General features: G+C 41.1%; 5 protein-coding genes across 12 annotated transcripts; 3 read left to right on the forward strand and 2 right to left on the reverse strand.

Moving 5' to 3' along the window:
• Nucleotides 1–18,210: 18,210 nt before the first annotated feature.
• On the forward strand, nt 18,211–41,287 carry KRAS (KRAS proto-oncogene, GTPase). 5 transcript variants are annotated; one of them, XM_032687200.1, is made up of 7 exons: nt 18,271–18,354; nt 19,297–19,541; nt 25,305–25,483; nt 26,958–27,117; nt 32,781–32,896; nt 34,319; nt 37,704–41,287. In XM_032687200.1, exons 2-7 carry the CDS (start codon nt 19,431–19,433, stop codon nt 37,818–37,820), a joined length of 684 nt encoding a protein of 227 aa, XP_032543091.1. In that variant the 5' UTR covers nt 18,271–18,354; nt 19,297–19,430; the 3' UTR covers nt 37,821–41,287. The 5 variants fall into 5 exon arrangements, with proteins under 5 accessions (XP_032543090.1, XP_032543089.1, XP_032543087.1 ...); XM_032687199.1 differs by lacking the exon at nt 34,319 and having other exon boundaries at nt 18,211–18,354; nt 19,418–19,541; nt 32,781–32,904; XM_032687198.1 differs by lacking the exon at nt 34,319 and having other exon boundaries at nt 18,212–18,354; nt 32,781–32,904.
• A 2,375-nt stretch (nt 41,288–43,662) lies between these two features.
• On the reverse strand, nt 43,663–45,840 carry ETFRF1 (electron transfer flavoprotein regulatory factor 1). Of its 3 annotated transcripts, none has more exons than XM_032687202.1 (3): nt 45,749–45,840; nt 44,234–44,339; nt 43,663–44,130 (listed from the first exon to the last, which is right to left on the reverse strand). In XM_032687202.1, exons 2-3 carry the CDS (start codon nt 44,276–44,278, stop codon nt 43,915–43,917), a joined length of 261 nt encoding a protein of 86 aa, XP_032543093.1. In that variant the 5' UTR covers nt 44,279–44,339; nt 45,749–45,840; the 3' UTR covers nt 43,663–43,914. The 3 variants fall into 3 exon arrangements, with proteins under 3 accessions (XP_032543093.1, XP_032543092.1, XP_032543094.1); XM_032687201.1 differs by having other exon boundaries at nt 44,234–44,340; nt 45,700–45,811; XM_032687203.1 differs by lacking the exon at nt 45,749–45,840 and adding an exon at nt 44,534–44,647.
• Nucleotides 45,772–67,069, forward strand: CASC1 (cancer susceptibility 1). 2 transcript variants are annotated; one of them, XM_032687194.1, is made up of 16 exons: nt 45,772–46,007; nt 46,968–46,988; nt 49,016–49,070; nt 50,093–50,172; nt 51,320–51,421; nt 53,516–53,653; nt 54,885–55,031; nt 56,162–56,265; nt 57,354–57,633; nt 59,614–59,719; nt 62,038–62,204; nt 62,964–63,108; nt 63,874–64,088; nt 64,740–64,907; nt 65,123–65,236; nt 66,728–67,069. In XM_032687194.1, the coding sequence occupies exons 1-16, from the start codon at nt 45,822–45,824 to the stop codon at nt 67,001–67,003; spliced, it is 2,304 nt and encodes a 767-aa protein (XP_032543085.1). In that variant the 5' UTR covers nt 45,772–45,821; the 3' UTR covers nt 67,004–67,069. The 2 variants fall into 2 exon arrangements, with proteins under 2 accessions (XP_032543085.1, XP_032543086.1); XM_032687195.1 differs by lacking the exons at nt 45,772–46,007; nt 46,968–46,988; nt 49,016–49,070; nt 50,093–50,172 and adding an exon at nt 50,179–50,323.
• LRMP (lymphoid restricted membrane protein) lies at nt 67,014–104,227 on the reverse strand. Its single transcript, XM_032687193.1, has 39 exons — nt 103,642–104,227; nt 102,826–102,927; nt 101,728–101,908; nt 101,454–101,530; nt 101,295–101,373; nt 100,168–100,326; nt 98,889–99,006; nt 98,070–98,120; nt 96,966–97,043; nt 96,381–96,437; nt 94,498–94,557; nt 94,325–94,389; nt 94,140–94,239; nt 92,482–92,613; nt 92,126–92,227; nt 89,164–89,327; nt 86,888–87,002; nt 86,270–86,432; nt 84,083–84,144; nt 83,076–83,141; nt 82,634–82,677; nt 81,267–81,476; nt 80,430–80,511; nt 77,054–77,100; nt 76,907–76,971; nt 76,682–76,792; nt 74,493–74,569; nt 74,309–74,381; nt 73,511–73,565; nt 73,398–73,425; nt 72,699–72,839; nt 72,130–72,264; nt 71,256–71,403; nt 70,369–70,412; nt 69,680–69,757; nt 69,506–69,570; nt 68,944–69,045; nt 68,689–68,793; nt 67,014–67,698 (listed from the first exon to the last, which is right to left on the reverse strand). The coding sequence occupies exons 1-39, from the start codon at nt 104,225–104,227 to the stop codon at nt 67,455–67,457; spliced, it is 4,371 nt and encodes a 1,456-aa protein (XP_032543084.1). The 3' UTR covers nt 67,014–67,454.
• Nucleotides 104,228–112,641: 8,414 nt separating this feature from the next.
• SPX (spexin hormone) lies at nt 112,642–118,849 on the forward strand. Its single transcript, XM_032687986.1, has 6 exons — nt 112,642–112,689; nt 113,556–113,636; nt 113,764–113,821; nt 115,190–115,252; nt 115,862–115,945; nt 118,018–118,849. The coding sequence occupies exons 1-6, from the start codon at nt 112,684–112,686 to the stop codon at nt 118,074–118,076; spliced, it is 351 nt and encodes a 116-aa protein (XP_032543877.1). The 5' UTR covers nt 112,642–112,683; the 3' UTR covers nt 118,077–118,849.
• Nucleotides 118,850–120,767: the final 1,918 nt, after the last annotated feature.

Consider the following 120,767-nt stretch of genomic DNA (forward strand, 5'->3'; position numbering starts at 1 on the left):
AAGTATTTCTCCTTCCTGCTGCCAAGTCAGAAAGGGAGATTGTTACTGAGACTTCTGTTTCCAAATACTTGGGAGGCTCTCCAATTCTGCAGCGAGGGGGGACTACACAATACCTAGGCTGGAGCTAAAAGAGATCCAGCAGCAGCTCAAAGCCTGCTTGAAATAGCTGAGTGGTGAGATTCCCCACCTAAATGATGTTAGCAGAACCCTGCCTTAAGTAAAAGCACGCATCGACCTCCTCGAGCGCAGCTACCTTGCGAGTTGCAAGTGGTTTGCAAACACCCCAACTGCTGTCCCATGGCTTTGTTGGGTGTGAAACTCAGCCCAAACCTTGCCCCGTTGCCCCCCTCTTTATTCTGTTTTGGTCTGTGGTGAGGTGCAGGGACCAGGCTGTTGGACAGAGGCTGGAAGAAAAGGCCGGTTGTTCTGCATGGGAGGTGCGCTCCGTGACACGCCGTAGGAAGGATGTGTGCTTGGAAGATGTGCAGAAATCATTAGAAGGGTGTGTACAGCACAGAGGGGGGGATCCAGCCACAGGAGGAAGGAGCCAGGAAGGGGAGAAAAAGGGAGGATGAGGGTGAAAGGAGCAGGGGTGGAGCAACAGAGGCTAAGGCAGTAATCGGACCTACAAAAGTTACTGCTGGATGTAAAACAACTGAAGGTAAACTCAAAGACCTCCTTTGGGATGAGAAGTGCTCTTAAATGCTGATTTGATCACCTCAGAAGAGCTAGAATCTTCAGGCCCAAAATGAGCTGAACTGAATAGAAAACCTGTGGTGAGAGTAAAATCTGTCAAAGTCACCTTTTGCTTTGCAGGGCTGGGATCAATTTGGCTCCATAACATAAAGCCACAATGTCTTTAAAAAATGGTCTCATGGGGGTGGTTCCCTTGCAGGGGGTGCCTTAGGTCTGGCTCAGACAGTGTCCTAAAGAGCTTCCTGGTCTGAGCTGGCAGCAGGAACATGAATCATGTTTGTACCAAACCTGGATTTCTCTTAGTGCCAACAAAACAGCAGCTCTTCTTTTAGGACAGCCCTTCACCCTGTGAGGACAACACAAAGAGGTGAGCACTGGCAGCCAGGGCTCAATTTGGCCCACAATGTTAAAGGGACTCTAAGTCACAGAAGGGAGATTGTGCAGCAAAAACACACAGAAGGGTGTGATTTGAAGACCAGAAATGAACCTTCCTGTTTGCTTTGCCTGCTCCACACCTTTTCTGCCCCCCCTGCTCAGCTGCACCAGTGGCTTAGCTCCTTGTCTCCCTGGAACCACTAACTCAAATCCTGGCAGGATTGACTCAGCCCCTCTGTAATTTTGAGGTTGAAGGAAACTGTGAAACCAAAGATTCTGTGGTGAAGTGTTTGCCCCAGAAGGCTTGGCCAAAATTGTCCTAATGCTTTTTGTACGTGGCACGCTGAGCTGACTGGTGCCCTCTCATTGGTTCTTCATTTCTTCTAATTCTTCTAAACTATTAATTAGTTTAATTACTGCCTCAGTATTGCTGAATTAGTCACGTGTTTTGGGGAGGTACTGTAGTATGTATTTACTATCCACATCTTCGGTAAGTGCTGGTTGATGTAGTGCCATTGTCATTTCTGGAGTTACGATCTCCAGCATGAGCTGAAGATCTGCTCATTAAACATAACCATTAAAATCCACAACAGTGCCTTGATTTCAGTTTTTGAGGATTATTAGTTGAGATGGATTATTTTCTCTTGGATCTGAAACAGGCCTGTGGGCAATTTTTAAAAGGATAAATCTGAAATATCTTTTATTATCTGTCAAGCTGGAAGCAGGTTGGATGCAGCTTTTGTTGCTTTTCTTTAAGGGAAAAGAAAATAAATATGGGTGTCAAAATGTGACCCAACCCATGCTTTTGAAAACTCTCCCTTTAACTTTCTAAACTTAAAAACAACCTTCTATGTTTTTCTTTTTTTTTAAATAAAATATTGCTAAAAATATTCTCCTGACCCAAAAGCTTAGACTGCCAATATTCAAGATTTCAAATATGCTTTTATAGCCAAGTTACAAATCATGAAAAATAGATTTATCACCTAAGTAGAAATTAATTTGAACTAAGCCAAGATCCACATGATTCTTTTATGTTTCAGGATGAAATGTCTGTTGTTCTCCCTTTTCCCTCACACCTCTTGTAAAGGCTGTCTATAAAAGCTAGATATAAGGACAGATGCCTTTTCAAAATATGTCATAACTCAGGTTGTTAAAAGATAAAGCTCTGCCACACAAAACCAACTCAAAGCAACTCATCATTCATTTCTTTCTCCAAAGGTTTTCCATGCTGTAAATGAAATAATGAGAAGTAACTTATGGTGTTGCCAAATACAGTGATTTGAGTGACTCCTGAGCAGTTGGAGCAGCAGCATTTAACTCATTGCTCAGGAGTCCATTTCTGTGTGTTTCTGGAAATACAAATCCAGCCCTGTGGGACAAAGATTTCACTCTACATCTGTGCATGAGAACATCTACATCACTCTTTTGACTTCCTCTTTGGAAGGGGGGTCCTGGTGAAACCCCTTGGATTGCAGCAGTTCTCCAGCACATAAAGCTGTTTACATGGTACCTCACATGCTTTGTGTCCCCCCAGCCTGACTCATGTTCAATTCTGAATTCAAAAGCGAACAAAGCCTTTAACAAGCAGCTTTGTGTGTGGATATGTGGCTCACAGGGCTCCTGGGGAGGCCCAGGACCCCTGCAGCACTCCCCAGAGCCAGCTGCAGGCAGGGCTTTCGGATGTGCTGCTGAGGTCCTCCAAGTTCAGAGTCTCCACATGCCCCAGAAGCTCCAGCCTCTCACTAACAATGCACTGCTTCTGTCTTGGCTCATCCAGCTCTGCCTGGTGAAATGCTGTTGCCTCACATGTTGGCTCTCCTCGCCTGCTACCTGCTCCTGTCACACCACTGCTGCCAGACTCAGCCTTACGTGCCAAAACCACGGACCTGCTCCCGTGGGAACTGCAGAGCATTTGGCTCAGCTTTCACTCCCCACAACGTGCCCAAGTGGGGTGCTGGGAGAAGAAAAGAGCACATCAGAGGAAAAACTGGATCTGTGGTCTCTTCAAGAACCATTTCTGTTGGTTTGGAGCAGCTTTCTTGAGTTGTAAAACCTGTAAGTTTTTGTCTTTTTCCCCACCCCCATCACGATGGCTGCAGATTAAAGCTGTTTATATTTCAAGTATTTCTATAGCAACATCTCATCAGCATGATTTTTCCCTAAAAAAAGCTGTGTTTTATCTGCGGTATTGCAGTAAAGTCTATAAAATATCACTCAGTGAAGGCATTTTGGAATGCTTGTGAAAAAGGGAAATCGGGGAAGATCACATTTCATACAGCTGGATAAAATTGCTGTATACACCAAACATACTAATTATTTGGTAGCATAAAAGAGATAATGGAAAGTAGATTTTTTTATGTAAAACTGGCTGAGATTTGAGTAGGCAATTCCAGAGTATAATTAGAGTAGGAATAACCATCACCACATTGGAGGTGTACAAACTATCACAAGCCAGTTCAAGCTACTTTTCCATGTAGATATGTCCATGTGGCTACTTTGGAAATGGTTCAAATTAAACCACAAATGAAAAAAAAAAAGGCACTTCTAGTACAGAATAAGAGTGTCCACGTGGGCAGTTAAACCACAATAACTCCACTGACACCCTGGCAAGTGTCACAATAGCTTCCCCAAACAATTCCTGCAGTCCAGCTGCAGCTGAGGAGGGAGACTTGGAGGCTCCTGGGATGGAGAGGTGGTTGGTGTCAGCTGGAGGCTGAAAGAGCTGGAAGCGACGGAAGAGGAAATGACTCAGGCTAAAGGGAGGAAAACCATCTGAAGGCTCTGTTTATTAAAGGAGGTGGAGGAAAACTATCCATAACATCATCAGGTCCGTGCAAAATATTTTCAAGGTATCAAACTGCTGGTATGAATTACATATCAGTAGATCAGAGTATTCTATCTTTAGAATATAGATGGACAACAGCTGAAATGTTTTTTTTTCCCCAGCCTCCCCTCCCTTTTCCTCTTCTCCCACCCACTCTTTTCCTTCTCTGTAAACTTTGGTGGTTCAGATAAACTGAAACATGGATCTTCCCTCGTCTCCCATTAGATGCAAAAGGAAATAACTGCAAGCAAGATGTTATAAACCCAAGGCTCAGCCATGTGCATCCTTCCTTTATAGTATTTCTGGATTCAACCTCTAAGTTATACATTCTCAGTGCCAGTAGAGTTTGAAACCTGAAAATGAAAGTATAAACAGTTTGTTATTTATTCATAGCCTGATCTGTAAATCTACAACAGTGGCATAACTGTTTACAGTAGCCTGAGACAATAAACCACCAGGAGAAACACCTTGAAAGGAAAAAAAATATATTTAATCATAATTTATAGAAATCCCCTCACACAAAAAGGTTTCAGTGCTGTGTATGTGCACTATTCACTGAGCAATTTCCCCCCCACACTTTTGTGGCTGTATCTGAGTAGAGCACATTTTGGGAAAGAATCAGTACATTCACATTGTACAAACTTTGTAAAACACAGCAATATAGAACCTGCAACGTGGATTTTTCCTACTGAAACTAAGTAGGAGAGCTGGGTAGGCAGAGTGCATTTCTTTGATGAAGTTTGGGTGGAATTTTGAGACTAACATCGCTCCTGCTAAGCTAGGGAAAGCCAGGAATAGGCAAGGAAGTGGGACAGAATTTAGGGAAAAGGTTTTTATGTAGGAGCCAGCCTCCTACATAACGGGCCAGAGGGAAATTAGGGAGTAAGGATTCACAAATGAAATCTAAATCTAAGCATAAAACTGTGTCTGGAAGTTCACATGGACACAAGCTCTTCAGGCTGGGTTTGGTCAATCTTTGTGTATGAGGGAGGGCACCCAGCTTCCTTCAGCATAATTTGAAAATTGTCCTCCTTGCCTTAGACTTTATAATGCTGCCTTCTTTACTCAAGTTTGTAAACTACTTACTTGCCACAGAGATGGAATGTTTAATGTATCCAAAATTTTCTCTGTCTTTCTTGCTTGCTTTTATCACAAGTTTAGCAGTGAAGGAGTATGCTTTGAAAAAGCGTGTTTGAAAAGGACAATAACATCTCTTAAGGGCTGAGGAGGGAGTCTTGATGTGGCTTCACTAAATGCCACACAAAATATTTCAAAAATTTCTGAGAACTAGTTCTTGAAACGCTGCTAAAGAAAAGATACATTCTTACCCTGCCCCCACATTGCTAAAGCTCTGCTTTGCTAGGTTTAACCTTTGTAGCTCATGCCTGCAGTGTAGGATTTGAGTACCTCAGCTTACACCAGCGAACCCCAGAATATTCAGATAGTAAAAATCCTTCTCCTCCTCATAGAGCAGCTTGTTTAGATGAAAATACATGCTTTTAATTCTCAACAAAAATACCTCATTTCTGCAATCAAATCCTCTACTTCTGTTCAACATAAATCTTTCCACACTCTCTGCTTCTGTCACAGTACAACTGTTAAGGCACAAACCCATTTCAGCAGAGTGGCAGCAATTAAACACAGCAGGCGTTGATTTCGTTGCCAAGAGAAGCGCGGGTGCTTTTTTCTGTTCAATCAAGGATCAAGTGCACCCTCAGCAATTTTGCAGATGACCCCAAGTGATCGGTGCTGTTACCACACCTGAAGGACATGGCCTTCCAGAGGGACCTGGACAAGCTCAGGAAGTGGCCCATGGGAACCTGATGAGGTTTAACAACACCAAGTGCTGGTGCTGCACCTGGGTCGGGGCAACCCCCAGGATCAGTCCAGGCTGGGGATGAACAGATGGAGCAGCCCTGGAGAGAAGGACTTGGGGGTGCTGGTGGGTGAGAGGCTGGACCCAGACCCCCCCCCGTGCCCTGGGCTGCACCCAAAGCAGCGTGGGCAGCAGGGGAGGGGGGGATTCTGTCCCTCTGCCCCGCTCTGGGGAGACCCACCTGCAGTGCTGTCTCCAGCTCTGGGGGCCCAGCACAAGAAGGACATGGAGCAGTTGGAGCGAGTCCAGAGGAGGGACACCAAGGTGATCAGAGGGATGGAGCTGCTCTGCTGGGAGGAAAGGCTGGGAATATTGGGATGGTTCAGCCTGGAGAAGAGAAGCTTTGGGGTGACCTAATTGTGCCCTTCCAGGACCTGAATGGAGCCCACAAGAAAGATGGGGAGAGACTATTTCCAAGGGCTTGGAGTGACAGGATGAGGGGAATGGCTTCAAACTGACAGAGAGTAGGCTTAGAGTGGGTATTAGGAAGAAATTCTTCCCTGTGAGGATGGGGAGGCCTGGCACAGGTTGCCCAGAGAAGCTGTGGCTGCCCCATCCCTGGAAGTGTCCAAGGCCAGGTTGGATGGGGCTCTGAGCAACCTGGGACAGTGGGAGGTGTCTCTGCCCATGGCAGGGGGTGGAAGGAGATGATCTTTAAGGTTCCTTCCAACCTCAGCCATTCAGTGATTCTGTGACCACATCCACTGCTGTGCATATACAGTGTCACTCCAAGACCTGCACCTAAGTTAAATGTGTGTATCTGTGAACACAGGAAGAACATATGGACACATGGGATCTGCAATCACGGGAAGTCAGTGGAAAGGCCAGCACTGACTTCACTACACTTCATGTTAAGATCTCCTTCTGTTCAAATTGATTCATTCTCCCTTTTGCCGTTACAGAGTTGCCAGGCAGGAACTATATTTGTCTTTGCACAGTGTCTTGCACAATAGGCCTTTTGAATTAGATTTTACTATCTGATTACTGTATATTAATCTCTGTGATATAAGTTTATTACTCACCTACCAGCCTTTATCTTGTTTTGCCTCAAAACAAAGGAGCTGCAGAGCAGGCTTACAGAAAGTCAGCTGAATTAGTTTTCTGTAATGTACTCTAATTTTACTGTTTGGTCATGAATATACACAAAACCTCAATTCTGACTGTAATGCCAGATGATACTAATTCTTTCTCTGTCTTATGTAAGTATCTTACTGGTGAACATTTAAAGGCATGGATGGGCATAAGCTACAAAGTTCAGGTGCTAATATGAAATTATATTTTTAAAAAGCAATATTAATTTTGGTCAACCAAGTTTTCTTCCAAATTAAAAAAAAATAAAACTCAAAAGATTGATTTGAGCATCATGAAAAATTGGAATTCCAGGGTGATTTCTCTCACAAAGCTCCAGGAAACTTAAAGTTTTTCTCTGGAGCATCTCTCTGTTAAAAGGAAAGCTTTGATAAAAACATAAGAGTGATGTAAGATGAAACTGGCCCATAAGGAGCAGAGGCTGGAGAAATATCTGTGAGACATGTGCAGACTAAAGAAAAAAATCAAAAGGCAAGCAAGTCAGAAATTGCTCTTTCATTTAGGACTGTATGTGCCAAGGAGGAATTTTCATCTCAAAAAGAGCTATTGAGGAAAATAGCAAGGTAAGCTCATTCTCTGCTGCCTTCTGTCAGTCTGACTTCAGGCTCTCAAAACCAGTTTGAAAATGTAAGATCTTCCAGCTTTAAGATGATACAGCAAGAATGAAACAGAAGGACAGAAAGCAAAAGGGAATGTAGGAAAGTAATCTTGTATAGCATGTGCTGTCAAGAAAGAGTGAGTTAAGTGAACTAACTGGATAGGGGTGGGGTGTGGTTTGTTTCCATGACAGAAAATCTGAGAGAAAAAGTATAGACAGAAGAAAAATTATTTTACTGCCTTGATTATGCTCCTTCCCCCCACCCCAAATCTCTTTGTTCTATTTTTTAAAAACCACAAGCCCTAAATGAACACCAGCATCCTCACTAATTACGTATGACAAGGTGCTCTGAGAAGTGCCTGGAAGTCAAATATATTCCATGATGTCCTAAAAGCTGTGTTCCATGGTCACTCCCTCCCCGTAATTGTAGGGTGAGGACAGGGGTAAGTCTTCAGGGTCTTATTTTTGGTGAACTACACCATTTGTACAATGACGTCTTGCAGTCCTCTCTCATCTCCCTTTGCTGGGTCCCAGACAGATTTCTGAGCTTTACCAGCAGTGCTGCTTGGTAGGAAATTTAGGGGAAAAGTCAATAAGGGTCATTCCTTGTACTTCACAGAATCACGGAATCATTAAGGTGGGAAAAGACCTCCAAGATCATTGAGTTCAGCCTTTGACTGATCACCACATTGTCGAGTAAACCATGGCACTGAGTGCCACATCCAGCTTCTCAAACACCTTCAGGGATGGTGACTCCACCACCTCCCTGGGCAGCCCATTCCAATGCCTGACCATCCTTTTCCATGAAGAAACTCTCCCTGAATTCTTCCTCTGTATGTGAACAAACACTTACACAGTGCCTACAATATGTAGCTCATCCCAGTCAAGAGGGAGGTGATTCCAATAGGAAAAAGAAAACATTTGAGGCCTTCATTAACTCTTTGACTGTGTCCTCTGTAAAACTCGACAGTATTTGCTCCTCAAACACTGCTCCTGTCCCTGGCACATGCTCTTGTCTCCATAATTGGCTGTAACTCCTGTTCTCAGTGGGAGCCCTGTGAATCAGAAACCCTGGTCTCTCACTGAAGTTAAGATCTTGTCTCTGAGGCAAATACCAGCAGGGATGCTTGGTAGGGATATTAGAGGAATTCCTCACAATTCAGTAATTCCTTATATTTCACAGAATCACAGAATTGTTAGGGTTGGAAGGGACCTCTGGAGATCATCCAGTCCAACCCCCCCACCAAGGCAGGGTCACCTGGAGCAGGTGACACAGGAACATGTCCAGGTGGGTTTGGAATATCTCCAGAGAGGGAGACTCCACCCCCTCCCTGGGCAGCTGTTCCAGGGCTCTGCCACCCTCAGTGCAAAGTTGTTCTTCATGTTAAGGTGAAACTTTTTGTGTTTTAGTTTGTTGCCTTTGCTCCTCGTCCTGTCGAAGGGCACCACTGAAAAAAGCCTGGCACCATCCTCTTGGCACCCCTTTGGAGATATTTATATGTACTGATAAGATCCCATCTCAGTCTTCTCTTCTGTATTTGAAGTATCATGTCAGTTTAAAAAACTGAGCAGTACAGACTACTTTCTTCTGTAGGCATTGAGGAAAGAGGAAAATTATCTTGTCTGTTCTGATCAACTGCAACTCTATCCTCATTTTGCTATTTTGCATAACACACTCTCTGGTGGTTTGTCTTGTCCAGTTTCAAATTATTCATACAGTAAGACTTGAGTATCAGATAAAAGAGTGGCAATTTCCTGGGACAAATATTTGGAAACACATATTTCCATATTTAACAACATTTAGTGAGAACAGACGAGGAATCTATAAACTGATCAATGACTTGATCATATCCTTCTTGCTTTACTTAGGAAGCAGCTCCTCAAGGCTTGGTTCTTTTCTCATTGCCACTTGTGTAATTATGGAGCAGATCTGAGTAACTGGAATCATCCCAGAGTAAAACTGCCATCTGTGAGAGCTGGAGCAAGCCTGATGGAGCGAAGTCTCCAAGAAAAGCAAGCAGCAGTCAGGCCTTAGCTGGGATATTTCTGCTCTTTAGCCAAGAGGCAGCAAATTTTGGTGCCTTGTGGGTCAGGTTTCCTCTCTCAGAGCAGGATACAGAGGTGCTGACTTGGGTATTTCCTCAGGGTAATGTGTCTATTTAAAGAACACACAGACACTTGCTGATTACCACAAGGGTGGTTAAAAACAGCACACAGCCAATTCCCCTTTGCAGAAACACCACAGCCTTGTCCCAGGGAACAGATGCTTCGGTGTCCTTTCTCTTCAGAGTGCTCACAAAACCGAGAGGAAGCTGGTTTAGACACATCCAGCACCCCTTTCCCTTCTCCATCCCTGCCTTTGAATGGGGGAAACCTTTGCCCAAGGCTCTGACCCCTTGGTGTGGAAAAGTGGCTGGATCGTTAAGCCTGGCTTTTATATCTGCGCTCTGTTTCACAAAGGTTGCTCAGAAAGGTCTAAACACCCAGACAAAGGCGAGAGCTTAAGCCCACGGAGTACCCATAACGATTTTGTGTGGTTACTGCTTGGGATTTTTAACTTTTCGATTAAGACTTTTGTCATGAGTGTGATGCATCATGTGCAAACCATTAATTCCTTTCCCCGCAGCCGTACATTTCCAAATACAATAGTGCTCTTTATTAAAGCCCTCAAAAATAGCATTCTAGTGCAAAAGGTTATCCAGTGCCGTTCTGCTGCAGAGCATGTCAGCAACTCTTTGACAGTTTGCTGCTCATGCCAGTGATTTATCTGCGAAATTCCTAGAGAGCAGGGGCAAGCTGTGTGGGAGCCTTGATGCATCAAATTCAATGATGTGTAATAGAAAAATGTAATAGCTGATAACGCAGACGGATTGAGGAGGCCACAAAGAACGTGCCGTCGGTCGCAGAGCTGTTTAAAGTTGGGACTGAAGCACAAGCAAACGAGAATCACTGTCGTGAAGCTCAAATTCTGCTTTAATGCGGTCAGGGAAGGGCTTAGGGTGGTGGAAAGAGAGAAAGAGGCTGATGTTTATTGACATATAACAAGGGACAGGGACCTGCTGCATATGAGAGATGGATCTGATCCCGGGATCAGCCCTGGTCTTATCCTGATGCAGGAGTCTGGTAATGCCAACTCTTCTTAGGGCCCCAAATCACCTGTTAGTGTAATCAACGTTTCTTTCTGTTGGTACAGGACATGAACTGGTTCCAATAATTTTAACCTAGCTCCAGATTTACAGCAGCTGAAAACCTGGCTCTAAGCAGGCTGTGAGGGAATTTCCTTGACTTTTCTCTCCCTTTCCTTTAGAAATAAATTACTGCTGCATGTTTTCCATTTTCATATAGGTTTTCTATCCAACAGTCCCAACACTCCAAACTAAATACGTACATTTCCTTCCTTGGTTCTCTGTGTCAGGATCTGTTCAGCTGCCTTTGCAAGAGCAAGAAGTCCTAAAAATCCCAACATTGTGACTAAACAGAAGGTTTTTTTATTTTTAGAACCATCTCTGCATGTATGTGTTACACCTCAGCAATACTTCCTGCTGTGTTCACATTCCCCATCCCTGGAAGTGTTGAAGGCCAGGTTGGATGGAGCTCTGAGCAACCTGTTCCAGTGGAAGGTGTCCCTGCCCATGGCAGGGGGTTGGAACTGGATGGTTTTTTTAAGGAGCCTTCCAACTCAAGTCATTCTATGATTTTAAGATCCTGTGGTGATTCTTGCAGTGCTTCTGGATCCATTCCCTAGAGCTGTACACTGCTGTTGGACTCACTAACCCCCATTAGACACATTTTACTATAATTTATTCTAATTCAAGTCTGGAATAAATGCAGCCGTTCCTGGATAATTCTGTGTGTTTAAGGTGCTGAACGTACAGTGGAATCTCCAGAAATGAAATGGGATGAAAACTGAGTTTTTTCCTTGATCTTGAGTACAGTGACCTTTTCTTAAAATGAAATCCTAGCCCTGGAGGGTGTGTATGGAGGAAGCAGGTACCCAAACTGCTGCTGCTGCTGCAGACACGCAGTGCTTCTTCCTGTGTTTATTTAGTTATTATCGCTCGTATCGTAGTAACAATCGAAGGCCTAAACTTACATCAAAGACTTGTTTTGTAGGTTGCTATAAAATACATCTATTAACACACATAATTTATTTAGGCTGGCTCTAGATGTGGCTCTGACAGCGTGTGGAAGCTACTGTGCCCAGGAAGAGCTTGGTTATATGGGATGCAGGTGACTTAATCTGGTCGGGACTGGCCATTCCCAGCAGTGGCAAACCACTGTCCTGGTTCTCCCTGTGCCTGGGCAGCAATAGGAAGGGACAGTTCAGCTCACCAGAGGTTTTGTCCCAGTTACACATCCTTATCTCCCACCACAGGGGTGGCAGGGCCATCTCTGCCTCGGGCCACTGTATCATTTCAGTTCCAAAACTTCAAGCTTGGTTTTCTGTCCACAGAATAATCTGCTCAGAGACCAGAAGTGTTTTAAGCGCCCCATGACTGGCAATGTGGGCACATGCTTGCCCCTCTCCCTATGTAAAACCCCACCCATCCCATTTAGTGGCCTTGTAAAAGTTCCTTCCCCACGCAGATTTTGGCACTGGTGTGCGGGAATGCAGAAGTCACAGGGCACATGTAAGTCCAGTTCTGCAGGGATGGGCCAAAATACCATTCCATGGGCCATATTTCAGCCTTTGGGACAGCAGTGAATGAAAATCATGGGCAGGTCGGGGAGTACTGCAGCAAGAGGTGTATTCCTTCACAGAAGGAGCAGCACCCCATTTTCCGTGGGAATAAGATGAGGCCAACATGCTCCTTGCCATCTGCATTCAGGACTTTCCAGCAGGAATTAATGCAGCCCTGTGATGACTAGCAAACAGCTTCATCCAGATGGCCCTGATGGAGAAATAGGGGTTTGCCAACCAGAGTTTTCTGTGTCAAACTGGTGATTTCAGTTTAAACTACTTGCTTTGCCTGTCCTTCGCTCCAAACCTGAGCTGGCAGCCTGGGTGCCTTGGCTTTTCAGGCTCCAAGCTCTGAGAGGTCTGTGCATCATCACTGAGATCAGGGCCTTCCAGCCTTCCCTACATCTGCAAGTTGTCCAGCGTCTCCTGTGGCTGAGTCTCCCAGTGTGGTCCATATTCCCCAAAGAGCTGATGCCCAAGCACAGCAGTTTGTGAGAAGGGCTACCCTGCAGTCCTGCTTCCAGTTTCCCAGGGGAGCCGGGGAAATACATCCTGTCCAAGACAAATGTGAACTGCTACTGCTGCTGGAATGCTTTTTATTTCCTTGAAAAATATTATCCCTTCATCCTTGTCCTGAGCTGTAGCAACATGCTCAGCTTAACAGGTCTAGGCAAAATAGGCAAAGGACTCTTGAGGTGGAAAAAGGAACGTTGTTTCAAAGTGCTGACAGCATCTTCTTTTTTTTTTCCTGAAGTAAAAAGTCAGCAGCAAAAGACTAGCTGTCCTTGAAAGAAAATATTTCTTTTCCTTTTTTTTTTTTTGTTTCTCTTTATGCACCATTTTAATATTTTTCCATGTGTTTCTGATCATCTCAAGGATATATATGTATGGTTTTACTAAACTTTCTTGGTGAGCTAGAAATCAGGTAGATCTCAAAGATTTTAATCGTGCCAAGGGATATGTGTGGAGGGCAGTGATGCTGGAGGGTAGGCAATGCTGGTGTGTAAAGCCAGGCTTAAACAAGTGGCAGAACTGCCATTCCCAGGAACAGATATCACAGGATTCACCTGAAAGATCTCTACGAGATCTCCAGGGTTGCACACTCAGTTTTGGTGCTGAGCTGCTGGCACCAATAATAGAAATGAGGCATCAAATCACCTGGGTCAGAGAGGCAATTTGGACACCCCACTCATTTTTCCAAACATTTCTGGGCCCGGTTGGAATGAAGCACATTAACTTCAGTGGGCTTTGGATGATTTCCTACATACACAAAACTTGGAAAATTATTCTTTAAAAGAAATGCTGAAGTTAAACTGGGAAATTTTAACAATTCTCTTTGTATTTTAATTTAGTGGCTGTATGCTGACAATGTAATTAGAGAGATGCTATGTTAATTAATGCCAGATGACATTAGTGGGATGGTAAAAGCATCCAGTTTTCTAAAGAATAGTTCACAGCTGAACTGTTCCTCTCTCCCCACCCCATTTTTAGTAGAGAACTATATTCAAAAAGTCAGAGGCAGCTGAATTAAACTGAAGTCAAACCATTTACAAATACCAGCAATGTGGTGTATCTTAGCATATTACTTTCAAGCTCAGTTTAATGTTATTGCAGAGAAATACATTAACCATGTTCCCTTAGTGCCTACAGATATAAAAAAGGAAGGTTTGCAGGACCTGGTGATATTATTGTGCTTAAAGTGGGTAGTGGACACCCAAGTTGCCACTGAAGACAAAAAAGCAAGACTTTGTGCTTTGTATAGCTGAGCATTTGAAATGTAATTTTTCATTTAGGTTGTGGATCTTTTGGGGTCCCTCCAAAAGATTTGCAAAGCATGTTCACATTCAGTGTTGAGTCCATATTCTGTGTGAGTTGAGCTATGTTAAGCTTCAATCTGTACAGGTAATATTACTGGAGCTCCGTACCACTACAGGATAGGTACAAAAAATTACCACCCCATGAGAGCTATAATAATATAATATAATATAATATAAACTTACATATTCAAAATTGCATATATAGATATTTATCTACAGATGCAAACATTTATGTAGTTAAGTTCACCTTGTGATGCCCTGTAAGTGTCTTGTAGGTGCTGTTTGGAGTAGAGTTAGTGAGCTAAAAGTCTTGGGGAATATAACTGTATCCTGCTGTGTCAGCAGACAAAAATTTGTAAGCACATTTGTACTGCTCTAGATAGGACTTAAAATTAAAAAATCTTCTGTAGGTGATCTTAACAATAAAGTGGCATAACAAAGCTGGCAGGACATCCTTAGAAGTCTTAATTTTACTGGAAGGAGAATAGGCAAAGGTGAAACCTGAAAGCTGGTACATCCCAAATGACCTCAGGCTAAACCCACTGAGGTATCGCTGTGTGGCCAGGACCGAATCCATACTGGTGCCTGTCTGACATCACCACTGGCCATACTGGTCCATGTCCCTTGGCCTATCTACGTGTGACAGAAAAATTCCCTTTACTAATATTCCTAATTCACAGCAGACAAACCTGAAGCTGCACAAACCCACTTACCTTCCTGTACTAACACTGCATTGGCTTTGCATCTGCTTTGCATAGAGTTCAATGCCAGGAGAAGCCACAGGAAAATTAGCTCTTGTCCCAGCTTGTCTGATGCTTTCTGTTAACAGGGAGAACTTAGTATTTATCCTGAGGCTGGAGCTGAATTTTACATTTCTTCCCTGCTCCCCCTGCCACAAGTTGGGTGGTGAATCCTCCTATATTCTCAAAGTGAAAATGTCACTGAATTGATTGTATGATGTTTAGGAATGGGCAAATCTGAGTAGCATAAATGTGGCTGATGGGATTACACTTGGCATGATATCATAAGGGATGCTGGAATAAGGTCCTCTAACTGGTGCTTTGCCCTCAATGATCCATATCCATGGAGGATCCAGAGGACTGGGCCTGGAATATTTTAATGCCAATATGAAGAAGCCTTTGAATTGCCAAATAGGCTTTAACTTAACAAAAGTATTTTAGCTGTAGAACACTGAAGTGTTCTGGGATTTGAGGATGTGCATGGGTTTTGCACATGTTCAGAATTCTCTGTGCAAATTGTACTGAAGCAACAGTCAATAAAATGAAATGAGTAACTCACAGAACAAAATTTCCACAGAATCTTAGAGGTTTTCCATGACTTGTGCTGACTTTCACCAGCCTTCATATCAATGCAGTGTATGAGCTGGCACTTAATGTTTTTGACCAACTCATTTATTTCATCTTGTTTTTGAACCACTCCACATGTGGTCACGAGAAGATATTTCTGAATGACATTTAATTAAAGCAAACAGCAATTTCATAACAGATACTTACAAACAAATACATGGACAAAAAAATTTTTTTTTTTTTTAAAAAGTCATGCTTTGCATTCTGCTTTTTTCCGGAATCCCAACAATTCCTTTTCCCTCCACACGATATGCAAAAGGATTATTTGCGCATTTTGTTGAGGTCATGTGGAGATACAATGGTCCAAACTGTCACTGGGACCTGAAATTTTCATGGAGAAGGTTCTGCTAATGGCAGCTCCTCTCCGGATACTCTTCTGATCCCAGCTGTGGCTGTGTGAGTTCAGGGTTTCCCACATCCCAGGCTTGTGGTTTTACCACCGGGCTACTCGTTCTTTGAAAGCAAGTCTGACTTGTGGTTTGTACATCTGCTCATGTGAGGCAGCTTATCTAATAGCTCTGATTTGCAAGATGATTTCATGTTACTCTGTCACATGGATTTTTGTGAGGGTTTTTTGTTGAGGGTGTTGGTAAACAACCTGTAACACAAAAATGACAAGGTTACCAACGCCTAAATCCCTGGTAGGGGCAAAATGGGGATCATAAAGAGTTTCCCATCCCTGGAAGTGTTCAAGGTCGGGTCGGGTGGGGCTCTGAGCAACCTTTTCTAGCGGAAGGGGGATTGAAACTGGATGATCTTTAAGGTCCCTTCCAAACCAGACCATTCTGTGATTCTATGATTCCCAATTTAATTTCCTGGGTGGTTCATGTCAATATATCCACTCCCAGTATGTAGGAATATCCTCACAGAGGCTCCCAGAGCAATCCACAGGACTTCTGCCACTGGTTTCAGTGACAGAAAAGACTCATTTTAAGAACACAAGAAAAAGCTCGTCTGATCCTTTGCAGTCTCTGCCTGAAATGACACCATTTTCTGCACAACACCTCAAAGATGTGCTTGTTTTCCATCCAACTCTTAACACCTTGTGACTGGGAAGTAGTGCAGAACACCACCACAGGGGGTTTGGCTTGTGAACGTGAATTAATCCCAGGCACACGCTTCCTAAATCCCAGAAGGTGGATGCCTGCGATGCTCTGTTGGCTGTGCCCCAAAAGCAGATCCCCTCAGACACACGCCAAGAGGGAAAGAAGCTGGAAGTTGTCACACGCTGTTGCAACCTTTTAAATTGAAACTCTCACACACCAGATGCATAGACACAGTGTATTTATCTTGGAGTATTTATCTTTAAATTCCCAGTTTAAAGGGGGAAGGAGAAAGTGGCCAAATTAATGCCTTTTGTAAGCCAGCTGGCTTCTTGGGAATCACCTTTGGAGTTAGCTTTGTGGCATAAGGTTTGCTACCTTTGTCTGAGACCTGGCAATGTGTTTTAAAAAAATCTTAGTGGTCAGGATGCAACACAGGTATGTATTTATATACATATATTTTTATGCATATTAGACCACCTTGAAGAGTGGCCCTTGAAGAGTTCATATTTAGGTCCTGGCACAGGTTGTCCACAGAAGCTGTGGCTGCCCCATCGCTAGAATTGTCCAAGGCCAGGTTGGATGGGGCTCTGTGGAATGTGTCCCAATCCATGACAGGGGAGTGGAATTGGATGATCTTTAAGGTACTTTCCAATCCAAACCACTGTGCAGTTCCATATTCCAGTTAATTGAAATTGTGGTTTTGGCCTTTTAGTAAGAGGACACAGTTCACTCTGTGCCTGCTAACTCACTTCCAACCCCCTTTCCCCCCACCCCTGCGTGTTTATTAACTTTTATTCAGAGCTAACAATGAAACGTCCCATTTTATTTTGAAAGCCGACCAACTTTATTGGGTTTTTAAGTTTCACGGCAGTTCCACAAGGCCTCTGCTGACATTTTCATGATCAGCTACAGATAAAATTGCTTTTTAAGTGTGGCCAGGTGCTGCCTCATCCCTGCCCCGGCCGGGCAGTCCACACGTCCCCTCAGGACGAGCTGATCCCGAGTCCTACAGCAGCTTTTATGCCTCTTCCCCTCCGGGGTCCCCAGCGGCAGCGAGGGAAGGGGGAAACGGCGAGGAAACGCTGGAATTGTCCTTATTTCCCTTCACCAGCCTCGAGCAGCACTTCCCGGACAGACCCTTCCCTCATGGTGCCTCCGAGCCCTTCCCTGGTCCTGAACCTGTGTCCTCCCACCCCATGGAATCACAGGATGGAAGAGACAGAGGAATCCCACCCCATGGAGTCACAGGATGGGGCACGTTGGAAGGGACCTCAGGGGGTCTCATCTGGTCCCGCTTCCCTGCTCAAGCAGGGCCAACCCAGAGCACACGGCACAGGATAGTGTCCAGGCAACTCTGGAATATCTCCCATGAGGGAGACTCCACACCCTCCCTGGGCAATCTGTTCTAGTCCTCGGTCAGAAGTTCTTCCTCATGTCCAGGTGGAACTTCCTAGGCATCAGTTCCTGCCCGTGGCCTCTTGTGCCATTGCTGGGCCTCCCCGAGCAGAGCCTGGGCCATCCTCTGCCCCCTCCCTGCACACACTGACACACATGGATGAGGTCCCCTCTCGGTGTCTCCTCTGAGGCTGAACAGCCTCATCTGCCTCAGCCTTTCCAGTCCCTTCATCATCTTTGTCCGCTGGATCCGCTCCGGGATCTCCGTGTGTGTCTCATCCCGAGGATTCCACACTGGGAATGTCCCATGGGCGGTCTCGAACCCGCGCCCTTCCGCTCTGCAGGCGGGGAGGGAGGTGCCGCCGCCGCGGCCAGGGGCGGGGGAGCGCGGAGCGCATCGATCGTGGGCGCCCATCGGTCGCTCGGCGCTCGGCTCGGCGGGCAGCGCCGCCCAGCCCTGCCCGTCCCCCGCCATTTCGCACCGGGACGGGAAGGGACGGGAAGGGGCGCGGAGCGGGAAGGGACAGCGGGAGAAGGGGCGCCGGGCGGGCACGGCGGGCTCCGGCAGCTCCCGCGGCACTGCCACACAGGTACCGCCTTACCCCTGCCGCGCCGAGCTGCGGCGACCCTCTCCCTTCCTTCTTTCCTTCCCCGCTTTCCCCTCCGAGGAAGCGCAGCCCCCTCCTCTCATCCTCCTTCCCTTCCTCATCCCGTCCCTCTTCCTCGCCCTGCCCCGCTCTCCCCCCCCCCCCCCCCCCCCCCCCCCTTCCTTGGCCGGCATCCCCTGGAGCCGCATTCCCGGTGCTTCCCGGCGGGAGGGGACAGGTGGCCAACGCCCTGCGGGACCCGGTGGCCACGCCGAGCCAACCCCCCCTTCCACCCCTCCCTTATCCCTCTTATATTTATATATATATTTTTCCCCCCTCCCCCTTCTCCCAAATCCTCCAAGCAGGAAAGTTCGGGCGGGGGGCGCCGCGGGGGTCCCGCTGCTGGGCGAGCCCGGGAATTAGGGATTAAAAGGGAACACCGCCCTAAAGTGTGTGGGGGGAGCCGTCAGGATCAAGCCCTGCTCTCCCGGCCCCTTATCCCGGCACAGGAGGCGCATTCCCGGCTGGGAGGCTCATCCCGAGGGGCTCCGGGACGCTCCTTAAAAACCCGAGCGGGCTCCCGGAGCCACCGGAGGGAACCAAATCCTTGCACCAGTTTATCCCCGGCACGGGATACTCCTCGACCTCCCCCAGAATTTAGTGTATTTTTTACTTATTTAGTGTATTTTTTACTTAGTTAGCGTACTTTTTATTCATTTGGTGCATTTTTTACTCAATTGCTGTATTTTTCACTCATTTTATGTATTTTTTACTCAGTTGCTGTATTTTTTTTACTTATTTAGTGGATTTTTTACTTATTTAGTGGGTGGGGTTTTTTTTAATCCCTTCGTAATCGCTGCCTCCCAGCCGAGCGCCCGCGCTGCACTCCCTGTATATATAACGCTTGAGAATTCCCTCATCCTCCTTTTTTGTCTTGTCTTCCAGGGAGGGAGCTGCTTCCCGCTGTAAATAGTGGGAGGAACGCGAGGCTGGATGAGAACGCACCGGCAGCATCCTCGTTAGTGGGAGCCCGGCTCTGCTTTAATGTTGGTTTCTTTGTCGTCAGGTCTGCTAAAAAAATGACAGAATATAAACTTGTTGTGGTTGGAGCTGGTGGTGTAGGGAAGAGCGCCCTGACAATACAGCTAATCCAGAACCACTTTGTGGATGAGTACGACCCCACAATAGAGGTAAACAATTTCATCTCGTACTTTTTGTGGAGAGGGATTATCAGTAATAATGGTGGTTGTTTGCTTTTGGACACTTCAACCACAAGAACAAGGCTTTATAATCAAAAGAGCTCAAAGATAATGGTCTGCACCGCGCCAGCGTTGGAGAAGAAATTGTTGTGCTGCTTCTGGCTGTGGAGCAACAGCTGCAGTAAAAAAATTAACAATTTGGACTCATTGAAAGCGTGGTGTTAATTGCCATGTTTGCTTGCACAGTTTGGATGCACGTGTTTAGGATCTCAGTGACAAGGTGTTTGCCAAACTCATTTGAAAATGCTTGGCAAAACTCTTCGTGGCTTTGAGCAGCCTCTTAAATGTGTCTTTTTTTTCTTTGATGAGAATGAAAACCTTTTAGTCCAGTGTATGTGCCAGTCTTTCTCGTTTCTGAGTGCAAAAGTGAGAAACGTGTCCTGGAATGTTATGGTGAATGAAGCAAAAACCGGAGCCTGTCTTAATTTTTTTTCTTTTCTAATACACACCAGTGCACGTTTCTGTATCTAGAAAATTGTTCTAAGATAGCTGCTGTAGTGGATTCTTTGAAATACGTGGCACAGTACCTCAGAGTTTGAAACTGTATTTAAGCTTTAAAAGTTGTGCTCTTTTAAAGCTTTTTAATGAGCAAACAAGCTCTGCCTTTTAAATATAAGAAAAATACTGGTGTTGTCTACCATCTCCTGTGGATCAGTGCATTTAATAACCTTAGACTCCATAAAAGGAGAAATGACACCATAATTTACCCAAAATTTTATGTTCCCAGCACTGAGGCTCTGCAGCCTGTGACTTCATTTATCTGTTTATACAGTGAGGCACTTCCAAACTCACTTGAAGGAATCACAAGGGTTTAAATCTGGGCTTAAAATGGAGACTTGGGAAGTGCCTAAGTAGTGATTTTTCAGGTAGGCACAAGTGAAAGGAGACAGTGCCCTGAGGTGTAGAAAGATGTGTTCAGTGAAGGCCTGAGTTAAAGTGCCCCAAATAAGAGTTGTGTTGGTTTGAGGTTACCTTAAATGTGCCTTTGTGTCTCCTTGTCTCTCTGTTGCATGGCCAAATAACATCATACTTGCAGAAGATGTTGTGACTAGACCTGTGGAGAGAAGAGTGTTTGATTTATACCAGGAGAGCAGCTCTTTTTCAATTGCTAAGAGTGAAATCTTAAAACACCAGCCACCCAAAACACTCTTAAAAACCAGAAAACACACGAAATCTATTGAGAGGAACAAGCAAAATGGGGATTTTACTTTTCCTGCGAAAGGAACTTTGGAGGATGTTGGTCTTTGGTGCTTGTTCCCAATTTGCTGGGTTTCTCTTAGGTTAGAGGTGTGTTTAGGCACCACAGAAAATGCTGTGGTGGTTCTGTCTTACAAGTTGTGACTGTGTAAACAATTCAGGAACACGGGAACCTAAATGCCAGTATTCCTAAATGACTTGGGGGATTTTGCTACTCAACAAGCTGAGTGTTTTGAGGAACAACAAATGCATTTTAATGTAAAATAATAACATGAAAATACAGTTCCTTATAGAATGAACTTAAAAATCCCAGAACTGTCTCCTTTGTTCATAGAATCATAGGATAGCCTGAGCTGGAAAAGACCTTAAAGATCATCCAGTTCCAACCTCATGCCATGAACAGGACACATTCCACTATCCCAGGTTGCTCAGATCCCCATCCAGCCTGGCCTTGAACACTTCCAGAGATGGGGCAGCCACAAATTCAGCAATGTGCAGGATGACTGTGGTGTGGTCCAGAATCAATACTAAATTAATTTGTTATTAATTAACCTAATGGGGTTTACACCAGCATTTACAACTTGTCACATGCAAGAGTATTAATATTCTACCCTTACAAGTTCTTGTCTACTATTTACTGGTTTTATCTTTTAAATTCTGAGGCCTTGAGGATGGAGATTTATCCTCCTACTCATGTGGTAAATCACCTTGTGTGTGCTCACAGTGCTGTAATCATGTAGGTAAGCAATAATTCAGTAATAATAAGAGTGGGCTCTGATTTGGAGTGGCAGATAAAAAAAAAAGATTGGGTTTAAATGCCTCAGTCCATGCCTGGGCAGAATCCCACTCAGCAGAGAAGGGCTGTGTGATGGTGGTTCCTTTGTAGATGCAGTTGTGGTGGTAGGGGCTGGTTAAAGAGCAATAGGTGTGGAGTGGTTTTCATGCAGCATGAGGAAATAAGACTAAAATTGCCTTGATTTGTAAATAGCAACAGTTCAGATAGTTTAGTGGTGTCACTGCTATTGTTTGTCACTTAATACTGTTTCTTTCATTGCCATACAGCAAAATACTGGTTTTCCTCCCACAGATCATCCAGCTAAATATTTTGGGGTAGTCAGAGAAGAGAGTTTAGTGTTTATGATCTATTCCATCACTACACAATTATTGAATAATTCTAAATCTTTCCTGTGATTAACAGACTGAAACTCCATACTTCTGGTATTCTGGTGTTGTGAAGAGAGGAAAAAGATACCGGTTGCCTTTACAGTGTCCTTGATGCTGCTGTTTTCAGTGGAATAGACCTGATGGTTCAACAAATAACCTGCTTGGAAAATGTCAAGTTTCATGGCCTGCTTGAGTATTTTATTTACTTACTCCCAGCTTAGCAGATGGCAGGGCAGGGGGAGGAATTAAAATGAGTGTTTGGGTGGCTACAGTTACTTAAATCTCTGTGTTTCACAGTTTCATACCTTTCTCGAAGTAGGTCTCCGAGCATGGATTTACAGCCAGGCGATTTTAAGTGTTTTATTTTAAATTCTGTGTGCAGTAACCCTTGGAAATCTGCACAGAGCAGTTGGGCCAGTGCCCTCTACCGACCGAGACTTGTTAAATCTTGTGATAATGCAGTTCAAATTCATTTTATTTCTATGTCTTTCACAGCTTCAGCGTGTTTTAGGGCTAAAAATCTGTTATCTTTTAAACGTCCCAGAGAAAGAGCAGCTTTCCCAGTTGCTTGTCAGGGGTTTTAAAATTGGATTAGCAGAAATCCCTCTGCTGATTTAGGAATACTGATATTTAAGTCCGTGTTCTTAAATGACCTGTGCACTTGTGAAACTCCCACCAGTAGCTTTAGTCTGAGTAGCTGCAATATTTTAACATGAAATCGCTGGGATAATGGATTTTTTACCAAATAATAGTTACTTGCTTAGATGGGATTTATTAAGCAGTGGGGTTTTTTTAGCTAAATTCCGTGTGTAGAGTAGAGTTGAGATTTCATATCACGTTTTCTTACCAGTGCTTGTGAACAGATGGAATTACTACGCCTTCAACATAATTCATGCTGGTTTTTATGGCTTGTGTAAGGCCAGTAAAAGCAGGTTAAGTGATCAGTGATATTAAAAAAATTACACAGATTTGTCAGGTTTGTCAAATTGCAACTTCAGGTTTGGAGTTGGTACTGCTTAGGAATTAACTTGTAGTTTGCATTTTGTTTTTACTTAATAGTCTTAATGCCATTTCAGGTTTGGTGTTTTGCAAGGGGGAGGGGGGAAAAAAGGCAAAAAAGCAAAATATTTATGATTTCAGTAGTCTGGAAGGAAATAATAAGCTTGAATTTTCTCTCCCACGTCTCTCTTTTCCTTCTGCCTCAAATCCCCTTTCTAGGTAGTGACAAAGTTTTCTCCCCAGAAGTGGCAAAACAACTTAGCATATTGAAATAGTGCTTTATCCAGGTGCCTCTTTGCTGCTACTGCTAACATAGTAGACATGCTAAAGCCAGCAGTTTTTAAAGTGATTTTTCTTCTATCTTAAAAAATGATTTTCGTTGACAAAAATTACTTAAAGCTTTTGTTTAGAGCTCAGTTGAGGGGAGTTTCTTTCCCTTTGAAGTGCTGAGATGGAAAGGAATAGTACAGGCTTTTCAAGAACTGCTTTTCATATTTTTAAACTAGCAGTCAAATGGCAAGAAGAGAAAATGAAGGCTTTGTAAATCTGTCTGGTATAAAGATAGAAGTTCTACTAGGACTTCACTGTGAACTGTGATAAAGGTATCCAGAGACACCAGGGATCTACTGTTGAATATAAGTGACTTGGAATGAAGATTCATCCTTTGGGTTTGGTTTTTTATGTTTGGTTTGGTTTTTTTTCCCTTTAAGCAGTGAGATAGAATATTAACCTTATTTTAAAACATCTTGGAGCTTGTACATTTGTCTCAGCTGTATCAAGAATCAAACACGGCTTATGTATGTTTCTAAAGCAAGTTACCTGCTTCTTACTTGAACACTGAGTTTGCACTTCTGCAAAATAAATAGTTCCAAAATCATGTTGGAGGTAAACTTTTTTCCTTTAAGGTAAACAGTCAATATTGTTTTACCTGATACTGTTAACTGTCACCCAGGCTCAAGGTAAATGTGAGATTACAGAGTTTGTTTAGTTTAAGATACTGATTCTATACAATTATCTGCTGCTTGTTTCTCAGCATGAACAATAGGGAAGGAGAGAGCCTTGTGTAAAACCACAGATAGATAGAAAGTGCCCAGGGGTGGGTGTACTGTGCCCTAAAATGGGTCCAAAAGAAGGAAGATAATTCTGAACTCATCTTGAAGCTGGCTAGAATTGCAGTTTTAAATCTTTACTTCCCTCCCCAGTAGCTTGGGTTCACTTCTGCGTGGTGTTCAAAAGAACAGCAGCAATATTGTGTTAATCTCTAGCTAAGGAATCTGAAAACTGATACCGAGATTTTGTTGTTTGTTACAAGTTTAATGAGAATAATTCATGGGGCTGTTGGATGATGTGTTTTTAAAGCTTATAGCCCTAGTTTTATTTAAATTATAGAAGTTATTGGGCAAGTAACATCTTTATCACTAAAGCTATGTACTCTTGAAGCCTAACACTCAAATAGACATTAATATCCACTTGTTGGGACTTTGTACAGAATTCAGCCACTTGAATCAGTGACCTGAAAGCTTTGATTTGATAGCACTGAAATAATTTGTTCTGACATCTCTATGAACTAACCCACTGAGGCTTTTATGCGACTCTGTCTTGGCTAAAAACCTTGAACTTCAAATATATCAACTCAGCTTTGGTAACTTAATAACAAATATCATTATATACACCTGCTTAGGAATACAAAACAGATTTCCTGTCCCAAACACTGAAGGGTTTTTATTTTGCACATCTTTTTAAGTGGCATAGATTTTTGGAGTTGCCTTGCTCTTGTGTATTCTTTCTGGTTTATTATTTTGTGCATTGTTGTGGCACAATGATTTTGTAAACACCTATAGAATGAAGGTCAAATTTGAGTTTAAAAAAAAAAATCAGTAAATTGAGTGAGCTTAAACACAGTCCAGCCTTTTAAAATCAGGATATCAAGCATCTTCCATTCTTCTATTAACAGAGACAAAAGGGGAGATGCTTTTGGTCTGGATCCAGTTTGTTCTTTTTGTGCAAAATAAGAAATGAGAACACTTCTCTTTGTCTCTGTGTGTGTGTGTGTGTGTGTGTGTGTGTGTGTGTGTGTGTACAGGTGCACTGTTGCTTAGAGAAGATTTGGGATACAAACAAGAACATGTCCTTTCAGTGCTCTTTCCACCTATGGATTTATGCATACACCTAAATATGGGATACTTTTCCTATTTGCCCATCTGTAAAGTTGACTTTTAAGTGTTTTCAGTCATTCTTGTTACTAGTAAATGATTTTAATATCTCCAGAGCTACTGGTGTTTGAAATCTTATTTGTTTGTCTTTAACCAAGGTGTATTTTTTTTCTTTTCTTAGGATTCCTATAGGAAGCAAGTAGTAATTGATGGAGAAACCTGTCTCTTGGATATTCTGGATACAGCAGGTCAAGAAGAATACAGTGCAATGAGGGACCAATATATGAGAACAGGGGAAGGCTTCCTGTGTGTGTTTGCTATAAACAATACAAAGTCTTTTGAAGATATTCACCATTATAGGTGTGTATGTGCAAAAATGATTGACCAGCTCTTGTATTGGGTGGATATGGTGCTTGTTATTCCACTAGATAAGCTCTTATGAAATAGCATTTAAGGGAAAACTTGCAAATTGGCAATATTGCAACTTATTTGTGCATTTTTTTAACCTGGAATTTTGGGTAGTCTGAAAATCTGCCTTGTTTGCAACTTAGGCAGGCAAAATACTGGAAGCTCTTCTGCTATGAACTAATGTGAGTTCAGTATTGCTAGTGAAGACTTACATAAAGGTAAATTCTGCCCATTCCACGGGTAAAGTTGTTTGTTAAGGTGGAAAAACTGAAGCAGTAGGAATTGTACAGACAATAGTGTCAGTCGCTGCTTTTGTTTTGGGCTGGAGAGGGAAATACCTGGGAATGTTATTAGAGGAGGAACCTGTGTGAGCCCTGACATGTAAGAAGGGCAGACACACAAAATCAGCTTCAGAATGAGCTAAAAACCAACCTGTTATTAGTTCCTTCATCTTCTCTTTTTTAAAATAATCAGTGAAAAATATCAACTCACACTTTCTTGTCAACTACACTAACACAGAGGTAGGAGCAATCTCTGGTGATTGCCATCCCAGATCACTTATAACTTAGTAGCCTACCATTATCCTGAATTTTCCTGGGGTATGCTGGTAGAAGGCAATGCAAATCCCACCAAAGATCACTGAGTTTAGCAGCATCAAAGTCCCAAACACATAAGCTATTCATAGTTAGGCATTTATAATAACATTACAAATGGGTTTCCTGTGGTTGTAGAGGAAGAAGGGAAAAAGGCAACACGGATGGGAAGGCAAAAGTAATGAAATTAATGATTTTTGAGATTCTTGAGAAGTACATCTAACTAGTATTTCAAGATGCTTTCTAACTAGTGGTTGAAAGGACTCTCTTAGCAAATCTCTTTTTGTGGAGAGCCAGACCAGTGGTCTTCAAACTTTAAAAACACCTTTCTAAACGCAGGCTTTGTAGGGCTGTCTTTAATTAAAAAGAAAAACCAATCACAACCCCCCCAAAACCAAACCAAAATCAAGATAATGGGCATAGAGCTTTTGGTAGTGTTTTATCTTGGCAGACAAATTGAGTATTGTGAGTGCTGAGTATGAGAGATAAGTAGTAAGGTTTATACCAGAACTTCTTAGGCTAGTTCTGGAATTAGCTGTTAAAAACTTCAAAAAATAAAAACGAAAAAAACCCTACAGAATCTGTAGTAGTTTGCAAAATGTAAACCTCTCTTTTTTTTTTCCTTTTTTAGGAGAATGATAAGCTTGATAGTGACCTGAGTAGTCAATTTATTTTTTAGTGGCTTCTAATACTGTATGTGTAATAAGTGGACATAAAAAATGATTATGGAATTTGTCAGTTTAATTTTTTTAATTGTTTTAAAATTGGCCATATAAACCATTAATACTAATACCTGTTAAATACAATGCCCTTTTTTTTTTTTTTCTTTTTAGGGAACAAATAAAGAGAGTTAAAGACTCTGAAGATGTCCCCATGGTGCTAGTAGGAAACAAATGTGATTTGCCTTCCAGAACAGTAGACACAAAACAAGCTCAGGATTTAGCAAGAAGTTATGGAATTCCTTTCATTGAAACATCAGCAAAGACAAGACAGGTAAAGCTCAAAACTTGCCAGATGCAAAAGCAGAGCTCTCATCTGAATTACCATCATGTTGATTATTCTCTAGGCAATTCTCTTTGACAATTGCATGGTCATGTCAATGGATATATTTCTCCAGATTGGAAATCCTTGTGGTGTCTCTTCTTTCTGTCAACTGGTAATTGTTTATTGATGAGTGATTGGCTTCAACTGCTCAAGCTCAGAGTCAGACCTGACCTGCTATTGCTCTCCTCTCTCGGGTGGTTGCAGCATTCTGAGTGTTCTGGTAGGCTTTAACAGAATAAAAGCACTTCTGCTCAGAGGTGAAATGCTTTTTTTTTCCTCAGCAAGAGGATTTAACAGACAAACAGCTAATTAGTTTATTCTGGTTTAAGTGTTCTCATTAATAACAAAAGGAGTTTTTCCATGAGGCATTGATTCTATGATTAGATATGACTGATATACCTTTTTATAGCTAAGCAATTGACCATAAGGCTTTTTTTTTAAATTACTGGATTAATTGTTTGTGTAAACCAATATTTTCCCAAGACTTTAGAGCTCACTGTTGGTTCATTGTACCCCTCTGGTACAATAAACTGGTCCTTTCAGTGCCGTCAGGGTTTGTGAGGACAAAGGTGGTATCTCTGTGCACTCAGGAGAAAAGAAACTAAGAAGATAGAGGTGGAACTGGTTCAGTACTTCTGGAAGAAAGCAAATGCTGATATGTGGTTTTTCTTTTAAGAGTGTAAAGATTTACTATCAGGACATATTAGATGAGGCCTGAGTGGCCAAGTAGCTCATGCTCTCTGCATAATCAGAGGTGTTATGTGCAAGCTCAGAGTCAGGAATCAGGTGTAGCAGAAAATAAGAGCAGAATGCTGCAGTTTGAGCAACTGCTCAGTGCAATTGCTAATCAGGTTCAGCTACATCACTTGGCAGAATGTCCTCATAGACAGTATCTTAAGTTATTTTTGGATCTGAGAAGTGAATATTTTATTAGTGCAAATTTGCTATACCCACCCAAGTTTTTTGACAAGTTGAAACTTGGACTAATTAGTAAAACCTTACAAAGGAACTCTAACTTTTGGCAACAGAGGAAGTATCTGTAGGCAGAAGTACAGAAGTTTATTGGCTGAGAATAAATAAGGCCACAAAAGTGTCCTGAAGAATGATATCTAAGTAGACTGAATAATTACAGTGTCCTTCTTTGGAAGGTCCTGTATTAGTGTCTGGCATGAAGATGGAAGGGTAAAAAAAATAACTCTGAAATTACATTTGAGGCTTGAAATAATGGAATTTCTGTATTAACATCTAGACTGTACTTTGTTCTGTCTGTTTTATAGACCATCAGGTTTTGGGGAAATAATCTTTTGGCATAGCCATTTTTATTAAAAGGATGTTGACAGGATGGTGTATTTTCTAAGATTTCCTTCTCCCCACCCCACCTGCATTTACTCCTACAAGCAGCCTCACCATGCCTGGCCAATAAAAATCACAGGCTCAAAAATCACTTCTGTTCAGCATTATAACCTGGTTTTTACATAAAGCAGCACGTGCTTTTTTGTGTTTCAGACTTCCAGGAGGTCTGAGAGAGGTTTGTACTTGTTTCAGAGGACACAAGATCAGTCAGACATGAACTGTCATCCTGTAATTTCACTTTTATCTGTGGTTTTATATTTCTGGAAGTGCCAACTGAAATGCTGTGGGAAGGATCTGACTGTTGGCTTTTGTTTTTTCAAAGCTCAGCTTTACACACTCTACAGATAAGGAGCCCCTAAAGGCATCTCATGGATATTTTAAAGATGCCCAACAGCCTCTTTTGGGCATGTTGGCTTCTAAAAGTTGGCACCACTGGCTGCTGGTTCTTCCCCAGTGCTCTTCATAATATGTTGTGTTATGAAACTGCTTCATAACATGCTGTGTTAATAAAATATTTTTGAGAAGACAAAAGGGAATTGGAAGAAGAACCTGATATTTAATTATAGCAAGATCATCTAAATATTAGTGTATGTGATTATTTGTATATGTGTGTGTGTGTGTGTACACTGCATGTACATATAATTTTTCAGTCACACTGTCATATGTAAAAGAAATATATATATATACACATATATATGTATAAACACACACGTATTCTTCCAAAGCAGTTTTACATTAGAGGATTCAAACCATGGTGTGAGCTGCATGTGGCCCATGAACTATAGTTTTGTTCAGTCTTTGTCTAAAACTGAATATAAGTAAAAATCTGAGGGCATTGTATGCTTACACAGAATGAGGGCTCAGTTCCACCTAAGTCAGTTTTTAAGATCTTCAGAAATTCATAGGCAAGGTCAGAAATAGGAAAGAGAAAACCACAGAAATGAAGTGCACAGATAAGCTGTTCTAAAAGTTAGTGTGTTTGTTTGGTTCTAACAATAAAGATGCAAACTTTAATTCACTGCAAAAAGATTTGTGTTTTAAACCAAATACCTGTGTGAATTTTCATATAAATCATTGAGTTCATCAGTGAAACATCAGCCTAGTGGATCCTACAGCTTGGCTACAGGGCTATAGATTATTAATTTCTTTAGTTAGACCACTGACTGAAATAAATATAATGTAATTTATGAAAAAGAGTGACAGTCCTGTTTCTGAATATAAACACATGGCAGTACTGGTGGTTTTGTAAGGCACCAAGACTGTGGGACTTTGTTTCCCTTGGAACACTTGAACTTTCCCGCTGGTGTTGAATTCAAAGGAAAAGCAGAGAAATGACATTATTGTAAGCATAGTCAAGGGTTTGCCAAAGCATTATGTCTTGTGGTCGAGAATGTGGACTGAAACACACTTTTGAAGTGTGTAATGAAGAAGTTGACCTAAATCACAAGGATGCTGTTAAAAAAGAATTTGAGTTATTTCAGCTGTCTAGTGTACAATGGGTTAGGCCACAACCTTGTGATGAAAGGGAGTTGAGAACCTGTGTCTGGCCTGATGAAGTAACAGGGGCAGTATTTGCAGAAGTTCATTCCTACATCTCAGCTAAAATTCAGGGATAACTGGTAACTTGGTTTGCTTGAACCATTTTGTAGGGATTTGCCATATCTGTTTGACGACATGTTTCACATCAAACCATTTTTAGTTGAGTTCCTGTGTGCAGGTTTCATCTTAAAACTTCGTTTTCAATCAGTTTTAACTCAGTCACACTTGACTCTGTGGGTTCAGTTTTTTCATGTCACTTGTCTCTTGTGAGGTTCAGCTTTCCTGAAAAAGCTTAAATCCTTCCCAGAAACAAGGCCCCAGGGAAGGAAAAAGTTTTGGTAATGGTGACACATATTCTGGCCTCCAGCTTGTAAGTGATTCCAGGATGCTGAGGAAACCAGGTTGTTATTTATCTCATGTAAATATAAAGATCTGCAGCACAAAGACACATGTGCAGAATGGATAATTTTAATTTTATTTGTCCAGCAGTTGCTTTTAGAAGACCCAACTGTGATAAAGGGTATAAAGGTGGGCACAGGACACTTTTGAGGTGTCGAGGTTAACTTCTATTAGTTCCTTTTAAGTGCTGTTTAGAGAAGCAGAACATGTGAAAATTCGTGTTTGTACTTTGGTCTGTATTTGAAACAGCCTTTCTTTGCACATAGTCATATTTTAAATCAAGTGTTTGGCTGTCATTCAGGAGTCAGAAGCATCTTGAAAATGTTGCCTCAAGGTCACGGGTTCTTCGGGCTGTAAGTTTTTAATAACTGCCAAGGGGTATTTTTGCTTCTAGTTCTGACAGCTAAAAGAACTGGTTAATCTATTTTATATACATGGTCATTGCTCACTAAAGGAAAACGTACCAAAGAATCTTAGAAGCAATTGGTATTAGAATGACCTAAGTTTGCAAGGCTGGCACCTGGCTCTCTAAAATGTCACCTTGTGCTAATGGAATTAGCAAATACGTGTCTGTACAGATTTTTCATCAGACTGTTCTTGGTGGTGGTAGTAATAGCAATTTCTTTTCTCACTCTGTGTCTGTCCGTCTCTCTGCATTGCTAAAGCAAATTACAGCTCATATTGGTGATGGGAAAGTTGGCAATAAATGTTGACTGAAGAATTCTTCCCTAATTATTCACGTGAAAGCTCCATAATCAAATTACATATTTCTACTGCAAAACAGTAGATGTGCAAAAACATTGATTCTTGTGTAGCCTGTGCTTTGGCACGTAGCAGCTGATCAATGATCAATGATCTCCACTTCAGGAAGAAACTTCCATTCCTTCCAGAAAAACATGAAAGTATGAGCTTTACTTGGGTTTTGCCATTTTTTTTATAATGGCTTTCTTTACATTTTGCAAACTCTCAGACCTGGAATGTGAGACTTGTCGCCTTGTCTGTACTTCTCCACATCCAACAGGGCACATTATGTATATACAGAGAAATACAACCCACTAAATAAATCTAATTAATTTAAATCTTCGCATTTGTAGTGCAGAAGAACCCTCAGATGAGCAGCAGTGTGTTAAGAATGACTCTTCATGAATGACACAGATCATGCAAAATGATCCAGTGACTGTGGCAGTAAATGGTAGCTGGTTTTTATTATTAGCTGCATAATATGAAGATGAATTGGAAAGATAACTTGGGGAAAATGTGCCAAATAAAAGCCCACATTGTGCACTGGGTAGTAATAAAGTTTGGGGGCTTAAATGGTGGTGCTCTTTTCCACAATCGTCAGTCTGCTCTGGCTTTATTTTCAGATGATGAGTTTGTATTAAATTAAGAACCTCGTTGATCTGATTGGGGAGACAAGTAGTGAGATGGATAATAAGGCAGAGGAGACACTTGTTCTCCCCTTGAAAAGCTGCAGCAAAACATTTTGCATCTTGTTATAACAATAAGAACATTTTCACAGATTCATCTAAATTTTTCAATTTATGCACAGTTTAAAATAACAGATATTATAACTTAAAGTTGGTCCTGTACCTCTGTATATGGTATTTGGTTAAAGACATCTTCAGTCTTTATACTTTTAAGTTGAAAATTAGTTAGAATCTTCTTAGATTAGAAGTTAGTTAGAAGTTTTATTTCTTTGTAACCTCTTGGGAAATTACCCCATGAAGACTTTTTCTCTACTTTGTTAGTTTGTTACACAGATTTTTGTGAAGACAATCCGCCTTCTTTTATAAAAAACAGAACATAAACAAGCTAACTTTTCTTTTCCCAAACAGTAATAAGTTCTCACTTTGGCTAAGAAGTGCAAGTTAGGTGGTTAACTGTGTGTGTTTGTTAAGTACCCCCCAGTTAACAATCTAATAAGGTTTTGTGCCTCCTAAATACATTCATAGCCACAGAAATATGGGAAATTATTCAATAAGACAAGCAGTATTATTTTCAGTGTGGTATGCAATGGAAGAAAATAAGTCTTAATCTTTTTTTGGCCAAGTGTTACCATGCACAGAAAAAAAAGGGGAGCTTGAAGCATAGATATGCACAATAATGGGTCTCCTCTGCTTGCATTAAAAAGTATTTATCAAGCAGCAAATGAACAAGCTCAGCATTTTGAATACATAAACGAAGATCCATACACTTCTCTCAAGTAAAGCTCATCATTTCAGTGGGTTTGTTGCATTTTTTTTCCCCCCTTCCACGGGTGTCCCAGCGTGTCTGAGTTATTAATGAAGTGTTTTTTTAAGGAGTTGTGTTTTACAATGCAGAGAGTGGAGGATGCTTTTTATACATTGGTGCGAGAGATCCGACAGTACAGAGTGAAAAAAATCAGCAAAGACGAAAAGACTCCAGGGTGCATGAAAATTAAAAAATGCCTTGTAATGTGACAGGGTAAGTTTTGTAGTGTAACAGGGTAAGTGGAACTAATCACTTGCCAAATAAAAATGATTGATGGTGCCGTGCAAATCAGATGATCTGTGGTTAATTGTGATGTAATTTAAAATATAAAATCAATCAGATCTCAGTGTCCTCAATAATATTCCTGGCAAACACCCAGGTGCTACGGATTTGCTTTGTTTCCTGGGGTTTTGATACGTGGATTAACACGATATATCAAATTCTCTATCTGTGACATGGAGACCTGGTTTTGAGTCTGAAGAAGCTGAGGGGGAAAAGTTTTATTAGAAATATATTGCAGATGCTGTTCAAGTGGATAGTGATTGGTTCTTCAGGTTGATGAACTGAGGGAAGAAGATCATACAGTTCTTCTCAGATGCAGAAATAGGAGGTTCCTAATCCAGCAAGGCAATATCTGGCTGGTGTACAGGTTTTCCTAGTTCTCAGGCCCTTCCTTATGCTATGCCATTTTTTCCTTGTTTTTTTCCCCAGCTTAAAAAATTGACTTTTACCATTTCCAGAAATACATTAGTTTTCTTTTATTTTCGTCGACTATAATGTCCTGAGTGATGCAGATTTGGAAAAAATAAGGTTTCACCTTTTTTCTTTGAGAGCCCGTACAAGGGGTGAGGGCTAAATTTCCCATTGTGTAAAAGAAAAACTATTCCCTATTCAAGGTGTGTTTTCATACAGTGACGTAGTGGAATTTGACTTGTATCTTTTGTCAGCAGTGAATATTGTTGAGTTTCTGGTGTTTGTTGTTGGGGTTTTTTTTCCTCTACCTTATTTAGAAAACAGTCTTGGATATAAGATTCCAGAACCTCAAGAGTCTGCTCAGGAAGGAAATGTTTGTCTTTACCCTCTACGTGGTATAGACAGTCATTCCAGCAACTCTGTATTTAGGAAGTTATGGTGGAAAAAGTGTTATCCAAAATTATTATGGTACAGATGTAGTTCAGTGGAGATTTGAGTGGAATAAGAAATCTGGCATTTAGAACAGTATTCTGTGAATAATCAAATTGGATGGTTCAGAGTGTTTTGCTCCTCTTGGAACAGAGCTGGACTCTGATCCTTGTGGATTCCTTCTAACTCCAGAGTATTCTGTGATTGTTTTATCTTCTTGCTACCTCCAGGATGCCTTCTTAGTTATATTAGTCTTGGTAATATACTGAATTACAAGGTAACTGAAAACTTTGACTACCCAGGTTGCCATTAAGCTGATGCTTTCCAAGAGTTTCATTCCTTTGGCTGTTACACAGTAAAGCAGAAAGTACAGAGTATCTTTTTCTCCATCTGTGATTTTTCAACCAGCAAGAAGAAAGTTCTGTAACTCAGTGTAAAATCCTCAAGAGAGCTCTTTCTTGAAAGCATCAAAGTTTGTACATAAAAAGCAGACGGGTTTCTCCAGGGTGTAAATTAGACATCCAGATAATGTCATTCAGATTTGAGCGCAGTTAATAGTGGAGAGTTTGAATTACAAAAGTTCTAGATTTGAATTTAAAAATGTCTAGATTCTCGATTAAAATTGTAATTAAGTGATTTCTCCATAGTAATACAGAGGGGCACAAATAATTTCCTCATGACTGATACATGTGTGTATGTATGTGTTATATATAAAAAAATTACAAAAAAGAACTACAATTTAGGACTTGTTTAAGGGTCTGTTTTTGGGGCTGGAGTATTAAGGAATTCTGAATTCTTTATGGATTTGGTGTTTCTTATTGATAGTTCTTATAGATAGTACCCATACAAGCACATCTCCAGACTTCTCCACAGTCATGGGACCATGCAGTGCTCCAAAGGAGCAGGCTGTTCTGTGGGAACAGTTCTGACATTTTTGTTCCCTTTGCCTTTCTTAGTTGCCCTTTGGAAAAACAAATGGCAGGAGCAAATTCTCTCAATGCACCTTTATTGAGGCAGTGGGGTTTAGTTCTGAGCCTGCACGGGGAATTGTGAGTTTCTAATCTGAGCCTGGATTTAAAGCACTCATTCAGTACATCGTAACTTTCCAAAAGCTTGCACACAATAACTCCATTGTTAGGGGGAGGAAGGTCAGCTGCCTGCAGCCCCTTCCTGCTCAAAGAGCTGCCTGGAAAGGTTTGACCGCCTTTGATCTCACACCACGATGCCTTCAGGGACCTTCTGTAAACAGAGTATCCACTCCTTACATTTAAAATTTAATGGACAGGCTGGGAAGTGAAAGACCTCACTTGATCTCGAGTTCTCCACTTCTAACTCACAAGTGTTCTGAACAGTAGTTTTGTGTGTCATGTTGGATTAATTACCTGAATTGAAGGAATTGTGGCAGGGCCAGACTACTAAGTACATCATCAATAATTAGTGATTTACAAAGGTGTTAATGCCAGGATGAAAGCTGAGTCAGTTCTGCAGCCTGGTCTAGGGAAAGCTGTCCCTGCCCACCACAGGATCACTGAAGATCACTGGCTGATCCTTCCAACCCAAACCATTCTGTGATTCTGTTTTGCAACATGTGCTTTGAAAGATCATAATCTTGATAGAATAAAAATTTCGACCTTGATGATGAAGTCATGTGTTTAAAGGTCCATAATAATATCTGGATGTTACTTTGTACAAGTTATTTTCTCTGCATTTATTTTAAGACCAGTGTAGTGAGGAGGAAGGTTGCTCATTTGAAGACTTAATTTGCAGTTTTTAAGTGTGTCTCATTTGAAGACACCACTGAAAGCAAACGAGCTGAAGACACCAAGTGAAAGCCAGTTCTGAGTGGTGGTTCTGGAAGGAAATGTAGAAGAACATTGTGCAGATGCTTTTCTTATACCATTCTTGTGTTCTAAGGAGGAAACTATTCTTCTCTCTGTTGTGATTGATTCTTAATGCTGTCCTCCTCCTTCTTAATACCAAGACCTGCACTAGAATCACTTTGAACTACACCATTTCCCTACATGAATATTGCTAAATATTCACTTTGTGCAGTAATGCTGAAGATACAAGCAAATAGTTCTTTGTAAAATAACACCAGGTGTTTTTAATTCTCAAAGGATTAATGGGGGACATGACCTGCATTCATTTTATATTGATCAGTAATACCTCAGAATGCAGAACAGGTTATTTGCAAGGTCTTGCAATATAAAAAAGGGTGCTATTAATATTGGGAGATAGACTGCCAAAGACTTCGAACATCAGTTATATGTAAATGTTTTATGAACTTGAAAGTTTTAATTAAATTTAGTTTATACTGGAAGTGTTGCTTTTTGAGTGAAGCTGTCTAACACCTCACTGTTGTTTGGACTTCTCATATTAAATTTTAGCACCATTTGGTGTTTGGCTGAAACAGTGAATTAGGAGATTTCTGGCTTCTGTTGTTGTGTGTTTTACAGAGTTCACTTTCAGTTCTTTACTGAAGTAGGCATAGAGGAGTAAAACAGAACGTTCATTTTTATTGGCAGCTTGAAGGGAAACTATTTGGCTGACAAGAGGTAGGAAGCTGCCTGCCAGTTGTAGGGCTGAATTTCTAGACCCAGTTCTGCAGTGGTGCATTTGGCTGCTGTGATCCAGTAACATTATCCAGCTATTTCTGATCCCTCTGAAAGATATCACAAGGAGCAGGGCAGCAAAGAATCAAGGAATTTTTTTATCTTCAGGATTTTATGACTGCTTTACTTGAATTATTAAAGGGTAATATTTATTGGGATTTGAAGCAGCCTGAAAGCTAGGCCATAAATTGTTGGAGGTAAATAGGTTCTTATATAACATTGTACTTGATAATGGTTCTTATCAGGCTCTTGGATATATTACTCTCTTTTCACCAGTTCAATTTTTTCAGCTGTAATTAGCCCCCAAAATAATGAAAAACTACTCCATATGAACAAACATTAGCTTTTGTGTCTGTAGCTGAAGTACTGGAGCCATGGAAATTTTAAGTGACTGTTCATGATACAGCACCAGAGATAATGTGTTCCACGTGCCTTTAACTATACAAGTTGAATAGACTGATTGATCAGGTCATTATTTATCACTGGGACATGGCATTGATTTGATTGATTCGCATATGTAAAGATTTGTAAAATTGTGGTGTGATTACTCTTATCAGTGTGCCTGAGAAATGATTTGAATATGCATATTAACCATAACTGTGTCTTTGGTGTTGAATTATTGGTACAAATACTTGAATTTCCTTTTCAGAGCTCCATAGAGATTATTAAGGCATAAACTAAAGTAGCTGATGCTTCACAGCTTCCCTGTGAGGGTGGGGAGGCCCTGGCACAGGTTGCCCAGAGAAGCTGTGGCTGCCCCATCCCTAGAAGTGTTCAAGGCCAGGGTGGACAGGGCTTGGAGCAACCTGGGATAGTGGAAGGTGTCCCTGCCCATGGCAGGGGGTTGGAATGAGATGGTCTTTAAGGTCCCTTCCAACCCAAACCATTCTGTGATTCTATGATAATATATAATCTAAATGTGTGGTACTATCTATCTATGTATATACACATTATATATACTATACTTTTCTAGCTTGAGGTGGGACAACATGTGCCCTCTTTGAGATGGAGAAGAGGGCAGTACACACTATAGAACTTTCCTTACCACATAAATAATGGAATTTGACCTGTGCTCAAGCCCTGAGCAGGAATTCACCTGCAAGATGCCCTAAGCCCAGAACTCAGGAGAGGAACAGCCTGTAGTCAAGATCAATTGTTCAAAGGAAGGCAGGCAGCAAAACAGCTGCTGATTGAACCCACTTCACCTGGCCAGGACAGGTGGACACAGGCTGTAAATGTTGATCTGATCCTAATGTGTCCGTGTTTGTATCTTTTCAGGGTGTTGATGATGCCTTTTACACGTTAGTCCGAGAAATCAGAAAACACAAAGAGAAGATGAGCAAAGATGGTAAAAAGAAGAAAAAGAAGACAAAGACAAAGTGTATAATTATGTAAATACAATTTATCCTTAAGAAGTACTGAAGTAATTTTGTACATTACACTAAATTATTAGCATTTGTTTTAGCATTACTTTACTTTCTGCTTCATGATCCTGTTAGCTTTACCTGAATGCTTGTTTTAAATGACAGTGGAAACTTCATTCCTCTTAAAAGTGCCAGTATTCTTTGACTGTTGGTTCTTGAACTAGCAATGCCTGTGAAAAAAAACAAACAAAAAACAGAAAACAAACATTAAAAACCACACACAAAAACCTGAGAACTGTCTTAGGACTCTTTGGTGCATGCACAGTTGCTAACTTCCTGTTTTTCTTACTGATTGTGAACTTCTGTGTGCAAAGCAAACAATGAAATGATGCTCTACACATTCTAACATCCCCTATAAATTTGTTGGGTTTATAAATCCGGTTGGGAAAAAGGACTAGTTAGCAAAAGAGACTCTCATTTCAGCCTTTCCTTTACTTTAGACTGATTATTGCAATAGAGAGAGACCAGAAGCCTTTATAGTCTTCCTGTAGATTTTGCTTCTAGGCATCTAGTCTTGTAGCATTTCAGATCAACTTTAATGAATGTAAAGATAAAAACTTTCAGAAAAAAAAAGTTTCACTGCAATTTGTCACAGTCACTCCTTAAAGACTCTATTTTTTCTATAAAAAAACAAAGAAAAAAGTAAAAAAAAGACAACAATGCACATCTGGCAATGGAAAAAGTAAAAGTTCTAATTAGGTTGATTTGCTCTTGTTAATGCATTGCTTTAAGACCTTCACTGACTTTTTGTGTCTGAAGATCAAGGTGAAATCCCCCCCAGCATCAAACCTTTAAGTAGCTTTGTTCAGCAGGTGCAGGATTTCACCCTTAGTGTCTCTAGGAAATACTAAAAAGCCTTAACAGATAAGTTGATTCAAATTCTTAGGTTAATTCATACATGGACCCAGAATTTACTGTAAGAATTAAATCAGAATTAATCCTAAATTATATAGTGGAGTAAAACCATTATTTCCCCCCCCCCCCAAGAGGGGCATTAAATATTTCCAGATGCCCAAGTTTTGTGCAAAATAGGGGAGAAATCTTAAATTCTGGTAACATCAAATGAGTGAATGAATGAGTTGAATTTAGCTGCTTCATGCAAATAATTTGGGAATCCACTATTCCATAGAAATGGTGTGGAATTTGCACAAACTGTCAGCATGGTTTCCAGCGTCAGTGTTGTTTGTGTGATGTCCGTGAAGTACTAGTTTTGTTGCACAGATTTAATGGTTGGTGAGTGGCATTCCAGTGTCTATCATGAAGCTAGGCCAAGATTTTAATGTTGTCTTTCTCTGTGATTAAGTTCTCTTGTGATTTTGTTTTCCCTTTCCTCTCCTTTTTTTTTTGTTTTTTTTTTTTGTTTGTTTTGTTTTGTTTTGTTTTCTGATTGGAATTAATGCAGGATTTTTGCAGGAGCTTTCAGTTTTTGGTACTGCAGTAGCCTAGTTATTCTGCACTGAAGCACGAGCCAGTAGTCCCAGTGTTGCCAGTTCCTGTTGTCTCACTGTAAATGTGGAGTTGTTTGTTCCATTAGAGCTTTGGTCCCTGAAGGTTCACTTCATAGTAGCCAAACTCAGCTGCAGAGGAACATTTGAAAATGTGGCTCTGATGTATCCAAATAATAAGACACAAGACGTCGAAGTAGGATAGTTCAGGACACTGGACTGGAAAGCTGGGAACAGGGAAGAGCAGCATTGCCCTAAGGTACACCTAAACAATTCCATGGAGATTTTACACAGGTATGTAAAAATTACACTGTGTAACTTGGACCATTTCTGTGATGCCAAAGGTGCAGCTGCCTGAGAAAAGTATTATTTTGCTTCTACAAAAAAAATCCCAGAGTGACTGTTGGAGGTGGAGAGCTGCAAAGCTGGCAGGGAACACATCCTGTATGTTCTTTAATTTGGCTGAGGGAAATCATGCCTTTCCTTGCCTGTGCCCCCCATTCCCCAAAACCCAAAGCCCCCTTCCCTCCTTTCAGCTTCGATGTGAAACGTAGATAATGAAACATTCTGAAAAACAGCAACAGGAGAACCTAATGTTATATTGTAAGGACCAATAAGAACAGATTCTTGATGTCACAAAGTATTTCAGAGCTTCCAGGGTTAAAATGTGTTGGAGACAGTTATTTGCACATTTTAGACACTCTTGACTATACACGGAGAATGTAGCAAAAGTTGACAGTATGCCTTGAGCAAATGGAAGTAATCTTAAGGTTGCTTTAATTTTGGTAACTGAGTCACACTGCATGTAAAATTAGGGCTGGTCTAAAATTCTGACGTTAATTTAACTAAATACTGTTAGGAAATTGTAGCTGAAATGTCTTATTCATCAAATGTGGATTTATATAGCTCTACTATAAAGCTATATGTAAGCTAGTGTTGGGGTTTTTTTCAGCAAATGTGATCTGTAGCTGCCAGTCTGATTAAATTAGTACAAAATCCATTTAGATTAGCCCTTATTTACTAAAAAAAAAAACCAACAACCAACCCCAAACCACATCTTTGCCGCCGTTGTGCAGTTTTGTCTTAGTATTTGTTGCGATTTGGTGAAGCATGTTGGACTGCAGCTTGCACAAGTTGATCCCTTCCTTATTGTCTTGCCCTACCTGAGATGCTTTCCCAAAACATCCCTGGGTGCTTGTCTGTCCTGAGAGCAACTACTGAATGACCCTGTGAGTCACTGACCACGTTAGCAAGTGGAACTGCCATGTGTCAGGGAGTAACACCTTCTTACCGTAGCTTTATGTAACCCTGCTAAACACCTCTATCATTGGTTTGCTCCAAACTCAATTATTCTGACCAGTTTCATTGCCCTAAACTTTTTTGCTAACTGAGAAGTGTGGACTTGGTCACAGTAACAGGATCTCTGAAATGGGTAAATACTGACACACACAATCTTCTGCTCTTGTCTATACTATGAAGCAATACAATTATTACCTTCAAAGACCATCAAACTGTAAAACAAATCATTTTGTCTCAAGTTTACATAAAGCTACATAGATGGTAAATCTTTCCTAACATTTCTTTATTCCACTGTCTTGTTGTTTTCATGTTGAAAATACTTCTGCTTTTTCCTCTTGAGTGCCAACTTCTTACTAGAATGACTTCTTAATGTAATATGTTTACCTGGAATGTATTTTAACTATTTTTGTATAGTGTAAACTGAAACATGCACATTTTGTACATTGTGCTTTATTTGATGTGGAACATATGCAGTGTGATCCAGTTTTTCCATAATTTGGTTGTGTGACCTCGGAATGTTGGTCATGCCAGACATTAAGTTAAAAAAAAAGGAAAAAAAAAAAGACCACTGTTTGTTTTAAAATTTTTAATGTTTTTAGGAGTATGTGCTGTGAGGTGATCTGGAATTTGTCATTTTTTTGTCAAACTGTACTGCTCCTATTTATTGTAATGTAATAAAAAATAGTTATTGTGAGTTTCTGTCCCAGCTTCCTTTTTCTCTGCAAGAATTTCGGTGCTTCATCTCGGTAATGGTGCATCCCACGAACTGTGTGTGTTTGGCAGTTGTTCTCCCTTTATGTCTTGCATTTCTTCAGGTGCTGCCTGTCCCAAAGCTGCTGTCCCTGCCCCTGGGTGTTCCCTGCCTCTCCCAGGGAGGGTGTAACTGCATCTTTATTTCCGAGGAGCTCATTTGATGTGCAAGGGCTGTTTTTCACATCGGTGTGGCACTAGAAACTGAAGTGCAGTTTTGTCACAAGGCAGTGTACCCTGCTGTCGTTTTTTAAATTGTCTTCCAGGATTTTGTGTGTGTAGTGAATTTTGTGTGGTAGTGAGTGAATCCCTCCCACTGCCTCCTCCTCAGGAGTGATCTCAGAAATGCTGGTTAAGCCTTGACAAGGAGTGCCTGGGCTGAGCTCCTCCTGAGCTTACCAGGAACACTGTTCCCAGCTGTCTTAGCGAGCTTCTGGTTTTTAACCAGCCTTGGAAACTTACTTTTCTTGCCTGAGTAACATCCCAAGTGGAGCAACATTTCTGTTATCAAGCTTTCAAAGAAAGTTACCGACCCGAATTGTGGTTAGGATGGAAAATTACTGTGACTAAATCCAGCTCTCTTGTGGATCTGTAAGCAGCAGTCCTGAGGGAGACCCTTGGAGCTCTCCTGGAACACACCAGCACCCCCCTCTGAGTGGGGCCTCCAGAGCCAGTGAACTCTCCGGTTTGCTGTATTTGGAGGAGCAATAGCACTGAATTCCAGGGGAATTTTTCACAGGTATATACTTCCTACATACTCCTTTAGGTCTGTGTGAGTGTGGATATCCTACAGCAAATGTACCATGAACGTTGCTCTCCTAAATTCTTAAGTACTTCGGATTCGTAAATAAAATAGGCCTATGAGTTACTGTTGTGCTTACAGTAAATTCTGTAGGAGCCTTTTGTTAAATCGTTTAAATCAAGCTATCAATTAAGTGCTGTTAAGTTTAAGTTTAGGCCTAAACCACTGATCAAGTGCAGGGCTAATTCTGGCAAGGAGGTCCAGTCTGAACATTGTGACTCCACAGGAGGATCTCCCTTACTCCTTTTATTCTTACCCTTTCCCATTCTCACCCTCCACATAGATAATTTTTGGTTGATTTTAGGTTTAGATTGATTACTTTTAGACTTCAGTTTCCTTTTTCTCTCTATGCTTTAACAATCTAGTGAGTAGTAGAGTGAATTTTGCCAGTGGACTTTGTCACACTTTTCTATTAAACCTGTGTCCGCGCTTCTTTCAGTGACCCTAAAATACTTATTTGTGACAGTGTGACAACTTGCTACTGCCAACAGCTCTGCTGCAGTGATTCCTTACCTATATTTCAAAGATTATTTCTATCTCCAGCATTGTTTAGTTGGTGGAAACACCAACCAACCCTACAATGTATAGAGTATCAGATCTGGTGCAAGTCTGTGCGAGTCAAGCCAAGGCCTGCAGAGATACCCTGGAGCAAACAGCCACGGCCAAACTTCTCTTCCCAGGGCAAAGATCAAGTTATCCATTCCTGCTGCAGCAGTTACACAACACCAGAAATCAGCAGTAGCAGAAATTGCCTTCAGGGCCCAAGTGCTTAAACCACTGTTGTTCAAACTCACCCCTTTCCTGACCCTGAAGTCGTCCTCCTAACACAGGAAGGTGGTGCCTCTGCAAGTGAAGCAGATGAGGTTAAAAGCTTTAAGAATTGACTTTCAGAGAACCACAGAATTGTCAGGGTTGGAAACAACCTCTGGAGATCATCCAGTCCAACCTCCCTGCCAAGGCAGGGTCACCTGGAGCAGGGGACACAGGAACATGTCCAGGTGGGTTTGGGATGTCTCCAGAGAGGGAGACTCCACACCCTCCCTGGGCAGCTGTTCAGGGCTCTGCCACCCTCAGTGCAAAGTTCTTCCTCATGCTGAAGTGGACCTTTTTGTGTTTTAGTTTGTGGCCATTGCTCCTCATCCTGTCACTGGACACCACTGAGCAGAATCTGGCACCATCCTCTGACACCCACCTTGGAGATATATGCGTTGTTGAGATCCCCCTCCATCTTCTCCAGAATAAACAGGCCCAGCTCTTGCAGTTTCCCCTCATAAGACACACTCCAGACCCCTAAATATCTTTGTGGCCTCCACTGGACCCTCTCCAGTAGCTCCTTGTCTTTCTTGAACTATGGAGACGGAACTGAACACGATTCTCCAAATGTGGCCTCACCAGGGCTGAGTGCACAACTTTACTTTGGAGAAGGTGAGTGGAAATCAATCATTTAATGCTGAGGACTTTCAGGTTAAGCTTCCAAGTAACAAGCATTAGTACTTTGAATTGACATTCAAACACAATTATGGGGTAAGAAGAGCTTCTGTTAAAGATATATTTTGAAGTGAAACAGAACAGAGCTGTGCAACCACTCCTTCCTGCAAAGTCGTTTCACACCTGAAGTTTTAGTGAAAACACAACCCAAGCGGCTGCTGGAGGGGAAGCAAAGTCCTAATTTGTACCTTAGAGGGGTTGGAAGGATTTACATTTCGTTTCTTTTGAGGCTACATCTCCTTTATTGTCAGTTTTCGTGGATGTGTTGGTTGCATGCACAGTCACTGGTTGTCATCGCTGTAGTAGCGCTGTTTCATGGCTCGGTATTTCCTCAGGAAGTACAAAGCCTCCAGCTCCTTTATAACAAATTCACCCCGTGCAATCAGTTGCTTAATTTTCTCAGGGTCTTTCTCATCCTTGTGTTTTAGGAAAGCTGCTTTCAAACGGCTTCTAAAGTAGTCTGCTCCTTTGGGATACTCCCTTCCAAGGTACAGCAGCTTGGAGGAAAAAAAAATAATGTGTTTTTAATAAACTGAGTGTGCAGTGAAAGAGGTTCATTTTCTGGTTAAGGAAAGTGCTGGTGGCATTTAAGACACTTACATTTTTGTACAGTCTCACCACTTCACCTCTTAAAGAATTGGCCATTCTCACATTTCGGTGAACTCTTTATTCTTGTCTGATTTTTGGGTTTGTTTGGTTTTTTTACCTGAGGGATAATCAGTTGGACATTAGCCTTCCCTGGGAGTCAGCAAACCCCAGCCTCCTCCTCCCTAGGGCTCCCGTATCCTACTGAGCCCCTTTGGCTCTAACTACTTATTTTCTGGTTCTACTCTGTCTCTTCCACTTTTGGCTTCCTAATTTTTGTTCCATTTAGCTGCTCTTTCTCTTCTCCTATCTCACCTCTAACAGAAAACAAGAAACTTCCAAAAACTTTCAACCACTGTGGCACTTGGTGCTGTTCATCAGCTGCTTTCTTACATCCTCACAGTCCCTCTACCTGCTGGCCTGGCAGCTTCTCTGTGGTCTGCTAAAGAACCATATCTTCATATATACAGTGCTAAATATATAAAAATATATTTATAATATCTGTTTCTTAATATTAAATATATTATTAAATATAGTAACATTAGATGTATTTATATTGAATATATATTTACATATTCTATATTATATTTAACAGTTATATTTATTATAATAGTCATAATATTTATAATAATGGTTATTTGGATTTATGTATTTTATGTATTTGTGCATTTTTATGTAAGTCCATATTTTTATATATTATAGATTCTATATTCATATATCGTATATTCATATACATTTTGTATAGTTAATAAATCTGTACATTATATATTTACATACACATATATGTACATATATATACACACATACATACACGTGTAATATATATATATAACACATATATTTATAAAATGCAAATACAAACATATATAATACGTACATATATAATAAATATATACATATAATACATAAATATATGAAATACATATATAGATATAATACATAAATATATAATACATACATATATATCTATACATATATATATGAATTCCTATATATATATGTACAAATATATATATATGAATTCCAGCAACTGCTGCATTCCTAAATTTTGCTAAATTTAAAGTCTTTAAAACTGTTGAAGTGCATTAAATAGTGAGGCCAGTTCACGCTGGCAAAACGTAAGGTAAAAAGACAAATAATGTGTTAGTAACAAAGTGGTTGTTTTTTATTTATGTAAACCCAGAAGGGCCCGGGTTGGAGGGCACCTTAAAGCCCATCTCGTTCCAACCCCCTGCCACGGGCAGGGACACCTTCCACTATCCCAAGTTGCTCAGAGCCCCATCCGAGCTGACCTTGGACACTTCCAGGGATCCAAAAACAAAGGGGCATCCCAAACCGAACCGCAAACACGACCGGATTCCTGGATTCCAGCCCAGCCCCGGGGCCCGCGGGCCCCTCTATCCGGGCCGTGCCCGGGGGCCGCCGCCTCCCCTTCGCTGTGCCCGCGATCCCGGTGCCTCCTGCCCCGCTCCCCCCGCAGCCGCTCCCGGTTCCCACCCCGATCCCGGGAAGGCCGGACCAGGGTCTCACCCTCTCCCGGCCGGAGCCGTTCCCGGCCGGAGCCGCCGCCAGGCCGCGTCAGGCGGGGCCGCCCGGGCTGCGCATGAGCCGGGGGCGGAGCGGCCGGGGGAGATCCGGGAGCGGGACAGCCGGGGAGAGGGATCCTGCTGGGATCGGGACGGCCGGGGAGAGGGATCCTGCTGGGATCGGGACGGCCGGGGAGAGGGATCCTGCTGGGATCGGGACGGCCGGGGAGAGGGATCCTGCTGGGATCGGGCACCGCGGGATGGTGCGGTGGGGAAGGTTCAGGTGGTGGGGATGAGGAAGGATTAGGTGGTGGGGTGGATAAGGGTCAGGTGGTGGGGTGGGTCAGCGCTGGACCGAAGCGTTGCTCATCATCTGAAGTACATGGAAAAATATATATTTGAATATATATACTAAAAAAAAAAATATTTAAGACTGAAAAATACCACTTGTTTTTTTCTGGAGTCCCCAGTCCCGTGCCGTGGTTCGTTGCCGTGGATTCTCGGTGTGAAACCCGGCCGGGAGGGACGGAGGGAGCTCGGGCTTTGTTGCCACAACCGCTCCATGGTGACAGACTCCATCCCTAAACGCAGCCTGCCTACTCCTTCTTCCCCTTTTTGTATTCCCGCGTGGGTAATTAATCGCCCTGCAGTTACGAGAATTCACGTGGCGGTGTTTTGGGCGCTGCACAGGAAAGGTTAATTGGTAAAGAAAGGATTTACTGCTGGATGTTCGGCTTTCTGGGATCTGTTCTCGTTTCCTTGTAGTTATTTGGGGAAGTCCCCTAATTACGTTTCTCCGGGTGCGGTTCCCCAGCTGATGGCAGAAAACTCGGTGGTGGTTCTGTGACATTGCACGATGGGATTTAGCGATGTGGTTTAGCGGTGTCAGTCGATGAATTCAGAAAACACTGGAAAAATATTTTACTAAACTATGTCCTACACTAAAATATGTGTTTCATGTGCATTAGTTTTTTAACAGTGGGAATAAGTAAATACACTTCCTTAATCATAAGTGTAATTTAGCCTGATAAATTATAGCGGTCCGTAGTCTTGTGTTGGTGGCTAATTTTCTGCAGTATTGAAGTTATTGTCATTACAGTTTTTCAATAGTTAACCTCACCTAATTTTACAGAATAGTTGTATTTTCTAATTATTCGTTTATAGTTGATCCCCTGTTATCTGATGTTCACTTTACTTTTTTTTTTTTCCCCCTGATCTTTTAGGGTCCAAAATCGAAGAACAAGGTAGGTAGGCAGAAACATGCTCTAGTTCATTGCTGCATTTTTTTTTATCTGCTCAGGGTTAATTGAATTTGAAAGAGGAAGAGGCATCTCCAGGACTGAGGGAGCTGGGGGGGCTCAGCCTGGAGAAAAGGAGGCTCAGGAGGGATCTTCTCATTCGCTGCAATTCCCTGACAGGAGGTTGTAGCCAGGTGGGGGTCGGACTCTGCTCTCAGGGAACAAGGGACAGGATGAGAGGAATTGGCCTCAGGCTGCACCAGGGAAGGTCTTCAGATCTGACATCAGAAGGAATTTCTTCACAGAAAGGGTGGTCAGGCCCTGGAAGGGGCTGCCCAGGGAGGTGATGGAGTCCCCATCCCTGGAGGTGTCCAGGGAACGACTGGCTGTGGCACTCAGTGCTCTGGGCTGGGGGACAAGGTGGGCATTGAGCACAGGGTGGACTCACTGATCTTACAGGTCTTTTCCAACCTCGGTGATTCTGTGGTTCTGTGATTTGAGCCACAGACTGGACACAGAGTATGGTGGGTGGAGGGACAACAGGCAGAAGTCCAGGGGAAACTGGACTGTATAAATTCATCCCATGGATTATTCTTAATTCAGTAATAATGAATTTATCCACCCCCCACCCTCCCCAGCTGTGCATCTCAGTTGTGTCAGTGCTACGTTAAGGCATAGGAATGTGAAAAGAAATGGAGTAAAAAGTGACTACAAGTAATTGAAACAAGCAAATGTCCCTTTTCACTGAAAATAATCAAAGATTTATTTGTTTGTTTAAGTGAAAAAAAACCAACTGAATTCTTCCCTGAAATCTTATTGGGTAGAATTGTGGGGTTTACTGATTCTATTTCAGGATAATTTTGCAAAGAAATGCTCTGGTAACAAACATGATAAGATGCCCTCAAACTCTGGTGGTTATATGTGTGTTGTCGGCACTAAATTGTTACCATTGTTTTTGTTCCAGCTTCATGATAACCTCTGGATTCAAAGTCACCCTTATCTATATATTTACTGCGCAAAGTAGTGTAAAGTGAAGAGCTTTCCATGTAGTTATTTATATCTGAAATCAGCATCAAAGTATGAAATAACAGTATTTGTAACACACCTTGTGTGTGAAAAAGGATCAGGATTTATTTCCTTGGTGTATTTTTTTTATCAGTACCTTACCTTTTGACCTGAGTTTAGGCTGCTGTCACTCTTAGGCTCCAGCATGTAGAGGAAACAATGCAGAATATCATGGTTTGTTTCCTCCTATGTACAAAAAAATAGCTTTATTTGCCCCACTTGTAAATAATAATGTTGGCTTTGAATTAATTTTGCAGTTTAGATCCAATTATCACATTTTTATGTGTATCATCCGTGAGAAATCTGTGAATGCTATGAATTACAGGACAAAAATCAGTGTTCTATTTTGGTTCATCTGTTACATGACAGTAGATTTTGCATGTTACTTACTTTGTCTTTTATTTTTATAAACTAAATACCCAGACCTCAAAGAATTGACACACTGATTTCTGAGAAATCCAGATTTAAAATACAGTTTTTCTAGGATTAGGCCAGAGGTTGAATAGTGGACTGTCTGGAGTTGCAGTGAGGATTTTATAACAGAAAAGAGAACCCTTGCTACTTGTCTTTTGAATTAGATGCTTCTAAATGCCAGACTTGCCCCAAAATATATTTCCCAGTATTTCCTAAAATATTTGAAGTTATAACATCTGCTTTCTTAGCCAATCTACCTGTTATTCAATTTCTACATTAAAAACAATGTTCTCCTGTTTGTGGCCATGTTTGGGAATGTCTAGCATAGAATAATATATTAATTGTAAGAGCATATATTGCATCATGAAAATGAGAATAAAATTGAGTCCAGAATGTTTATTGCCATTCTGGGGGTTTCATTCACTGTGCAGGGAGTCTAAAATATTAATTCAGGGATCACATTTGAAGGGCAAATTTATAGAGTTGTACACCTGTCAGAATATATTAAAATAACACTGACATTTGTTTTCTTCTAATTTACTGCAAACATTAAGCCTGGTGGCAAAAAAGCTGAAAAGAAAGAAGAGGAAGTGAAGCTGAATGAGGGAGGTACTGTGCACTTCATTTATAGGGAATGTGATGGGCAAATCATTTATTTTAAAGAAATGTACAGAAAGTAATTTCTTGAGCTACATGTGAATTGATATTTGTGTTTCACAAACACGGGTGAGTCCTCTCTGTTTTCTGGTGTGAGCCAAATTCTGTGTTGGTTGATGCCACATCTCAGTGTCCTGTCAGAGCAATACTCCCTCCTCTGGTTATTTCTCTTGCAGTCAGGAACTTGGGAAGAATTAACTTGCCATTCCCCCATCCTGGTGGGGGCTTGGGCACGCTGTGACTGCTGCTAAGTGACTGCTAATCACTAGTAGCCTTTTGTGGGTGGGAGTAGCAGCTCAGGCAGGTTTGGGAACTGCTGTTGCTCTCTCCTCAGTGCAACACTGAGACCCTTGACATGATTTCCAAGTAGGTGGGGATGTTCAAGGCTCTGTTTGGGAACCTCTGGATTGATGTTCCAGTTTAGGCTGAAAGCTTAGAGGTTGAAATCAATTTTAATTTTCACATCCTCTCTGACTTTCTAGTCCTAATGGCAGCAAAGAGAAGCTTTGCTGGGATGGGGAATAGCTGATCATGAGGAGAATTTCAATGAACAAACAGCCAGAAGGTTGAAGTTGTAGGAAAGCAGTGGTTGTAGGAAAGGAGAAGAGTAACTTGGAACTAAACCACTCAGTTTCACCACAGACTTTGGATCAAGAACCTGTGTCCATTGAAGCTGGAACAGAAGGAGAGCACTCCTGCTGCTGTTTCTGAGGGGGGAAAAAGAGGACTTGTTGATCCTTGTCATATCGCCACTTGTATCATCACAGGCTGGTGGGGTAGTGCCATAGATAGTGTGTTTTAGTACTATGATTCAAATTAATTTGACTCATGTGGGAGAAGATTTCTGTGCAATGCTAAACATTCCTGCTGCTCATTTCATGGTTGTTTTGTCATTAGAGCTAATAACAAAATCCCTTGTCTGGTTTTATTCAGCAAAATATAGTTATGCTCTTGATCTATTCCCCAATCTTCAGATGAAGCTGAACGAGAAGAAGCAGCACGACTGGAGAAGGAGAGACTTGAACGAGAGCGCATGGCAAGGCTCGAGGCAAAAGTTAGTTTGTACTCACTGAGAAAAGCTCCTCCTATTTCTAAACTTGGGACGAGGTCTGTAAAACATCAGCGTGAGAATAGGAATTAAATTTCCTTCTGTACTTGCTGTTGGGAACAATATAGAGGAGATTTTCCAGCTTCCATGGATTAACATTAGTCCTAAAATCCAGCTAAGGCACTGGGAGATAAGATCCCACAAATTGAGGAGGTGCTGAGCTGGGTCAGTAATGGAACATAATGCATGTAAAGTCAAAGAAAATGATGCTGATTTTTTTTTTCCACTAAGGAAATGTTTAACTTAGTGTTGCTTTGATTTAGAAAAATAAATGAGATAGTCTTGCCTGGTTTTGATGCATTTAAATACATGAACTTTTGTGATATGTGATATTCCAGTTTGAATAAATGCCCCTTTTTTTCCTCCGTTCCACTATGCTTTCAACTGAATGTATTTTTTGTGTTCCCCGTAGTTATATTTGGTACAGCTGTGGCAAGAAAATATTGGTATAAATTCCTTAATTGGTTACATGTTGGGGCAGATACAGTGATTTGTGTATATATATGTGTGTGTATTAGACTATGTATATTTATTATTCTGACAAGACTGGAATTCAGAACAAAAACTGATTGGTAGTATCTAAGTATTTTTTCTGTTTTCAAAGAAAAAAGAGATTTACAACAAATATTTCTTTCTTTTTTTTAAAGAAAAAGTCATTCTTGCCTATGCCTTTTGTACTTTACAGACTATGTTCTTCCTCTAGGGAGGAGATGAACTTAAAATAATAGAAATTATTAGGCAAAAAAATAAAATAATCTTGCACACATTTTTCCAACACATGCTTACATTTTTTAGCAGCTCTCATTAGGATGATGATATGGAAACTGTTCAAGAGAGAGGTTAACAATCATATGACACATGATATTTATCATGTGGCTCAGCTCAGCAACTAATGTGATAACAGTAACATATTGCAAACTACCAGAGTCTTCTAAAAAAGCAGGTTACTTGCATTTGGATTTGTTTAAATAATATATTATTCAAATATCCCAAATATTTGTTTGTTTTATGTAAAATAATTGTAAGACCTAAGCCAAATATTTAACTTTATATATATATATGTGTGTGTATATATATATATATATATTAACAGTACCAAGAACAAAAGGAGTCTGAACTAGGAGAACTTAATTCACTGGAACAGAAGTTTCTGTCTGCACAGCAGTGGAAAATGGAATATAGAGAACATGAAAAGGTAACCTCTCTTGCCAAAATCCCTTGTCCTTCCTTTCCTATTTCTTTAATTCATTCTGCTTTTAAACATTTCCCGAAAAAAGCTCTACCAGGGCTTGAATTTTTTTTAATAGATTTTGAGACAATTGACAACATTTGCTTCAGTGGTTCCTGGATATCACAGGTCATCATTTGGAGAGAGATTGGCCAAGCCTTCAGAGCTGGAAACATGTGAAAATGCAGCTGAGAGTGAATGTCTGCAGTTTAGGGGGGTGGTTGAGTTGCCACACGATGGTGTTACGTACCTGTAAAGTTAATTTTTAAATAGTAAGGTAGAGAAATACGGTAGTAGAACATTTCTCTTGTGTGAATCCATCTTGCAGACACATCACTCAGTAACAATAACGTGAAATTTGGTCAGTGTGGCTCCATGTAAGGTTAAATAGACTTGCGGACAGAAGGATTTTCTCTTTGTCCTGTTTATCACTTAATCCTCTTAAAGCCACTGCAGAACAAATTTAGAATCATAGGATAAATCATGTTAGGGAGCACTTCTGAAATTCATGTAGCTCAACCTCCTGCATGAAGCAGGGCAAACTCTGAGGTTGTTATCAAGGTACTCAGTTGGGTTTTGGAAATTTTGAGGTTAGACATACCACAGTATCTTTAAGGAGCCACTTTGACAGCTTTACCACTTCTTCATTTTTCTTTATATGTAATAACCATTTTTCTTTAAGTGCAATTGGCATTTCCCTGTTACAGCTTGTGGTCATTGCCAGTTGTTGTTTGTGGATGTTTCTGAAAGTGTTTCTCGGAAGGACAAACATAAGACTTTTCTGTTTTCAAAAGTAAGGGCAAAATAGAACTATTGGTTTTAAAATAAATCTTCTAATAAAATACTGGTAGGTTATGGGAAATACCAGGGTTTGTATTAGTCTGTTGTTAACAATATTTAGGGCAAAAGAAATATATAATATCAAATGCTGAGTTTCCACATCGATTTCTGTACAATTTCAGTTCAGATTAACAGAAATGTTTACAATTTATCAAATATCTATCCTTTTTCTCAAAGAATGAGTGCTGTTATTTTTAAGGATGTGATGATGAAACTGAAGCTCTCTTTTAAGTGCAAAGATGTAAAAAAAAAAAAAGAAATCAGATATTTTAATTACTGAAGACTGATCAGTCTTTAATACAGGAGTTTCCAGGGCACTCAATACTCACCTACTATTGCTTTCTTAGAAGTCAGTGGAAATGCTTGTGGAAGTGCTTGGGAATGCAATTATACGAGTGTTTTTGCTTTAAAAGATCCATTTTACTTTGTAATGCAATCTTCTGTAACAGTATTATTAATCTTCACAGCAAACAGTGAGGCAATGTTTCCTTAATAGCCTATTATATGGATGAAAAAAATTACATTACAGGTGATAAATTGATCCCACAAGCCAATGTTAGGCTCATGTTTAGCATTAAGTGGGTTTAGTCTGTCACTATTTTTTTCTTTCCACCACTTATAAAAATGAACAGTAATTGATTTGAAAATAAAATTATTAAAAAAAACCCCAACCCTAATCTAGGATTTGACATTCCCCCCAGAGGTTTCTGAAACAGTTCATTTGGGGCTGGTAAGGGGGAGGGAAGCTCCTTTAGAGGCAGAGAAAGGAGGAATAAATATGTTGGAGTAGAGGCAGCTTTATTGCCAGTGTAGGAATTTTCAGTTCTGTAGGCATCACCTGGCCTGAGAACCATCTGCCTCTTCCCCCTGCACTGGTTCCTTGTTTATGTTCTCAGCCATTTATTCTTTCAGCCCCTCATTTGTGGCAGGTGCTGAATTAATGGCTTTGGTAGACAAACTCTACCCGTCAGGACAGAAACCACTGATAAATAAGTATAAACAGCAGGTGTTGGGTGGGCAGAAGTATCTTAACACATTAATATCAAAGTAAACCGGTTTTTTGCTGGCATAGGGATAAGCCCAGTGGTGTTAGAATCCCATTTAGATGCATTTAGGTGTGAGTGTGTCACTATAATTGTCTCTCAGACCCCCCCTTTTTGCTGTGATATCAATAGTCACTTGCACCTCATCCCTGTATCCTCTTTTCCTTGTTTTTTGTAGTGGGAGCATTACCTCAGCTGTGATGGAATTCCTGACCCAACTGTACCACAGGAAATCAACACTTTCATGAGCTTGTGGCGTGAAGATCAAGATGAGGATGTTCAGCTTGTGATGGAGAAGGGGGAACAGGTGCTAAATGTAAGTGTTAAAATGGTGTATTTTGGTTTCAGCCTCCTCCCTCTAACTGTTGTCTCTCTTTTTTTTTTTTTTGGTGGCTGTAACCTTCAAAACCTTGAAGTTTCCCTTCGGTTTTTATATTTTTTTTTTCATTACAGACTTTTTGTTCGCCCTCAAGAAGTCATTTATTGACTTTAAATGTGCATTTCATGGATTTGAGTGCAGTGTTTCTACACTGAGCTCTAGCATCCCAACATCCATCTTCCCTTCCATTTTAAACAACCTTGAGCCCAGAGCATATAATCTCCTGTTATAAATAAATGCTTTACTGGACAACGACCTCATTGTGTAACACTTGGGCCAGTAAAATATCACATAAGAGCAGGATTTCCCAAAACTGATGTTTACCAACAGGAGTTGCCAACAGTTGATGGCTTGTCAAGCAATTTTAAGCAATTGGAGCCTGCTCTGTAAATTTAGGGGTTTATTTTCATTCCAATTTAGAATTTTAGGATTTTATTTTCATTTATGCTACTTTATAGTATGACTGTATATATAACTATATAACTTTATATGCTAACTTCTTCAGGAAGTTAAATGGGGTCTTCCAGAAATTGAGGCTGAAAGTTTCATGTGTAATTTAGGTTTTATTGGACTGGTTTGGTTCTGAGCTATACTTCCTATCTAGCAATTCCTGTTAGGTGCTACAATTTGCACCTTCCAAATCCTGCCTTCGTCTGTGCTAGTCCTTTCCAAGAATTTCAATTGATAATTCCTCCTGGCAAGGATTTTTCTGATAATAATTACGTTAAAATGTAATTTCTGTATGTCCTTCTGCTTATTTATTTATTTGGGGTTTCGTGGTTGAGATTATTGTTACAGAAAAATAATGGTCGCAAAAATAAACTAATTTTGGATCAAAAGGCTTCATCATATGATCAGTGCAGGTCAATAAAAGATCTATGGTTGTAAGCTGAGATTTCACAGCCCACAGGTTAAGGAATGAAGGAATTGCATCAGAGGAGTGAAGGCAGACACACTTGAGCCTGGAGTTTCCAGCACTTTGATTGTCTATCTGAAAAATGCTGTCTTAACACAATTTCTAGAGATATGAGAGAAAAATACTGTGACTAAGATTTTTTTTTAGGTATAAAGGAAGCAAATTTGCCTCATTTTTTATGACAGAACAAACACAGTACATTAAGGGTGGTGTCAAAACAGAGATCCTTCTCCCACGTGTAATGTCTTTTAGTTAATTGAGAAGTTGCAGCTTCTTTTAATGGACACACCACCAAATGAGATGACAGCAAAAGAAGCAGTCCAGTACCAGGAATCTATTCTGGAATTGCAGGATCTGCTTCATCAGAAGTACAATGAAGCTACACAGCACCTGCTGAAGGTGAGTAAGATTTACTGTCTTGAAGTTGTGATATGGGCAGTGCACACATTTAAGTCTTAAACTGTTACAGAGGTGAGTCTGTGACTTTCCAAATTGAGCACTTGAGTTTCCAAATCGTGTGTGTAGCACACACCAGGCTTGGCATTCTTCAAAACTCCTGAAAATCTGAACTTTATAGGTGAAATTCTCATAATTAAGTCACTAAAGATTAAATTATGGTGAGATTTAGAGATGTGGAAAACAAGGGGGTTGCTGTATGAAATTTATTTCCTGCTTTGCCTCACTGATTTAACTTAAAACTAGTTGACTCTACAAAAAAAAATTGGAGATGTGAAAAGCAGGTCATAAGGTTACCTTGTGCACATTTTTTAACACAAGTTCATGTGACTAAAATATTTTTTAGACTAAGATCTTGGGAAAAGTGAAGATTATTTAAACAAGAAAATGAAAATGTACTCAGGAATCAGTTTTTGGGGTTGCATGTATAGGTAGTGATCTTACTGTTTCAAGTATATTAATCATATATATATATATAAGCATGTTTAGCAAAAGAATATTGCTAGAGGAAACAAAACCAGGAGAAAGAGTAAAGGAAATAGTGAACCAGTTGTATGTTCATAGCCAAAGCCCTCTGCAAATTAAGAAATGTTAAATTCTTGATTGCCTTTACTGAGTTTAGGATTAAACTCCTAATGTAATTATTTCACAGGGTTTTATATTGATTAAATGGTAAAGTAATCTGTGCAATGACTCTGATAGGAGTCCATTGTAGCTTTGTAGGTATTTTTTTGGGAGGTTTTTTTTTATTACTTGCCCTGAGGAGTATTTTTGAGGGCACATGATTAAGGGAGATAGGCAGTGCCATTGAGGGTAATCATGTAAGAACCCATATTTGGCTGACAGAATTTATGAAGTCAGAGGAAGAAAAATAACACAGTTCAAATTTTAACAAAGAAATTTGAGTTTATAACTGTTGTGGTTTAGTATAAATACAACACAGCTGGACTTGGTCTGGTGTATTTTCATTCTTACATGTTTTGGTTTTTTTATTTATTCAAGTGTAAATGTAAGTAAATCAAAATGATATAAATATGAAGAAAAGATTATTTAATTGGCTTTTTTCTTTGTAGACAGCTAGTATGTATGAAGATTCTGAAACTGGAAATATGCAGGCAGTCATAAAGGATAAAAATGTTACTTTCTGTATTTGGGTCAATCTAAGGAAGAAAGTAAGGTACAGCACCCTTAAATTCTTAATTTGAAATGAGACCTGGCCTTGTCTACCCAAGTTGAGTAAACACCAAGAACCAATTTCTCATAATCTTTTATATATATATATATATATATATGTATATAAATTTGTTTCTTAAAATGCTGCTGTAGAACTAGTTACTACCAGAACAAATTTCGAAGAAAAACAATAAAACTCATGCAGATAATTGAAATTCCTCTGAAAGTGATGTTCCTTGCTGATGCATTAAGTATTTTCTAAGCTGTTACAGTGGCTTGCAAAGCAGTAAATGGTGCTTTGTGCTCAGTTCTCTGTTAGATAAAAGATTCTGGAGCCTGGGATGCTCCAGAGTGGGTTCGGAAGTTAAGATTTGGATTTTTATTAGATTGCCGTTTAACTGGTGTACTTTTCAAAATGAGATTTTTGAGCAGACTACCTATTTCCACTGCACAAATATGAGGAATAAATTACTGAAAGGACTTTACCTTGACTCAGGACCTGTTGCTGTAAGCACCTAGAAGGCTGAGTGCTGGGCAGTGTCAGACTGACCTTCAGGAAGAGCCCATTTGGGGTGGCATTAAAGCCTTTTGTTCAGCACAGAGGTGCACTTCAAATATTCAACCAATAATTAAAAACTACATGTTGCTTTACCAGAAGATTCTTAGAACTTGTGACCAGCTGATCCTATCCATAAATAAGTATTATTTGGATTATTTTGAAAGGTGCTGAGACTGATGTAACACAGCTGGTGGCTTCACCTATGTAGGATTTGCCCATTAAATTAGTTTTACCAGGAATGTACTATATAGAAGAGCTGCCATCTGATTGTGCCTCATTGTCATCCTGTCAAGACATTATTTTGGCAGCTCCTGATCCCCTCAGTGCAGTGATGGCTTGGCTGGGAGGGTCTTACAGACAGCTGTCAGTACAAGTATCGTGACATCCCCCTCTGTTTCTTAGGCAGTGCAACAAATCTCAAAAGAGATTTGAGCATTTCTGAAGAAATACAAAAATAAGTGCTGCCAATCTTACTAGGGACTATTGTGTTTGGTTTTTTTTTTTGTTTGGGTTTTTTTAATTCTTGTTCCCAGGTTCAAAACTCACGTGTTCAGTGATGCACAGCACGGCTTTGATGTTCCCAAGTCCCTGGTTCTGAACAGCGCTGCCGTTCGCATTTTGCACACTCGTTACGACCACGTGTCTCCACTCTGGCTGCAGTGTCAAGGTCTGCCAGACCTGGAAGCCTTAGAGAGCAAAGAGTTAGCTGAGCATCCAAAAGACAATGCAGAAGAACCAGGAGAAGAGGAAAAGAAAGCCAGAGAAGAACCCAGCATACCTGCTGAAGAAGAAACGTGTCCTGCTGGGAGAAAGGTGGGTAAAAACCCTCAGCACGGGATATTGTACATGGCTCTTGTTAACTTGAGGCACAGTCACAGCTTTTTACTGTGTCCTGGGCATGAGAGCCAAGTTCTTAAATGTTTTATAGAAAAAGGCAACTTGTATTAGTGCTCTCAGATCTTCTCAAGGGAATGGAAAGATGGATGGCCAAAGGCTGTCGGATAGAAGGTAGAAAGGGAGGTTTGGTGCAGTCGGCAAAGATGAGTTGGCATTTGGTTGGTGGTTTTAAGAGTAGGATCAAGCCATAGGGAACACCAGGTGCTGTTGTAGGATCACACAATCACAGAATATGCTGAGTTGGAAGGGACTCACAGGGTTCATCGAGCCCAGCCCTCAGCCCTGCACAGGACCATCCCCCAGAGTCACACCCTGTGCCTGAGAGGGTCATCCAAAAGCTTCTTGAACTTTGTCAAGCTTGGTGCTGTGGCCACTTGTCTGGATATTTCTGTAACTCACTCACATATGTACAGATGAATGGATTCTACTTCTGAGATAAAATCCCTGCAGAAATCCAATTTTAGGAAAATTTGCAGCAGGCAGAATGGGATTCAGAGTTGGTGATGGCTGTGCAAGTACTTAGCTGACCCTTTGCTGTTAGAGGGCTTTTAAAATACTGTTTCTGGGTTCCTGTTCTCTTCCTTGGCATTCTTCCATGGAATATGTTGGCTTTAGATATGATGGCTTTAGGCTGCATGGATTTGTATTCTTCCTCCTGGGTTTGGGTTTTTCACTTTGGGCATCATCTGCGGCCTGCAGGTAAATGATTTGTGTTCTCTGTCTTAAATTTCTGCAGAAATAACTGTAAAACATGAGATTCTATGCCTTCTTAGTGTGTTTAGAGCAATTTTACAGATTTCACAGAATATTCTGAGTTGGAAGGGACCCACAAGGATCATCAAGTCCAACTCTTAAGTGAATGGTCCATACAAGGATCAACCCCCTGTTCATGATCTTTGTTTTTCTCCTTTTCAGTCCCCAGCAACTTTGTAGTGAATCAGTGCTTGAAATCCTGCTATTCTTGGTTCCTTTTTTCTTCTTTTTTTTTAATATGACAAATCTTTTGACAGTTTTCACCCACATTTCTCAGCCTTTCTTTAACCTCCTTCTTTTTATTTCTTCTCTTTTTGTTTCCCAGCTCTTTTTCTCAATCCAGTTCTGTGAATTTTCCTCTTCCTTCTGAAGGCTCCACTTCTCTCACATTCTGTCCTTGTTGAGGGGATGTGTGTTCTTCCCACTTACTGGCAGACACACACACACAGGGCTCAGGAGGTGCCTGTGCTTCCAAATGAGTGGCTCATACCTTGAATTGCCATATTCCTATTGCTGTGCTTCCAGAGGAGTCCACTATGATAGGGATGAATCTGTATCTGGGTTGGAAATTTGGCTGGAAATCCAGGGTAATGTGTCTCAGCATCCTCCTGTCTGGCTCTGCTTTGAGTTCCCCCACATTCCTGTGCATAAACACACAGTGTGAGAAAGGGAATAAATATCATGGGCTAAAACTGCAGGTGGGGTTCTGGCAGTGTTTCAGGAGGGCTTTGGATTCAGCCTTGGCTTACATTCTCTTTGTGCCACCCTGGTAGCTCTACAGTCAGCATAAACATAATTTTGGAGTGCCACACACTGCTAAAAAGGTGTCAAGTGCTTGTATGGTACTTGAGGAGCTCAAGAGAAAATTTGCTGTGGAAATGAAGTCATTACTTTATCTCTATTTATACATCCAGTTCCAAATCAGAGAGCACCTTTAATCTAAACTATTTTTGCTAGCTAGGTAGAAATCATTTCTCCTAAAATTTTGACCCTGAAGCAAGATTGGTGCAGATCTTGCTGGAAGAGTAGTGTACTGTAGATACTGTACCCTGTATCCTTGGGCCTCCTTGGAGGAGGTGATATCCTCTTCTTTGTTGTGTCTGTTTCTGACTGATGGAAAAATGTCTTTTTCCTTTTATATAGAGGAGTGTTGTCTCATTGAAAGAAACCAGCAATAACATGGAGGATGTAAATGAGACAGAGGAGGAAACTGAGAAGAAATCAGAAATCTTGGACAGATCATCACAAGGTATTTGGTGTGGTTTTACGTGCAGCATCACAGAAGTACTTATGCTAAGTATTTTATATATTAGGAAGAAATTGTTTACTGTGACAGTGGTGAGGCACTGGCACAGGTTTCCCAGGGATGCCCCATCCCTGGAAGTGTTCAAGGCCAGATTGGATGGGGCTCTGAGAACCTGGTTTAGTGGAAGGTATCCCTGCCCAGGGGATGGAACTGGGTGATCTCTAAGGTCCCTTCCAACCCAGGCCATTCTGTGATACATGGAAACATTGCAATATAGATCTCTGTGTGAATGGAGCAAAGCTTATAAATATATTGATGTTTTGATAACATCTGAGGTCTGTTGACATTTCTATTAATGATTGTTAAATGCAGAGAGATAACAGGACAGGTAGGAAAATGGAGTTTGCCCCCACACACTTATTTTCATTTATTTGTTATTTATATTTATGTTCATGTACATGTTTATTAAGTTTATGTAGATATATCTATTATTATATATATATATCATTATATATATATATGTTTATGGGTGAGACATACAATGTGTATGAATCTACCAGGCTGTCTGGTGAGATTGACTTTCTCAGAAAAAAATGATTCAAATGCATATAATGGTAGGCATTTGAGTAGTGTGGAGTGTTACTTAAGTGTGTGCTTAAAGCAAGATTCACGCTGATACGCTTTCTTAAAACAGGGCCTAATTCTAGGCCATAAAACAGTTTTTATCTGTCCCACATAAGTTACAAATGTTTTCAGGGTTGTGGTGTCATTATCTGGTTTAATAAGTGAGTTTTCTTGTAGTACTGACTGAAATAAAACAACTGAAAACTATTAGTGTAATTTAACTCAACTTTACAGCCTTTTCCTTGTTTGAAGAAACCAAAGCCCACACCACAACATTTTCTGCTGAGCGCAGTCCAAGGAACCAATTGTCAGACTAGACCCTGAAGACCATCCAAGCAAGGTTTTCCAGAGAATATAAAGGATTTAGGCTTCATATGGAGGAATTTGCTGTGTTGTTTCCATAAGGCTTTGAAAATCCCTGCTTTTCAGAATAGAGTTGAAGGGATACTCAATTATCACAAACTCAGTGAAAACAGGGAGCCACGTAAACAAGGGTTAAAAACCAGGAATGCAAAAACAGGGGAAAGGAGAACTCCTGCAGTTCTCTGGGTTTAACCTTATTATACCATTCTTAGGAAGTTAAATTAAACTTGGGACAATGAATAATTTTGTTTAGAAGACACTTAAATATTTTTATATTGTTATCTTTAAAAAGCAAGTTCAAGTGTGCTGGTAGTAAAACTGTGTTTTACCTCTTGTGAATTTTTTGCTCAGAATAACTGCAAAAGGACATTATGGTGGTGTGTGAATACAGTAGAATAAAACCTCTGCATAATGCAACTAAATCTGACATAAAAATTAACACCATTTTCACTTGTTTTTTTTTTTTTTTTAAAGTTTGAAGACCATTTATATAGATAGTTGTCATTTTTTTTATATGATCTCACTCTCTCAAGGCAAATTTCATAACACTTACAGTAGCTGTTTTTACAGTGTTGAACACTTTTTTTCCTGAACCCTGTCAACAGTAACTTGTCTCTCCTCCTGTAGCATCCCATGTGATGTTTTATGTGGGCTTGTTTGGTTTTGTTTTTTTTAAAGAAAATATTTCAAGCCATTTTTGTCCATGGCATTGATACCTTTTAATAACATTTTCCAATTAATTAAACCTTCAATTCAAACATGTATGTAATATATAGGTAATTATGCATAGAAAAATATGAATTATCTTTGCTATCTGAAAATTGTGTTTCATGGTAAATCCCTCCTGCTGTTCATAATTATCATGTCTTTTGCCTTCAGCACATGACCTTTATAGTATTTGTCGTGAAACGAGTGTTTTAAGGTCACTCAAAAAAATCACAGTAAAGGTGAATTTTTTTTACCTCATTTCTTTTTATATCAATACAGTCTTACTAAACCTGTCCAGAATCTACTGGGAAATTCTTCTGTGGTTAATGATGAGACTTGTTTTGTCAGTAAAATCCTTATACCTATGTAAACCATTTTGAACTGGCTGCAGATTCAGAGCAGAGAGTAATCTGTTAAAAAGCTCAGTTCCAAGACAAGAAGAGCTTTTCACTGCCCAGCTCTCTTTTTTCCCCCTCCATTTCGTTTATTTGTTAAAAGCTCTGTGGAACACCAGCAGGTGGGGCTGAAACGCTGCCGAGTGTGAAGCACTCCAAGTGAAAAATAAACAGAGGTGGGAAAGTTCAGTGTCTCAGTTTGAGCACCATGTGGTTTGGTTATTTTTTTAGAAGGGGATCCACTGGCGCAGGAAGAGACAAGAGACAAAGAAGAGGCAGCAGCAGCTGCAAACTTTGTTGATTTGCAGCGGTTGATGCCGGTGGGGGGTGTGTTCCACATCGATGCCCTGCAGCTCCCACCTCAGGTCATGGAAGTCAATGACTGGACCATGGTGGAGGTGAGTGAGGGAAGGGATTACACCCTTTGCAGGCCTCTTCCCTGGCATCCCTGGAAAGCTGCTCCTCAGGTGTGTCCCCACTCTACGCATCCACGATTTCTCCAACAGAAAATCAAAGGACCAAGTTTATCAAATAATTTTCCAGTTGCACTTGGCCAACTTTTGGAGCAGCTGAGGGCACCTGTGTGGTCACTGTGTGCTCAGTCAGTGGCTCATCAGCATGGCCAGAGCAGATCCACGTGCTGGTAAACAGTCTTGGCCAAAGTAAAAGCAAACAGAAGTCCTCAGTTTTTCGTATGTGAAAGCAGGCTGGTAACAAAGTCACTGCATTTTCACTGCCAGGCTCTGCAAGATAGTTGGGAGTTGTAGTAACTGTGTTCTAGTTTCCCGCTGCTGGAGCCTGGTGCAGTGCTACTAACATCAGAGATTTGTCTGTGAAGCTGAAAACCTTTAATAAGCAAAATTCCCACTCAAACTAAGGAAGCAGGACAGGGGGTAAATCAAGAGTCTGGGCTCCTCATTCCCAGCCACACACACATGCGACCTCTCCTTCCCTTGGGCACCGTGTGGACAGAGCAGAATTAGACCTGCTTTTGTCTCTCAGGCGTTCTTGGTTCTTTTACACTGTGGATCTGTTAAAAAAGGACTCTGCCCACTGGTGGCACTGCCTTAAGGGACTTACGGGAAAAAAAAAAAACAAACTAGGCTGCTGCATTTTCTAATAAAAATGTTACGTGTCCTTTTCCCATCTTGCCAAAGTTAGTTGATGTTGGATTGGAGGTGTATCCATATTCCCCAGAAGAGGCTGAGGATGCCACAGAATCAATAATACAAATAACCCTCAGGCTGCCTGACAGTGTCGTGTATTTTGACAGTCCTGTGGTAGCCCGATGGGATCCTGAAGGTAGGAACTTAGAGCATAGATTTGTTTTAAGTTTGAATAATGAAATTTATATCTGAGTTTTACTATTGTCAATTCAGAGCCCAGAAATAATTTGGGGACTTCAATGTTAATTTATTTGTTTTGTTTTGAGTTGTTTTTTTTATTCTATTTTGCTTCTGCACCATATCTAATGATGGATTGCTTTGTTGAGGCTTTTTGCTGTAGCTTTTTAATATAAATGGAAAAAAAATACACAGCATTTAATGGGCAGCAGTACCACAAATCAGGTTTTGCTGAGGCAAAGTCCACATTGAGCCAAACTAGCTCCTAACTACATATGTTAATATTGTTAAAATATGAAATTCATATGTTAAAAACCAACTGTGATATTCTAGTTATTAGATAAATACAGTGTACCTTTGGCTTTACATGGATGAAAGAGAGTAGAACCTATTAAAGCATTTAAATGTTTAAAGTTACTCTTAAAAATGATCTTTTGGGCTGCTGTTTAACAGGTAAGAAATGACAGTTACATTAGTGTTATATTTTCTTTTCTTTTGAAATTGAGAAGCTTTCCTGTCAAAATTAGCCCAATCCTGTACTTAAAGACAATTAAAAGGAGGGGAGTTTTTACCTTAAATTAATTATCTTTATTTTGTGGCTGATATTTTAACTGTGAGTGAACAGTAGTTAATCTGGGGTATCTTTACCTATTCTTCCTCAGCACATATCACTAGCAGAAGCTTTCCATGTCTATCTTTGTATTTTTGCATCCTTTTTGTACAGCCCAACAATGGAGAACTGATGGCATCAGCAACATAAAGTATGAAGCACAAGAAAAGAGCATCACCTTTGTGATGGGTGGCTTTTATACAGTAGCACTTCTCCAGGATGCTCATCTCAACATACCATATAAAGCGTGGGAATTGCAACCCACTGGGGTGGATGAAGCACTCCTTGTAGTTACTACACATTTGGCAACAATTCAGATACAAATTAAGGTAATGCAAATAATTTTTTTAATCAAACATTGGCAGTTTAAAAAAAAAAAAAGGCAAACCATAATTAGTATAGTATCCTTCACTAAGAATTTTAGATGTTTCCACAAGACAAGTTTGAATCTCTCTCTGTGCCAGTGAAAATGAGGGAGGATCTCTTCCTTTCCAAGCACTGTCCCAGTTATTTAAATTTCAGTTATTTTCTGTGAGCTGGTCAGAAGGAAAAATATGTATGATTGCTCTGCAAAGTTCTAGTAAACGCTTTGACATGGAGTCTGCCTTGCTGTATTCAAGACTTCCAGCAGCTAGAGATTTGAAAATTATTCCTTTTTTCTCCCAGCTATATCAAGAGGAAGAAAAGCATTTCAGACAGCCTACTATTAATGCTACTTGTTCCTTCTAAAGGTTCAAGTTACAGATGATTGTCCATCTGTTCATTAACGTATAAATCATGATATGAAAAAAGTTCAGGTGTGTATTTTCTGAATTCCTACAGAAAAGTGGCTTTCTTCAGGACATGTAAATGAAATCCCAAGCCCAGTGTAGCAGATAATGTATGTAACTCCCAGAACAGCAAAGATGTTACTGTTTAATGCCTAAAGCAGTGAATGACTTCCATGCCCACTGAGTTGTTTTCACTGCTTTGTACAACAGGGTAATCAGTGTATGTTGTCCGCAGTAGTGGTGGAGGAGAAGGATGTGCTTTCCCACATTGCAGGAAAATGGATGAGTCCACTTGCCCTCAGAGCAGCTTTGAAAAGAGCTGGTGTGAACATTTTCCCAGGAGAGTATTCTCACAACTATGTCCCTGTGACCAGGAAGGTGAGTAAAAGGAGTGAATTTTTTTTCCACCCATTTTTCACTTGCTTTTCACCCTTTCTTGCATGAAGACCTGCAGTCCAGAATATACATGTGTGCTGCCAGCTGAGCCAGTGGGTTCTGGTTGGTTAAAGCAAGCTTTTCCTTACATTTGTATAACACAGTCAGTCCCTTTCCCAGAGATAAAAAACAAAGCACCTTGTATTTTTGCATTCCAGGCTGCCCTGGCAGAAGTTAAGGCCTGTCAACAGATGGCTCTGCTTGCACCTGCATTTGCTTTTGCATCGAGCAGGTGGAATGGAGCAGCAGGCCCAGAGCACGTAGTGTTCAAGGTTTGTGGATTTAGTTTAATTTCATTTACTCCCTGCTGCAAAGGGAGGAATAAGCGACTTAAGCACTGATTTGTTTCCACCTGTAAATTAAAACGTGGTTAAAGCTTCTCCCAGACAGACAGATACTCCCAGTTGTGGCTGTAGATAGAGAACACACCATACTGTTGAAACCTTCAGCAGCTTTCCCCTTTAAGTTAAATGCACATGCCACACAAATATTTAGCCTAGTATTTGGTCTCAGGAATAAAAACTCAAATAAATTATGCCTGTTGCACCTAGCTAGGCTAGGAGTCAGGAACAGCAGCTGGAGTGCCCAAACCTTGGAGCTTAGAGGCAAACTAGATGGAAGATTTCAGTGTTAATACAGCACCTGGTCATCATGGCTGGGCTTTGCGAACGAAGATTTGGGAAGGCACTATCCACATTTGCTGCAGGCACGCTGGTGGCTTATGAGGCCAACACGTGACAGACATATCCGATTGCAAAAGGCGCAGCAGAAAGACTCCTTAGATGGTGTATTTTGCAAGATACGGTTCTTTCTGCGTTGCCTTTTTTCCTCGAGAGTGATCCTGCGTGAGTTCTCAAAGGAGACAGCTGCGTTATAGATGGTGTGTCTCCAGGCCTCCCGATTGGAGGCCAGAGTAGACCAGTTATGATGATCAATATGGCCAAGGCTGAGATGTTGTTTCAGGGAGTCCTTGAATCTTTTCTTTGGGGCTCCTCTCATGCGGCAGCCAGTGGCAAGTTCACCATAGAGCAGGATCTTAGGGAGGCGGTGGTCCTTCATCCTTGAGACGTGCCCTGCCCATCGCAGCTGCGTTCTCAGTAACATGGCCTCAATACTTGTGACAGCTGCTTGCTCTAGTACAGATGTATTGGTCACAAAATCTGACCAGCGGATGTTAAGGATTGTACGGAGGCAGTGTTGATGGAAGCGTTCTAGGAGACGCAGGTGGTGGCGGTAGATGACCCATGATTCGGAGCCGTATAGGAGAGTAGACAACACTATGGCTTTGTAAACACCGATCTTGGTGCTTTTCTTCAAGTGTTTATTACGCCATACTCTTTTGTGGAGTTTTCCAAAGGCACTATATGCCTTAGCTAACCTGTTGTCTATCTCTCCGTCGATCGTACCATCTGAGGAGATGAGGCTACCAAGGTAATTAAACTGTTGGACTGATTTGAGCTCTGATTGGCCAATGGTGATGTGGGGATGATGGGGGACTTCCTGAGGTGCAGGTTGATGGAGGACCTCTGTCTTCTTTAAGCTGACTTCCAGCCCAAAGAGCTCAGCAGCATCTGCAAAGCAGGATGTTAAACGCTGCAGGGCTGCTTCTGGTACACAGGCTCTTAGGCACAGAGAGGCAATATTAATATTGGTTTAGGGGGGTTGTTTCTGTGTTACACTCACAAGAATTTAGAACTTCACACCAGAATTTATCCTCTGTCAGTGGCACAGGCTCTCTTACAGTGCATTTTTTCTTGCAATAGGTAAGGGAGCATCTTGAAGCAGATTCTGTCCAAGACAACAACTGGTCTCTTTACATGTTTAATGGTCAGAAAGCACAAAAGCTCAAAATCACTGAAACGAGTGAAGCTTTTTCAGAAGAGATAGAAGAAGATTCTGAATTTCACTCCACACTCTACCATCTGCTTAAGGATTTTGCCAGCAAAGCAGCAATGGATAAAGTGGAAGGAGCCAGCTGCCTGTTTATGGATGTTGTGTATCAGCTACTCCTTACTACCAGGGTTTTAACATACTCTTAAATACTGTGTGTTTTCCTTCAAAACTTTATTATCAAAAGTTCTCAATAAAGTTACATTTCAAGTCTAGAACCCTGTTCTATTCAACTCATTGAAACAGCTCCAATGACTCAAATGCAAACAATTTTCTCTTAGTTCTGTTCAGGTTTGCAATTTGAAAGTAGCTAACAATAAAAACAACTAAGTGGTCCTAGCCACAAGAGAATAACAAACTTATTTTGCTTGAACAGAGACCCTTTCAGCTACTGGTAAAGATGACTTTTGTCAGAATAGGGGGAAAAAATATATATATATACACACACTTTCATTTCAAGTCATGCTTTAGAGAAAGAAAAAAATCTCCCAAAAAATACCCACAACCCAGCAAAACAAATCCAAACATGTGACCTTAAATAAACTATCTCAGCTTCTTAGAAAGTACTTGAAAGTACAACTACAGAAGTCAGAACCTTGGTTATACTGGGGGGGGCCCATTGTGTCGCAGTCTTATGTAGGGCCACAGCAGCTGCTGTAGTGATGTCCAGGAGTCCCCAGTTCCTACAGGTGCTGCATCTGCGGGTCTGTGAAGGGACAGCCCCGTGAGGAAGCTCATGAGGGCAGCCAGGAGCACCAGGATGGAGACAGAGACCCAGAGGGTTTTGTTGGCATTGGAAAAGGAAGCCTTGAAGTCGGACACCCACGATGACATCAAGTTGTACCTGTGCAGGAGAATAAGGCAGAGCAGTTTTCCTTCACAACTTGGAAGCTCTTCCCACCTCACCTCAAAAAACCCCTAAATTAGGTCCCACTAACACAGATCTTTATCAATAAAGTGACAAGGTTGGTACTGTAGGTTGTGTTCTGGGTTTAAAATGCAGTCCTCATGAAAGCAAGTTTCAGGTGGCTTACCCAGCTTACAAGTCCACTCATTTCCCCTGGACCACACGCTGTTTCTGAAGAGGGTTCACAAAAGCTGCCTTGCAAGATCATCAAGAAATCGTGCTTGGGGAAAGCACTAAAAGTTCTGGCCTTCTGCTGTTTTCTATGGCTCTGGTGCCTTCCCTGAGGTTAGGAGAAAAGTCTTACCCTCCCTGACTACCCAAATCCTAGACTTCTCATGACAGTGGGTACCTCCATCCTTTATGGAACAATAGAGAATAATATATATTTGTCCTTGCTGTCACACACCAGCATAATTGTCTTGTTTCTCCCTCGATCAAGAAAGCATCCAGGGGAGGTTTAACATTCTGTGTTCATATGGAATAAATGGTTTTATTATCCCCTGCAGAGGCAACAAGCTCCCTTTTCTGTAAGGCAGGGGCTTCCAAGGGATACATGGACAGCACTCTCTTCCTTGACTTGAGATATTCAGAGCCATTAGCTGGGATAGTCTGGAGTTAGTCTGGATAACCACTTGTGTAATCCTTACTCATTTTTACAAGATTACACACTAGCATGACCAAGTAGCTGAGCTGTAACAGCTCCCAGAATAACCAAAAGAAGTCAGATTATAGCATGAGGCTTCTCTTTCCCTCAGCATCTAGGATTAGGAATGAATTCCTGGAGGAGTGAGTCTGTGGTACCCAAGATTACTTCCTCACAGTTGGTTTAAGTGAGTATTAACAACACAACCACAGCTCCAGCTTTGCTTCCCTCTTCCACACAAACATTAATTCATGAAAAAAACCAAAACAACCAAACAAACTTACACTGACTCCAGGGTCCATTTTGATGAATATTTTCCTTTCTCAGAGACACTTTCCTTCCTGGTGGGTTGTTCCTGTACTTCAGCAGGGGACTCTGACTGCTCATTTCTGCAGGCAAGAACCAACAGCTCCAGAGCTTTGCCATCAAGCTAAATTCACATTAGCTGGATTTTATAGCCCTGATCATCAAAGAGTTCATTAAACACCAACCAACCCACCCTGCTCACACATCCCTGAGGAGGTTGCTGTTGGACTTACTTTGGTGCAAAGTGCTCCTCTTCATACTCTGCCCAGGAATAGGTGCTGAGGAATCGCTGCAGCGAGGGACGCTTCTCGTTTTGCTTCACCCCTAGTTTACCCCTGGCACATTTTAAACAAATTTGCCTGAATTTCCCCAGGAAATAGCAGGAAATTAGAAATTTAGCAGGCTGCTACTCATTTAGGTAGGCCTTAGACAAATAACTTTCGAAATTAGATGCCTGAAATTACAATTATTGGAAAAAATACCCAAAACCAAACAAAACCACAGATCCATCAATGACTGATACTTAGAGTTTACACTTTAGTTGAGGTATTTTTTTTAAAAAAAAGTTTCCAATGCTTAATAAAAAATAAAATAGATTAAATAAATAAAAAAGAGCAGCTGTAACATTTAGTCCTGAAGGCTCATTTACCTGTTGTAGCACCTAAAACTAATGTGGAAGGCATAGCATAAACATTGTTATACTTTGAGATGCCCCATAAGCTGTTTACTACAGGCATAGTTGGAGTTGAAAAAAAACATTTCACCCTTTTCAAAGACAAGCCCAAAGGAATTTACCAGCTGCTTGATCTCCTGTTGAACCTCTCACTCCGTTCGTCTCCTTCAGGGTCGTGGAGTTGGGCCTGGAGAAGAAATTTGGCACATTTACTGCACTGTCATTCTCACACTTCAGCCCAGCCAGTTTTAAGAAGACCAAGCACCTCCCTACCCCTTTGGGAACCTCCTACTTACCAGTGGCAACCCAATCCCTGCATTCCCAGCACTCCTGGGCACTGTGGCAATGCTAACTCTCCGCAGGGCTGACGATGGCTACACAAATAAGAGGCATTACTGGCTCTTATCAAGGAACCATTGGATTACTCAACTGAGCACATAAAACACCCATCTGTTTTTATACAGACTGTATCATAAAAAATAGGTGTTGATACTTGGCTTGAAGTGACACACAAAGAACCAAATCACAAGTGCAGGCAAAAATCATTCTTTAAAGCATCATTAAGTTTTTAGCACCTGAGTGGGGTTAAAGCTGATTACTCAGCTCCCAGCAAAATAGCAAAACTGAATGTGTCTAAATTCCCCTAATCCTGCTCACAGGAATTCCTATAATCAATTTAAATCACTCTCATCTATTTTTTTTTTTTCATATTTCTGTGCTAAGCCTTTTTTTAACCCCAATGAGAGAACCACAAGTGAACAGTATTTCTTAACCACTGAGAGGCCGACTATGTCATCTCCTATGTGTGACTTAGAAGGTTGGTGGGATGCCTGAAAAGTAGATCCTCATGTTTGATGACATCAACCCATATTTGTGACAGAAAACCACCAAGCCAAGCATGTAGCAGAGCACCAGCACATGACAAAGCAAAGGAAGACACAGGTACACAACACTTAAAAACTTGACATTTCATGTAACGCTGTACCTTAAAGTTAAAAGGACTTGGTAGCTTTTTATTTGTAGCTTCGTCTGTGAAGAGATCAAACATGAGAACAAGCTTACAGGAACACAGTTTCAGCTCTACTTTCAGCTAAAGGTCTGACTTTTTGTAGTGTTTTCATTAATCAAAGAGTGTATGAGAGCACTCTCAGAAAGCAGAAATGAGATCTCAGGAAAAAGCTTTCTAATTCATTAAATAAGTTCTTAATATCCACACATTACACATCCTCTGCAAGCATCAATTTCTGTCACTCTCATCAAAAATATTCTATTATCAAGGCAGTGTCCTGTTACAGGACTATATTTTACAGTCAGAACAGAGTAGCCTGTGATTCAGAAGGCTCCTGCCAGGATTTTACTGTTGTGTGAGACTGCCCTTTTGGTTTTTAAAAAGACACATCCTATTTCTCAGAAGAATTTAATATTTCTCTAGCAAATCCACAAGTGCACAGCACCATGTGAAAATCTGACTGCTCTGCCACCTGCTTAGAGGGGGAAATTAGGCCCCCCTGCTCTTAAGGAGTCTGTAATTCGTGTTCAGAGAAGGGCAGGAAGCATCTGTAGAGAGCAGCCAAAGCTCAGCTACCTAGAAATAGCTCCTGCAAATGCTCCAGTGTGAGCCACCACCCAAATTCACTGCTCACAAGGAATAAGATTATCACCAACACATGCAATGCACTTTTCTGAAAGCCAGAATGTTCCTGTGTACTTGCAGTGGTCCCACACAGACACTCCAAGATCCATCACAGTTTACAAAGTTTAATTTCAGGGAGTTGTTTTTAATACTACCAACAAATTGCTATTTCCCCTTCATCTATGCTTCACCTAAAAGGGTCCCTCTGGCAGGTGCTAGAAAGGGTTTTTTCCAGTTACCTCTGTCTCCCAGGGAACTGAAGGATCTCTCGTTCTGGAGCAGGACCTGTTTCAGCTCCTCGAGTTCCGCGTGTTCTTTCGCGTACATGCGCTTTAGGTTTTCCACATGTTGGATCATTACTTCCACGGCCTTGCTGACCCGGCTCTCCTGACAGGGCAAGGGCAACAGCAGGAGGAAAAGGAAATAACTCTGAGGAAGTGTATCATGTTTAGAAATTTCCCTCCTTCAGCACCTGCTGTCATGTTGTATCACAATGAAGCAGCAGCCTCCCATTTTTGTCCACCCTTTCAAAGTTCCACTACAACCCGTGTCTCAACACATGCCCAGGTTTCATTTCTCCACTGATTACTCTTATCCTAAAATAAATAATGAAGTCTTCAGTTTTCCAAGCTCTTACAACTCCTCCTCATCTCTTTCTCTGATCTGCAGTCTCAGCTGCCACCACGCATTTGCTGGTATTGCCAAGTTGTGTTTTCATGCTGCTCCGTGGCATTACTCACAATTACATCCAGCATTTGAGCAGGTCTTTGCACATTTCCATACATTTAGCTCATTAACTGCCCTTTCCATAAGGCACAGAAACATCATTAGAACTTCAAGACTACTGCTGTCAAATTGCTTTCTCGTGCTTGCTATTATGTATATCCCACTGCTGTAAAAAGTCTTTTTTTATTATGATTTTTGTTTGGTTTTTCTTTTAAATCAGGACCTTATTTCTTTTTGCACTATATATATATATTTATTTTTACACTATATACACCAGATTCCCAAATCCAGTTCTGGAACCAGAAGCCCAGCAAACAGATGTGACCACCCCTTTACATTTAGAAGGTTTTATCTTTGTACAAAATACTTTTACACAGAAATGGTTACCTGATTAATAGCTCCCAACATCTCTGCTCTGCTGGCCACTCGGGCTGCATACTGGCTGAGGAACTGCAAGCTTTTCTGCAGCTTCTTAATGATCTCCTGTGCTTGGTTGTCTTCTTCACACAAAGGAACTAAAGCCTGAGAGGCACATTGGTAAGAAAATAGGTGTGAGTTATCAACAGAGAACAAAGGGTGAACCCAGCTAAGGGCTCTTACGAGTTGTGTTTGGGCCCACACAGGCACAAGATCAGCATCCAACATCTTCAACCAGTGTAACTTGGATACAGAACTTCAGAGGGCAGAGACCTCTGCTTATCTAGCACAAAACCAGCTGAAGACAGGGGTTCAGGTCAGATGCTTGTGCTACAGAAAAATTCCCTGTTGCCTGAGCACACAAACCAGTCAGATGAAGGTTACCCCTCATAACCTCTCATATTTCAACTGCGCTGCTCAAGAACTTCATCCAGATTAGTTTATAATATATCACACACAACCTTAAAAGAGCTGTTTCAAGAGAGGTACTTTCACAGCTGTTCACCCCATCCACCCTACCAGCCTTGGCCAATACTAACCTCCAACATCTTTACAGCATTTGTGATCTCCTTTTTCAAGTTTTCTTCAGCCAAATCTCGGGACCTTTCTTCAAGCTTCACCCTCTTGTCCAAGGTAAACAAGTCACATTTAAAACCTAAAGACAACCTCAGAAATTCAGCCTGTTGGGGGAAAGGAGAAGATTTCAGAATAATCCAAGTGATGCAGAAGCTTTTTAAGTAGACTTGGACACTGACATGACATTTGGGACTGTACCCCAAGAATGAAGTTATAGAAGAGGTACAGAACATGGCCTGCTTTCCCAAAGCAAGCCTTCCCATCTGTAGTGATGGGGGGAACATTCTGCAGCCAGAATAGGTGACATCCTGGCAGCACAGTGTGCCATCTGTGCCTTTTGACATAACTCTCTGAAATCAGCACATTCTGCTTGGGAGGAGGTCACAGCTACGCTCCTTTAAGCTTGCAAACAAATGTTACAATGGTGACTATGTTCATCATATGATTATGTTCAGTTTTACAGATTTCTACCTTTTTCCCATCCCTTGCAAAATTTCCATTAAGCTTGAAAAGGCTGATTTCAGAAGGTAACATATAGAAATACATCCAATTTAAGCTGCTCAGCATCATTCTTTTACTTAGGACAAGATATTAATCACGGCTTCTCTACCAGATCTTTCTGTTGTACACAATACTTAAGGATACAAGCAGTTGAGACTTACCTCCACTTCCTTCTCACTAGGGGATTCACTGTAAGATAAGAAGAAGAATCATGTAACACACTGCAGCTTTAAATTCATGCCTGCAGCTGATCACTCAAAGTCAAAACACTTACGGCTCGTTTTGCTTTGTCTTATCTCCTTTAATGCCACCTGCAGTGGGTGAACTCCCTGACAAGAGACAAAAAAACCCAAAAATCTTTCAGATAAAACTGAAAAAACAGCCTCCCCAAACCAACCTATGAAAGTCTTTCAAGCTTCAACAGAAGCCACTGTGGAAGATTTCCAGTGTTCAGCTCTTGCCAATAAAAGCAACTCAGAGTATTTTGGGTGTGAGACAGCACAGCTCTGCCACTTCTACAAAGCCCCAGAAGTTACTTGTTTAGGTGGCTTCAACTGGCATCTTATTAGCACAGAACTGGTTAATTAAATGTTTTGGCTTCAGGATGTTACATGAGATACTACATCAGTAGCTTTTAGTGAGCTCCAAGGGCAAGAGGTGAGGGGACTAGAAGAGCAGACATGTCTAAGTAAAAACAACATCCTGCTTATCTATATTGGATCTAGCATAGAGATGCTGCTTTACAAATCTTTGGGGAGAACAGATGTGCCAGAACTGTTTCAAACATCCCAACTTCTTTGCAGCTCCTAAGAATTTTTCCCTGCTGTCTAAAGGAACATGGAGCTGGTTACATCAGTATCTGTAGCAATCAGATTTTGCATGACACCACTGTCCTTCTCTGCATTGCTAATCCATTTTGATCTCTAAACTGCAGCTACTACTCCTTAAAACAAAAGCCCCTTATAATATTTGGTGTGGGACAGGCAGCTCTCTGCCCCTCCCTACACAGCTCAGGTGACCAGGATTTGTGCTCCAGTGAGTGATGTGAACGTGTTCAGCAAGAACCTCTTACCTTTCCTGCTGGGAACCACAGCTGGTACTTCCTCACCCCACTCTTTGTTATTTTTCTTTTCTTGGTCTCCCTCCTAAAGGCACAGCAGAATAATTACAGCAAGGGAGAAGCCTCAACACCTCTGGAGGAGGCCTGTCCCCTCAGCCAGAGCAGTTTGGTGTCTCACTGTCACCAGGACTCTTACCAGGTCTTGCTTTAAAACACTTTGAAGTGCAGGTTTGTGTTCCTCCATCACAGGGCAGAATTCCTGTTTGGTGGGTCCTGTGGAAAAACATTCCCAAAAGTCAAATATAATTACAAAGAAATCCCACCAAGCTTCCAACACCCACCATATGAGCCATGGGCCAACAGGGCTAAAAGAAACCACAGTAAATGTCAGTAGAAGCCACTAAGGAGGAGAGGTAGCAGCAAAAAAGCACTATAAAGACATACAGAAAGAAGTGTGATAATTATGTTTGGATTGGAAAAAAATCCCAATAAGCAGTGTTATATGTCTAGAGCTGAGAATATTACTCCTGGTTGTACTTGCTGTAGCTGAAGTTTCAAGGAGTTATAATAATATTTCCTTGGATAAATTAATTTTATTATATTGGGCTTTTGTTATTTGTTGGTTATTGTTTATTATTTTTGGGGGGGGGTTGTTTGGTTTGCTCTTTAAAGAGACAGCTTGTAGTTACTTTTTATTTTGAGTTCTATAGGCACAGAAATATTTTTTAAGAAGTCCCATGCACAAAGCAACAGGACAAATTATGAGTATCTGTAATTCTCTTCTTTCACATTATGGAATATCAGATGATATTAAGAAATAAGCACTGATTCAGCTGCTGTTACTGAGGAGTTTGAGCACAACGAGGTCATGAAATGCACAATTTGCACACAGTTATGGTATTCCAGGTGTCCATAAACTCTGAACCTGGTCTGCCTTCGTACCCAAAAAGTGAACCAGAAGGGTGCTGACAAAGCCAACAAAATAACTCTTTTTCCCAGAAGCTAAGTGGTAACAAACTGGTAAATTCAGTTGATGATGCCAGTTCAAAAGCAACACAAACTTTCAAGTGCCACAATTTAGAAAGGCTTTAAAGCAAGCAAAAATAACCTTGACAGTTACTAGAGATATTTAAAAACAAGAGTATTTAGGAAACTGAAGAAAGTCAGAGTCACACTAGATTTCTTGTGTAGCAGTACCTCTGGTAGCTTTATGAATATCTAGAATTTTGTTTTGTTTTCTGTTTATGTAGTCACACACACAGACAGATTTGAGTTGAAGAAATGGCACAGGGGAAAACAAACAAAAAACAAAAACAAAAAAAACCCCCTCCAGTTTCAGGGGGATGAACATGAAAAAAAACTTCTGCTCAGAATTCTGTCCCTATTAGTATCTGCAGCAGCCAAGCCCTCTAGAAGACATAGTATGGTACTAGCAAAGCCCACAAGTGGAGATTCCTCAATACTAATAGTAGAAACACTTTATTTTCAGGTATGTACAACACTTAAATTGATTCTCAGATTTTAAAGCTGCTGGGACTCTTTCTGATCTGTTCTGCATATCTGTTTCCTCCCTGCCAAAAGCACCTGGGTCACATACGAAGATTAACAGTAGAGGCAAATTAGTAGAAAGAAAACACTTTTAAGTGAGGGGATTGAATTACAGTTCAGGAAGATAACACAAAGAATGAAACAAAACCAAACAGGAAGCCATAAAGTCTTACATTTAGGTAAAGATTAAAAAATGGTTACAAACAAGCACACACAGGTATTTTGTGCTGCTTATTCAGATCAGCTTTTATAAAAATAACTTAAATACACTGTGTACACCTACTCAAGTTTGGGTTTGCTTTTATAGCTTTTAAGTGGAAGAAGCACCACCAGATGTGGTAAGAATAATTCTTCTGGGTGTCTATGGCTATAGCAAAAGACAGATTCATACACAAAGGCCTCTATCCTCATCTCTCCTCTTGATCCAGCCCAGCTTCTTGCACACTGAGCAACAGTTTTGTAAGAGAGGAAAAAGTGTTATTTGGTCTAATGGTGGAACTAAACTCTCTAAAAACCATGAAAACACTCTCTCCCCTCCCAAAATGACCTGGGGTTTAGTACCAAAGCAATGCTTTGCCAGCTAAGCAACCATCAAGATTTCACTAAGCTGTTTCATGTTTACTTGCAGTGCTGCAGCCCACCAGCCTCCTGTAAACACGTGAAGCCTCATTCCCACTCAGAGTTTCAGGGAGGGCTGAGAGGCACTTGCAGGTGACAATATTTGCAAAAAAACCAGAAATTCACAAGTTGTTGTTCTTACTCAGCTTCCTCACTTCAAAAGGTGTGCTGGAAGCAAACCACTGGGTGAGTGCCAGGGCAGTGCAGCAGTTACTGTACCTGACACAGGACCAGCTGGATCCTTATTGCTGTTTGTTGCTGCAGGAGCTGGCACATTGTCCTCTCCCTCACGTAAGCCCTGGGGTGATTTTTCCTCCATAATAAGGCAGCCTACGGTACCAGGCAGAAGACACAGCCCTTACATCTCAGTAAATGCACAGACTTCAGCATATCCAAGACTTGCAGCGCAAACCTTTGCCCCTCAGCCCCAGGTTAAGGACTCACCCGTCACCGGTGCCGTGCTTTCCACCGAGGACGCAAGAACGTCTCGGGCTGAAGTGAGGTGGTCACTGCCAAAGCAAAACTCTTTCAGATACTCATGCACATTATACAATCTCCATAAAGGTTTTTAAATTTTGCACAGGACCTAACCTGGATGGGATCACACTGGCTGGTAGCGTTGCCTCTGCACAGTCAAGCTTCAGGGAGAGAGAGAAGGGTTAGTGTCAGGGAGAGGGTTGCCATGCTAGTATCAAATTTCTGTGTCAAAGCTTCAATAATTGCCCCAGCTGGGCCTAAATTATTTCAGCAGTGAAGACTAGATGGGAAATGCCCATAGATCCACCTTCTAAAGCCACCCATAGATACAGTGAGTAGTGTAGCAGATTACTAGCAGTGATCACTACATTTCTTCAGAACTCTTATCTCAGGAATATTGTACTTAGAGATTGTATTTTGGTTCCTGACTTCATGGTTTGCTTCTTATGCACGTTTTCAAATGTCCAAGGCACATGTTACTGCACCTCTGTTCCACCCTAGTGTTGTGTATCAAGACATATCAATCTTGAAGGTCTTGACCTCAAACCCTACAAGTGAGGTTCACAGAGCTTCACTTGGTTATGGGTACCAGACTCATCTAGGTAAATAAAAGTTTTAATAGTAACAGCATGACCAAGTTCAGAACACAGAAAACTTGCATGTTGCGTTGTACATTTTAGTATTTCTCTTTAAATGACTCCAGTTTTACAGTATTAAATACATAAAAGTTATCCAGCCCCTTCAGAGGGCCCTGGGCCTCCTCCTCAGTGTGCAAACAGCAAAAAGCAGTTAAATGTGGGTACATAGTTTTTCCTCATGTTCCTTTAAGCTGCTCCCATGTGGTTCTGGACTCGAGTCTTATCACATCACAGACAAAACCAATATCCTGTTCGGTCTTTTAATGTATCGAGGGAGGCACTGTAGGGGTACTATCCCTCTTCTTCATTTTATCCTGGATAATTCCAGCTTGTTAAAAACTCCACATTGTTAAAATGATTTGTCTTACAGATGAAAATACAGGGTGAAACTGAGGTTTAAAGGTTTGAGCTGGTAATGAGTTGTGATGAACTGCACCCACTGTTGAAGGAGTGTTGAATACATTTAAAAATAAAAAAAAAATAAACAACCCAAAACCTCTCTCCAAGCAGAGAAGGTGTGAGGCCAGGCCAGACCCCCGTACAGCAAGTCCAAAAGCACTGTTGAATTGTGTGTGGGGAGCCAACCGAAAAGCCATGTTTTGGTATCATTCCTCCCTCCTAAAACATCCTAATAGGGCCCAGGAAACCCAGCAAAGTAGAACAGGAGTCGTCCAGGTCCCTGGTCACTTCTGAGAGCAATCAACTACTCCCAGCATCAGTAAGTGCCTTCTCTCCCCTCCTCACTCCCCCACCATCAGAGCCTTGCCCCAGCCAGATGGATGCTTCCTCTAATGCAAATTCAGGCTATTTTTATTATTATTTGAATGCTCTCTCAAGCTGAAGGAAGTACAGCACTGCATTTGCTTTGCTGGTGCCATTAGGTCTGCAGCAGAGCCAGGGAAGGAGGAGGTGGAAAAGAAAACAAAAGAAATCTAAAGGGTCTTTAAAACTTATACACAGCACCCAAACAAACAGAAAGCCCCTTGCATCATCTGGAAGTGACTAAACCAATTCATTACTCTACATGCCTTCTCCCTCACCAGTTAATCACATGGTCCATGGTTTCTGTTTGCAAGGGAAGAAAATCCTCAATTCAGTTTTTAAAAATACTATTAGGATTGTGTATTCCCATGGATTACACTTAAAGGAAAAAAAAAAAAAACAACAAGAAAAGCCCACATTTTAGATTTTCCAGTAAAATCTGTTGGCCCAGGGCATTAGAAAATGGCTCTTCCTACTCATAAAAAGACTGTGTCAGAGAAGATCCTGCAGAACATTCCTAACGTACTTCCCCCCCTTCCATTCCTTCAATTAACATAGTAATCCAAGGATTCTCTATAATAGCAGACAAATTCTGGCCACAGTCTTTTATAACCCTTTCCAAACAATTATTAACATTTGGAAGACCTGGTTTTCAGACTGTGATACAACTTCCACATTTGTAAATCAAAACAAGTATAAAAAGCCCAAGCCCAAGCACTCCTTTATTAAATAGCCCTCAACCTCCTACGATGATGATGCTTCCACATAAATAATTTGAGTTACTTATATGCTGAAAGACTTGATCTGCTCAAATACATCTGCAATGGCAGTGTAATAAAATTCCAAAGAAAACTAGGGAGACTTTTCCTATTAAACAAGGATACACAAATTTTGCTGCATGCCAGTTTTTAGAACAGATACTGAGCAGAGCCCATTTGCCTTCTTTTTGGGACAAGCTTTAACCTTTTTAATTTTCCTCCTTTAGAATATTTACACAGAAAGTTTGTATTAAAAAATGATACCAAGAATGGAAAAGTGACATTTCTGAGCCCAGCTGGAATTACAGAAAGCTCCAGAGCAATGAAGCATGGGTGTTTTAAACACCTTTGCAAGGCTGTGGCTTTCCAGAAGGACTGGCTAAAGCAAGAACCCTTGAGATTATCCTCTTTAAGGTGACTTAAGCAGTAGCAGCATAAGCTGGGAGTTCTTCATCTGCTCTACCCCAAGCAAGCAGTGTGCTGAAACCACAGGCAGTGCCCATCACTCTTACTTTCTACCCTCACTATACTTTCTGCTTTGATTTGCTGCTACAACTGGACCAAAGACTATTATTTAAGGTTATTTAGGTTATAAAGGTTATTCAGTCCCACAGGTTATCTCCAGGTTAACAGAAACCACCGACCAGTATTCTTCCATCATCACCATCATCACTGGAGTCTGTAAAGCTCTTTGCAAAGCTCTGTGTGGCAGAGCTGAGGTCTGGATTTCAACAGTGAGCATTGTGGCACAACTGGGTGTGCTGAGCTGCAGCTCATCTTGCTGTTGCCACGAGAAAACTGACTGACAGCTCAAGCTGTAGAGGCAGAATTAGAGCCAGCACAAAGGCATAGCTGAGTACATCAGCTGAAGGAAAGCTTTCATACAGCAAAGATGGTATTTCTCTGCTGTTACATGGTGGCCGTGGGAGAAAGTGCAAAGAAAGGCAGCATTTCCCAACTAAAGCACCCTGTGGCTCCTTGCAGGTGGATAAAAAGAGAGAAAGCACTCAGGCTTCCCTGGCATAACCAAGTATTACTGCAAAACCAGCACTGTCTCAAGTCGTGAAACCACATTTAAAATACACCTCAGCTAAAAGAACGACCCAGTTGCACGTAAATATCAAGGCATTCAGATTTATAACCATGGTATTCCAGAAGTGTGCCCAAAAGGAGGGAATACCCCACACAGCACCTTGCTGGCATCAGCCAACTCCATTCACCTTGCAGCAGTGCTGATTTACAGCTGATCAGCCTAGACCTGGGCCTGAGTAAGGCACTAAAATGCCTGAACCTGTTCAAAACCACATCCAGGGCATCAGAGACAGCACTTACCTCAGTAAGTGAAGAGTCCATCATTGTAATGGAAACAGGAAGGTCTGCATCAGTGTAGTCACCAGCAGAGCATATTTTCCACCTGGCAACACACACTTTATTTGCATCTTGCCCAAACAACAGTGAGATGTGTTGCCCATTTTCCTTAAGCACATAACAACTGAAGGTACCACTATCTGTATCGTCAGTCAGCTGATCTCTCAGAGAAAGACAAATTCATCACCAACATCAATCCCTCCTCCCCCGAACAGCAAGAACCACCACCAGCTCTTTTCCCAGCCTCCTCCACACTGCAAAATTCTACAGAAAACCAGTGGCAAAAGCTTCAAGAGCTGCTGAGTCTTTTGCTGCAGACTGCCTGCCTCTGCACCTCCAGGAACATCCTTATCTTTTAAAATATTCACTGCAATTCCCTTCAGCTTTCAAAATCTTAAGCAGTTCAACACCTATTTTAAAGATCTAAGGAGGCACCTTGGTAAGCAAAGACCACAGAATTCCTGCTCTAAACTCTGCAAATAAACAAAAAAGTGACTCCTCAAAGGCACCTAATGGAAGCACCAATTGTGAGCTACACATGGAAAATAGACCAGAATGCCTAAATCGTGCCTCAGTTCTCCAGTATTAAATGGAAACACCATCACTGTATTTGACTGACTGCCAACATTTCCAGAAAAGAGTTTCCATATTTGTGGATAGAAGTCAAGTGTTACCCCATGTCACCATTTGCTGATCACTGGATGTCCAGTATTTCTCGTAAGGGAGGTTCTGATGTTGAATCCAGCACATCCCATGGACTCCTCCACCTTTCCCCCCAAAGAGGTTATTCTGCCATCTTACCTGCAGGCCTCTGATGTCACATCTGATGTGGACACATGTCCCAGGTCACCCCTTCCAAAGGTGCAGCTGCCAGAGCTCTGCCTGCAAGGCCGGTCCCAGCTGTGCCCGGGGGAGTTATTTGGGCAGGAGGTTTCCAAGCTCAGAGCATCTAAAGACAGACAAGAGCAAAGAGAGGTGGTTGTTGGCAAAGTTAGCCAAAAACTGAGACATAACTAAATCTAAGTCTAAAATAACCAAGAAGCAGAAAACCCAAAGAGATTTATAATAAGGTGACTTCCACCTTGGTATGAAGGTGTTACGTGTTTTGTAGATGGAGAGTCTGCAGCACCTGGGGATGGGCACTTTCCACCAGTCAGGTTTTAGAAACTTCCACACTTGACAGCTTTGTGGTAGTGAATTGGTTTGTGTGGTAGAGAGGACCAGGGAATAAATGATTTTTTTTTAATATATCAGTACTTGATTGGTGCAAGCTGAGAAAACCTGCCTTATTTGCTGGATCATGATATTATAGGAAGCTGCAAGAAAACTCCCAGCTGGCTCACTGGAACAGCCCTTTCAGAGCAGCAGAATGTTCTTATAAGGAGCACTTGTAGTAAAGCAAGATCTTCTTCCATTTCCCTCAGTACAGCCTAGAATTAAATTTGAGCATTTATAGGCTGTTAGTCTGTTGTTATTATACCTGTTTAGGTTAGTTATATGAGAGAAGTTCCTCCCTGTGAGGGTGGTGAGGCCCTGGCACAGGTTGCCCAGAGAAGCTGTGGCTGCCCCTGGATCCCTGGAAGTGTCCAATGCCAGGTTGGATGGGGCTCTGAGCAACCTGGTCTAGTGGAAGGTGTCCCTGCCCATGGCAGGGGGTTGGAACTGGATGATCTTTATGGTCCTTTCCAACCCAAGCCATTCTATTTTCTATAATTCTATGATTTTTTTCTCAGTAGTTGTGTTACCTGTTGAAGTTTTTAAAACAGCACTGGCCTCAACTCAGCAGCAAAGGAGCAGAACATCACTTGCTCTCTCAATGGGAATGGGAAGAACATGGCTCAAGCCCTCTTGCTCTATGTTGGCAAGCATCTTGTCAGGAATATACCTGGATGTATGATTTATATTGAGAGTTCCTTAAGCTTTTGGGGACTCCTGTCAGAGTGACAGCCAGCCAGCCACCTTTTCAAGCACTACAAACATGGTTCAGCCTCCTGGATCACACGCAGGAATAAGTTAAAACTCACAATAGATTTTCCACACTTTACCAGCATATTTATCACTAATGATACTGTTCTATCAACTCTGCAGGTACTTCAGGAGAGAGATAGAAAAATGGTCAGCACCACCAGGTCTTACCTAGCAGAGGGGAACTGTGCCAGGACAAAAGATCTGAGGGTCCTTCACTCCACGGCCTTTTAGAGCAATAGAGCTGCTAATTGAAAAATAAAAAGTGCTGCTGTACAACCACACTGAATTTATAAAGCCACCAACTTCCCCCCCCATCTGCATAATGTAATACCAACAACTACAAATTCATTATCTGTTGCCTTTTTTTTGTCTAGAAAAGTTCACATCCTCAACAGGCACAACAGGTACAGGAAGAGGGAGAATAATCTTTCCACTTGCAAGAAATATGCATGGAATATACCTTTGTATACATTTAAACACATGCAAGCATATGTACACATACATGGATCTCAAATTATTCTTATGGAATGTTTAACTCAGTGAAGTTTCCGGCAAACGAAGTTATTTATTTCCCTCAGGTCATGAAGAAAAAAGCCCAAACACTTTAAGAGGCTCAGCAATGGTCATAGAAAGCACACTTACCTTCCCTTTTATAGGTTCAGCTGAGGTGGGCAGCAGACCATAGGTAGATTCTAACTCTGCACAGCACTGTTGCAGGAGAGAAATAGTTTAAGGCAGGCAGATGCAGAAGGAAAAAGAAAAAAAAAAAAAGAGGTAAAAAAAGGAGAAGAGAACACTGCTACTGATTCTGAGCAAAAAGCAACTTTATCTTTCAAGCTGAACTATTTTCAGCTATCAGTTACAAAACTGCAACTGCAAAACTCTGCAGTTGTTTCTCCCTTGCTACTTTCAGCCTTTAATTCTGCAGACCTTCATACACAAATACAAGTTTTATTCACAGGCAGCTGGCCCAGAGTTTTGATCCCACTCCTCTGATGCTCTTGTTACAGCCTAGGAGCCACTTCAGGATCTTCTGTTTGCCATTATAAATACCTTGTTATTCTGTGTTAAACCCAGATTGTTCAGACCCTGAGCTATAGCATTCCTTACTAAAGTCTTTCCACAATGTCTCCCCCTCCGCCCCCTTCCAAAGTTGAAGCAAGTAATTTTATTCAAAGCAAAGCACTCCAGAGTTATGTAATTTCCAACATATTTCCACAGAGGGCCACAAAGGTAATAACTGTTTCACTATCCCAGTGCCCTGGATATTGAAAAAAAAGATCTTACAGGACAAGATTTTAAACGTTTGTTTTCAAGTCTGTCTGCAGAAGAGAGGACTGATTTGGGGGGGAAAAAAAAAAATAAATCACATCAACTCATTAGTGAAGAACAAAACCATTTGATGTGATCACCAACAATTGTTCACCAACACCACACCTGTAAGTCCCAACCCATTTTTCCCAGAAGGTTGAATAAGGAAAATAGCAACGTGCAGATTGGTATGTGCAATTTGCTGCATCTATATGCTACAAAAGGAGAAACCTGATGCTGCCAAATTATTTGCTGCTCATCCCAGCTGTGGTTGTCCTTCCACCAGAGCACCTCCTGGGCAAACCTGCCTCTCCTTCTCCCACCAAACAAGGTCATACCTGACACACCAACTCGCAGAGTCTCCTCTGAAGCAGTTCCCATCTCAGTGCATTAGCAGTTGCTATGAGGAGACATTCACAAACCTATCAGGGTTCCTTACAGATTCATAACAAGGAGCTGGATTTTACAGATGTTATAGCACCTTTAAACCTGACTACTACCCATCAGAACTCACTGTAACTTGCATTAGTCTAGTTATGCCTACAACAGTTTTTCCACAGAAAAGAGAAAAACACTGGACACTTTCTTCCCCATGGTTACATTTCCCCTTGCTATACAGGGGGTGAGGGCTATGCTTCCCAGCATTATTAACATTGTGATACCGAAGTTCCCTGTGAAAACAGATTAATTATTGCAAGAGAAGCATTTGTTGTCCTGTAGAGAAGTTTTAAAGTTGATGGGCTTTATGTTATATTTAGAAGCATTCTTTGTTCAAGTTTGGTAATGCCAAGACCCGCCTCCAGTGAGTTCTACCTTAATTCTATCATATCTTTTATACCACAGTTAATATGGAGGGTGAGAGGGGATTTTATTAGCACTGTGACCTCAGTTCCCAAGCACTGAAAGGAGCTCTCAGCAGCTTGGGCAGCATTTCACTGGATGAGGGCTGGAGCAATTAGGGGCAAGGCACAATTAGACACCTGAAACGTAAAAGGAGCAGTGCCAGGCTGACTGAGGTTGAGTACCAGCTTCCTTAGCCAACAGGTTCCTTAATTTCTCACCTCTCAGCACACAGGTGGGAGGAAGTAGGGGAATGGAGTGGGTAGATGGGGAGGAAACCACAACCCAGCCCTTCAGTCAGAAGAGGAACAAGACCTGTGTGGCTTTCTGCCAATATAAAGCATTTTTATTCTTCCCTCAGTGCAGCCTTGTTTGTCAGCCCTGTTCTTCGTAACACTTTGCAACTTCTCTACATATCTGCCACTTTATTCTATTAAATCTACAGGTTTAATGTATTAAATCTAGAGAAAGCTTGCAGAGATCTCTAACTGGAGCAATTTAAAGCCAAAATCTCAGCCATTTTCAGGGTGGTGGGAATTTTTAAGTGTGTGGGGGTTTTTTGGTGGTTTTTTTTTTTTAGAGTCACAGTGGTACCAGTCTGCTTGTCTGGGGTTGTCTCTCTCTTCACTTACTCTAGCTCATTCTGCAGAATAGCTCTGTCTATTCAGAGCAGGAAAATGACACACTATTTCCATTGTTATGCCTCTTGTTAAGGAAAAAAAAAAAATCAACTACACAGTTTGAAGGAAGCAGCAAGCATGAAAGGAACATGAGCACACACACGTGAACAGTGCCAAAATTACTGATCACAAGTGGGTGAGCACAGTCTGGAGCTGTTCCTGTCATATCAGTACATAACAGTTGTGCCTCAGAGCTAAGCAAAAGGGTAGTTTTTCCCTACAAAAAAATGTAATGTCTCCTACAAGACAAACTGTGGTTTCACATGGAGTTGTTTACAACACACATATGCATGCTGAGCATCAGTAACATTGCCTTGGGAAATTCATGTCTGAGGCCAAACGTTCACTGGGATAAATCAGTCAGATTCCTTTTCTATAAGCAAGGGATCACACTCTAGAATTTGGGAAGAAGCAGCCACTGCATTATTTAGTCACCCAAGTTTTTGAGGTTAGGGAGTAAGAGGGAGTATGAAGTTTCCATGACTCTGTGGCAGAAGTTGCATGTGTACAACACAGTGGCACAATTGCTTTCCACTGAAGAGAGCAGTTATTCAAAAACACAGAGCAACTACAAGCAGCAAGCAGAATGAAAAAATTAAAAAAAAAAAAAAATCGAGTCTGTTTGGTCCAGGAAGCTTAAGAAAGAGGGATGACTTTGTTAGGAATAAGGTGGGCTGTTCAGGTGTGGGAACAGCACCTCTGGTAAAGGAGCACCCATGGAGTTACTAATCCTTCCTCCTCAGACAGGAGATTTTGTCAGGAGGTTCTGAAGCTTTGATCAAGCCCAACACCCATTCCTTGGGATCCCACCTGCTTTTCAGCCCAGGTGCCACAGTGGCAGATCTCTTAGAGGAAAAGTAGAAAGAAAGGAGAAAAAAAAAAAAAAAAGGCTCCACAGAGCATTTTACCTGCAGATCAGTCCTACCCACCCTTGCTATAACTAAACCATAAACTATCTGCCCAAGCAAGAATGAATATGCTGGCACACTGCCAGTAATTACTCACTTCTCTGGTGTTCCACCTTTTCCTGAAGCAACTGGCAAGTGCTTGTTAAAGCTGCACTCACATCCCTGAGCCTTTGCTGCTCAGAAATGGCTTCCTCCAACTTGCTCTTCAAGGATGCTGCTTCCTCACGAGCGGAGTGAAACGCTTCAACTTGATCCTCTGCCTAAACACAAAAAATATTTAGGGAAAAAAAGAAAGGAATTAAAAAAAAAATAAATTAAAAAAAAAAAAAGGCTGCCTGGCTAAGACAAGGAGCCTCTATAGTTCATGTAAATGAAACCAAACTGCATCTGTTCTTTCTCAGGAAGTGATAAAGCTCCCTCTGAACTTCTGCATTTTTACGTTGGGGTGGACTGTGTATGGAAGCTATTTTTGGGCTTTTTTTTCTCTTTTCTCTTTTTTTTTTTTTAAGCCACCACAAATATGCAATGCTGCCTCTTTCATCAGCAAACTGTTGTCACCACCCCCTCAAATTTTACTTCCTCTGCTGGTTCCACTTTTGCAGTGAGGCACACCATCCTGAACACGCGATTTCCTTTCCCAAGGGCAGCCGCACGTCGTGCGTGGCCTTTGGCATCTGCCTCTTTCCTGCTCAGAAGGAACTGGACTGTCCCTTACATGTCTGCTGGCATCCTTGAGCTGCTTCAGAGCTTCCTGAAGCTCTAAACCAAGGGCTTCTGCCTGGCCAGCAGTTTCTTCTTGTAGCTGTTTGACAGTTTCTAGCTCGTGTTGCCTGCGGGGTGAGAGCAAAAACCACAACTGATTACTGACATTTTGGGGAGGTCATGCCCAGGAGATGACACAGCCTGGCTGTTGAGACATGCATGGAGAACCACAGTCAGCTGTGACATCCTCCAGATACTGCCCAGTACCAGGGACTCAGTCCTTGCTGAACACAATTCACAGGATGTGCTGAGTTGGAAGGGACCCACAAGGATCATTGAGTCCAACTCTCAGCCCTGCACAGGACCATCCCCCAGAGTCACACCCTGTGCCCCAGAGGATCAGCCAAACCCTCCTGGAGCTCTGGCAGCCTTGGTGCTGTGACCACTGCCCTGGGGAGCCTGGTCAGTGCCCAACCACCCTCTGGGGGAAGAACCTTTTCCTGAGATCCAACCTGACCCTGCCCTGGCACAGCTCCAGCCATTCCCTGGGTGCTGCCCCTGGTCCCCCAGAGCAGAGCTCAGTCCCTGCCCCTCCTCTGCCCCTGCCCAGGAAGTTGTAACTGCATTGAGGTCTCCCCTCAGCCTCCTCTGCTCCAGCTGAACACACCAATTCAACCCAGGCTGACAGAGTTTTTCTATAGCAGGAAGGAGGTTTTTCCCTGGTGTTTCTCCAGCTGAACCAGTCCCAGACAGCTGGGTACCGTAATGGAAGCTTGTGAAACAGCAAAAGGACTCAAACAGCAAGAGATTAGTGAGGTAAACTTTTGCAATTCAATCAAAAGAATGTGTTTCCTCATGCTTTGGGAGAAAAAAGGATTGGATATAAGTTAGATACCCTGGAGTTACTAATGCAGATACAGAGCTTCATCAGACTCATTTCCTAGTGTTTGAGAGGGCATTTCTCTTGATAGCAGACAAGTGCCATCAGAACCACTGCTTAAGCCAATGGCTTTCAAAGAAACATTTATTTTTGATCACTGCAGAAACACTTTGCCCATTTCTTCTCTAACTCACCTTCACTTTTCTTCCTGTTGCTACCCCCACAAAAATTTTGAATACAGAGAAGCACAGCTTTAAGAAACCAAGGCACCAGTATTTTTATCAGCTCCTTTCCAAGTGAAGGGAGAGCATGTGGGAGGCCCACACTGACAATGTTCAGTGGAAGGTAAGTCAGGCAAGAGTGTGGCACAATTGCTTCACATCACCTCTTGGGGCTGCCAAAAAAACACCCCAAACCCAGGTAAAGGTATGCAGGCAAAAATTTACATTCAGCATAGGACAGAAGAAGCTGACACTACGAACCAGCCTGGCTTCCACAGAGACAACAAAATTCAGATCAGTTTTTCCTGGCAGAAACCAGACTATCTATTTTCCAGAATGTCTGAGGAAAGGAGAGAGCAGACAGAGGTTTGCACCTGCTGTCATTTGCTGCTCAAACTGACAGAGAGTAGGTTTAGATTGGATATTGGGAAGAAACTCTGCTGAGGGTGGTGAGGCCCTGGCACAGGTTGCCCAGAGAAGCTGTGGCTGCCCCATCCTGAAAGTGTCCAATGCCAGGTTGGACATGGCTTGGAGCTCCCTGGTCTAGCGGAAGGTGTCCCTGCCCATGGCAGGATGAGCTTTAAGGTCCCTTCCAACCCAAGCCATGCTGTGATTCTCTTTGTAACATCAAAAGTCATAGCAGGAACCATGTGCCAATAAACTTAAAGTTTCATTTTTAGGTTTAATGACATAAGCAACTGAAGCTTTGGGAAACTGAAACATCACATTGCCTGGGCCCAGCAATTGTACCCCAAAGCAATAATACCTGCAGGGTATATATCTTACAGATCTTCTGCTTCACACAAATGCAGCAGTTTATTTAATGGTTGCACCTGCTAGATAGGCAGGGCCCTCTTGCTTTAACTCCTCAGTCTGTGGTCTCCCTGGTGTTTTCAAAGACATCTCCAAGACCATATGTCAGTTCATACATAAACCTTAATTCCCACATAGTGTAAACGTTGTGCTAAAACCAAATCCACTCTGCAAAACAAGTTAATTTCCTCTGTGGAAAAAAAAAAAGTCTTGAAAATTCAGTAAACTTTGTTTCACAAGACAAAAAAAAAAAACAACAAACAAGTCAAAACAAAAAACCCAAACAAACAAAACACAAACGAACCACCTCAAAACAAAATAAGAACCAGCTCCAAAGTTCCCCCCAGAAAAGACACACAGGCTTTGAAGGGTTACCTAGCAGAGAGCTCTTTTCTTAGGTGGAGTTTTTCTGTCCTGGTTCTCCTCAGGTTTCCTGCCATTCGAACAAAATCCTTGTCTAAAGTCTCCTTGCATTTTTCCAAGAGCTGAAGCTTCTGGATCCAAACATGTTTTTTTTCTCTTAGTTCTTGCTTGAGAACCTGTGGGATTTTGAGACCGAGTTGCCATGTGGTAGGAGGAGGAAGAGAGACAGAGTCAACCAGAGCCTCAATTTACATGATGAGAATTGATTCCCTGCTCCACCACTCAGTATCCTAACCTACATCCAACACTATTCAGCAGCAAAGAAAAAATTCTACCACAAGTGGCCCAGATACAGCAACAAACCTGCCATATTTCATAAGAGGAAGCTTTAATAATGACTATCTTGCAGGAAGCCCTAAAAGTGATAATTTAGACTTCTCTGATCCTTTCCTCAAAGTACAACTAAGTCCACTGCTACCAATTTGGGCTTGTTATTACAGCAAAATAAATAAGATACCCCAACAAATCCCCATTTCAGTTTGTCATACATGCCTAGCAGATGATCTGCCCAAGAGATGACCCCTGTGACAAAGGCTTTCAGTTTTACCTCTGGTTTGTAGGAAGAAAAGAGGAAAAGGGGAAAAATTAAGTTCTAGGTAGCATTGCACCCTCTATTTCTCTGAACAGTGACTTGCAGCATAAAGTAGTGAGAGAGCACTGGATTCTTCTTCCTCTGACACATGAAATAGTGTCCTCAGCTTTTACAGAATGCCCCATGAGAGTCAAACAGAGGTCAGGAAAGAAGGAGGTTTATATCTCTGGGCTTTCACATCAATTCTGAGGGGAAAACATCAATCCTACAAGCACAGGCCACCTTATCTACTTGCAATTTAGAGTCAGGTGTTGTTCGTGAGCTTCATACAAAAAAACCCCACAGCACATCAAGTATACTAGAAAAAAAAAAACCAAAACCAAACCAGCCCGAGCAGTTTTTGCCGATAAGTTTTCTGGGATGACATGGGATGTGAACCATGTGCAAGTGCCCACATCCTGAAGATCAGTTTCTCAGCCAAGGCAGGCAGCACTTACTCTTAGAAATGACGTGGTTTTGACACAGAAGGCTTATCAGGGCACATGATAAGTAGGAGAAGGGTGAAGAAGATTTTGCTGTCACTATCTATATATACACTTAAATACATGTATATATGCACAAAAGCAGAAGCACACTTAAAATCTACTTTATGTATAATAACCTTTAAAATATACTTGAAAACACTAAACCCCAGCAAAACATGTCTGTAATATATTTCACAGGGAATGGTGGGGAAGTGTTTAGGCTTCAAGTGATGGTCCATGGTCCAAGATTTAATTCATTTGTCAACAAAAGCTTTCTCTAAGGCTGGAAGAAGCTATTGTGAACGTCTCTCCTTTTTGGACCTACCTTTGTTCAGCTCCATACACCAAATTTCCCACATATTTGGCTTATTCTAGCTGGAGGAAGACAATATGTTTGACATGGAGTCACTTCCCATTCCCATGGGACCCTGAAGGACTGGGCCTTTTAATTTTAAAGCATCTTGTTCCTCCTTAATCCTCTGCTAGCTTATTTTCCAAATGCATTGCTCTCTAAGAGCCAGAATAGGATTTATTTGCCATGATCAACTCCAACCCCCACACCTAAAGTTTTTAGCTTCACATGTTTAACAGGAATACGATCCCAATGTAATTTAAAAAAGCATTTTTCAGCTCTGACAGCTTCGAAGGAGAAAGTTTTCAGTCAAGATCAAAAAGCTACAGCAATTTGTGAGCCAGCAGTTTCCTAGAGCCTATCTAAAGTCCCATCAGAGTGAAGAGACCTGGATGCTTGTGCTTCCTCTAAGAGAAAATTTGCAGGATTTACTTAAAAAAGAAAGAAAAATTAAAAAAAAAAAACCCCTGGCGCCAGGACTGGATGGCTCCCAGTGATTCCTCCAGCCTACCCAGAAAGGTGAAGAGGGCCAGCTACAACACTCTGCAGCACTAGAGGGAAAGGAGGGTGGGTTTCTGCTTAAAGAACTAACTTCAAGCAGCACATACCATGGTGCTACCTGCTGTTACCCAAGTGAGATGAATTGAGGGGTTTTGCTTCTATTAAGGAGCTGAAAGAAAGCATTAATACACAGAGTTCTCTGTAGCAGTGTTCTTCACAACAGATTAGAATGAAGCATAGGGTTGGAGAAAAAGCTACATCCAATAAAATAAAAATTCCAGAAGCTGTGCTGTCACAGGGGAGGGGAGGAGGGAACAAGAGCAACAGAGTTTAGTCGAATCCACAGGCACCTGCTACCACATGGGGAAGATATTTTTGCCAGTTAGCTTGAGCAAAAGTCTTTACTTGCAAACCTCACAAGGGGTATGAGGGGTAGGAGAAACACATTATGCAAGATTAAGTTGTAAAACATGGTTTTGTTGAAACTTTTCCTGTGGAGCATATCCAGCAAAAGCAGAACTCTTCACCTTTCAAACAAAGTAAACCCTCTGTTGGTTTTGGTTTGGAAATCTGGTTATAAATGCTACATCCCTCCTCTTCTTATACCATACAGAATCACAGTCAAGTTCAGAGCACAGGGGAAAATGGGTTTGAGGCACAGAGAAACATGCAGTGGGCGGAAAAGATCTCACATGGTCATCTGACCTCATTTTCCTCTCCAAACTGACTGGCTTCACCTGCCCTTTCCCTCAAGCATAGTTTTAACAAAGGGAACTCTTGCACAAGATAAGTCAGGAAGAGCACAGTGTGTAAGTGAAGAGCAATCACCCCTTTCCTCCTCAAAACCAAAGGTAACAGATGCTCTTTCTCTCCATAGAGCCAACTCCAACCAGGCTAAGATGTCAAGTAATTAATATACAGAATATGCAGCAATAAGATACCCACCTTCAGTTTTTGCACAGCCCCACTAATTCACTAAATATCTTCAGAGAAACAGTTGCTTACCACAAGTTTTGTTTCCCAGGTTTGCTGCATGTCCCCATCAGGATCCTCAATCCACTGCAATGAAGCCATGACAAGCTCCTCCACTTCAGAGGCTTCCTCTTGCTAAAAAAGAAAATCAAACCTGGAACAACAACAACCACCACTCTAAACTAAATTCCCCAAACCCTGGCATTTTAAAGCTGCCCAGACTTACCCAGCTTACAAGTTCCAGTGTTAGAGTAGGTACCAACTATGCCCCCCTCCACACCCTCAAAGCAACTATTCTTATTTTCTGAAAAGGTGCAAACACAATCTGATTATCAATGCTTGGAGAACTCCTAATTAAAAGGCTGATAGAAAACCACATCCTTATTCACATAAGCTCTGCCACTGACCAGGTTTTGCATGAGAGTCTTAAATTTTTCTCCTCCGTATTCAGGCCCCTGAAGTAAAAGTAGCACTTCACGGTCCAGCGTTTCATCCAGGGTCGTCCATTCAGTCTTGATAATCTTGGAAGAGATGGAAGAGCCAGCTAGTTCATTTTGACATCTCCTTATTGCAAACCAGCATCAGTGACATTTAGACTTTCCTGAAGTATTTCCTGCGCCGTACTTACCAGAAGGTCAGAGCTACCAAAACTTGAAGCTTGTAAAAGCTTTTCAAAACAATCGTGTCATGGGGAATTTAAAAAAAAAAAAATTAAAAAAGTCAGCCAGCCAAGCTGTTGAGTGACCCAGTGTAAATATTCATGTCAGGGTAGGTAAGAGGAAGTCAATAATTAGTTATCTTTATTCAGAAGAGGCTCTACCAAGTGATGAATAAGCAGAGCCCTTACTTGCTTTATAGGTGGAATTGTGTCTCATCACAGCACTAGAGAAGCAAACACTGACTCACTGTGGCCCTGGGGAGCTGCAATATGGGACAACACCTTAACTTCTGAAACAATGCTGCCTAGCCAAGCACAACTCTCCTTCCTGAGCCTGTAGTTTAAGTCCATTATTAGATTTTTTTGTTGCTGTTGTTTGCAAACTCACTCTGTATAAAAATAAGCAGCTGCACAGTGAAGTCTTACAAGAAAAATTACTCAGGAGCATATATTTGCTATCAGCTGACAACAATCTCTCTTTAATAATTATTAAGCTAGCTTTGAAATTTTGGATTTAATAACCCGTGCACTGTACAAGTAGTTATAAGTAGTTATACTGTATTAGGTAATTCTGATTAAAGTCCTTTAGTCCAATCATTACTGTCAATTTCAATAAATAATTTATTCATTTAAATATATTTGGCTTGCCATCCTTAATCCCATGGAGTAGAGTTGTATAAAGGTTCAATTACACCCATATAAACTTTTGGACATAAAGTGTTGGCCAAGTCTGGGAGCAGAATTGGATCCAGCTGCACCTGGACCCAACCTCCTCTTTGAGAAGGAATCTGGAAAGCAAGGGAGTCCTTTCTGCACCTCATGACTCAGCAGGAGGGTGTCCCTGGTAAACCTTGTCCAAAGCTTCCATTCTGCCATCCACAATAACATACATGGAATTTGGTTTTTTCCAGTAGTTCTCCATTGGAGCACTGGAAAGCCACAAGAACAGTAAGTTAAAGACCAAATTTTCAGGGTTTTGTCAAGTGTGCCTGATCAAAAACAGAGCTCCCAAAAGTCACTAAACCACCTTCTGGGTACCCTGCAACTTCAAACCAACTGGCTCAACTGCAGTACTGATATTAAATATATCTAAATATATTTGAATACATTTTTCTTCTCCTATCAACCTGTTCTTCTGCCAGCTAAATGCACGAACTTAGCCCTTCCAGATTTACTTTATTAGATCTACAGGTATTTTGTTTGCTTTCCTTTGGACTTTCTCCAGCACTCTCAGGACAATATTGTAACCTTCACATTCTCTGCCTGCATGCTGGGATTAATGGCTTCAAATTCCAAGGTTATCTAAATCATCCGCAGGGCATGAGCTTTGTTCTGCCTGTGCTGATGCAAGGCAACTGGGAAGGGATTCGTTAAAGCCTGAATTCATACCTCTGAAGACTGGGCAAGTTCCAGCTCACAGTGCAGCGAATTCATCCCTTCAGGAATACTACTGTTGTATTTGCACAGCAGGGGGAAACACAACCCATTTCTAAAGGAAGAAGGAAAAAACGACATATCAGTCCTTCCTGACTTTTGACAAACTGCATTTCCTGGGGCTTGTTCACGATACTCACGAGATCAGTTCTTGCTGCATGTGTTGCATGTTCTCCAGTAGCTTATTTTTTTCTGCCCTCAATGTCTAAAACACGCATGGGATTTGGTTAGAGGGTCAGTTTGCCAGGCAGAATAAACACAGGATATCCAAGCTTTCCCCTCACACAGGCAAGAACTAAACGCAGTCCCATACCTCTATTATTGATGAACACTCCACAATGGTTAACTTCAGTTCCTGGATGTCCTGCTCCTTCTGCAGAGATCGGGGAGAAAAGAACCAAAATAAAAACTACTGTATTCAATTCTACATCCCAGCAGTAATCCATATGATTTAGGTTTGAGCAACAACCTAATTATATAACACAAAAATAGTTGCACATTTAGGAAAATATAGTCATATTAGGAGAATACCTGGCACATTAACTAACAGAAAGCACTCAGATGACCTCTTCTACCTAACTTCTGAAATTAAGGAGGCAAACACTCTTTCCAGGTGCTGAACTTTAATTTATTCCTCTCCTGGTTTCAGCACCAGCAGATTAAACTAGACAGAAGCACCTTAGTTTTAGCTGAAAACAAGGACTATATTATACCTGGCACGAGTTTAAATCCCAGCTAATCTCTAAAACAAGTTGCAATGTTCTGAGTTAACTCTCATTATTTTTCACCATGAGTGTAGCACTCTGTAGATTAAACATCACCTTATAGAGTCAGACCTTCAGTCTTGGCAGAGAAAAGTGATAAAAGTTCTAAAGAGTTATTAAAATTAAAAAAAAAAAAGAAAGGAAAAAAGTGGTCTTTTTATCTTCACATCCTTTCTACAGGCCTGGAAGAGAAAGGTTGCCAGAATAATTTTTAATGACCATCAATCCTGTCCAACCTACCTTCAGACACAGGGCCATGAGAACGATTTTTTTTTTAGCTTACATGTAAACCCTTATCCCACAGATCATAATGATTACAAGCAAAGTCAGTTTTCCACACCAGTTTCTTCAAAATTATACGAAACAGTCATATTTATCAATATGCAATTTGGCAGTCTACTTTGAAAATTCCTATTTAGTCAATAGACTAAGAGAGACTTGCTAAAATAAAATGATACTACAGAGCTCACAAAAGCTCTGAATTGTTCAAGGAGGAGAAAGAGAAAGCTACTTTTTAAAAAAGAATTTAATAAATTTGTGCCCTCAAGCTACTTCGGGGGGGAATAAATAATCAACAAACCAAAATTATTAAAACATTCAGCTACAACATTATCAGCTGCACCACTTTTTTACTATTTGAATTCAACTGCACTCACTTTTGCAGATAGGGAGTTAAATATTTTATCCGATGATTTAAAACATGTTCTGCTAAATAGAAACTGCCTTGGCCTAGAAGGCAATTTGCATAATTCATTAATCCAGAGAATACCAACACCTTTGTGTAGTCTTACATCTTTTTTTTTTTTTCCAATGCAAAATACAAATTTAAAGACCTTAGAAATGCTCACTCTTCAGCAAAGCCTAGATAGTTACACCTTAGTAATGAAAGGACAAATTTGCTTTTACACTGGGCTCCAAATCACCATTTCTAGTTTGACACAAACATTCAGTTTCAGTAAGAGACATGAAGGAAAGGATCTTCTGCAGGTACATTCTTTTAGCAACTGTTGAAGGAAACAATCTTTAGAAGTTTCTGTACATCTTTTTCTGAAGTTTGCAAGGTTGTTTAAATAGGTTGTGATTATTTTTTTCTTTTTTTTTTTTTTTAAATAAAAGCAAAATGCTGAAACCTTTAATTATGCTGGCTCATAACCAGGTCCTAAAGCAGATCTCGCCTACTTTGAAGCCATTTATAGGATCAGGTTCTGCAGTGTGAGAAGAGTAGAAATAAGAGTGCCACAGTGAATACTATTGCCTTGCCTTTTTACACTTCATCCCATGGTCATCACAGAACAGCAACCTGGCCTAGTGGAATGTTCCCTGCCCATGGCAGGAGGTTGGAATGAGGTGATCTTCCAGGTCCTTTCAACTCAAACCATTCTGAGATCCTGTGATTTTCAGTCAAGACAGTAACAAAGTAAAAGCTACGAACCTGGATCAAGCTTGCCTCTTTATTCACCACAGTGGTCTCACAGAGATTTACTTGGATCTAAAGAATGAAAAGATCAGAAGTAATTCCAGTCATCAGCATGGGTTACAATACAACTCTCTTCCTATTTCCTTCCTGGAAGGGAAAAAGAGTATCAAACTTCCTAGCTTAGAAACATTAAATTATTCTTGGAATACTTTGTGTGGTGTTTCTGAAAGTACAAATCTCGTACCCAGTGAAGAGTGAAAGTGTTCTCAGCTTTCACAGCCACCTTTGTTTCCTCTCATGCCTCCTGACCAAGACTTCCAGCAACATCACCTAAAGCATGACTAATAAATTGTCTCAAATAGCGGGGGAAAGGTTTCCTAAAAGTTTAACTTAGAGGAACAAATTAAACAGTTTTTGGCCTCCAGACAGCAACTTTCTCAGTCAAAGCTGTCACACTGTCCAAACTATGATTGCACTGCAGTCCCTTAATATAGACAGCTTCAGGGCTGTCTGCCTTCCAGAAGTAGAAATATTCCCCTCAACCAGACCCAGGTAAACTATTTCATGTCTTTTTATTCCTCCTAGAGTTGAAATGCTTACTTGAAGTTCTGCTGCATTTTTAGACAGCTCCAGAATCTTCTTTTGTAGTCCATCAGTGTCCATGCTACTCCTAATATTCTAAGGCAAGATGCAGAGTGTTTAGGCACAGCTGAATGGATTGACAGCTTCTCCTTGAAGAATCCAGGCAAAAAAAATACATCTCCACCCCCAAGCTGCTGCCTACTCTCAGACACCACCAGCACTTACGCACATACATTGTATGTGCTTGCCCCACCAAAACTGCCCCGATCCCTTTTCCCCCTATTTCTCCAGAGCATAGGTGAAAGAGAAAACTCCAAAATGTTATTTATAAGCATTAGCAGGCCTAGAAAAACTAAAGAAAAACTTTCAGGCCTGTAGCAATTATTTTTGGAAAGACGCTGTTTAACAGCTATTTGGACTTAGGAGCTTTTCAGAAAGATTAATCTGGAGGTGCTTTTCATTACTATGCAGTATTTAACCTCTTTGTCTCATGCTGAATAGTCTGAAATACAGGCTGTAAGCAGGTGTTAAAACAGTTTAAACTGGTTTATAAAATATTTGCTTTAATGAAGTAAATAAAGTAAGAATGAACAGCTGTCCTCTGAAAAACAGACAAAATCCAACCTAAAGATGCAGCTCCATTAGCAGCATACCCTACAAGCCTCCTGTAGGTCCTTGGCCAGTGTCAGTGGATCCATCTGTGAATGGAGACCCCCAGCCACTGCATATTTTCAGTGTTACAGCTCCATACAGGGTTTAAAGGAGGGAAACAGAAGTGAATATGAAATTAAAAGGTTTTGGATAGAGATTGTTTCAAGGTATTTAGCTGCATTAACTAGAAATATATGGAATTGCCTACAAAGCTTTGAAAAAAAGGGAAGGGGGGAAAGCTGTTTCTCCCTGCCCCCATGTTTCTCTAACCTTATATCCTTACTTACCCACAAAATGGAAAATCTGAAGCACAGTGCAACTTCAAGATATAAAGTTTTATGACAAGTCATCCTTGTAAAACATTGGATACCTTGATAAGCTACTTAGCATGTCAGGCTTTAAACATTTTATTTCTTAATGGCAAACTTTTAGCCAGGCAAGACCATGTAAAACCATGATTTATTTTTTTACCTCTTCCTGGAGAGAAGTAACTTTGATGTTGAGAGACTGATTCTCTTTCTCCTGATCAGGTTTATTAAAAACAAACAAACAAAAAACCCAAAACAACAACAAAAAAACCCAAACAACCAACAAAAAAAAACCAAGACAATAATAGAAAAAGATAAAAACAAGAGTTGTGTCAAGTTCAACAGTCAAAGCCAAACTAAGACAAAAAGCAGCTGACCACAAACACATCCAGAGCCCAAGATGAAGCTGTGCTGTTTCATCCCTTTGCACAACTACAAAATTCCAGTAATATTTTTCTCTCCCACTCCACCCCTTTCTCACAAGGTAAATTATGCATGAAATATCAGATTAAAGCAAAACAAAACATATATACACACTACAGCAGGATAACCTCAAAAATCCTCATGTTCCTGCTTGGCATGGAACACTTGTCATATCTCCTAGTCTCTGTGGTCATTGACAATAATGCTTTGGAAAATTCCTCTTTTTTTGGACACTTGAACTGAGTCTGCTGTCCCCGCTGGTTCACCAACTTCAAAACAGAAGTTGCTTAGTGATGGCAGCAAAAGAGCTGCTGCCTTTAAGCATAATTATATGTAAGACAGGCCCTTTTAATAATTTTCTTCATTGTAACTGAAAATAGTGTAAAGAAATTTCCATAAATGCTAATAAATCACATTTCAAACACCCTTAAAAGGCCTCCTTACCCACTGGCACAGAGAAAAGCCATCATGCTGATTTTAACAGCCTGAGGGGACATGCCACTGTCACAGCAAGGTGTGAGGTGTTGGACAAGGTAAGCCAAGAAATAAGAGCACCTACGAGTTGTTTGTTCTGCCAGAGAGCCTGTTCTCTCTTCTCTTCTGACAGGTGCAGATTGTTCCTTACTTCTTCCAGTTCTTCTTCCAGTGATTTGGCTTTCAACACATAGTGCTGGATGCTGCACAGGGGGAGGTAAATCCAGAGAAATTCAGCCAGTTAATGTTGGTCATTAGATAGGCTCGAAATACAGTATTTTCAGAAGCCACCAGCAACTTATTTTTTGGCACAGACACAACAGTTGAGCAACTACCAAGTTTAAGCCTTTTTGTCCAGCAAGTTCATGGGCTCACCCACAGTTTATCATCTCCTTCTGCATCTCAGCAAGGGATGAAATCCAAGGCAAACACAGCATCCAAGACAGGCGGATGTAGACAAAGGCATGTTAACAATTTAGCTTGTTACAGTTAAATATATTGGGCTACCTGAGCACATAAACTCATCCTTATGATGAGTTATTAATACTACGAGTATAATTACTTCATAGTTAGCAGCTGCAAGAACCATTTCAGTCAACTTTTCTAGGATAAGCTCCACATCATTTTTTTATCCTGATCTGATACCCCCAAACCGTGTATATTTATACAGCCCTTTTCCAGGCTGGCTGTATCACACAGAGCATCCCAGAGCAGGTGGTCCAGCATAAAAGCACGTGTCCCATGCCAACAACCCTGCAGGCTTCTTGCCTTAATCTCCCTAGAAAATACTGGGAATGGTTTGGCAGCTGACCAAACTATCACATTTTAATTAATTAGGTCAGAGGAGCGCTATGGAAAAGGCTTGTACTCATGGCACTGATATGTCCCCAGGCTACAGAAATACTAAACAAGGGAGACAACTCACCTCAGTTCCTCAAAGGAGGAGCAAAATACCTCTCACACACTCATTTTCCCTCTGCTTGGCAACGAGTGTGTGATCTAGGATTGGAAGCCTTCCAGTGCTTAGCTGTTCTCTTGGTAATATTAAGCCTTTTTGTTGTTGTTTTGCTTGTTTTAGTTTGCTTTACCCCAAGATTTTGCCTGTGTGCACCCTCACCCTGCAAGAGCCAGGCTCTGAGATGACTGATTTTATAACAATGAAAGGAGGTGTATATAAGGAGGAACAGGGCAGAACAAACAGGCAAGAGGGTTAAACCCCACAGATACTACAGAAAGTCAAGAAAACTGCTGTTATGAAGCACTGGGGAGGAGAAAAGCATTAAAGCAAGGCTGGACCATTTGGAAGAATGTAACCCTGCCCATGGCCCTCACAGCTTAGACCTGGTGCCCTCAGGGTCTCCCACCTCTTAAGTTGTTGATGTAAACGCTCATTATCTGCCAGCAGCTTGTTGTTGGTCTCATCTGCGGCTTCCAGTGAGAGCTTCAGCTTGTTGTGCTCTTCCTGAAGCTTATGGATTTTGTACTGCAGGTCAGCAACAGAGCTTATCAGGTCAGAGGTCTCCCTGTTCCAGCAACAAAGCCAGGAAAGATTGAGAAAGGTGATTTGATCCAATTTATGCTTTTTAAAAATCCTGATGCTGTGCTGCACTGATTAGAGGGGAGAGGAGAGCCCACAGAGGACTTGCAGTGCTGCACTGTCCAGTCATTTGCTTTGCACAGAGATGGCAGAATATCTTCATGTCAGTTCTCCAATTTTATAGACACCAAGAACTCTTTTGGTTTTAAGCACTTTTTTTTATGCTGCCTGCAACTGAAATATGCCACCAGCCAAGTGCCACATCTGGATATCTATTTTAGAGTGTCTTAAGCTTTTACTAATCACCTCTTCGGTTACTACTAATACTTTTGTATTAGCTCCCCAGTTTCCTGGATCCTTTCTTTTCTCCTAAGCCATTCCCCACTTATACTCTCAACTGAAACTTGAGTGAGGATCACCCTTTTGAGATCCTGAGAAATTACAAGGAAGCATCAGAAAGTAGATCTTGGATTTCAGACCATGCATAAACTGCAAATGAAACTTCTGGTACTTGTTAACAGGTGTAACTACCAAAAAAACCCAACAAACTCCCTACCACAAGAAAAACAACCCCAAACAAAACCAAAGGACCAGATTTTGAGGACGTAATGTCTTCTTACTGTTGTACATCTAAGAATTTGGTGGAGGGAAGGAATCAGTTTAAACAGGGAAATACATGGCAAATCCCTGCCCACAGGGAATTGAAAAGGCAAATGGACAGAGAAGCACCAAGATATCAGTAGAAAAAAAACCACCAGTGTGTTTTCAAGTCTGAGTAGAAGCTGTGAGGAAGAAGGTGACAGCACCAAGAGCCACTGCAGACTCTGTCAATGAGGTCAGCATTAGGAACTCCACCAGCACAGTGTTTGGGAACAGTGGTTCCTGGGATTTCTGTCGAGTAATTCAAAGCCAGGAGTACTACATTCTGAGAAAGAATTGCTTAAATGGACTTACATGTCTCCTCTAGACACATCACCCCCAAAGGCCTCCAGGCTTCCTGATGTAACATTCATCTGGACATGTGTCTTTTTGGCTGAAAGAGGTGAGGATTTTGGTTATAGAGCAAGAAAGGGGAGTTTTCCCTGAACAGAAACAGAATAAAATAGTCTGCACCTTCAGGGATAATTTTAGGTGCTTGCAATTCCAGGTCTTCCATGCTTGCTGATGATTCTTCAGTGGCACTATCTTCCCTGCAACAAAGAAGTATCAAAATCAGCGTGACATTGGATTCCTTACCAACTTTGTAACACCTATGAAATTTCAGCCAAATCCCACGTTATGGACACTGTGTCCCAATACCATCTTCTTTCTAGAAGCCACAGAGGAACTTTATACTCTCCTGTTTTCACAGGAGACTTGTGAGGTAGATTTATTAAAAAGCCATTACCATTTTCTCTTGCGGTCTTCGATCCACTCTCCCATGACCGCATGATACGTTTCCAGGTCCATGGAGACATCCTTCTGGTCTGGGTCCAGCATGTTACACAGCTCTTCAAGACCACTATCTTCTGATCCCCGACTAGTTGTGTGCCTCAAATAATCCACTATCTTGGAAACTGCCACTTTTCCTAAAACAGAAACCGATGTCAAGTGCCAGATTCATTATAAAAACCTGTACAAGGCCACGCTACCGAAGTGCACTGGATGCAATTGTCCTCAAGAGCTGTAGGCAAGCAATTGATCCCTGCAGTTGTACTGTGACCTGGAAAAAATGAGTTTAGAGCTTTTGGTTGTGGTTTGTTTGTTTTTTTTTTTTGGTTTTGTGTGTGTGTTTGTTTGGGTTTTTTTCTTTCGTTAGTGGTGGGGGTTTGTTTGTTTTTTTTTTTCTAATACAGAAGTGTGAGAATCAAGTTTACCAGTTTTGTGGCCTTCAGTTTAAGAGGAGCAAGAGTTCACACATTTGCTGTGCTACTGCTTTCAGGTCTCTTATCAAGCCCTGTGATTGCCATTATATTATTCTGCCAGACTACTCCTTTCTCTATTTACTACTCAAGGCCAGGTTGGATGGGGCTCTGAGCAACCTGGTCTAGTGGAAGGTGTCCCTGCCCATGGCCAAGGGTTGGAACTGGATGATCTTTAAGGTCCCTTCCAACCCAAGCCATACTATATTCTATGATACTCCCACTTTTAGACATGTTTAGGTGCAACTGGGAGGAATTCTCTCTTGCTCTGAAGTTCTTCTTTTCTAGCAGGAAAAATGCTAAAAGAAAGAAACAGTCCTTTCCAATAAGGGTGTGTGCTAGGAGAATGTTGCTTTTCTACTTCCCCTGCACTAAAATCCTGCAAAGATCAGCAGGGAAGGAGTCAGGCACTGTGCAGAAGAGGCACAAACATTTATGGATTTATTCTGCATCTGCCACTCATCGGCACCTCACTAAGGGAGTCTCAGCACAGCAGGGACTGGTGTGTTTCAGGAGCCACGACAGGATCTGAAACTTGAAAATCTGAGAGAACAAAACAGAGCAATGAAAAGCCCCTGGCAAACCTGTATGTTCTATGTCACATGCCCAGAAGATTGTGGTCAGTAGGTCTTCCTCAGAGATCAAGCTCACATCGTCGGCTTTGAACTCCAGTATCTGCCTCCCTCCTATGATAAAATCAATCTGTTATTGTCCATTTTTATTTGTTTTCATGAACCACAGCTTCTAACTACAATATTATGTTTTTAACAGCAACATCACACATGAAATACCACGACTTGAATGATATCTTCTTAAATTTTGATATTGTTTTCAGATGATTAAAACAAAACCAGTCCCCTCCCCCCCTTCCCTCAATAAAAACAGAGCTTTTACTGACAAATAACGCCAAGATCCTCTGTTTTGGGAACAGGTTTATGCATCTAGTTCTACACATGCATTTTTTTCCTTCCCACTCCAGATATATTGTAGGTAAATCATTATAGTCAAATTCATTTATTAATAAAACAATCCCTATAAAAATAAATAAATACAAACCCCCCAAACCAAGAGCAACACCCAAACTCACGTATCTTTTTATACTAAAGGCAGTCTACATTAGTAGCCAAATCTCTTAACCATGAAAATTAATTAGGATATTTGGAAAAAAGTTTGACTTGACTCGTTACTTCCTCACCTTTTACATTCACATTAATATTTTTTTAGAGAAAATTTAGGACTTTATTCAGTTCTACTTGTGGTCTTATTAGATTTAAGTGACACTAAAATGTATTGTTACCAGTTTAAATAGTAAATAAATGTCATCTATGTAGGTTGAATGTTCAGATGCCTAGGATTTTGAATTGGGAGGTTTGGGGTGGGTTTTTTTCCAGGATTTTTACCTCTTTCACTCAAAGGAAATGCCTTTGGCACAGGAGGTTGGGTCACAGCACTGTCTGGTTTTTTATCAGACTTGAAGAAATAGAAGCTTGGAGTTGATGTGAGATAGTTCTGTTTACGATGCACATCTTTAGATTCAGCCTTCCGTAAAGCACACAGTCTGTTCTGAGTATTGGCCTCCTGGGATCCAAAACAGTATGGAGAACGGTTCTCCATGGGACATCCTGGCATCCAGGGATTGCTGGAGCTCTCATTCCCTTTAATGACTGTAAAGGTGGCATCTTCAGCAGAGGAGTCAGAGACAGGCCCGAGACAAGGGGATGAGTTTGAATAGAAAACACTGTCACTGCTGGGACTGACTGAAGCTGGGCTGGCACTGTCATGACTTCTGGAAGTCCTGCCTTTCAGTATTTCTTCCAGATTTTTTTTGACGTTGCACTGTGGATTGTCAAAGTTCCTGGACCGAAACTTTGGGATCTGCAAAGCAGGGTTAGAGACTTGGTCCATCATCTGGATGGACTTGATCTTCCTGCATATGCTGTCCACTGGGTTGTGGTGCCGTTTCTTAGCCCCCGGTTCTGAAGACATTATCAATTCCCTTCTCTTGCAAAGTGTCTGGAAAAGAAAAGGGACAAGAGAGAAGAGTCAGGATAATCAACATATACGGGTTCTTTGTGCCAGTTTATCCATTCAGCAGACAAACTGCAGCGTTCTTATCAAGTGGTTTGAAAATTCAGCTGTGACAGAAACCTTTGGTCATGATGTTTAGTCATCCAGAGAACTAGAAGTGGATGTGGATTTGGAAAACTTGGGAAATAGAGGCAGAAATACTTTCTGAAATCTCATTGCTTATTCTTAAATACCATAATTATGGGAGCAGAGAATGAAAATTTAAACTAAAGAACTCCCTGCAACTTAGTAGCTGACTCTTTGGATAAAAGGAAGCACCAAGCCATGTTACTCAGACCAATTTATCCCAAACTGAGTATTGGGGGGGCTGTGGGGAGGCAGGAAAAGTGAGACCAATAAGACTTTCACCCTTTCTGTGAAACTACAGAAACAAAAAAATCAAAACCCAGTGTTTCTTCTGTTTCTTCTACTAATTAGCCACATCGAGAGCTATCAATGCTACCCCACAGGGAATTACCCAAAAAGCATACCCTGCAGAGCCACTTCATCCTATTTGTATTTTTATTATCTATTCTCCCAGGCAACATTTAAAAAGGTATTTGCCATAAGTATGTGTGTGACCAAGGCATGGGAGGTGCATTTTTCAAGTGACTGAAAGTTAAAACTGGGTGTTCCTGGACTTGAGCTTTTAAAGACCTCCCAAGGAGAACATTAATGTTGTATCCTATGGATTACCACAAACAAAATTGGAAAGATACAGGTTCATGATTTCTTGAATTAAAAATTTGGTACTAGAATCAGAAGTGTTACATAGGGAAAAACATAACCATTTTCCCACAAAAAAACCCCAGACTAACAATCAGATTTTTCACTACTTCAGACACTAGATTTGCTGGGAATTAATTTTAGAGCAAGAGTTATAATTTCATATTTGGTGCCAGCAGTTGTTTAATATTTATATCAATCTACACTGCAGGTAATGAACTTTGACTTCCATCTGGTTCTGCTCATCTTTAGATGTCCTCGTCAATGTATGACTGTGATTTTTATATAAATAGGTGCATCACCACATTTCAAGTGAGGTTTCCATGTCTACCCTAGAGAATTACATCCACCTTCCCTGAGCATGTGGGAGCTTTCACTGGGCACTGTCCCACAGCAAAATTCACTCAGAGTTTCTTATCCCCCCCAAAAAAAAACACCTTGAAAGACCAGCACTGAAAAAGGTCATCCACCAGCCAGTGTAACCCAACTGGCCTGGAACAGAACTCTTAACCAAATCTTTGTCATTGGAAAGAAATGAAAGGAAAACAAGGAATACTATTGGAACTTACCTGTGACACTGAGATGTTGTTAAATAATAATAACATCCCAAATGAAGCTAGCTGAAGCTCCCAAGAATAAGATTTTAAGTGATATTTTGCACCCAATGTTGCAGCTAAATACCTGTTTTCTCCCACTCTAACATTTTCAGCTCCTCAGCTCTGAAAGCGTTGCTTCTCTCCACAAGATTGTGTATAATGTTTAAGAACAAAAAACACAAGTAAACAAAAAAACCCCACAGAAAACAAAACACAACACTCCGTTTAAAGTAAGAATCGGGGAAGCAGTGAAGAGTTCAGTGTATGTTAACTGTGTCACCTCCATAACCAACAAAAACCATCCTCAGAGAGTCCAAGGTAGGGTTTTACTCATAGCCAGCCTGTCAGAGCAGCACCATCACAGCCCAGCCTTCTGTTACAGGCAGAGGAACATTAAACTCCAGCTTTGTAACTAAAGCTCATGGGGAGGTGTGTGATTGCAAGAGAGACTAACGTGGTTTTCTGCAGAGGGAGAACACCAGACCCCTTGTCCCTGCACAGTACAAATACCAGCTTGCCTCCACAAGGATGCAGATTTCATTGAACTGGGTCTTTTTACTCAAACTCTGCATCAAGAAATGAAACAAAGAAACCTCCCCTTCCCAAGAAGTTAGATCCTGCTTTTCTTTAAGACAGAAAAACTAATTCCTTTCCCCAAAATAGCAACATGATTCACTGGCATATAACACAAGAATTGCCACTTGTATAATCTTATGAAGCAAGGAATAAAATTGTATGTAAGTGTTTATTAATCTGGATTGCAATGGACATAAATACTCAGTGTTCTACTTAAATTGGTTTATTACAAGCTGCCTGCATGGCAGCAACTTGGTTTTATATATGCAGAGGCAAGATACCCAAGATTATTTTTCTATTGTTGTTTCTGCAAGTGGTAACGTTTATCTTAATGAATATGCCCTTACCCACAAAAATATTTAAAAAAAATAACAATAGTAAGAAGCTCAGAAAAAAAAATAGAGAAGAGATTGCTTTTAATTACGTCTGTTTTAAAAGATTTGCTCCTTAAAAATAAATGTCAGAAAAGCAGAGTAGTCTCCTATATTAGAGACACATTATTAGAGGTGCATTGCCTTTAAAAAGTAGATGCATTATCTTAAAAGGAGAAACTTCAAAAAGCATTGCAGTTAGATTTAGGCATGTTCTCTGAGTGTACAGGAGCCTTCAAGCAGATAAAGGTAACACTCCGCTAAAGGATACTAGACTTTTTATCTGCAATGTTTATTTAAATAACACTTGCAATGCCTCAGAAAAAGCAAACAAACAAAAAAAAACCCACACAAAGGAAAAAACAAAGCCCCTTATACTTACACTAGCATGTGGAAATAACTTCAGTTACTCTCTGGGAGAAATAACACAGCTATTTTATCCGTTCTCTGAGCAGGAGTAGCTGTCTGAACTTCAGTATTTAAATGACCCAAGCCAATTTCCCATTGGCTGGAAAATCACCTTTAATAAGGTACAATTGTTGCCACTCAGCTCCCAGGCTGAGAGGGACAACCAGCTGCAACCAGGTGTTAATCAAGCATCAGGCTCCAGCTTTCCACCCTTTTTACTTTTTTTCTCACATCTCACCTGCAGCTGTTCAATTAATTGCCTGTAATTTCAATGCCTCAAAGTCTCGCTGCTCTCCTGTGCTTATTTTTTAAAACAGCTAGGAAAATCATGGTATAGCTTCTTGCTGTGTCTCAACTCAGGTTCCTGGGATGTTTCTCATTTCTATCAGCAGTTCCTTCCTACTTTTCCCACTTACAGCAAAATTCCATGCAGGAGCAGATCTCTCCTAATTTCTCTGTGACAGTTATAGCAGAGAATACAGAAATTATAAATTTCATGGCTCTTACCACTTCTGAAAGGAAGACAAGTGTTGAAGCTTCTTGAGCTTATGGTGTATTAAAGAATCTCTGTGCTAACTCCCTACTCTGTCCTTTGTTCTGTGAAAAAAGAAAATAATATTTTGTCATTAGGATCCTTAACCAACTCCTCTTTTTAGTATTAAATTATCAAACCCAATTTGCATTTTAGCAGTGTGGATCTTTAGTTATATGATGTGTAAATAGCTGGAAATAGAGTGTTGTTTTGGGACTACTGCCTGTCCAGTACCAACCCATCAGACTTCTCCAGGCACTTGGGGAAATGACACCACTCCTAGAAAAAAATGTTAGAAGTGCTCTCACAAGTTCTTTGTGGTTAAAACCCAAAATGTGGAAGTGAACCAACATTGCTGTCCCTCCCCGTTTTGTGGGAAAACTATTAAATAAAAGTGAAACTTGGTACTGTCATCCAGCAGTGACCAATGTGCTCAGCCAAGAGTGTGTGTAACACATGAGCAATGCTCAGCCTGTTCTGTAGCCCAACTAATGTAACTTCTTGACAAAGACAAAAATCCTCTCTGCCAAGTTCATGGGGGTGGAAGAAAAGGTCAGATGACTCCTTGGCCTTCAGTGATTCTGTCACTGCAGAAAGGTAAGTCCTGCAAGATCCATACAGACCTGCCTGTCTGAAGAGCTGTAGAGCCTCTGCTATGTTGTATGCTCTGTTATACTTAGATAGTCAGATCTCTTTTCCTGCTTGAAAACTGGAGAAAACTCTTTCTCAGCTAATCTCGGTTTCCTAGTGTTTGCCCCAGACTTGTCCATTGCTGATAAAAAATAATGTTGTCCCATCCTATGGTTCTCTGAACTTCAGAAGTAATACCTCTTTCTGGGATCTTTACACTGTGAATTCTACTCTTTCCTGACACTTTCAAACATCTCTCACCCCACATAACATATTGAACTTTTACTTTTACTTACAATTATCCCTTGAACTTTATTCTCTTCCATAAACATGCTTCTGCAAACAGTAGTGCCTGGGCCTGGCCACTGTAGTCCTCAACAAAGGCTCTGTTACCTCTCTTGTGTGAGGCATTTCCATGATCCCCAAAAGACTGGCTTTTCTACACCTTGTTCTGTACCTCAAGTAGTTTTTAGCACAGTTCTTCTCATGCAGTCCAGAGAAAAGAAGGAAAGTAGCTCTAGCAACTATGTAGTAGTGCTGGAATTAGCACTGGAATCTATACATGTTTCTGGCGCTGAATGTGCAACAGAGTAGCTGGATAAATTTTGGGCCAGCAACTAATGGCCTCTGTAATCATGCACCTGGTTTACATCCCTTCAGAGCTGCACCATGGAAATACAACTTCCCAGAGAAGTTGAGGATGCTCATTGCAGGGGATGTTGGACTAGATGAACTTTAAAGGTGTCTTCCAACCCCAACTATTCTATGATTCTGATTCTGTAAGTTAGGGCCTATTCTGACAAACATGTTTGCGTGACATAAAATGGCCGACATAAAATGTATTGATGGATTGTAGATGAGATTTGCTCAATCAATAGGTTTTACAAGGTGAATACAGAACTTCCCCCTAGTCTGAGTGAGATATGTGAGGGGTTAAAGTCCAGAGTCAGCTTTGGAAGGTGAAACACAAAAAAACAGTCCCAAAGAAGATGTTAAGAGGCCATACAGTTCATCCCAATGTACCTGGGCAGAATCAGCTTACCAATGAGTCCTAAGATGGGGTTGGCTCATCTATTCTCTCAGTTTCTCAGTGATGATAAATCCACAGCCTTCCAAGGCAGCCTATTTGTATTTGACTGTGCTATTAGTAGGAAGCTCACCCCACTATGCAACTTAAATCCCCTTACTGCAAATTAAATGCAAAATTCTGTTTGCAATTCCCTACCTTGCAGACTCTGCCATGATATGTCACAGCCTTTTGAGATGCTGTGGTTTGTTTGTAGGAGCCACAACTACCCCTGTTCTAGGTGCTGCTCAGGTGCCAGACAGAAGTGAGATTTACTTCCCAGGGAGTTAACAAACTAGCAGGAAAGAACAAAGGAAATGAGAATAAACACAAAACAAAGGTCATAAGTTTCAGGAGATTTGTGCCTTGACAGCATCAGAACATCGTATTTGCTGACGTACCTCCTGGCCACCCACACACAACAGCTACACCTCTTACTCAAAGGCAAGCCACGGATCACTGGTGCCCTTACCAGCAGTTAAAAATATACAGGCCCTGTGACTGTAGCCTGTATTTTTAGGGAAATATTTGGGAAAGAACACAGTCACGACACAAGTCAGTGATGCAGGTTTGACCCCAGCAGTCAAAACTCTACCACATGGGAACTTTTTCACTCACCTCAGCACCAAACTTCAATCCCAGAAATTGGCTTTTTATCATTTGCAGTGTCAGGATATGCATTCCCTGCCCTTTAGATTGTCTTTAGGAATAAGAATAGGTTATTTTCTTTCTAATAAGGGGTCGTGCTGGCTATAACAAGCTTCACTCTACTTCTCTCACTCAGGGTATTGATTACATGCCAGAGCCACTTCCTCCTCTACGTGAATCAGCTGAGAAATGACAGCACTGACAATGAGTGTTTCGTGTACAGCTCATCATCCTGAAGTGCTGTAGTTTTTTAGTGTTTTATGATCCATAACCCAATTATAGGACACTTCATTTTCCAGGAGTACCAGCTCACATATGCCCATACACATCCACGTTTATCTTGTGAATGCAAACACTCTCCTTTTTGAAACACCAAAGCAACTTGGAATCACTGGTCACAGTAAAAATAAATTGATATAGAGCCCTAAGTCACAAAGGCACAGAGAATTTAAGATAAAAAAATAAAAAACCTTTCGAAAAAAAATATGGAAATGAAACTTGGGGTTGGGTTCATTTCACCTGATGTTGTCTGTGCAAAATGCTGTTTGAAGGCAATGAAGACACACAGACACCTTCAGAGGTGCCACTGAAACATCTGATGGTACAGCACTAAAACCATTTAATTTAAGATGATGCCGTCAAGATCCTGCATTTGGTCTTGAGCTGACAGTCACCTGACCCCACCATAACCCAGTTCAGGTTTGGACTTGTCCAGTTCAGCTCCCTGATCCCTCCAGGCAGCCTCAAACAAACCCCAGTCTCTACAAGGAGGCCAGTGGGACTATGGGAATACAGTCAGGTTTGGAAGAGAGAGAGAGACACTGGCAACACCAACTCAGGGCAGCTCAGATTTTGCAAAGTGGTCACAAATAAGAAAAGCTGAAGTTGCTTTCTGCAGTGTGGTAGCAACATAAACCTTTCTCCATGCCTCCCATTCCCTTCCTCTTCTCCCCAGTTCCAACAGGAGGGGCTCAGCTGGCTGTCTTCCCAGTTTGTTTTGCATCGCCTTGTCTCATTCCAGTGGCAGAAAAAGCAGTGTTTATTTTCAGTGTCAAACACATTCTGGTTTTTCTATCACAAGGAGAACCCTCATGAAGAGAATATGCTTCACAGTGACTGACACTGAAGGCAGGGGGTTAATTTTCACAGGCTCAGCTGAATGTTTTGATTCTGGTCCTGTGGTCTGTGCATAAAGAGAAGATCTAAAGTCACTTCAGAAGGGAATAGGTGAGTAGCTTTACCTTTTCCAAGTCTCTGCATGTTAAACGTCTCCTGGATGCAATGCACAGTTCCCTTCTAAGGCTAAGGGTTAAACATCATCAAGAAACGTCTCTGATCTGTCAGGGCAAGAGGAAAAGAGCAGGGAAAACATATACTTTCCACTGAAGTAGATGCAAGCAGAATCCTCACTGCTGGCTAGGATGCATCATGACATGGCCTTTTAAAAAGGATAGAGGTAAAACAGCATCTCCCAGCCATCACAAGAGCTGCTTGAGACCAAAACCTGAACTTCTTGCTTCTTGTGTCTATACCGAAGTGAACTGCAGCTAATGCTAATTCTGTATATTCAATGAACCAATGAGCAGAGAACAGAGTGATATCTCCCCAGAAACGTGGACAGCAATGGCACCTCCACTAACAGTGTTCTTCAGAGCAGTCTCCAAGGACACATCACCCCAGGGAAAAGTTCAGAGCAGGCTGTGGCAGTGCCTGTGTGCACACTCCTCCCTCAGACTCCACAGACATCCAGAGCAAGTGTTTGTCACACGTATGAGCCCACCTGAATTTTTGTTACGCCACGGGCTGGCCCTGTTTGTGAGGCTGCTGCAGGAAAATTCCAAGTAGCCAATTTCTAGCTCCCTCTTTGCTTTGCTTTGCTTCCCCTTCTGCTTCCATCTCCTGTTTTACAGAGAAAAAAAGGCAGGAGGACTGATGGAGCAAGCAAGGCCAGGCATCGAGCATGATAAGCTCTTTGCCCGAGGACCAAACCCACTGTTCATGACTACAGTGAGTCCAACCATCACTCAGAAGTAGCTTATGGAAGTGGCTTCTCTGATCCCTGCTTCCTGCCTTTTTTCTGTTTACTGCTCTGCCGTTTGACCTATTCAAGCCCATGGTCTGAGCTTTTACTCCACCCAATCCATGAGACAGAAAAGTGTTTCTGACTATTAAGAGTTCAGGGTTTGGTTCCTTTTTATTATTATTATTCAGCTTTATATTTTTGCTTGTATGTAAGAAAAATAGATGCAAGAGATGGTTAGAGAATCAAACAAGAGACTGCTTCCTCGAAATGTATGCCAGGAATAACCTCAAGCTAGTGACACTGGATAAGTCACTTTTTTTCTGGATGCTGGCACATTATGACTGGCGAGTAACTTACCAACTTTTCCAGCTCCCACAACAGATAGTAATTTGATATAAGTTAGATTATCCTGGGTAAACACTCATCATCCATATTAATATCTGCTCTGTCTGTGATTATTGATCATCCAGCAAGAAGGTGACGTACTGCAGATGCACAGGGCTGATGTATTCAGAGGTTATTCACCTGGTTAATGGGGTGCATCTCCAAGGGTGTCCATCTTTCAATCATTTCAGTCATGACTTCCTGTAAGACTACAGGTTTCCCTCAGGAGTCATCAGACCTTCTACTTCTCCATCTACAGGGCTGACAAGAGATCCCTTCAGACTCCTCCGCCCTGCCACAAAAGGGGAGGGCACCTGCACTCCAAAGGTTTAAAAAGGGACCCCTGAACACATAGGAGATCTTGTGACACGTTATCCCAAGAAAAGAAGACCGAAGGTTTGCTGCTGAGATAAATATGAAGGTAAGTGAGACTTTTTTTGGTGTGTAGGAAACATTCAGCTTGCAATTTATGGGTTTTTTTCATGTGAATGCAATATTTAGGAACTGCAGAGGGGCTTAATGATTTTACCTTAAAAATAACCTGAGGCAAACATATGCGTAGATCTATTTAGTGTTCTTGAAACAACTGCATTAAGAAAAGAACATAATCAGGATGAAATAAACCACTGTGAATGAAATCATGGTGTTAGATGCTCTCTATTGCCCATCACTGTACTCAACACATGAATAACAACATGGTCTGTGAGCACAAGCAGAGATACAACTTATTCACAGAGGATGCACACTCAATGCTTTCATTTGCATGTGCTGCACCAGTGGACAGGATCCAAGAATCAAAAAAACTCTGTCTCATGACATGTGTGTAGTCATGGTTGATGTTAACAGGATGATAAGTTTAAAAATTCCTTTTTGAACTTGAGGAAGTAGTGATTTGGTCTCCTTGTTGGTTGGCTTGTTTGTTTGGAAGGACAAGGTCTAAGGTTTGGTAAAATCAAGGTAGACTTTATACCATCTTTCCCCTCAGTTTGTACATTATTCTCAGTTTTGGAGGATCTGACGTCTTTGCAAATAGGAGCACAAAAGATACTTGCCTTGATGGCAGTTCTCACCTTTACAATGAGTTTGACTGAAGAGAATAAAGCATGTTTGTTTTAACATCCATCCTCTGATCAGACCAGTGTGCATTGAAATACCCACTGAGCAAGAAGGGGTTTGGCAGCAAGGCAGCAACAAAAGGGAACACCCTCACATTTAGATGTGAAGTTGAGAGGATCTACAGGTCTGAAAGTCCTTTCCTGTGCCTCATTGGCTCTTTGTTGTGCACAGGGGCTGCATAAACTGACAGCATCGGGGCTGGCACTGTTCCTGGCAGCATCCTTTGTTGTGTTCTCCTGGAGTGCCCCTCAGGTGAGCTGCTCAGGCTGGACCTGCCTCATCCATGGAGCTCAGAGGTTGGTGCCACTAAGTATTTGTACTGCTTAGCAATGCCATGCAATGTTGACATGTCTCTTTTCTCTTTTTGTTTTGTGTGAAGGCTCATTTCCAAAGGAGAAACTGGACTCCTCAGGCCATGCTCTATTTGAAGGGTGCACGTAAGTCCCGAGCTCTTTCTGTTCTGAGGAGATGTTGGCTCCACACGAGCAGTAAATCCTGAGGATGCTGTGGAGGTAGAAGCTCTGAGGACTGCAGGGATGTGCTAATTAGTTATTTCTTCTTGTCTCTGACACAGTGGCATTTGCAATATTATTATTATTATTTTATAAAGAAATCAAACTGAAGAAAGCAAGTGTTGAAAGAAGAAAAGAGAAAGAAAGTGCTGAAAACGTGCAGAGTTTGAAACTTCATTGTAAAACCTGTTAGAAAAGCAGTTTTCCTGAAATAATTTTAAAGGGGCCTAAAAAAATACTGGATATAATTGTTATTCCTTTATTCCTGTTCAGGCTTTATTAAAACAGCTTCTCAAGCAGTAGGAGAACACATATTCTTATTTCAAGCATCTTTGCATCACAGTTAGTATTAAGACCACAAGCAACCTATTCTAAGAGGAACTTAGATCAATATTGTGATGTTAAGGTGGTGTAAATGACATTTTGAGTTTCTGCTGTTAGTCCAGAGTTAAAGTACAATTAAATATAAAGATAAAATCCAGAGCCAAAGAGAGTTTTTTCCTTCAATTCAAACCCACAAAATTCTATGGAAATATTAATATTTGTAATAAATTATACTCTGAATTGTTGTTTCAAAATTAAAAGCTATTAGGTAGGGTAGGTATTAAGAGCTTCCTTGAAATTAGAAAAAAAATGAAGGTCATAATCCTGAGAGAAATGCAAAAGGGAGACAAAACAAATAATGTCAACACAAAATAAATATAGGCTCCAAGCATAAACATAACTGATAGAAGTTCTTGTGACATTAATTTCTATTCATAAAAGAAAGAATTTGTCCCTTTTTTGTTTGTTTTTATTTTTTAATTATTTCAACTGGACTGTGTTACTTCTATGCCAAGCTTTGCATCATTCTTACTGCTGCATAGGAAGAAATGTGAGTTTATTTGGTTAGTTTGGGGTGGGTTTTTTTCATTTTTTAAATAGAAATATCACTTTAAAAGGCAATACTTTATAGTCCAGCAAAGAGATTGAAGGCTCTTGACCATAGAGCAGGAAAGAGGGAGGAAAATAAAGTAAATTCCTCCCTATGTGCAGTTCCTACATCAGGTTAATACAAGAAAGAAAAGTGCTGAAACAACAGTTCTACAGAATAAAGGATGTCTCTGAGTGTTCTGGTCCGGGATGGGCTAATCCTGATTTGGAATGACCCTGAGATGGACTTACATCTCCCACTTTATTCTAGAAGTAGTGTTGTAATTCTGCATTTTGAAATGAGCACTTTAGGGACTGCAAAGCAGGAATTCCAACACGCTGGGGAGGTTGCTTTTAACCCTTCTCCCACTGCTTTTGTAGAGGGACGTCGGTTCATCCCAGAGGAGAGCCAGAGGAAGGATCTGTATGACAGGATGCAGCTTGGTAAGTACATGTGCACAGGGGCAGGTAACACACTGGTCTTTCCACAGGTTATGGGAGAAATCTGTGGGATTTGTTTTCCTGGAATCCTATACAAGGAAGCAATTAAACCTCCTTTTGTTAGTTCCTTCTCTCCAAAAAGCCCATGACAAAGTGGCTTTCCATTCTTGTGCACCTGTGTGACTTTATTTACATAATTTCCAGACTGACTTGGCTGCTAAGTGAGATTCTCATCAGTACTTTTGACTTGCTTTTTCCACTGGGAAAAAAATCAAGTCAAGTTATTAATTGTGCTGAACTGAAAAAATTACAAAACTAGACAACATTAACCTGTGCTAGCCAATGGTTTTGGAGGAAACAGATTTTTGTAGCAAAGTAAGGAACATACAAAAAAAGAAAAGAGACTTTGAAATAACCCCCCTCCTAAAAAGATTGCTAATATCTTCTGTGTTATCTATCAGGCTCAGCAGAGAATGTTACAGAGCGAAGGAGATAACAGTATTTTCTTGTCCTTGTGTCTCTAGTTACATAAATAACAATAAAACAAAGAACAAAGCAAAGAAATGCCCTCAGATGCTAACAAACCATGCATCTGTGATTTTATCATTCTAGAAACACGAAGCCAAAACACAAATCCTTTACCTCTTTCTGAAGCTGCTGCACTGTTCCTTAGTTCCTTACAGAAAGCAAAAGAAGGTAAATGCATGTTTTGTCTTACTCTGACCTTTTTAAAAAGGAGTTTTCCAGCATTCCATTTACTAACAACTTAGTAAATTGATCTAGTTTGGTGGTGTTCTACAGAGTGCACTGTGTTACATTTGCACAGATTAGAACAAGAGTCACATAAATGACAACAGGTAAATTTTTGTATATTCTGCTTTTAATTTACTTTTCAGATTTTTTGCTGGTTTAAATGGATAATTTGGGAATGGATATTTTGAATTGAATTTACCAAGCCAAATCTTTACTGGGGCTCCTTTTTCTGCAGAATGTTGTTGGCTTTTAAAATTTTCATTCCTCCATTGGATCTTGTGTCCTGGTGTAAAGGCTTTAAAGAATCCGTAAAAGCCCCAGCAGAGGAGATGTGGGATTCACATCTGGCTCCTGAAAACCCAGCTGCTGGCACAGCTGACAAGGGATCCCAGTGACACTTAGAGCTCTGGAACATCCTGAAAAATCCCATAATTCACATGTTCCCAGCCTCCCAGAGATATTGTCGAACTCTCCAGACCCTGAAGCCTCACCACCAGCCACGTGCTTCCACTTCTCACTTCTTAACCTCAGAACACACATCCTCCTTCCACAACAGCCCTCAGCAACACCCAGCTGCTGAGTCAGGCTTAAATAACTTGTCTTCCCTTATCTGCTTTGCACATATTGCACTGCCTTGGATGAGGACCCCTATCCTGTGTTCCCCAGCTCCCTCACCCCGTATAAACCACCTTTCCTCTCTAGAGCAGCTTTCCTGCAAGGCCATTATCCCCTCGTTGTCTGATGAACAGATACAGCTCACCAGGCTGAGACCCTAAATCTATGTCCTCTCTCTTTATGCCTTTCACCTCTTCACCTCTGCAGGGACACAGACTCTTTTTTAGGGGGGGACAGAGAGGAGGATACACCCTAGAGACTGTGGAGAGTCTGTGCTGTGCTCTGGCCCCGGGTGCTGGGGAGGTTGTAGTAGCACATACAAGCCCAGGAGTTTGTCCAAATTATGCTCTTCCCCTCTTTGGTTCAGGACAGGGAGGCTGAAAGCCACCTGGCTGTGAGTTCCTTATTCAGACTATCAATTGCTGACATGCTGACAGGGGAAAAAAAGGGCTTTACTTGAATTAGGAAATGTGAAGTAAACCCCTAGTAAATATGAGGTGATTTTGTACCTTTGACACCTTTCCTGAAATGTCAAGAGGGTGTGAGAAACACCTCCCAGAAATTACCTGGTGTATGGACAGGTGTGTTGGAACCACTCCTGTCTTTGCCACATCCTAAAATCTCCCACTGTACCTCATATAGTGCTGAGGGTCCATGTTCAGCTCTTTTTCCCTGTCCTGGTCTAACTACACCACCAAAAAAAAAATTCAGTGGCATTTTGCAAAGAGAGAGAGGCAGACTTAAAAATTAGCATTGTGCTTTGGACAAAATATATGAGCAGTTCTAAAGATAAAACAGTGAAAGTGTCATTTGTACGCCAGCAAAAAGAGAAAATCCTCTGTAGGTGGACTTTTATAAATTTTAGTGGTATTTTCCTGAATGCTGTTGTTGTTCCCAAGAGAGGGTGGACAGCAACAACCTCCTGAGGAAAAAGGTGACATATCTGAGAGAGCTCAGCAGAACTGGCAGCCTGTTTGAAAAAAATACTATGTGGAATAACATTGCCATCATTGAGCAGGGAATAATAAGACATTCAAACCTGGACAAGCCATACACTTTCAGAGGATAATTTTCAGTTGATTTTAGAATCCTCTTGACTGAGGGCAATGTGCAAATAAAGAACAAATACATTATTTTCTTCGCCATGAAAATTTTTTTGCTTGTGCTAAGATACCCCTCTGGACAGGGTTTGTATCTTTGCTCTTCAGCAAACAGAAAAATTCCTACATTTAAAATGAGAGAAGACATTATCATTTCTGGAGATGCCTGCCCCTCTTAGCTAAGAAGTCACATTACACTAGGTCTGCGCTTGAGGCACATCTATCTCCTGAAAACTTTGCCTGACTGAACTTACCTTTATCCACAACTTATGTTTCCTCCATTGTGTTTTGTCTTTACAGTTGAAGAAGAAAACAGTGATCATCCTGGCTACTTGACAGATAATCTATCAAACTGGTGAAATATTTCAAATTTCTTTAGTATTTGTATTGCATCGACCCTGAAAGCATAACTTGTGTAAGCAGAGTGTTTCATCCATTCTCACTTAAGTTCACAAAGGGTGACATATATTTGCGTTGCAAAATTCTGAATGCAAAGGGATTAAAGGTACAAGTTGAGATAAGGGAATGCATTTGTAAAGTTCCTGCTTTCCTTAGATCTTTTTCTATGTCACACTCAAAATTTAAAATACATGAAAATACACAGAGAAATGGTTAAAACTGTCTTTTTGGACAACTAATTCATTAAAAACAGTTTTTCAGTTGTTATTAGGAAATCTTTTGTCACCTTCCACCCAGCTGTATATTGAAGCTTTTTTAACTTCCACAAGAACAGATTCTTTTACCACTTCACTGCTGGCCCTGTAAGCTGCTAGTGATCAATAAATTCAGTGAGACATTAAAAAAATCCAGCTATTTTTGGCTGCAGGTATCAGTCACCACAGGGAATAGGCAGCAGCATCTACTGCCCCAGTTACACACATGCAGAAATGTGAATAATTCTATTGAGCAAGTCCCACCACATGAAGACACTATGGGACTTAGATTATCAGGGCCTCATTAATGACTGCATAGTTATTGTGCTTTTTTGTTCTTGCTTTTTGAGTTGCAGAACTGGAATTGTACATAACTGTTAATTATCATTCCATGCTGATAAGGATGTATCTCACATTATTCATGTCGGTTTGTGCTCTTACTGGAAAGCCCTCTGTAGTTCTCATGGTAATTAAAAAGTAGCCACATGATTTTTGTGTCCAAGCAACTATGTTTTATTTGTTCAACCTTTAACCCCAGTCATGCTCTTCATCTTTGAACACTGCTCTCCTCCAATCTTTCTCAGGACACTGATAATTAACTTGGTTAACTCACACTAACTATAATTCTGCTTCTCAACACAAAGACATGCAGCTGAAGGAACAGAGGAATTCATTTCTATCATGGGGTTAGAGGCACTTTCAGTAATTGTTTATAATCTGTATCATTTTATGGGGAAACATAACTGGAGGAATCAAAATGCCCAAGTTTGTTCATTTTTAAGCACTAATATATCTTTCAATAGCAGCGTATGCTGTGTGACAGAATACATTCATGATGAACTTCACCTGAAGATCAATGGTATCCACCAAAATCCTTTCATTGATGTAACTGCCCTTTGTTTCAAGCATAGTTGCACCATCTCAGGTGCATCTAAGTTATTTTTCAGCATATTTTACAGTATCATCAGAAAGTGCTCAGACAAAAAGTATTATAGAATCACAAAATACAATCACAGAATGGCCTGGGATGGAAGAGACCTTGAAGATCATCTAGTTCCAAATGCCCTGCTGTGGGCAGGGGCACCTTCCACTAGAGAGGCGAAAAGTGAAGGCTTATCCATCCTTTGCTTTTTTTAGTATCTCGAAACTCATATGCCTCTAAATGCCCCAGCAACACAGAAACTGTACTCACCATATTCCCAGCTGACTTATTTTTGTGTGTGCTCCTGATCTAAGCTCTGTAGCTTAAACAATTCTTTACAACTATCAAGAATCAGAATAAACATTCTGCCTTGTTGGTGGGCTGTTTGTGAAACCCCCAGTACTTTCCTTCTGGAAGAAAATCACTTATGTAAGAGAAAGCTGCTACCAAGCTTGTCAGATGTCAGTAACTGCTAGAAATGTGTGGCGTTTAATTCAGGCAATCTGTCACCATGACTGAATGAAAAGTCACTCCCTCCAACACTATAAACTCAAGAGGCAGAGATGTTCTGCTGTGGATAAATTGCCTTGCTACTAATGGCTTAGTCCTGGCATTCAAGGCAGGATAACGTAAGCATCAGGCTTGAGGCTGGAGTCACTTTGGCCACTGTAGGGACATTTCTGAGAGGAATGGGCAAAGCATTCACATTAATCATATCTCAAAAACCTTTCTATTGCCCTTTCTAACACCAGGTGGGTGCTCAAGGCATGTGAGTGTGCTGAAATACTCACAGCTTTTCTGCTGTACAGCAGTGCTCTGAAACATAAGCAATAATGCCAGACTTCTGGATTTATTTTTTTAAGAGAACATTAACTTCCAATCAATATGCCCTTTAAATGTTCTTTCCTTGGGACTCTCAGCCGTTACCTTCTTTGACTCTGCAAGGGAACCCTGATTAAAAGCACTTTGTGGAAGAAGCTCACAGACTGCAGTTCTCCATCTAGTAAACTTTACGAAGAAAAATATTGGCAACATCTTTGCTTTCACCACTTTCATATGAAAAACTACTCATTGTTTTAATTATTTCTAAATGGCTAAAAAATAGTGACTCCTTTTAAATTGAAATAATTTTGCCATGAAAGCCTGAGCCTACTTCTGAGAATAGTTATTCTTTCAGGTATCCAAACCAGCTTAAGAATGAAAGTCCAATTTTAAAACTGATTTTAGGAGCCCAAAAATACAAATAGGCACATGGTCACTTTTATTCTATATGGCCTAAAATAAGAAGCATGTCATCAAATGATGTTTAAGTGTTTGAAAGGGAGGTGTCTAATCAAAGTTGGACATCTAGGCTCCCTCTGGAATTGGCAGTGAAGGTACCTCCAAAGGTTACATCCTCCTACCTGCTGAAGAACAGGCTGAATCAACTCCTCGAAATGTCTTTTCTTGAACAGCATGAGAAATTCTTGATGGCT

This window comes from Chiroxiphia lanceolata, chromosome 5 (assembly GCF_009829145.1).
Source record: "Chiroxiphia lanceolata isolate bChiLan1 chromosome 5, bChiLan1.pri, whole genome shotgun sequence".
Classification (NCBI taxonomy): domain Eukaryota; kingdom Metazoa; phylum Chordata; class Aves; order Passeriformes; family Pipridae; genus Chiroxiphia; species Chiroxiphia lanceolata.

Bases quoted from the DNA above. Each gene is read 5' to 3' on its own strand.
- KRAS (XM_032687200.1), top strand. From the start codon at position 19,431: ATGACAGAATATAAACTTGTTGTGGTTGGAGCTGGTGGTGTAGGGAAG. The intron at 25,484-26,957 runs GTGTGTATGTGC...TTTTCTTTTTAG, and splicing joins GAAGATATTCACCATTATAG to GGAACAAATAAAGAGAGTTA. The intron at 27,118-32,780 runs GTAAAGCTCAAA...TTTACAATGCAG, and splicing joins CATCAGCAAAGACAAGACAG to AGAGTGGAGGATGCTTTTTA.
- ETFRF1 (XM_032687202.1), bottom strand. From the start codon at position 44,278: ATGGCCAATTCTTTAAGAGGTGAAGTGGTGAGACTGTACAAAAAT. The intron at 44,131-44,233 runs GTAAGTGTCTTA...TTTTCCTCCAAG, and splicing joins TGGTGAGACTGTACAAAAAT to CTGCTGTACCTTGGAAGGGA.
- CASC1 (XM_032687194.1), top strand. From the start codon at position 45,822: ATGAGCCGGGGGCGGAGCGGCCGGGGGAGATCCGGGAGCGGGACAGCC. The intron at 64,089-64,739 runs GTAATGCAAATA...TTTGTACAACAG, and splicing joins CAATTCAGATACAAATTAAG to GGTAATCAGTGTATGTTGTC. The intron at 64,908-65,122 runs GTGAGTAAAAGG...TTTGCATTCCAG, and splicing joins ATGTCCCTGTGACCAGGAAG to GCTGCCCTGGCAGAAGTTAA.
- LRMP (XM_032687193.1), bottom strand. From the start codon at position 104,227: ATGTCTTCAGAACCGGGGGCTAAGAAACGGCACCACAACCCAGTGGAC. The intron at 101,374-101,453 runs GTGCAGACTATT...CACCTCTTTCAG, and splicing joins ACCTAAAATTATCCCTGAAG to CCAAAAAGACACATGTCCAG. The intron at 76,793-76,906 runs GTGAGTCCTTAA...CTGGTACCGTAG, and splicing joins AAGCACGGCACCGGTGACGG to GCTGCCTTATTATGGAGGAA.
- SPX (XM_032687986.1), top strand. The intron at 113,822-115,189 runs GTAAGTCCCGAG...CTGCTTTTGTAG, and splicing joins GCTCTATTTGAAGGGTGCAC to AGGGACGTCGGTTCATCCCA. The intron at 115,253-115,861 runs GTAAGTACATGT...TTATCATTCTAG, and splicing joins GTATGACAGGATGCAGCTTG to AAACACGAAGCCAAAACACA.